This window comes from Rhipicephalus microplus, chromosome 8, assembly GCF_043290135.1.
Source record: "Rhipicephalus microplus isolate Deutch F79 chromosome 8, USDA_Rmic, whole genome shotgun sequence".
Taxonomy (NCBI): domain Eukaryota; kingdom Metazoa; phylum Arthropoda; class Arachnida; order Ixodida; family Ixodidae; genus Rhipicephalus; species Rhipicephalus microplus.
This window is the reverse complement of record NC_134707.1, coordinates 21079039-21200032: the sequence shown is the minus strand read 5'-3', so window position 1 is coordinate 21200032 and position 120994 is coordinate 21079039. Positions and strand designations below refer to the sequence as shown.

The 120994-nt window shown below is 43.0% G+C and overlaps 6 protein-coding genes and 1 non-coding gene across 9 annotated transcripts in view; all 7 read right to left on the bottom strand.

Annotated features, from left to right (window-relative positions):
- LOC119164246 (uncharacterized) overlaps positions 1–1977 on the bottom strand; it is a 9184-nt gene extending 7207 nt beyond the window's left edge. The window contains exon 1 of the transcript XR_012885504.1: positions 1879–1977. This is a non-coding gene — a transcript (uncharacterized LOC119164246). The remainder of the gene's footprint in view (positions 1–1878) is intronic.
- Positions 1978–22798: 20821 nt separating this feature from the next.
- On the bottom strand, positions 22799–51414 carry LOC142768859 (uncharacterized). Of its 3 annotated transcripts, none has more exons than XM_075871270.1 (3): positions 43187–43344; positions 28535–28850; positions 22799–26191 (listed from the first exon to the last, which is right to left on the bottom strand). In XM_075871270.1, exons 1-3 carry the CDS (start codon positions 43254–43256, stop codon positions 22852–22854), a joined length of 3726 nt encoding a protein of 1241 aa, XP_075727385.1. In that variant the 5' UTR covers positions 43257–43344; the 3' UTR covers positions 22799–22851. The 3 variants fall into 3 exon arrangements, 2 of the variants coding, with proteins under 2 accessions (XP_075727385.1, XP_075727386.1); XR_012885503.1 differs by lacking the exons at positions 22799–26191; positions 28535–28850; positions 43187–43344 and adding exons at positions 34996–36483; positions 38082–38394; positions 50255–51414; XM_075871271.1 differs by lacking the exons at positions 22799–26191; positions 28535–28850 and adding exons at positions 34996–36483; positions 38082–38394.
- Positions 51415–52240: 826 nt separating this feature from the next.
- Positions 52241–55548, bottom strand: LOC119164245 (zonadhesin). The gene is made up of 3 exons (XM_037416393.2): positions 55367–55548; positions 54113–54422; positions 52241–52595 (listed from the first exon to the last, which is right to left on the bottom strand). The coding sequence occupies exons 1-3, from the start codon at positions 55428–55430 to the stop codon at positions 52328–52330; spliced, it is 642 nt and encodes a 213-aa protein (XP_037272290.1). The 5' UTR covers positions 55431–55548; the 3' UTR covers positions 52241–52327.
- Positions 55549–61130: 5582 nt separating this feature from the next.
- LOC119164244 (uncharacterized) lies at positions 61131–67329 on the bottom strand. The gene is made up of 3 exons (XM_037416392.2): positions 67193–67329; positions 64388–64700; positions 61131–62195 (listed from the first exon to the last, which is right to left on the bottom strand). Exons 1-3 carry the CDS (start codon positions 67248–67250, stop codon positions 61409–61411), a joined length of 1158 nt encoding a protein of 385 aa, XP_037272289.1. The 5' UTR covers positions 67251–67329; the 3' UTR covers positions 61131–61408.
- A 5712-nt stretch (positions 67330–73041) lies between these two features.
- LOC119164242 (uncharacterized) lies at positions 73042–82172 on the bottom strand. Its single transcript, XM_037416391.2, has 3 exons — positions 82034–82172; positions 80986–81298; positions 73042–75548 (listed from the first exon to the last, which is right to left on the bottom strand). The coding sequence occupies exons 1-3, from the start codon at positions 82095–82097 to the stop codon at positions 73430–73432; spliced, it is 2496 nt and encodes an 831-aa protein (XP_037272288.2). The 5' UTR covers positions 82098–82172; the 3' UTR covers positions 73042–73429.
- An 11587-nt stretch (positions 82173–93759) lies between these two features.
- LOC119164241 (uncharacterized) lies at positions 93760–96975 on the bottom strand. The gene is made up of 3 exons (XM_037416390.2): positions 96878–96975; positions 95346–95658; positions 93760–94743 (listed from the first exon to the last, which is right to left on the bottom strand). Exons 1-3 carry the CDS (start codon positions 96951–96953, stop codon positions 93960–93962), a joined length of 1173 nt encoding a protein of 390 aa, XP_037272287.1. The 5' UTR covers positions 96954–96975; the 3' UTR covers positions 93760–93959.
- A 5421-nt stretch (positions 96976–102396) lies between these two features.
- On the bottom strand, positions 102397–110487 carry LOC119164240 (uncharacterized). The gene is made up of 3 exons (XM_037416389.2): positions 110232–110487; positions 107069–107384; positions 102397–103637 (listed from the first exon to the last, which is right to left on the bottom strand). The coding sequence occupies exons 1-3, from the start codon at positions 110296–110298 to the stop codon at positions 103343–103345; spliced, it is 678 nt and encodes a 225-aa protein (XP_037272286.1). The 5' UTR covers positions 110299–110487; the 3' UTR covers positions 102397–103342.
- Positions 110488–120994: the final 10507 nt, after the last annotated feature.

Sequence of the window (120994 nt, the reverse complement as noted above, 5' to 3'; positions counted from 1 at the left end):
TTTGACTTCTAAGTATGAAGTAAACAATTTGAAGTAAACATGGCAGCTATTATTATTGACAAAACTGCAGACAGATGAAAACCTCGTAGCTTAAGTAAACGTGGTGCATTTTTTTGCGTTCGGGAAAACTTGTCAAAATTTTAATTAACCAAATTATGTTTTTTAACAGACAAAACACTTGTGACCTGCATGCAGTTCATGGTCTGCTTAGTCCACGAATGTAATTGTAAAAAATGAAGATCCAACAGATCGCGCACATTCTCGAAGGCAACGCTACGTGAAATATTGTATGAATAGCGGCTTAAGCCAGATTTTTTCACAGTTTGGAGCTGAGTGCATGAGCTCTTCCGATGCCTTTGTGTAATTTCAGGAGCTGTTGGTATGTCATGTGGATGCCAGGTACGTTAATTGCAATGACACTCGAATGATATGCGATGGTCTGACGTAACGTCGACACTCACGTTGGGGTACAGATGTCAGTTTTGCGATAAGGGAACGGCATGCTTCAATGCGATGATAGGCATATTATAAGCTGTGGGTTTCGCCATAATACGCCGGGTTGAACAATACTTGGATCTTGGTGATTCATTGAAGGTTGGGTGTACTGCGTATTACTTTTTTATGAAAGCGACCAACCAACCCTACGATAACGTTTCACGTTGCCTTGCTATGACAAGCGTACAGGTTTTTTTTAAGGAAGTAGTTCCAAGCCATAGGTATGGCTCAGTGATAGAGCACTTCTGTTCCACGCAGAATGTCTGGGTTGTATTTCCGCTCCAACATTGATTTTCATTCGTTACACCCCACTGATGTTTTCTTTTACAACGCTGCCGATCCCAGCGACGGATTTATGCGACCATAGTTATTTAACGCAGGAGAATTCAGGCTTCACGAGTGGACAGTGCCACTGAATAATGTAGATATAAAACATATGTAGGTTGATAAACAGTGTCAATTGCCCGAAGTTTATACTCTTTCGATGGATAGACAGGCTCATTTGTGCTAGCAATGACTGAGAGAAAGGTCTTCATGAAGTAACCGACAAATTTCTCGCGCTTTAATGTAATGGCAATTTGGTTCATCATACCGAAATGTCCTCTGGCACGAGCTATGCCTTGTGGTAAGTCAGAAGACAACCACAAAAGCACCTAGCGTAAGCGGCTAGATAAACGCAAAGTTATTGTTGATGAGCCTCACAAATTTATTACATTTATTGAACCTTGATATATTCGGCAGCAGTCTTTATATTTACTGTACACACATCGCGGAATTGTAAACAGGAAGACGTACGCTGCAGTAGGGTAACTTAACGCTTCATGTAAAAATTGTGCTTGCTGTGTTTAATAAAATCTTGATATATATTCATAACCACACCACTGCAGGGTAAACTCGTTTGCTAAACAGTGCAATTAAAACGCCTATGAAGGAGGCTTACTCGAAGAAATGCTTTTGTATAATATTCACATTCACACATAACCATCTTCATCTCTACGGTCTCATGTATAGATGTTGGTAGTAATACGTACACCTCTAGAATATTATAACACACATTGCCTAATAAAACGTTATTCATTCACTTGTTTTAATTGTTTATTAGTTTTGAAGCTGTGAATTTTTATCTATTGGCCAGCGATGTACCTATCTTTTCTCATGCTGTCGTTCTCCCCTCTACCATGCTCGAAAAATTGTGGTTGAACTTGAGTTTAATTCAACGCAGCTCAATTTTTTGTTCAGTTTATACATGCTGGGTGATTCCGTTGGGTTAAAATCTATATCAGTACCTTGACAAGATTTAACGACCAGTTGTAGTGATCGTGTTAATAATATTCAATAGTGACTTGCGATGGTACAGACAACCTATTAAAAAACCATACTCACTTGTACAGTTAGGGTGACCGCTTACCACCACAGCAATAGTGAAGGCTAGAAAAATTTGAGCACAGTACATCCTACTGTCCAGATGACTAGAAATAAAATTATATGCTCGGCTATTTGTTAAGTTTCGCTAAGCTTTTTTTTTTTGTTGTTGTGAGCACTACACAGCTGTGCGTCGGTCAGCTGCGGTCATTGTTTGAACGGGGCTGTCTCGCTTGGCACTGTAAAATTCAAAACAATGAGCACAATGAAATGAGTATTGTGTAATAAATTGCACTTAAATTAGATTTAATTGTGCTTGTGATGTTTGTTTTGTGCTACTTTGTTGAGGTGCTCAAAATTTCATCAAAGAAACAAACTATCTTTAGCAATCTACAAAATCTGAATAACTGAGCATGTTCAATTTCATGATAACGCTAGATGAAGTCTGACAGATGTATACTTTGTGAGCATATATATATAGAGAGCTTCGAAAGTGCCCCAGCTCCACTTTTTAGAGTAAAATAGGGCTCCCTAATTTAGCCCCATTCATTCTGCGAATAATTTGCTGAATTGGTGACTTACCGACTACGCGTCAATCTAGCCACACACCTATTCATGCAGCTGCGCGCTTTGTTAATACTGCTGCTTATGATAATGATTAATTATGACTGAGTGCTAAACGAGTTGATGGACTCTTAAACCACCCACTTCTTCTGCAGCTAAACAAGCTGTGACGCCGGCTGCTTTCCTACATACGCATGAATGCCACTGATTGTGCTATAAAACTGGTGTAAGTTTCTTTAGAAACTTTTAGCTATTGCTAAGACTCTATGGTAAACATCTGTTTCGCACACAAGCAGGACTGAGTTGTGGCTTCAACCCATGATTTTAAATGCAGAGGTTGCAAGCGTTGTACCCCAACAAACTTTGTCACTCATTGACTAGCTCCTAACATCGAATCTGAAAGCACGTATTCAAGTTATCTTCTAAGGTAAGAAAAACCTCTCTTTTGTTTTTCACATAAAAACAACGTGTGTAAAGTACAACACAATGATTTATATATTTTATGTTGCTCAAAAAACGTTTTTTGAATATATTTTGCCAAATAACGGAAAGAAGCTGTCGAAAATGAGCGGGCTATTTTCTAAAGCTCTTGTTGTCCACCGATTTAGGGCACATCGGCAGAGAAATCCGGGTGGCATTAAGGACCAGTGTTTGTAAACATTAAAAGGGTCTATAGTGCCACGAATACTCGCAAATATATGCTCAAATGTATACTCCTGCCGTATGCTTGCCTCTCGTGCCAATTGTTGCTTCCCCTCCCCCCTTCTCACGCCTCGTAAAGCTGATGCAGGCAGCGTCTGACAGGTGAAACCGACTGCTCATGTTGTACAACCGTTTTCTTGCCACCCCGTATATGAAAGCACTGCATCACACATCATCGTCCAACCGCTCGTTGAAGGCAATGGTTCTTGATTGAATAAATACAAATAATAAATACAAAATGACAATTAAACATTCCCGAGCCATACTCAACTATGCAACATTTACGTGGTACCCCCTTCTCCTCTCACTCTGCGACGCATGCATTCGAGTTCCCCCATGTGAAGATGCAGATGGTTTTTTGTTAATAATGGCATCGATCAAGACCTTTTAATGACAACAAACGAGGACGTAGATATCATAATTTTGGCAAAACTAAACCCTCAACCTTATTGTGCTTTCCCTTTTTGTAAACCTGCCCGAAATTTCACACGCATGGCATCCAGAATGAGGAGTGCTCACAGTGTGTCTTGCGCAATCAGTAAAGTCTACTTGAAGGCTAAAGTAATTTAACACCATTTTTTTAGTCTCATCATACTCGCCCCCATAATCGTCGTCAACGACCTAATCATCGTTATCAGATCTATCTAGACAGCTCACACCAGTAGTCACGAAGTTCATGGAGTCTCTGGCTGCTGCCTCTCATGATGATGAACGGGTCTGTAGCTCAGGCCATCATAATAGGTCGGCAGCTTTCACCGAGGGTCGGTGCGCAATTCACTTGGTGTGATGCCAAGGGGGTACTCTGGCACGATTCTGCTACGCAGTGTTGCATAAGTTATAGCTACTTCTTGACCGAAATGAAGATTGTATGTTTCGCTGAAGGGTTTCAAGCAATCGTGTGCTTCTGTGGTATACCAAGGTAATACCATGTACAATGCTAGTAACTTCATTGTCTCGGACAATCATTTTACTGATTTCACCAGTCAACTGGAGTTTTTTGTACTGTATTCCACTTTTTTCAGGACACTGTTTAATGAGGCATTCAAGGCTTTTGCCTGGAACAGTCCCTGCATAAGTGCACTTTTCACCGTTGCCTGGCATGGCGCACACACACCCCTGTGGGGCGCACTCAGGAAATTACACTCCAACGGCTCTATTTGCAATGGTTCCAATGTGGCACTCGAGCCCCAAATTACTCATCAAACGCAATAATTTACTAGCGTTCTGCGTCGCCGACAACACAAATGACGCAGAATATTACCAGCACGTCATTGCGTCACCATATCGTCGCATTTGTCATAGCTTCGTCGGGATGTAACTCAGACGTCATGTCATGGATGTCACATGACGATATCATCACATTACATCGTCGGTCAGTCAAAAGGCGGCCCAACACGGAGCGACTAAATCGTACGGGGTACACAAAACATTCAATGCCTCTGATCCTGGAGGCAGTAGAAAACCACGTTGAGTGGAAGGCTTTCGGTCAGTGCGAGAAAGGATCGATGTATTCACTAAGAAGAAGAAAGATTACTTTCACCCTATGCAATGACTTTCGCTTTCGACTCGCCTTATATGAATCCATAGGCTGCATTGCTAATGTAAATGCGAAGCATTTAGCGAGCCAAGGCCCTTTGAGCGTTCCTATCTACGTATATGTCTGTAGCCCCCTGCCTCAAGGTGGTCTTATGATCGTCTCCTTATTATGGTGTAGACCAAATCGGCGTGGTATAGGTAAGACGGTTTGAAGTGTGTTACTGTCTGATCCTGACATGAATAGTGAATAGTGTGACCATTCCTTCCCTCTTGAAACGGGTGGCACATGCCCCTATGCCACGGGCCCTGGTGTGCGCCTTGTGCAATTTAGAGTTTGTATTTTTCAATGAACGTTGAGAACACGTCGTTGGCTGTTTAAGCGAGAGAGATAAGGAAAAGCCGGCGTCGGCAGTGTTGACCCGACTACTGCAAAGAATAAGAATCAGGACCCAAGCAGATGTTGGCTCCGAGTCTCTCGCGTGGCAGTCAATTATTGAAACACAGAGCCAAGCTGTATTTTGAAAACGCGTGGGATAAATATCTTATGAAGCCATGATGTCGGTGCAGTGTTAAGTGTAGTTGCAGTGCGTTCCACGTAAAATATTTATAGCAAAACAATGAACATTGCATATGTACGTATTTGATACAGGCATCTGGCTGAGTTAGTTTCAATTGTGACTCCAGTGTTGGCTCCGCTTTTCTTGAAGCCCAATGAACATTACATCTCTGTTACTGTTATTCTGTGACCTATATTCAAGAGTTGCTGGATCAATGACAAATACGCTTACTAACATCACCAGCGATATCGACATTGCCCGAATAGTTGCCCTTTGTATGGCTAATACTGATCCCAGAGCCCTAAAGTATTAGCTGACATTATATCGAGCCATATGTTTCCTTATACACTCCATCCGCTGCGGTGGTGTAGAAGTTGTGGTACTCAAATGTGGACCCCAAGGTCGTGGGTTCAATGGAGGCGAGATGGTTGAGGTCCTTGTACTGTGTGATGTCAGCGTACGCTAAAAAAACACCCGAGCACTATTTTCGTAGCCATCCTCTACGGTGTACCTAATATTCATTCGAGGTTCTCGGATGTTAAACCCCAGATGTTTTTATTACCTTTTAAACGCCAGTGTAGTCGGTGTGCCTGGTAAGGTTACGATGTGGACACAGCTATTACACTTTTTAGAACGCGTCAATGCACTTCGTAGCACTTGGCTCAATACGAAAAAATGCAGCGTAGACAAGTGCTCACTGTCCAATTTAATTCAATTCATTTATTATTCACAAGGAAATATGTACATCCGTTTTGTTATAAAGGCAGGGTGTCATAACTCACAGAAGAGTTGTGAAGGGGAGCCTTGTGTCGTATTCAGTAATATAAACACTAGAGCGCGCAAGAAGTTGGTATAACCGGGGTAAAATGAAGGTAGAATTCAAACAAGAGAGCATGAATCAATGTAGGTTAATTTTATAACAGGTAAATGATTGACGTTCTGTTAGGTCTGTTGGTAGTTTGTTCCAAAGATGCGATGCGGTATGTGTGATTGTAAATGATCCATAATTCGTGCCAGACTATGGAATGGTTCAAGTACTGAAGGAAGGACAGGGAGGTTAGACAGTACTGGAAGTAACTCAGCGTATGGGGTATGACGTGTCTTGGTAAGTAATTTCTACAGATGTACACAGTATAATTGTATGCATGATTTTATACAGCAATATGAGAACATGGTATTCAATGCAGCGTTTGACAGGAAGAATGCTACTACTTCGCATGAAAGCGATTCTCAGTACGCGTGAAATATGTCGATTTTTTTTCGTTACGCTTGTATTCAGTCGCTTTCAACTGCCGAAAATTTGCGTTTTGTTTTCTACCCAGCCAGTGCACTTGCTCTGAGCGTCAGAAGTAGCCCTAAAGCATAGAAGGAACTCAGAAAGAGAAATGTGGATTACCATTTCAATGCAGTCTGGTGAGCTATATAGTACCGAAAAATGAACACTAAAAAAGGGTAAAGGGAAGTATCGCCTTTATTCACACGACATCATCATCCTCCAGATTACTTCGTATTGTTTTCTAATATTAGTGAAACTTCCCGTGATAATAAAACTTGCTCTTGTGCGAGAAGAATCATGCTTGGTAGATAACTATGGTTGCACACTTAAAACACGAGGACATGGCAGACACAGACGAGCTCAGTTGCAGTCGTCCTTTCAATGAGCTTTTAGCGATGAGCTGATTAGGTTGTGATACCACCGTATGACGTTGTTGCAATTTCATTTCTCTAGTTCTCCTTGCTCCCCCTCCTGTTTGTTGTTATTTTCGTTTTAGCTGGTATAATCGAAGTCCGGAATTTACTAATGACCCTTACTCAATGCTCCTCAAGGGGCCTGTAGGTATTTTAAGTGTGAATACACTTTATAAGCGACCCCAAACAATCCACCGCCGTCAGCGGCGTCCGCAGTCTTCTCTCTATCTTTAAAAGAGAGAGGACTTGGCGGGCCGCAGCGCAACGCTCTACCGAATGAGCCACGGACGCGACGCTGATATCGGTGTCAGTAACGCGCCTTATATCTTTAACGCCGCTGCGCACGTCCCCCTCCCCCTTCGCTTGCTCTTCCGCTCTCCTCGCCCGCTACAGCTGCGTGCGCACCCCTCTCTCTCGCGCACCCGCCTTCTCTCTCAGTCTCCCGTCGAGAGCGAGTCGTGCGATGGATGTCCTGGAGGCAACGCTACCATCAACAACGAATGCAGTACAACCGAATGCCAGCACTGCACCCGTCGTTGGAGGTGACGGTACCGCGGTGGTTTCGCCGACGTTGGAAGACAAGGCGGCGCTGCGAAGGGCTCGTGAGACCGAACGTAAGCGGGCGAAGCGTGCAGCGGATGCCGAACTGCGTGCTCGCGAGGCAGAGTGCAAGCGTCTGGAAAGCGAACCTCGTGCAAAAGTACGAGGCCAGGCCGCCTACCCTCAACGACGTATGCCTCGCCGACTTCGCCAGCAAGTACCGGCCGGCGAAAGGTGATTGCCGTTACGTGCTCAGGGTACGGCCGGCTGTGATACGCTACCGCGGATACAACCCCGGTAACGATGTGGAGTCGTATATGCGGGAAAATGTCCTTCTATACGTCCCGTTCCGAAGCGAAACGGTTGATGTGTTGGTTAACTCACTGGCGAATGCCAACAGATTTTAACTTTACTCCCCCTCATAGCATCACCCCGTGCATTCGCACTTAACCATGTTCACCCTCGGGGAAATTCTTGGGAGTTTTTTAAGCATGGAATGCCAACAGTAATTATCGACATTTATTAGAAGGTAGTAGAGGATTTTACAGAACTTTTCGAATGCCAAATATTGCAGGGAACTTGTTCAATAGCAACAAGTGCCACAATAACTGTCCCTGAGGGGGGGGGGGGGTGCTCAAACCTTATAAAGTTTGGGGCGTTTGTTCGCGAAGCGCTAGGAAAGGATTGCTTTTGATATAGCAATGAATTTTACAAGTTCCTGATCTCACAACGTGTGATGGTGAATGACTAGGAATTTTCCGCTTGTTATGTAATTAAAATGCTGATTTTAACAAACAATGCTACTCAATAAAACCTGTGTGTCAGCCAGTAGATCACAAATTTTATAAAAATAAGCACAAGTTGTATTAAAAAACTCCCAAGCATTTCCCCGAGCGTGAACATGGTTAAGTGCGAATGCACGGGGTCATGCTATGAGAGGTATTTATTAATTCGCACTAATATATTTATTAATCACACTATGGTGCCTTTATGGTGTAATGGTTCCTGGGAATCGCAATTTGATCACACGGGGGAGTTTACGTTAACTCACTGGCGAATGCCGACGGATTTTATATTTACTTTTCCTCATAGCATGCGAGCCCCGGACGAGCAAAGTGCAGGGCTCACGTTCACTGGCTCGAACGGCTTCGGGAACGTCCACTCGCCGTTGACGATTGCGAGCGGCGTCTTGATGCCGGCCTTCATCGCCCTTCTCCGCCTGACGCTTGCGTTGTCGTTCCGCTTCTTGGGCCGCGTTCGCGGCTCGATGCTGACGCTTCATCTCGGCCTCGCGAGCGCGCAGTTCACCATCCACTGCACGCTTCGCCCGCTTGTCCTCGGCCTCGCGAGCGCGAAGTTCGGCATCCTCTGCACGCTTCGCCCGCTTGTCCTCGGCCTCGCGAGCGCGCAGTTTGGCATCCGCTGCACGCTTCGCCCGCTTGCAGTCGGCCTCGCGAGCGCGCAGTTTGGCATCCGCTGCACGCTTCGCCCGCTTGCACTCGGCCTCGCGAGCTCGCAGTTCGGCATCCGCTGCATGCTTCGCCCGCTTACGTTCGGTCTCACGAGCCCTTCGCAGCACCGCCTTGTCTTCCAACGTCGGCGAAACCACCGCGGTACCGTCACCTCCAACGACGGGTGCAGTGCTGGCATTCGGTTGTACTGCATTCGTTGTTGATGGTAGCGTTGCCTCCGGGACATCCATCGCATGACCCGCTCTCGACGGGAGACTGAGAGAAAAGGCGGGCGCGTGAGAGAGAGGGGTGCGCGCGCAGCTGCAGCGAGCAAGGAGAGCGGAGGAGCGAGCGAAGGGGGATATCAGCGTCGCGTCCGTGGCTTATTCGGTAGAGCGTCGCGCTGCGGCCCGCCAAGTCCTCCTTCTTTTAAAGATAGAGAGAAGACTGCGGACGCCGCCGACGGCGGTGGATGGTTTGGGGTCGCTTATAAAGTGTATTCACACTTAAAACATATGCGCTAGCAGAGACTCACTTAACGTATTCTAGCGGAGTTAAAGTATTCTTACATTATTTAAAACACTTTTTTTCAGAAGCCGACATGTTTCTCGTGACCTGTGCGCTTCAAGTGCTCTGGTTCATAATAGGCAGTGTTTTTGCGCTACGAGCCATAGGTTGATAAGTGTTTGCTGGACTGTACTTTTTAGCACTACTTCAACACAGGCGCTACAGAAACCACTTCAAAGGCATTTCCTAGCTTTTTCTGGAGATGACATGTGCGATGCAATTGCAAAATGTCCTTACATATTCCCATTCAGCTCCCTTTATAGCTCTACGCTGCCAATAGGGTGATCATAATTATCTCTTGACTTGTTTGAAGAATATTCAGGCTTATAATATTGTTTTAGTACTTCATCAATGTGCTATGCTCCGATAATGGTGCTCTATATATCCAGCTCCAAAAATATATTGCTCCTTGTCCATGCCCTTAATTTTATGTTCTTAAGGCTTCAATGACAAAACGTAAAATAATCAGTAAATATGCTAGAGAGATTTTCCTAATAAGCAATGGTTTATTGCATTATGAAAAAATGAAGACAAAATGCAATGGCGTTTAAAACTCGTAATATTCACTTTGTATTCATAATTCATTTTTATGGTGCACACCTTCAACACACTTTCAAGCACGATACCACTTTATATAAATATATGACCTCATCAATTTATATTTATCGTAGTCGCGATTGCTGAAGCTGCAAGGCTACCTCTGGTGGCAAGTTCATCTTCAGCGAGAATAAGATAGAAACTCTCCCAGTTATGGTGAAAATATAGCAAGATTGCTTTGGATAGTAGGTGCAGAAAAAGGACATCTTTTTGCGTACCTCACCCACTGTTTCCCCGTGCATTTTGTAAGAGTACATCGGGTGGGTATGATACATTTCCACCAGATGAGTCCACGCCATGTACCGAGATTGTGTTGCCAGCTCAAGAACTGCAGTAATTTGTAGCATGATAAGACAACAAACCAACCAAGGATCTGCAGTTTGGCATTTCTGCCTTTTCCTACTACATTCTATGGGCATCCAACGTCGGCGCCTGCTCCAAGAAAATCCACAATCTCATTTCCAATAAAACTTGCATTTCCAGTGGGTGTGCCTGTTCCTAAATCGTCTGCAGAAGGTGCACCTTCTGTTGGGTTCCCAGTGACGGATACGCTAGTTGCAGCTGTTGAAAGGGGACTTACAGGTACTGTGGATACAGAAGTACCAGTAGATCCGGTCGTAGAAGCAGAATTAGCAGAAGTAGTAGGGACAGCCGGAGAAGCAGTATCCGCAGTAGGAGCAGCAGTAACAGTAGAAGCAGTAGAATCAGTCACAACAGCAACAGTCCTAGAATCAGGACCAGTCGCTGCCGTAGCATGGGGTGCAGCAGTGGACGACACCATTGCGTCTGGAAGTGTTTTTAAACCGACTCCAGTTCCAGAAGTGCTGAGACTAGTTTCTGTGTTTAGGGACAAATTTTGTCGCGATGCAGGCTTTGCACCGAGCATGCTGGTGTTAAGAGCAGACGGGCTACCGGCGCTTGCTGTGCCACCTGCCAAGACACTTTCCCCGGCCGAGTTGGTGGGCACACCGGCCGCACTTGATGCTATATCGACTCCGCTAAGCCCTGTACTCCCAGTAACGCCTATAGCAGGAGTGTGTGTTGGCCTGCCTGTTATACCTGTTCCCGTAATACCAGGAGGGGGTGTAGACTGTGGTACGCCAGTGGGGGTATTAGGTGTGGCATTGCTACTGCCCGTCACCAAACTTTCATTTGGTGCATTTAGCGGCTTCTCTTTGGGGAACGTGGGGCAACTGTCTTTATGAAGACATGACTGCTTTCTATCTTTAATGTATTTAGTGAAACCTTCATCACATACGCAGCTGCCCCTGTGACACTGAGTGATGCATTGTTTGCGGTCTTTTGTGCCGCACTTTGGTTCACAGCTTGAGACGCAGGACTTAAACGTCGAGTTCTGTGGGCAGTTCGGAACGCACTTCTTAGCCTTTACGCATAGCCTCCAGTTTTTTGGATGTCTGCAAAGGAAACAGTAACAAAGTGGAAATTATAAACTAACGTAAGTGCTTATAATTACCATCAATCTTTGTGCTAAAAAATCTTTTTATTCAAGCAACATATATCTGACAAATACAAACGATACCTTGAGTAACACAGAATCTACTAAAAGTTTCCAATATTTAAAACTGTGAATACGGTAATATTAGAGGTGGTCACCTGAAAAATAGATAAATTACAGATAGAAAAACTAACGCTAAAAGCATTGTGAGTGTTCGGAAATATATAAATATGTATTTACAAGAAGACGCATAAAAACAGGTTTACTGATGATACTTCGGGGTACAGGATGATGAGCTCGATGGGCCCGGCTACAAGGCAAGTGCCCCACTGGCTAGTGCCACTGACCACACGAGATTCGAAAGCGCTAGCTACAACTCCGATTCAGAAGTAGTGAGCTCTGCCACTCGTAGCTCCAAGAAGGTGTTACTATAAACTAGCTATTCACTAGCGTGAAATTTTTTCAGCCTGATAGTTAAACGCTCATTTTGGCATTTCCTTGGAGTAGATTCAAACTTGATTAAATACGGAACTCACAACACCCATCCTGGTGGGCAGTCGCAGCCCGGTGAACATGGTCTGGTGCACCTCTCTATCTTTCTGTTGCATATGACCGGGCACGGTGAAGCGCACAGGTGCCACTCCTTTTGCAGGCGGCACCAGCAGCGTCCACAGTCTTTCCTTGAGACACACTCGTCCCACGAATTCCGTACGTAGCCACGTTTGCAGATGCATGTGCGCAATCTAGTCCACACATCCCGAGGGGTGTACAGGGGCCTGCAAAATCTGTCTCTTCGAGGTCTTCCTTTCACTGGATCTTCGTTGGGACCACATTTTGGAGAACCTGTACATTGCGCACAGAAGTGATTGGAAATGAGATGTGAAACCCGTAGAGGTGTTGTTAGTTGCGTCAGTATTCTCCCAGAAAGATATGAGAGAAAAATCAACACAGCAGAGGCGTAAACAGGAGGAATGCCCCTCTCTCGCCCCCCTCCTGAAACTTTTTTCGCCATAGCATACCGCGCATAGATTGACCATTATTACATGGCGTCACCCCCTTTTCCCCAAAAGATTCTGCCTACTCCCTCATTTATGCACAGAGTCCCATATGCTTTTCTCTGAAACCTAAACGTGAGAGCCTTCTTTCAGTGTATATATCGACCTTACCTCACTCTGCCCCAGGAAAATGCACCCTAAATGTTTTTGTAGTGCCTCCTGCTTCGGAGGCATTCAGTAACATAGGCACATGGTGGCACACCAGGCCACTCTCTAGCTAAGCAAATGGGTTGCACACCAGTATCATACCACCCCTTCACCCGAAATTGTTTTTGCGATAGAATACAGAGCTTCGAAGAATTATTTCTAAATGGTGCCCCTCCCCCCCAGAAAAAATTAAGGAGGAGGCCCCCTCTGAAAAATGTCTGCCTATGCCGCTGAAGGCATTTCAAACTTTCCGCACTGCAATCGGTTTCGCAGCGGCCGAGAAGTCGAACCACCTCTTTCTACGCAATGACAAACGATGACGTCATTGTTACGTCACAAAGCCTGGGATTTCGAGATGTCACCTGGTCGTCATGTCATCGTAACACCAAGAAAAACCAATGTAGGCGCCAGTCGATTGCACATAGTAGAATTTTCAGCCTGCTACTAGCAAATGAAAGACGAGGTAGACCGTTTGTTTGGTCTTTTGTGGTAATCTTCACGTCATATTTCGGTTGCCAGTAGCGCATTACAAATTATACGACGTGTGCAAGCATATAATCCGGTTACGTGACTTTATGCATGCATTTTGCTCATGCCACCACACACGCGGATGGACCATTTTCATGTTGAACGGCTCCTGTGTGTCTTTTGTCTCATGATTTAAATGACTCTGACATCAAAATTATCAATTACTGTTTCACAGAAAACAACATTCAAGTTAGATGTAGAAGTGATTCCAGCAATATCTTCTTGTTTATCTGGTTAGACTGTGCATCATTATGCGCCGCCGCGGTGGTCTAGTGGCTAAAGTACTCGGCTGCTGACCCGCAGGTCGCGGGTTCAAATCCCGGCTGCGGCGGCTGCATTTCCGAAGGAGGCGGAAATGTTGTAGGCCCGTGTGCTCAGATTTGGGTGCAAGTTAAAGAATCCCAGGTGGTCAAAATTTCCGGAGCCCTCCACTACGGCGTCTCTCATAATCATATGGTGGTTTTGGGACGGTAAACCCCACATATCAATCAATCAAATCATGTGCATCATTATGCATTTGTTGCCCCTGTGTGAATCCATTATGCGTTTGTTTCCTTCGGTGAATCTAGACTCTGAAGTGGTACGAAGTCTACGAAAAAAATTATAAATTCCTTGGTGTGTACTACTGTGGGTGAATCTTCGCTATTGGCTGTTATTCCAGTGTAATAATTTTGCACGCGCTAAGTATAGCCGGAAAGTGCGTTGCACACTACGAAAGGTTGTTCAATGCTTGGATATTTTCGCTTTTTTGATGTACTTTATCTGTGTGTCAGTATGAAAACTGCATTTAAAGTTTATACTTGCACGACAACATCTGAATACTTCTACCAAGAAAAATTCTTAGTCTGCATTCTCGATACCGCTGTAAAGCATTTTTCTGCAGTGCTCCACTTTATAACTCAAATTTGCTTCTAGAAAAGTAATGCACTAAACAAGCAAACCGACTGAGCTTGAATCATAGGGTTCGAGGAGAGTAAAGCTTCAATACTTTGAGAGGTCCTTTTAAAGTGCTGGACAACTAGTGGTCATGAAGAGAAGTTGTATTTTGGCAATCCTTCTCGATCAACCGCAGATGCACTGGTGCTATGGAATTCAGTGCCTTACATGCATATGCTTAGCGATCGTCCCATACATCCATTGGATCATTTTGTCAATACACGAGGTTGAAATTATTTCCATTATTGCAGTTGCATTAAATATTGCATTAGTCTAGAACACTTATTGTCTATCTTCTTATATAGATGGCCCTAGACAAGTGAATCGGCATGACAAAGTATTGTGCCTACCTTTTCGTTAAATAACTAATGGCAGAGCTATTGCGTCACGTGCACGTAAACTAGCGTATAACTCTTTACAACTGTTTACGTAGACTGCGTATATAATCTAGTTGTGTCGAAGCATGTGCATTCGTACTTAAAAAAAAACTGTTTAAAATACGCCGTCTTTTTTAAAATTCTCTGGGAGCGTCAGAGAAGATAATGCAACGACTTCATATGCATTGCGCTTGTCTTCCATTTACAATAATGACGAGGCAATGACAAAATGAAAAAAAAAAGTTTTAGTACAAGACTACATGTAGTGGCCTAAGAAATAGGCAATATGGGTGTCGGCGCGAAAACGCGTTTTTGCAGAAACTGTTCTTGAAAATCTCTTCTAACAAGCTGCTTTGCTGCATGGTTTATCCAGCATGGGGGACGGCTAATGACGCACCTCGACCAATCTCAGACTGCTTGAAAAAAAATTGATCGGTATGCGATTGACGCTGAACTAGTTTTTTTTTTCTGTATGGAGGGATACTATACGTGAGGCTGACGCTAAGGTTAGAGTGATCCTCCGGCCTTGTGTTAATGGATAAAAAAAAATTCATTTATCTCATTGAAAACGCGCCCAACAGAACGGATGCGTTCAGACTACGACTAGAAGAACTAATCATGAATGTAACGGTGATGGTTTAATACGTCATTTTAGCAACTGCACGGTGAAATTACAAAGTTAGGTTTAATAGGCACGTCTGTCCGGGCTTCTAGTGTATGTGATCGTGGGACACTGGGTAACGTGCCCAGCTCCTGTTTCACCGACCGATTGGTCGGTGCTTCGACTTGCATTGACAAAACGTTTTGTCTTTGGTTCTTCCGATGGAGGCGGAAATGTTGTAGGTCCGTGTGCTCAGATTTGGGTGCACGTTAAATTACCCCAAGTGGTGGAAATTTCTGGAGCCCTCGACTACGGCGTCTCTCATAATCATATGGTGGTTTTGGGACGTTAAACCCCACATATCAATCAATCAATGTCTTTGGTTCTGATCGTGCGTATATTTTTACCTCATTTCCGTGACGGAAATACACCACTGAATTGTTGGCGTACCTTAGCATAAAACATTTCTTTTAAAAACAAGGACTTAAGCAAAAAAAGCACTGCTAAAAAGTCTTTTGTAAAGAGCACTAAGACTTTCATTCGGAATTTTGCACGGTGTGCTTTAGAAAAAAACCTTTTTTTTTGGTCAAGAAATTCTAACTTCTAAGTCATACAGTCCAAATCTCCGTCTTTGAAACAGGAGAGTGATTGTTCCTCATGACAGTTCTACGAGAAACAAGAATTCGTGATACACTTCTATAACTCGAAAGAAGGGTGGCTGTGATTCTACTTACTTGTGAAGTTTTTCCGTCCGCTCACTGCTATGACCACGGTAATTGCTAAAACTGCGGCAAACAAGCGCATCCTATTCGTGACGGGGTAATTTGCATGAGGCAACAACGCACCTGATTTTGAGATTTATAAGAAAGTGTAGAGTAGAAAGTGCTTGTTCTCAAACGGTTTTTATGAACGTTGCCATTGTTATCAGGAGAAATCAACACTTTGCTTGAATACATAAAACAGCACCTGCGCGAGCGTAACTTCAAACTAGTTTCCCTTCTATACATTACATTAAAATGAAGGAGGCGTAAAGACTCGAACACATGAGTCCCTTTGCATGCAAATTTTTGCAACTATCGTAATCGCACGTCTAGCTAGCCTGTATCTCTTTCGAAATACTTGGACCTCCTTTATTAACATTGTATTGCATATTCATTGCATTGATCATCCTGGAAATTGTCACGCACACTTTCTTTGCCACAAAGTGAGCCAAGTGGAAGCGCAAGTACTTGAGGATTGTGTAGTGGCGAGCATTCGTTGTAGCTGTACACCCCATTCCAGTACTACTTGATGCAATGAAAAGATTGTTTGTCGTGTTAATACTAAAAAGCACTTTCGCAAAGGAAGGAATGTTTATAGTCGCTTATAGACCACGTCGATGCTTAGACGTTTCGGTTAAACATTCGAGGGAACACCACATCAAACAATACCGGGACTAGAAAGGGCAACACAGATGGGACTGACTTACAAAGCTTTATTTATGGGAAGGCAATATGAACCTTGATATATATGCCAATATGAATCACAACAACCAAGATTTATGACGAATTTTCACGTAATGTTATTAATTTACAAACACCGCTGCACACGATGGTACATCAAGCAAGACCTTTATATATATTTCACGTGGTGAAACTGATATTGTCGCAGTACACTCGCACATACTATGAAGTTTTTAAGCCCCGCCGCGGTGGTCTAGTGGCTAAGGTACTCGGCTGCTGTCCCGCAAGTCGCGGGATCGAATCCCAGCTGCGGCGGCTGCATTTCCAATAGAGGTGGAAATGTTGTAGGCCCGCGTGCTCAGATTTGGGCGCACGTCAAAGAACCCCAGGTGGTCAAAATTTCCGGAACCCTCCACTACGGCGTCTCTCATAATCTTATGGTGGTTTTGGGACGTTAAACCTTATCTATCTATCTATCTATCTATCTATCTATCTATCTATCTATCTATCTATCTATCTATCTATCTATCTATCTATCTATCTATCTATCTATCTATCTATCTATCAGGGCGCGGGTTCGAATCCCGGCTGTGGCGGCTGCATTTCCGATGGAGGCGGAAATGTTGTAGGCCCGTGTGCTCAGATTTGGGTGCACGTTAAAAAACCCCAGGTGGTCAAAATTTTCGGAGCCCTCCACTACGGCGTCTCTCATAATAATATCGTGGTTTTGGGACGTTAAACCCCGCAAATCTATCTATCTATCTATCTATCTATCTATCTATCTATCTATCTATCTATCTATCTATCTATCTATCTATCTATCTATCTATCTATCTATCTATCTATCTATCTATCTATCTATCTATCTATCTATCTATCTATCTACCTGTCTGTCTGTCTGTCTGTCTATCTATCTATCTATCTATCTATCTATCTATCTATCTATCTATCTATCTATCTATCTATCTATCTATCTATCTATCTATCTATCTATCTATCTATCTATCTATCTATCTATCTATCTATCTATCTATCTATCTATCTATCTATCTATCTATCAATCTATCTATCTATCTATCTATCTATCTATCTATCTATCTATCTATCAGGGCGCGGGTTCGAATCCCGGCTGTGGCGGCTGCATTTCCGATGGAGGCGGAAATGTTGTAGGCCCGTGTGCTCAGATTTGGGTGCACGTTAAAGAACCCCAGGTGGTCAAAATTTCCGGAGCCCTCCACTACGGCGTCTCTCATAATCATATCGTGGTTTTGGGACGTTAAACCCCACAAATCTATCTATCTATCTATCTATCTATCTATCTATCTATCTATCTATCTATCTATCTATCTATCTATCTATCTATCTATCTATCTATCTATCTATCTATCTATCTATCTATCTATCTATCTGTCTATCTATCTATCTATCTATCATCTATCTATCATCTATCTATCTATCTATCATCTATCTATCTATCTATCTATCTATCTATCTATCTATCTATCTATCTATCTATCTATCTATCTATCTAGTTTTTAATGAAGTTTGACTGGATAACTTAACGTGTCAACTGTGATTTATGCTCAGCGAGCACGTTGCTTTTTTCATAGTAGGGTGCACAACCACCGTCTCGACAATTATTGTCCAGGTGCAGTTGGACCATGTTGTACACATACTGGGTTCATTAGTTAAACATGCACCAAGTAATAAGAAATTAACCATGAGCGCTAAGTGCCTTTAAATAGCTCAGTATAGTTCTGAGTCATATGGATCACGTCACAATTTTTCAACGCTTCCTAAAGCTCGGTAATTAACAAAAATATCTTATGCTTGGGAGTGTCAGCCACCACTTGCAATTACGAGCGTCTGTAACCGAGGATAACAAAAAAAGTTGATTGTCGAGTTCCATTGGTAAGAACTTACATATTTTCTTTCTTACACTTACGCGAATGACGCAAGTAAAGATATTGCAGCAAGATCATTTTGCCTCACGCCAACCTTGGCTGACCAAAGCAGGGGTCCATCAGGGCTCGCTAGGCTAAGTATTTCATTATAGACGAATGGACTATTTTTTAATCTTCAACATTATCATTCATTGATGGGTCTGGAGCCTTAACAAGGAATTACAGAAGAAGGGTAAGGGGTTGCAGAGGCAACATGACGCATTATTGAGAAAATTTTTAAAAGCGAAACGAACAGCGTAACAGCAAGAACAGATCACGCAAGAAATAATATATCACTACAAATATTTGGCGACAAGAACAGGCATAGAACACAAGAAAAAATTGTTTCTCTTTAGTATTATTTTTCTTTCTTCTTTTTTTTTTCCAGTCTCCTGTTGGTTTTTTCATTCTTAATTGTCTCCTAATTTTCATTTACTTACTTCTCTTTCGCTATCTTTCTGCTTCCGATTCTCAATTTTCATAAGCTATGCTTTACTCTCCCTCTTCTTCAACTCACCACCAGATCATTTCCCCAGCATTATTTTCTTATTTTATCCCATTGATTTTTGATATTATAAAGGGCTTTGCCTTGTTTGGTCAACATTCGTTCCCCATCGTCTATCATTATTTCTGGAGCTGAAGCTTGAGATACTTTCCTAGCAACGAAGTTTTGTTACGTATCGCAACTTATCCATTGTGCAAAAGTTATGTACAACGTTTCTTACCGTTCTATTTTGCAACTTTCATGAGGTCTTGTATTTTTGAGCCCCTATGTGTCGCGGCAACATATCAGGCCCGTTATTGACAGGTGGTAGGAACTAATGCATCTTTATTTAGGACAAACAGTTTCTCGTTTTCGTTCCTTTTCCGTGACTATTCCTTTTTCATAATTCCTTCATTCTTGCTGGTTGCAATTCTTGATTGCTTACCTGGCTTTGCTAAATCTTCAAATTTTCGAGCAACCGTGCTTGTGGGAATTCTCGCAGGAAGTTGATTCTGCAGTTAGGTTTCTTAAAGCTCTGTTTTCTCTATATGTACACAATGTCGCGCAAGGTACTATACAACTATTTACAATGTATGATTTTTCCGCCTCCATTGTGCCGTTCAGTGTACTGTGTTCTTTGAGATCATGGTGTGTTTAAACGAGTGCAAAAAATATACGTCTCTTCAAATTCAAAAACATTCTTCTATAAACTACATGCGAAAGGCTGCCCGTAAAACTATGCTTAAAAGAAAAGATGTCTTTTTTCCTCTGTTCTCTACCGTCTATGTAATGTGCCGGAGACAACAGAACGCTGATTTTAGTTGCAAGATGCTATTCTGTTCTGGAGTGTCTTTCAGTTGACTCTGAAGGACAATTTTGTCAAATGTTTTTTACATTAGACGTTTTCTCTTGTGAACATTAATAGAAGCGGCCTTGGATATGTTTTTTTTTTCTGGTGGCTATGCGAATTCTACAAAAGACACGGATTCCAGACCGCAATGCAGCATCCACCAATTCTTCGAGCACATTTTTTTAGAGTGACTGTTCTCCTAAAAGATATTTATGGTAATGAAGGGTTTCGACCAGACTGGGACAAGGTCTTAGTGAGGTGCTTGGCGTCACTACATTTTGTGTGCAACAGGATTTGAAGAACTCTATCAGTTCTACTACACTTCGTTAATCGCCGTGTGTTTCCTCGGTTACGCCAGAACACTTATTGCAGATGTGTTCAAACTATTAGTTACACTTTGTGTTCATTCTAACAAACGATCAAGAAATACCACGAAAAAGCATTGCCCCAATAGCCGTGTGGTTAAGACGCTCCTTTAAAATGATAGGTGTGCCAGTTGGAATCTCACCGTGTCATGAGTACTTCTTTTCACGATTTTCACTTCCTGTACATCAATTTTTCCTTCTATTTATCGGCCTCTTTTTTTGTTTCATACGTCGCCGACGTGCTGACCCTACCATCATTCTTTCGCTTTGTGCTTCCACCTGTCTCTGCGCCATATTAATATAGCAAAATGGAAAGGACGAAAAGGGTAAAAAAGATGGCATGTGATGGTTTATGAAGATGGTACTTATCGACCACGACTGATATTTTAGGGCAACCTGGAGCAGTTTCGCTGTTAAAGTTACTTCGTACCTTTGCTTGCAACTGAAATTTTCATAAAACACCTTCAAGAATACCACCACAGCATGAACCCAACAAAGCAAAGCTGCGCAGCATGATCTCAGAGGCTGTGCCTTGTTTTTACTTGTATTGTGCAGCACAGCATAGATGGTAAAGTATTGCGAATTCCTTCACCGAGATGCATCGCAGACCAATTGACACGCATACCGGTAACCCGGTAGCCGGCTCGATAGCTAAGTGGGAAAAGTAGTCGAAGAAATAATCATGCACTTGAATTTTAAAGAGCGGCCGCGGTTTAAGAGCAAGCGTGATGTAGCGAACGGCACAGACTACCCGTTTTCCATGTGATGGTCTTGGCGAGACCCGGTCACCATGATTGTAAAGTGCCGGTGAAGCCAAGTTGATGCTCCAAAACGTTTTTTTTAAACAACCTCACAAGTAAGTTGAGAGCTTAGTTGTAAGTTCTGCAGCTTGCACTATATCATTCTGCACCCACGCTCTTTAGTTTTTTTCTGCTCGCTTCTGCGTAAAGTGCCCGCATACACAGGCCCGACCTGAGCGAATCGCAGGTGCTAAGCTAAAGGTTTCTATTGAAATTCATAACGCTTTTTGAGCTCTTGTAGTGTAGCTCTCAAAAACATTACTTCGCCTTGCAGTATTCATTTACCAGAGAAAACTTCGCCTTACATAAGCTTTTTCATTTACAATTTATGTATCATTATTTTCAGGTTACTACACATCTTGGTTACCTGAAAAACAAGCAGTGACGCAAGAAATTGTGTGGTTTCTCAAAGTTAATCAAAAATATTATCATAAACATCTCAAGTTACATTATACGTGCCTTAATACAGTGTTGTAGCTCTCATTTGTTTTCAATTTCATCCATCAAGACTAACAAAGGGCTTTTTGCCAATCATTGCATAGTATACCTAAAAAATCAACTGTTTCATTGTCCACATAACCCTTCATAACGATCTAAAATCAGTATCTCAACGGTGTGTTGAGTGCCAGATAACAATAAGTTTATTCAAAGCAGCTTCTGCAACAAAAAATTATTGCATTCTAATTTTCCTGCCCTGTCAGGTGCACTCAAATAACTGGAATTAAAATCAGCAGATTTAATGAACGAATGAGATCTTATGACCTGAGAATAGAGGCACAGGTAATAGGCATAACGCCATCAACAATAAAAAGGCTTTTTTTATAACGCGCCTCTATCCAATACGGAACACAACTAATATGCTTGCCTACAACACATTTTTCAGGCCAGCACTTGAGTACGCATAGTCCGCTTCCCAAACTACAAGTAAATAATATAAACTTGAAAACACAAATTAAGGCAGTTGGCTTTATTTTTAATAAATAAAACACCTTTCACTTCCCCTATGAAGCAATTCGAAAAGCAGGAATACCAAACCTGCGTTAACCTGCTGAACTTGCTCGCCAGAAACGCTGTTTTATCTTTTCACTTAGCTTAGCACTGGTGGCAACAAACACCTATCTTACCCAGATATTCGGCCTTGCGTCATAAGCACCCCATTCCTTTTGGAACATGGGTACAACACTCATTGATGTATATTCTCTTTTTATTAATAAGACATTAGGGTATGATATAAAGTGTCTACATATAAAACTATGTGTAATAAGAAATCAACTATCTGTGACTTCTTGAAATGTACCTATGTGCTTCCCAAAAGTGTACTGTTTGTATGCAACTAGCTTTGTCATTTTACCTTGCGTAACGACATTACATACGTCCTGCAAGAACATATTTGTGCATTACGTATGCCTGGACTACAATCATAAATACTGTTTTTTTTTCTTCATGACGCGCTCTTTGTAGCTATGTATGAATGAATACATTCTTCATACATTTTATGGTGGTCGGTAATTGATTTTATGTAGAACGTGCTTGGCGTGATTCCAACTTATTGTGTGTGAAATAAACACTCTATGTAATTCTACCAACGTCCTTCCTGCAACAAACGCCGTCGGGGTTGGCGGTATGCTCAAAATAGGTAAAGTGACTTTATACACCTCGTTTTGCTGATAGTTTTACTTATTGAAGTCACTTGATGTGACTGAGGTCATTATTGACATAAAAACAGATGCTTAGGAAAGAGAATCACAACCTAATACAATGTTTGTCAATATATTTATTTTCATTCATTTTGAAGGCATGTGATACCTTATGGGGAAGTGGTCCTTCTCAATGTAGCACCAGCTCCCGTTGGCTGGATACCACTGATGTCTACGTTGGCTGGTAGCGAAGTTGTCGACGCTCGCACAACTCTGTATCTTATAGGATCACTTTGTGTACCACCTAGGATATTTGCATCTGGTGGCCTCACAGTTAAATGAGTGTTCACAGTATCTTTAGCACCATTCAACATGAAACCCGGTAAATACGGGTTATAGACATAGCCGCTTCCACTGTAGCGCAAACTGTTTGGGAAGTACTGACCCCCTTCATGTATCGAGACCATACCCCCACCACGTCGCACTATACCATTAGTGCTTGCTCTCCCTGCGTGCGCACTGCCTGTAGTCTGTGCGACTCCGAAACCTCCTTCTTTGTTCACACCCGGTGAGGGTGATCCGAGGCTGTTGAAACTAGACGTAGCAGCAGGAGGCAAGATTTCGCCCCGAGTGCCCGTTCTACTGGCATCCCCTGCATGTATATCGGTCCCAGTTCGACTTCTTTCACCAGACCAAAAAGGAGCTGAGGCACCCGATCCATCTGTAAAGTGCCCGTTCGTAGCTATATCAGTTCGACCAAATGTTCCCGGATCCCGTGTACCAGCAACACCGGAAGGTACTGAAAAGCCATCTGAACCGATTCCACCACTATGAGACGAGCCAATGTCACTGTGTGATCCAAAGGTAGTATCTGAAGGCAGAGTAGTCAGAGTGGCATTATTTTCTCTTGCTGCACCTGTAACGCTCCCAGAAAAAGCGCCGTGAAGTTCAACTGTCGCCCCACTTGTAGCGCTATGGCGTGTAATAGGGGAAGTTCTAATGTTATCTCTTTCAGAATTAAGACCCTCACTTCCTCCATTGATTAAAATTGCAGACCCTGCTGGCTCACTGGATATAGTTATTAGTGCTCGCTCTGATTCACTAATATCACCGAGGTCAAGAGGTTTATGCCTGCCACTAAAATCTGACCCACCAGTCACTGTTGTGAAACCAACCGCACTACTGACTGCATTACTGAATCCTTCAGATACACGTGGACTTTCTCCAACAACGTTGATGCCATTTCCTGAATCTGTCATGACGTTGGCTCCACCAGCTGTAATTAATAAAGCTGGCTGCCTATTTTCGGTGTTTACTGTACCATGTCTTGCGAGACCTTCTGAAGGTGAACTTGCAGCGTCAAATCGGTGACCAGCTCTTCCATTTTCAGCAGAAAGAGGTTGCAAATGGCCTGACGTCCTTACACCACCACTGATAACACTGGGCTGCACAGAAACTCCATATATCATACCTGAAGATTCTGGAGCACTTGTAATATCTCTTACAGACGAAGGCGCGTAAGCGCTTACTGTGCTTGTTCCGACTCGGCTCAATCCTGGTGCGGCTAATGGCAAGGCCCCTGCAGCACCTACACCACCTGCATTTAACCTAATCATGTCAGATCCGACAGATGAACTTGGGCGTATCTCTGTTGTTGCTTGTCTAACACGTACCGCTCCATCCTCTGCGGAGTAACGAGGGCTTCTGCCTCTACTTTCGGTGCCAGCGCCATCTACATCAGATTCATATGATGGGCCATGAAATATACTTCTCGCATTTGTATTGCCCATAATACCATCACCAGTAAAGGACGTAAAAACACTTCCTGTGATAGTTCCCATTGCACCAATACCTGAATTCGGTGCAAGAATTCTCGTAGTAGCTGCGGAGTTTCCTCTATCAACCGATGCAAGTTCGATATGAGACATGTGTGTACGTGGTGCGTCCAAACTGACAGCTATAGCACTCGCTTCAGCTGGCTCACTACCAACACTTTCATGTATCCTAGAGGTAGTTGGCAGTGCGCTTGTGTATGTTCTGATGCTTTCAGGTGTTCGAGAAACAGGACCAGGTTGGATTGCTAGACTTCTTCTGATCGTGTGCATTCTTTCTGTGGCAGTTAATAAAGAATTTGAGGCAAGTGATGTACCTGGACCTAAAATACCCGTTCGAGGCATTGAATTAGCACCACCATCCGTACCTGCCAATCTCAGCCTAGAACTAACACCACTAGATTCAGAAGAAATAGGCTTATGCGCACTTCTTAGTTCAGACGTAAAGCCCGTCGATGTGGAAGACAGTGCAATGTGTGCGTCTTCCGTGCCGACATTATTGCTCCTAGATGGTGCTGATGCATGCGAAGGCATATTCCCTAAGCCTCCTATTAGTGAATTATGTACTGTTCCAGCCGATGAGCCACCACCAGCAGCCATGTGGGAGCCACTGCTTAGTGCCCCGTGTTCCTTGGGGACACCCCCGTGAGGGCCTGTTGGTCGCAAATCAGCATGAATGCCACCAGATTCAGCTGAGAAACCTGTACGCGCACTTGTTCCTCCAATTCCAGCCATAATGTCCGGCCGACCAGAATATACAGCCGTGGGGGCATTTCCTGTACCTGTATGAACGCCGCCTAGACCTGCAGACACGGATGTCAGTGTATTTCCTGTGTGCCTCGTGACTGCAGCATGACCTCTTCCTGCTGACAAAATAACAGCTGCAGCCGGACGGAGGCCACTGCTGAGTGCCCCACTTACAAAACCAACTCCTGGTTGTGAACCTACGGCTCTCAAAGAAGCATGCACTGCATTCGTTCTTGTGGAATCAGGAGTAAGCATGTTCGCTCGATTTACACCAGCAGTTATCATGCCAGGAGATATAGCTGTAAGTGAGCCTAGTAACGGCAGCATCGTGCCAGTTTCTCCAGAAGTAGAAGCAAACCTACTTCCTCCGAAGCCTGATGCAATTGCATGACTTCCAGCTTCAAAGTGTGGAAGCTCATTTACGCCAGCACTTATACTGCCGCTTCCTGAACCACTGCCTGAAGAAGTGGCTGCGCTGTTTCTTGCAGAGTGGCTCGAATCCATACGAGAATCACCAGGTAAGGCTGTGCCGATGATATGAGTTACGTTGTTGCTGAAGACACGCCAAGATGAACCCGGTGGGTACATTCCCCCGGGCGCTGTCATAAAGCTACCACCGTTATTCGCCATACCATGTGCGCTTGCTCTCGCCCCAAAGTCTGTGTTGTTGAGGACAGAAACATGTGCTGCGCGTAAGTAACGAAGGCACGTTTCCTGAAGCATGCAAACTATTGCACCTCCTTGTACAAATGCCACGAAGCCCTTATTGCAGACGCAGGCTCCCCGATGGCAGTGTGTGAAGCAAAGTCTCGGCGTTTGAAAGCCACAAACTGGTTCGCACGTAGACACGCATGACTCAAACCTGGAGTTTGGCGGGCATATCGGGGGATACTTTGTGGCCTTGACGCAATTCTTCCACGTGGTTGGATCTCTGCAAAAAATATCACTCGTTTTACAAAGTTCTGATTCATCTGAATGACGACGCAATTGTGTGAAGTTTAGGATGTCTACCAGAATGAAAAAAAAGCAGACGACAGTCGGTAGAAAGGCATTACTCGGTGACCTAGATCGTTAACGGAGTTTGGAGACTTGAATTCCGCCATGTGTGTCTTTTTACTAATAACTCTACGTGTGTTATTTCTGACATATTGTCACGGGAATAATGCAGTCTTGTAGGAGTAGGTAGAGATGTATTTACAACTGGTTAAGTGAGCAGCACCAGCAATGCTGATCAGCTCACGCTACTCTTTCCTCTTTGGTGTCTTTCTGTTTATCCTCTCCATATCGATGTCAGTGCTACGTAGCAACAATGTGCGCGTTTTCGCTATTTCGACGCATAGCACACTCCTCTCCGATAGTCATACGTCAAAGAATGAAAAACTCTACATAAGTGGTGACAAATTGATTCATTTGTCATCACAAATATATATTCTAGTGTGATACAGTTGAATTTATATCGTAGTGTATAACAGGGCCACTCAACAGGGACGACTACATTGCTTTCTTGAAAAATAAACATTTTTGCGCCCGGAAAATCTCATATTGTGGTTATTCAACTTAGTCGATTCACAAACAGGGTGGATGGCTGTGTGCTCAGTTTTAAATAGCGCCATTTTTTTCTTGGATCATGGGTCTTTTTAAAAACTATTCGTAACAGAAAGCTAAAATCTCTCTTCGCTTAACTTCGTGCTTAGCAAGGAGAGAATGTTTTGTAAAATTAATAACAAAATTGTTAGCATCAAATGAGAAAAACTAGCAAATTCAATAAAACTGTTTGCAAAGTTCATGTTCTGTAGATTGGTTCGCAGTGTTGTTAGTAGACGCTATGATCGCAAGTAAATGATACAGGCGTAAATAATTAAAATTGTGTAAAATTAAGAATAACTACCAAAGAAAACGAATGCATGTTTAATTTACTCACAGTATTGCACTGATTACGCACACAAGCACACCAATGGGTGACCCAAAACCCTTTGATATGCCTTATTCATTAAAGGTAGCAAAGGTAGTTAAAGCATAGCGTGATCTTGAACCACAATGCTATGCGGAACTGATGGGTACCTAGGAGTAGGTGTTTTCGGACTTTCTTTATATTTCTACCATTGTATTTATCTAGATGTCTTTGCTTTTATAACTTAGGCAGTGTCAATTAAAAATTACAGACGAGGACGCCAAGAAAAATTGAAGGGCATTGTGAATTCAAAGATTGTTGGCTGAAAACTTGTGGCCATTCTACCGACTGTGCACCGATTTTTTTACGCTCTCAGCCATCACACGATTGATGAAAGAGGGAGGAAAAAAGGCGAGAGGTGTTACCGTTTCAGTGCACAGATCAACCGTGGACAAATGCCGTGAGTATGAGCCGTTAAAGATTTTCACATAAAAGTACATGGCCCGTTATTTGTACTAATTACGAGGTAAAATGTGAAGAAACTGATGTCGATGGAAAGATAACTTGCCACATGCACAGACGGAACCTGCCACCTTCGAACCGTTGACATCAGGTTGTTTCTACTTAGTTTTCTCTCGCTCTCTATTTCTTTTCTTTCTTGCTCTTTCTATTTTTCATATTTTCTTTTCTCTATATATTTGTCGCTTTTTTGCTATTTCTTGTTCCCGCGCTTTCTATTCTTTGTCGCAGTTTCTTTGGTTTTTCTTCTTTTTTATTTTTTTGCAGAATCTTCCATTTTTCTTTTTAATTATTTTAAAATGTTTACTTTTCACCCGCAGTTACCCAGCTACATATTACTACACAAGGCTATGCTATCCTATGCTTTGTTAGCGTAATTAGAAAGAAGATTGGTTAGAACACTCGCATTCAGATAGTGGGTACGTGAGTTTGAACCTCACTTCATGAAAAAACTTTCCTCTTCAAATTGTTCTATGGCTGGCTTCAACAGAATTGCTGTTAAAAGTTAGTAACTGCAACATTTACTATTGACGCACAACTTTCCTGCGTGCCGCTGAAGCTCTAAAAAGTTTAAATTACTACCAGGCGTGTCAAAGTTAATAAAATTCAATGCTCTTTCACGCAATAAATCCTCATCTAGGCAAACTAAATTATATTTTATTTTGTGTACCTTAAGAGAAGATAGAGGTAAACTATACCATTTTTTCTTACTTTCTTTACTTACTTACGTACGTTATTGCTAGAAAAATGAGGTGACTGTGATAGGCATGCAGCGTGGAATTCTTTACGAAGGTATGTTGTTTCTCAGGTTCTCTGTAACATATTCGAAGGATGTATCTAACGAGAAATTAAAGATGCACTTACACAACCCAACCTGGAGGACAATCACAGCCAGGTGTGCACATGGTGCGACAAATTAAGCTTATTGGCTTGTTTCCTGTGACGGGGCAGCTAGATGAGCACGTGTGCCAGTCTTTTTGCAAACGAGACTTGCAGCGCCGGCAGCTCTTCTTTTCGACGCACTCCCCCCAAGAATTGCGGACGAAGTGAGGCTTGCAGACGCATTTGCGTAGTTGGTTGAATACCAGGGAGGGTGTGTACAAAGGCCTGCAGAATACGTCGCGCCGGGAATTGCCCACCACAGGAACTTCATTTGGGCCGCACTTTGGAGGCCCACAATCTGCAATTTTATTAGAAGTGAGCACTTAATGTAATGAGACTGAAACTGCAGGCATTATTGTATTCACTTGTTCTCTCATGCGAAGTAAAACGGTCAGAAAGCATGAAAAGATCACATCAGAAAGTTTGTCATTCAGGTATCTATTAGGCGCTGCGGTTCCCCCCCCCCCCCGTATCCTTCTCTTGTATCTGCGTAGCCATGCACTGTGTTAATGTGTGTTCAAGTCATTAGGTTAACGCAAAGTCCCAGCTACCTCACAAAAGCGTGCAGTTTTTTTAGGCTATGGAAATGGAAACTTGTGTTTAATATCTTTACCATATTAAGGCAACCTCTCATTGGTAAAGTAATTTTGTTTTGTCGGGTTTTGTTGTTTGTACATAAAAATGAATATCTTCGCAGCAGAATTGTATGAGAGTTTCAATGTAACATAGAGCATACGAAGTCTGCCTGTTAGGTAAATGTCGGAACAAGTAGCTATAACGACTCAATAACTATAAATGAAAGTGCCTTCAAAAACTATTTCGCCTTCTAAACACCAAGACGCCAAGTTCTGAATGAAGGCATATGATTGAGGAGAAACGTGACGACGAATGGTAACCCCCAGTGACATTGTTGCAGTATGTATTTCTTGTGTAGCGGGACTCAATACCTTACAATAATCATTTAAATCAGTGGGGTACTACACGAGAAGGACCAGGTTTAGGCAGATGCGGAGCTCTGTGGCCTCTCCGCAAACGCCTCAAAATAAAAAAAACCTCCTATTAACAAAACATTTTTTACTCATGCACTTCAATTTTATTGGTTTAAAAAAATCCAGACTAAAGTGTTGATATCGTGATTTAGACATTACCTCAAGAACATTCGCTGAAGTGCGTTCATGTGTACAGTCACACACCACACATGTGCTGAAATCACGTTAGCGGTGGTTATTGGTTTGGTGATCTTTTTGCGAGCCTCGAGCTCTTTGAGGATTTCTGCTCTGCGCATTTTTCTTTGTTTCTCTCTCTCTCTCTCTCTCTCTCTATATATATATATATATATATGTGTGTGTGTGTGTGTGTGTGTGTGTGTGTGTGTGTGTGTGTGTGTGTGTGTGTGTGTGTGTGTGTGTGTGTGTGTGTGTGTGTGTGTAAGGGAAAGAAGTGTATACTTAAGGGCTCGTTTTTCCGTGTTTTGACACAAAATAGTGCCAAGGAAAGTATAAGAAAAGTTAATAAATCGAATTGTAACGTAATTGTGAAAAAAGAAAAGTGGGTGAAAAGATAACTTGCCTTGGGCAGGAACCGAACCTGCGACCTTCGAATAACGCGTTCGATGCTCTACCACTGAGCTACCACGGCCGCTATCCTCCCAGCCACTTGATTGGGTATATATGTGAATTTAAACGTGGGAGTGTCATGCAGCACTCTCAGTAGCCATGGCGGCGAGTGTGGCACACTCGTTATGAGCCTGTGTGGCGTCACGTAGCACATGAACTTATTACGAGCAGGCAGCTGACCAATAGTCCCTCGTATACAACCTAAGGCACCAAGTCTTCCTGTATACGAAACCCTCGTTAATGGGTAAGGGAAAGAAGTGTATACTTAAGGGCTCGTTTTTCCGTGTTTTGACACAATATTAGATCTCAATAATATTGTATATATATATATATATATATATATATATATATATATATATATATATATATATATATATATATATATATATATATATATATATATATATATATATATATATATATATATATATAAGAGAGAGGAGATAGCTGCTTACGTATGGTCACTCTCCTGGCCATCTATTTCACTTGATACATACAGAAGTTTGCATGGGAGGTCTCTTGTGTAGGACGCACACAATAAACAGATTAGTACATTTATTTCCGTGAGGTACTTGATGCCGCCTACGTCATGAAACTCTTCTCTTTAGTGACGTATGACATATCCACATACAATGGCGCATGGAATGCGGTTATGAGCCACAGGTGATTGGCAGTTTCTATCAAATGAATAACAGCGATCACACACACATGGAGAAAACATTTATAGCATAAATCTTCTGTGAAGGTAGTAGGGTCGCTTATTTCAGGAACCTTCTGGCCTGGACTGTCCGCAGGGTTCAAAGGACGAGTTGACGCTGGTCGACGAGGTCTGGCTGGGGGATCGTTGCCTCACACGCTACACTAAGATCTTCAAAAATTTAGACACGATCGTGTAATGGAGCTTGTGTGGCACAAAAAGGTGGGTGAGGCATCGGCAGTGTTCTTGGGGAGCGAAAAAAAAACGAAGGATAAAGATACAGAGCTGCATTTAAGAAACAGACATTGCAAGCAAGCGTTCTGCGCAACATTTTATGTTATACCACATAATGACGTGCCTGCTTAAAATAGCTCACGAAAAAAAAACTGAAGATACTACAATAATGGGATATCGGGGCTACGTCCCTTGTGGATACCACGTTCTCTATGAGCTTTTATAACAATGTATAAACATTACATTTTAACTTCTGCGAGTCGCCAAGCTATAACCTGTCGATGCACATCCCGGATAAATACGGTGAAATCCAGGTCTGATGATATTGCCACACGCGCTCCTTTCTTTCTATCTTTGTGTTACTGTTGCCTTGCGTAAACCAAAGCCTTCTTTATTTCAATGACAGCGAAAATGCACACTTCTCAACGAGAGCCGTTGTTGCGCCTTAGTTCAGGGAGTGACTGGGACGTGACGCTACGTGAAGGATTGACTGATTAAAGTGTGAGGTTTAACGTCCCAAAACCACCATGTGATTACGAGACGCCGTAGTGGAGGGCTCTTTAAGTTTTGACCTCCTGGGGTTCTTCAACGTGCACTCAAATGTGAGCACAGAGGCCTACAGCATTTTCGCCTCCATCGAAAATGCAGCCACCACAGCCAGGATTAGATCCCGCGGCCTGCGGGTCAGCAGCCGGGTACCTTATCCGCTAGACTTGCATGGCGAGGACGCTGCATGAGGGGAAGCACTGTTTGCGTCACACGTGATTCTAACTGCTCTCTCCTGGAGATGCGATAGACACGTTTCCTACTCCAATATCTTACGTCTGTCAGATTAGTTTTTTTTTTCTGGGATTCTTTATGGTAGTTGGAAGAAACGCCGCCGCAGCATCCCAGAGCAGCGCATCCCATGGCGTTGCAGTAACGCTTCCCCATTCGCTGCTCTTTTAGCTCAACGAACGGCAATACACTATCTCAAAACACCGTATCTAATACAAAGCCATCTTGACCGTCAATTTTTGAACACAGGATGTAAGACACCACCGCACGGATCTGTACAAAACTGAACCAATAATAACTTCATAAGATTTCCACCATGATACATCACATGATGTGTTCTCTCCTCTATGACCACGAGGAAAATGCGAAGGCGAGACGATGGGCGAGAGCAGGGATAAGCTGGAGGATAGGGTGGTGAACGGCTGGATCGCGTGAATCTGGCTGGCATTGATAAAATAGAGGAGGCGTTCCGCAAACCATTCTGAATTGATGCTAACATTATAGGTAATCTATTGCAAATGAGTTCTGCGGAAACCCGCAAGGTGGTGAAAGAATTAAGAAATATAAAAGACGACCACCAGTTTGTAGCACGAAGCCACAAGGAAATTCATGCGGATTTCTCAGAAAGTCTCTTACTTGCCGAAAAACTCGACCACGGAGAGGCGTTGGTCCCAAGTTCGAGCCCCGATCCATGCAGACAATAACAAGTTTTCGGATACACCAAATATAGTACGGGAAAGTAAGATAGATTAACGAATACGACGCACTGGCCATGCCACGAATATTGTCACAATCTTGTCGCATACGTCATCACTTTCCGAAAAATAGTGGCTGATACCTGGCAGTGTGTATGTGCCACTGGTATGTGGGCATGTGCCACAGGTGATAGACATTTTGTATCTGCCCAGGAACGGCGATACACACATGGGTAATTTTAACGGTCGAGTGTTAACAAAAAACTGGCATAGGCAGCGTTAACTAGATGAATTCAAAGAACAATTGTAAGTGTCTCACCAGAAAGCGAACGCTAGCATTTCGTATGCCATGGAGGCGGACACAATTTTTTGACCTCCTCTGGAAGTTGCTGGCGGGACCCGTTCATTGCACTTCGGCCCAGTTGAAGCAGTGATTTTGCCGGCATTGCACCATTTGCTGGTTGCAGGGCTGGCCAACTGATTTATCCCCTGCGCCTTGACCCTGGCATTGTTCAAGGAAATTCATCATTTTCACTGGTATAGCGCACCACGACAAGGACACACACATAGGAGAGATGCACACACACACAGCGCTGTGTGTGTGTGCATCTCTCCTTTGTGTGTGTCCTTGTCGTGGTGCGCTATACCAGTGAAAATGATGAATCTCAACCAACTAGCCCGGCAACGTGCCTTAGCAAAGTTCAAGGGAATGTTTGGGGCGATCAATCTCCACGTGTTACTGCATAGGTTTGCGACTGGATACGAGACCAGGTAGTTCAATTCCTACGCGAACATATTCTCTGCCATCATGTGTTGTAGTCGTGTTGTCTCTCATTCCCCGCTTTGCCTGTAGTTGGATTGATTTGATTGATTGATATGTGGGGTTGAACGTCCCAAAACAACCATATGATTATGAGAGACGCCGTAGTGAAGCGCTTCGAAAATTTCGACCACTTGGGGTTCTTTAACATGCACTGAAATCTGAGCACACGGTTGGCTGTAGTTGAAATTGCTTTGGGTGGACAAACACCATAATTGCAATTTCTTAGATGGGGCATGAACGCTTGCGCGCAAAAACTAGTGCAATATACTATCAGTCAACTTTCACGGAACGTACCCTGTGCAGTCTGCTAGCAGTCCAAGCTACTTTGCGTATTTGCATTACGGCCATATTTAACCTCAGATTGAACAGTATCAAAATCGCCATCACTGCTGTGAAGCTGGAGGAAACTCTACCCCTATGTGTTGCTTTTATAGGCCTATACGAGAGTTCAATGCTCTAGTGGTTTTGCTTGTTCTCCACATATTTATAGTAATTGGTCAACAGTAAAATTTTTCTTCCGGCAATGACAGTGTTTTCACGTTTCATGTTATCTGCTCGGAAAGAAAATATTGAATTCACTAACTTGGAATGAGCTAGCTTGTTAAAAAAAACGACGTATTTCACCCTTCCAAATATAACTGAAGGTGAGATGCAATCATAGCTCTCATGCGTGTGAATAATACACGTTAAAAAACAATAAAACATAGGCTTCATTGTCACCATTCGATTGTAAAGAAGAATGCATGATAGGAAAATGTAACTAAAATTTCAGTTTCCTACTTTTTAATTGGTTTGTAGATAGAACGCGTGCTCAGATACGGCTGTATTAAATGGCCGCGCCAACACAAGATGGCTTATCTACTGGTGTAGGTGGTAACTTTATTTTTCCAAACACAAAAAAAGATGCAGGGGACCAGTTTGGAGACTGTTTGCGCTATTTCAGAGGGATTTGGCGGGAATCTTTAGAGATACCGCAGCCTCCACCGCGCGCTTGATGAGCCGGCGTTGGTCGTCTGGATACTTCTGCACACACACTAAAGAAGTAAATAGGAGATGTTTGCAGTAACGTTCTCTCAAGCTGGCCACATTTAAAGTGTTTTTGGACTAGACAGAAAGTGCATTGGGCTAACAAACTTGCCCTGAAATAGACAAATTCACGTATAACGGTATGATTACGTAGTTTACAAGGAACTACGTATTTTAATCGTAGCGGAAAGCCTAGAATGACAGACAAGTATAAGGAGAAATTTAACTGATTTGTGGTCAGTACACCACGGACATTTCTTTTTTTTTATATTTGCAATTCTGACATTATTAAAATTATCAACATCATATACGAAACACGCAGTAACTTTGACACGAATGACACATTCTTGTCAATTGGTACCTTGACAAGCGCGCTGATTTCGCGGGTGCATTCACGGGTGCAATATTCTCGTGAACAGTGTGTGTGCAAAGTCCGTATGTCATATCCTTCATACAACAATGCGTGACTGAACGTCCCGCTGGTTCGAGGCCGTTTGAACTATTTTTAGCTACTTTTATATGTAGGTATTCTAGTGTGTATGACTTTTCAATGGAAAGATGAACGCCACACCGTCTTGCTCATTTGTTAAGGTCGTCATTTTGTTTTATTGAAGTTTTTCTTAATTACTCACTGCTCGTTCAACAGTTGGCTAGGTTTCACCAGTATCCACACCTTCAGTATTCGTGGTGCCCAAACCTGTTGAATGCGTAGTAAGTGTCGGACCATTCAACAATCTTGTAGATGGAGTGCTAATACTTCGAACAGCTTCGATAAGGGGTACGCCATAAGTAGTCTCACCAGAATATACGCTAGCAGGCTGCACTACGAAGACTATGCTATTTATCCCTTCATTACCACTACCGTGATTAGGAGTTGCAAGCAAAGTGGTCGCGGAGCTAGTGGGTCCTGACACTGCCACTGATGTTGTACCTCCACTATTTTCTGTGGGACCAGTCACGGTTGTTTCACCAGTGATGACACTGTTCAGTGCACCAGTGAGCGAGTTTGCAGCAGTGCCTGCGGTGGAAGCTGCACCTGTTGTTTGTGGAGATATTCCAGGTAGGAAACCAGCAGGTATAATACCATCAGGTCTGCCTACCGCCAAGGACCCAACGCCTGTTTCGGATCCATGTCTATTGATTCCGGCAACACGTGCTCCTGCGTTGTTGGCTGCACCTGTCGTTATCCCTCCAGTAGCTACGCCATTGGGCCCAGGCACAATGACAGATATAGTGCCCACTGGGCCTGCCCTAAGAGAGCCGCCATTTGAACCCATCCTAATAGGACCTGAGGCATCACTTGTAGTCTTCCCACCAGGAGATGATATAACAGTAACGCTGCTAGATAAAGAAGATCCGGGGAAGCTTTCACCACCTGGACCAGTATTGCCACCAACAGTGATAAATCGAGCACCCGTTCCACTGGCGAGTGATAAGCCTTCAGTGTTTGTTGCACTACCAGACAATCCTAGTGCACCATGAGCATGTAAAGATGCCGTCGCTCCGTTATTTCCGGAAACAGTCAATCCGTTCGCTTCAGGTTTACTTGAGTGCGTACTTCCACCAACCATAGAACTACCAACCCGACCTACATTAGCTGAAATGCTTGAGGGTGAACTTTCACTTCCTCTTGGGGAGCCTAAATTCGCATTCGCACCTAAAGATGTAATCTCAGAGTTTACAGAGCCATGAAGTCCCGTATTTAAAAGGGTGCCAGTACCCAATGCGCTGATGCCTCCTGCTGGCGATGCTATGATCACAGCTCCAGGCAAGTTCGCTACGCGTCACTGGTATAACCTGCCCTAATGAGTAATAACAAATTACGAAGGTGCCATTCGCACTTTTCTTGACGTACGCACGCTCTTCCATGGTATCCCCAAAACTCGGAAAACCCTTCGTCACAGACACAAGCGCCCCTGTGGCAGCTGATAATGCAAGTCTTCGGTGCGATAATGCCACATCTCGGTAAGCAGTTGGAAACGCAGGGTTTAAACGTAGAGTGAGGTGGGCATATTGGAGGGAACTTCTTCGCCTTGACACACCTTTTCCAATTCATTGAGTCTCTGCAAAATCAACACAGCAAAGACCAATATTAAGGTTTCTTGTGTCTATACATTTGTGAAAATCACTATTCAGGATTTCTATAGAGATGCAAGGTAATTCCTAATAAAAGGTACAGACGTCCTGAATGTGTTCACCACAAAGATGTTTCGAGTTGACTAAAAAGAGCACAATAGGAACAAACGCTAACGGAATTTCTCGCACTGTACACATCGAATTAAAAAATATTAGGGTTCAGGTTCACCGGAACAGGCAACTCAAACAAGGTCCATTATATCACTTCCAGCCGGCTCGCTGTCGCTAGCTTACTATCGTGGCATGACATTATTGCTAGCTCTAGTAATCTAGGAGTTGGTAACTTATTGAGGTGTATGGCCGCCTAGGATAAGACGAATCTCATATCGTCGTCCCGCTCGATAGCAAAGGAGTACGCGCCACGACAATCAACAAAACCCCAATGCCCGCCACCGTTCCAAACTCTGCATACTTTAAGTGAGAAGTTTGTCGTTACTCACTAAAACATTACGTATGGCTTAGCAGCGTTATCAGATGGCCCGACGAAAGTTACCAAGATGGGGAATATTTTTGTAATCTAAAACCAACAAAGTGAATGTGAATGCCTACGGTGAAGTCATCTCTTTAAAACACCACTTCCTGAAACATCCTCAATGTGATTGCGCTTTACTCAACACCTGGTCACTAAAAAGGAAGCTCTGTGCACGTGCCATAAATAACAAGCTAACCCGTATCTGCAATAGAGGTCAGGCAAACACCAGTGCCGAGAAGAGAATCCAGACCTTCGTGAGTTCGTAACGGTGGCTTGCCGTGAGAAACACTGGCTGCCTGACGGGGGAACACACCAATTAGCAGCGATTCTGCTGCGGGAAATGCCGACGCACACTGCACGCTTCGCCCCTCCACAGGTTTCGTGTATGTGGAGCTGACACACGTTTTCCTACATGCCCCTTTGCCACAATTTTTCGCTCTTGACTATCTCTTGAGCTAACGAGTCGGTGTCATGTACTGTTTTCGCTCATTCACTCCACTAGTCATTGACACGGTATTTCCCCTTCTAACGTTATATAATGCTTTCGTCGCATAACTATCAGTATCACCATCCACATACAGGCTTGATAAACATTGTTATACTCTATATTCAGGCACGTCCTTCCATTCAGTGCACCACGAGGGCTTAGAATGAATGGTATCCTAGATGAATTTCTCAAAAGAGCCTTAACGGCGATTGATGCGAAGTATAGAGGTGTATTGCCATTTCAGTGAAGGCACGGGCTTGTGATCATACCTATGGTAGCTCTGTGCAGCTTAGAGTAAGCGATCCAATCAGTTTAAAACAGACATAACAGTGTCATAATCATGAATTTTGGCGAGAAGGTGCACACATTTTAGGAGCTTTAGAGCGCAAAACCGGATATTCACGAGAAAAGAAGACGCCCGTGTAACACGCCTTCCGTGTAACTCCTTCTCGTAAACATGTGGTTTTGCACGCTAACGTACCAAGGAGAGTGCGATAGCCAGAATACCACTGTAAAGCACTATCCGCCTTAGTACGTCTGTGTAAAGAACCAGATGACCAACTCACACGACCCAACCTGGAGGGCAGTCGCATCCTGGAACGCACATCTTGTCGCAGAAAGGCATCGCCATATTGTACGTCACGGGGCACGCCGAGGAGCACATGTGCCAGTCTTTCTGAAGGCGGCACTTGCAGCGTCTGCAGAGCTTTCTCGGCACGCACTCGTCCCAAGAGTTCCGCACGAAAGTGGGCTTGCACACGCACTTACGGCGCCTTTTGTACACCTCGCGCGGTGTAAAGGCCGGCCTGCAGAATTTGTCCCGCCGAGCGTGGCCCCGCACAGGAACTTCGTTTGCACCGCACGTTTGGGTGTCGCACCCTTCAATGCAACACATGTAAATTTCAGTATGGATGGTGTCATACGAGAAAGCAATATTTTAATTTGATATTTGAGCTTTTCGGTATTTACATTACGAAAGTGAGTGTACAGCTTTTCACATACCTTTTCTTTTTGAAGTTTCAATGTAAATACAGAGTTATAGGATACTGCATGCATAGAAGTAAACTTTTCTTCTTTATTTGATATTATTGTTTCCGTATTTGTGATACCTAGATAGACGTTCCTTTTACATACAAACTGACGGTGGAGTGCACATAGGTAGTCCAGCTATATTGGTCGACAAGCGCTGATATAGATTCTGTAAAATCTAGCGCCGAAATCTTTTATACTACGTGACCACTCTACTTCAAAACAGTTGGTGGTTTTGAGACGTTAAACCCCACATATCAATCAATCAATCAAAACGAGTTGATTGTTGTGCGAATTAGTGCTTCTTCATAGGAACTACCGTGAGAGCGCAACTAAACACAACAAAAATGAAAAGGCAGACGATGACAGGTGCAACTCTACTCATTTGCCATTGCACCACTAACTCTCAACTTAAATCGGGTGATTTTCCAATGCAGAATTTATTAGCGGTTGCTGTGAAGCCACTATTTGGGTTGGTTCTCGTTATAAATTAACGCAACTGTCACCATTTCACAGATTATCATATCCTGTTCCTTCAATGTACGAAGTGGCCGCCTCATTGGGTCAGAGGTTTATGGCCTCTGCTAATAACCGAAAATCGGCTTTATCACTTTCACGGTGATTACATTTCGACGCTGCCGATGTAATAACGGCCTTTGTATTGTGAAATATCAAGGCGAATCAAACAGCCCCAGCCGTCCACATCCAGAGTGCCTTCTATCCTACTCCGAGCCGATATTTTGTCGTAGCACAAGCAAAGGCACGCCGTCAGTGGGCGACACATATGAGAGTGACGAAGAGTTCCCCATGGCATAGAATGACCCATGTGGTAAAGCATGTGGCTTTCCCAGCGGTAGAATCGCGGAAGCGGTATTGTCATCCAGCGCTGACAAAAGTAAATGCATTTGCAGTCAGTTGTCACACACCTCCTTTTTTTTTCAAGTGGAATGCCATTTTTCGATTTTGCAAGTCTTGTATTGATGTCGAATCAACGCTGTCGAAATTACAGTCATTTCTAGGAGCTTCTGTTGCTCAAGAGCAGCTAATGAAAGAAAGTTCTTCGCCAAGCTAAGCACGTGTCTACAACAAATGGGTCCTTTTTCTTAATGCCCTGGCACTCACGAGTGATCCAAACGACATTTTTTATTTGAATGTCTCAAATATGTACAGTAATAATCTGCATATAATGAATGCCTTAGCGGAGCGTCAGCATCCTCAAAGTTTGAAAAAAAGGATTATAAAGGGTTACCGCACACATATACGGGCATCAAGGAAGAACAACAACCAGCTCTAAATGCTTGTTCAGCGCAGGTCTTATTCACTTTTCTGTCACCCCGTCTATGTGCGGTGTAATCTTTCAAGATGCATTACCATCTGTCCACCAAGTCATGCTCATGAAAATATTCCAGGTATTGTATTCTTGTATCTATATTCTTGTAACTGTACTTCGGAATACTTTTTCTGTCTTTTTGCAAAAGTATTAGGGAAATACCCTGTTATGTCAATGAGTGAAGTATTTCAGAATCTGTAAGTAAGGCCTCGAGCACATGCATAATAAACCTGTGTACCATAGTAGTTTCCTCAGTATATCAGCAAAGGCCTGTCTTCTACCCTTTCTACGAATATTCCCCTGCACGGCCTCGCATTTTCCACTTGTTTTCTCTTTCCGAATCGCACCCAATTTTTTGGCCAAACGGCCCCTTCGTGACCCAACCGTAACTTCTCGCTTTCGCAATCACACCTTGATTTTCTTTTGTTGTTGTTTCAGTAGTAGTTACAAAGCATACCCATACACAGCTTTTAACTAAGTCCGCTTATGTATAGAAACATTGGCCTTGGAGACAGGCTGTGTTAAATAGTTTATCACATCTGTGTTCTATCTAATGCTCTTAGTTCCCTCAAAATAGCAGTGTCCCTTCAAAAGACATCAAATACATGTTTTGTATGCTACCACTTTTCATATCAGTGCTGACATGTCTGAATTTTTGTTTCTGAAATAGCAGTAAATTACCCGCGTATCGCGCCACATCATCAGAGAGTTCCGCTCAAATTCCTTCTTGTGACAACACAGCGCAAGTATATTACACAGATGGATTCGCTTTTTATCTTTTCGTCTGATTCAATGGTCATAACGGATTCATATAGCCAAATTCGCAAGTGATGAGTGGGATAGAAAAGAATTCGCGAGTATGAGAAGAATATGTTTGATATCACTGGAGAGAATCTTTTTGTAAAAAGCAGAGTTAAAAGAGAAAAACGAAACAAAACAGTAACTGCCATGTGATGTCATCAGTTGTTCAGGAAGTTTTCGGTTTTATAGGAAGGATGCAACAAAACCGTTGTTCTATGACACATGAGACCAGAATCATCTACATTTCTGGAATCTCTGATGCATCCTTTCATGCACTTGCGGAGCAATTGAATCATGTGCGAAGACAAGGACAGATGTCGAGAGCACGGTGGGCTTAAGGCCTTCCAGAAAAAGCAAAAAAATGTCGTTTTAGACTCTGAAATTGTTCAAGAATTTAAAGTTATTTATGCGTATAACGATCACACGTGGCAGTGATAGCAGAATAATACGTTTTCTTTGGGGACTGTAGTAGTGGAATACGAAGGACATGTTCAACATACATGTGTGATGTGTTTCAGGACAAAGTTTGCATATAAGCTCAGGCAAGCTTGCTTTCAGGGTGTTTTAATGAAGCTTTGGCACGGGTGAATACGCTTCCAGGTTTTTGTCAATATAAAAGGTGGATTTTTTTTCTTATATATGAATACGGCACCAGGAAACAACAAACAGATTGTTTTTGCAAACAGAGAAGCTCTCATAACATACGAAGGCTGAAGCAACTGCTCTATAGATGTTTCTCGTACCTTAGCGTTGCTGATACACGGAAAATAAGCAAAAAAATAATGTGACCAACTTTATTTTATATTCTCACATAGTCATTACAACCATTCTTGTTAAGGTAAACAAACGCTAAAGCCATGAAATTGCATTGTGACCAGCTTGCGTAAAAGCACCACTTGGTGATTGCCTGCAACCTTTGCTAATTAGGTGCTAGCTGTAACCATCGTACAGTACATTAAACTCGTCAGGCAGGGCCGTTTTGCATAATGCTCAAAACTCTTCACCCCCTTCTGGCGCAAATCACGATGTACTGTCTACGAATGTGTCGAATTCGCATACCATAATTCCAAGTGGCGGAATATTTTATTTCAAGAAAAAAAGAAAATATGTTGTTTTGTGTAGGTTCAAAGAATTAGTAGTAATTAGAACCTGAATAAATAATTCACGATAATTCAGTCAATCATTTACGTTTCAAATAAAAAGAATGAAATTATAAGCTTCAAATGTGTGCCCCATAAGTATTTGGTTGCATTCATTGCGAAAAAAAGATAAAGAAATATTTTTGACATTGGTCCTGGAACACGGCACGTTGAGCGACGCACCGAACTTCATAGTGCCTTCACAAAGGTAGTTGGTTAGTCATACACAGTTTACTGAGCTCAAGTAGAGAGATATTGGCTAAGTAGAAGGTTCACATCATCTATTGATATGAAGCTTCCTGAACCTATGAAGATTCAGGATCTGCGCCAGAGCGCATCTGTGATTCGTGAAATTTACCAATGATCTCGGCAGTATGATTTATGGAAGGCAGGAGGTTTATTCAATACATTTCATTGGAAAAAAATTAAACTGAAGCTGCAGTTTTTGCCTACAAAACGACTGCGGACTCGCACCACCCATTATTTCTCAAAATCAGCGCAGTGATTTCATACATGCGGAGTTCTTTTAAAATTCTGATCTTAGAGTAGTTTTAGAATGTAGTTTATTTTTCAATTATTGTCTTACGGTTGCTGCCTTGGTAAAGCAAGGCAAGTATCACACATGAAAGTGGCCATTCTTAATGTCAATGTCAACATGCCGATATCATTGTTCACTCGACTTAAATGTTGACACAAAAAAACTCACATGCTTTACAAGGGTTCCCCAAGTTATTCACGCAACAGTCGCTTGGTACCAGCTCAGAATCAAATACATCTCTCAAGAAACGCGACAAGCATGTGGGAGCATGCGAATCTCGTAGTTGGAGGGATTTGCTAATAGTTGATAATTAGATCAACAATTGTCAGTATTCATGAATACTATACCGACATTTTTTTTTCTGTTGTGCCCACTTCATTTTGTCGAATAAATGAGCAAACTTGCTCGATTCATGCCAAACTAACTTTTCTTAGAATTTCATTCAGGAAAGCAATGAGGGCTGCTCATAATAAACAACGCATAATTTCCGCACGCCATAAGTTCTTTTTCTGAAAAAAAGAACAAACTTTGAACTCTCAACTTGCACAGCATGGCTCTAGAGCCAGCGAAAACCAGATGTCATCATCATCATGATCATCATCATCAGTCAGCTGAACTAGGCAAATCTGTGGAAAATACCCTCCGCTCAGCAGCACACGTTCTGCAATTTTTGAGCACCTCAATCTGATTTTGCCTGTGCGAACTGTTGCCTTTGATAGTCACTTAGCCTGCCGGATCAGACAGTGAGCTATAAATGACCGCTAAACCACTGAAAATTGAGCCAGCATCGCCCACACAGCATTATCAGAACGTATGGTGAAAAACGGCACATACCGTGACAGGTACTGTTTGCTTTCACAAAGGCGATGCAAAGGGCAATCATGGCAATGGCTATTTGGTGCATTTTGCCTGGCACGCCGTTGTACGAAGAATTACAATTTCATCTATGCCGCATATTAGCCTTGAACATTTCTTTTGTGGAAACGTTACAGTCTTCGCAATGCGTGTACCTTGATATCGAGCAAAAGACCTATTGTTCGATATAAAGGAAGCGTCACTTGCCCTTGGTGCGCGTTAAGCGCAATGCCTTTGCACATTATTCAAAACTGCAGGCCGCCTGTTTCACAACAATGATTGGGGAACTGCTGTGTGAACAAAAGTATAGCAATACCACGCTTTATTCGCTTTTTCTGCCTAGCGGCGTTTCTAGCGGCAAATGTAAATGCACATGCATGATCCGCCTTTTTACAAACGATGACTACTCTTTTATCAGGTGTCCTCTTCTTTTATTTATTTATTTATTTATTTATTTAAAAATACCTTACAGGCCCTTGTTGCAGGGCATTGTGTAAGGGGGGTTACAAAGGGTGAGTGCAGATAACACTGCTAGCTTTTCGTACACAACGTTAACTTGTAACGAGAGTAGTGTTGAGTGAGTTGTGGACTATAACGCAAATGTGGCAAAGACTGCTAAATTTCATGGCGACAACGTGGGGACTATTTCACGTCCTATACCCGTAAGCTTGAGAAAGTCTTTAATTTGAGCTTCTGATGGATAGGTGGGGCTTTGGAAGTATGCTTAATTGAAATGTAGATGACTAGCAAATCACTTAATTGTGTGGTCAGTTCTCTACTTCTTTTATTTGTGACTTTCTGGTTCTCGTTTATTCAGCACTAGTATGGCAGACTGGATGTTCATCCATTTAACTTTCGTGCTTTTTTTTACGTATTTTTGTGCCAGTGAAAGAGAATGTGATATGGCTACAATGTACCTCACAGTCACGTCATGGTTTGGGAAACTAAAAGCCAAACGCAAGCGCATGATGACGTTATAGCAAATTACAGAATCCCTAACATAAGAGCTACCACGGTGGTCTATGGCTAAGGCACTCGGATGGTAACCCGCAGGTAGCAGGATCATATCCCGGCCGTGGCGACCACATCTTTCATGGAGGAATAATTGCTTGAGGCCCGTTTGCTTAGATCTAGGCGCAAGAGTATGAACTACAGGTGATCGAAACTTCTCGAGCCCTTCACTAAGGCGTCTCTCATAATCATATGGTGACTTTGGGCGCTACACCTGAACAAATAATAATTATAAATTACTAACTCAGAGTGATCGCCCGCCTATGGCAGCCACAGTATGACCTTGACGACTCGATAAAGAAACTGTTGAAAAGATACGTTGCCCTATATGACGTTACGAGTAATTATTAACGAGAAGAAGAGGGTTTCAAACATAACAATAATAGTGTCATTACGACAGGTGAAGAATGATACCTGCTGATGACCACAATGAAATGATGACTATGGCCTAGGGATGATGTGAAAGTAAGTTGCTAAGGTTGACAGCATAACAATAAAAGCTTAACGGCGATAGAACGAGCTGCTTGAGCAACATGATGGAATTTAGGCGGAGGTAAGAAGATATTCTTAAGAAATAAAAATGTCACAAAAAACAATTACCCAGTGATAGTGCAACCTCGAATACATCATAATGACCATGTCTCAAACCACGTATTGAGCAAGGCATCACAATGAGGGAATAGTAGGTGTTCAGTGACGACATAATGACAAATTCGTGGCGGCAGTACGGTAGCCATTGCACTATGACGTGACAAAGAAGAAATGTAGGCAGCAGCTCTTTGTAAATTGACCATAAATCATCCAGTGGTCAACAAATCAAAGGAACAATAAAAGAGCTAGAAGGGACGCCATTCATGAACATCTTCGCGTTACAGCGTGAAGGAAGTACTACTTTGTAGGCCGTAAATTTCATGATAGCGCTGGAACAGCAGTAAATAAATAGCATCGGAGAGATACTTGACGGTATTATGACAAGGTTAAGCAGTGTTATGAAAGCAGAGATTGGAACAAAGGCGTGAAGAAAACTGTTTTGTGTAAAGCATATATGTGCACTTCTATTACCTTACGTATATCGCGTCACACATGTAGTCGTCGCATCGCTTCTCACACTATCAAGTAGATGGGATGGTGGTCTGCGTAATACCCGGAATAGGTCTGCTGTTGGCTATCAAGCGTCGATCAGAGATCAACAAGCTGAGGGGCCCCCAACAAATGGGTGAAATCAAGAAATATTGTTCGGTTCGTTCATGCTGTGTGCTGGCTGACTGCTTCATTATATGTATCATTTTAGGTGGTACTATTACTAGGTGGTATGAACGTATCATTTTAGGTGGATCCAGTTATTAGGAAACATATTTGTAAAACCTTTATTCCAGCCTAGGTGATGGAGTTTGAATAGAGCCAAAAGCCGAAAGGCTCATATGCGATGTCACTCTACGTTAAAAAAATCAAATTGCCTGATTTTTTGGAGCCCTGAACTACAGTGTCACCCATAATCTTTTCTTGGTTGTGTGACTTAAAGCAACAGATGTGACTATTAATATTTGTAGCTGCAAAACCTTTCAACGCATCAGAAGCTGACAACATTACCCACAGTGAACGACTATACAAAATGACCTTGTTTGCCCAAGCACCTGCAATTTTCGATCCCACGTTTGTGACTCGCTCTTACACATCATCGCAGTCACAATGGAATGCACAGAAGGCTAGCCGTTGTTTCTCGCACTACATATCTTCCTGTATTTCTCGCTTCCTCCAATGACTAAGCACTAAATCTGAAGGAGGTACAGCTTTTGCATGCACGCATATATTATAAAAACTTTCACGGCTAATGTCAGAATTTCGGTTTCGAAGAAATATAGCTTGCAATCGAGTGCAAAGTACAATATGTTTTTTTCTGAATTCACAAGAGAATATTTTGCTTTTAATTAACAGAAGTGAGGGATGGAAAAATTTGCCTGTACAACAAAATAGTTTGAATATATTGTTATAAATTGTTGCAGTTTCTTTAATGTACCAGTATTATTCGAAGAAATAGTGAAGCCTATTCTGTAATTTTAGTAAGCGTCATTTCGGTAATTGCGACCAGCTGCTCTGTTCAGGATGTTGTCATCCCTGTACTCTGATTTAACAATTTTTCACCCTCGTACAGTTTACCGCTTCCATTGAGGTCAAATCAGTTCATCCCGGCATCTCAAAATGCATAATGAGAGTGTAACGTTGATACATCGGACTTTTGGTAGCACGAATGTGAAGGAGGCCTTGTTTTTTACATGTAAGGTTAATTGTGATGAACACTAAAGTATAGATGCACACGGCGATGTCGCTATTGAATGTAGCTACGTGCCTGTGGGTCTCGCGTACTTATTGAAGGTGTTACAAGCTGCCACTCTAGCGTCGCCAGCGCGAAGTCGGCGACGGGAATGACAGCAGGTTGGTTCGTTCCGTACGCAAGCAGAGACAGTGAAGAGATCAGAGACGTGAGAAAACAAAACAACTTTACTCTAGTAATATTGCAGCACACGGAATCTAATACAACACTTCAATACAACTAACAAAATACATCAACACTTGATACAACTAAAGAAATATATAACAGAAACAATAGATCAGCTTACGGGAGAGAACTATGACAAACTACACAAACTAACAAGAATAGAACGACGGAGGAGAAAGTTCGAAGATATAAACAGGTGGAGGCATACGTGTGATGACCGGCAGCGTTGCGTCCCCGACGATTGGAAGCGAGAAGTCGAAGAGAGTTCTGGCACGACTGCGATGTCGGCGGTGTTGCAACGCTGGTGGCTCCGGGAGGCTAGTGCTTGCAGGTGACTTCGAGCAGGTTGAGCTAACTCGAGGCGAAGTCCCGATGTCTACGTTGCAGACGTTAATATCGCGTCACAACTAGACGAACGGCTAAGTTTAGGTGGCCAGCCGATACAGAGCCACACTAAAACTTCTAGAAGAGATGCTTGTTGATCTGTTTCTACACCATCTTGGTCAGCGACTAGTCTGCCTAGCAGGGCAAAATCCTGCGCTTAAATCCCCCTCGTGTCTCCTCGCTCTCTTCCTTGGGGACAAGAGACCTCTACCTGGGTCCAATCATGCGCGCTTAATTGAGGGGAAACTCCGCCCCAAAAATATTTTGACCCCACCCCTTTTTAATAGGGAGAGGGCCCGCAACTAGCGAGAGTGACAACCTGTCGGGTTGTTGTCATACGGCTTGGCCACCAGAGCGTTTCCCACGCTTTTCTCCGTGGGAACGGTCAACCACTTAGCTCTCAGCCGGGCGTCTTGTAGTCTAATCCTTGTACGGGGTATACCGTGGCCTTCTACGACCTTGCAGACCTCGCCACGGTTACAAAAGGATTAACTGTCGGCGGCGACGTTCTAAGGAGAGCACCCCCATTTTGCACTTATCGGTTCCCTTTCATGTGCCGCCGTTTCTCACGGTCAGTCGGGGAGTACGGCGCCCGTTAATTGCCGTGACGCGGTGTCGCCGAAAATAGCCGTCCGTGACAGAAGGTGAGTCTTTCAAGAACGATTTTGCTAAGCAAGCAGTAGAAGGCTTTATTTTCAGGCTAGGTTACTACACTTAAACTTCGAAACACAAAGCAATACTGTATACTATATTTAGGTGCTCAGTAAAGCTTTATGTTCCCCTAATGGCACTCCGTAGTTTAGCTTCTGATTATCTTATTTTTCATAAGGAGGTGTTTCTGATGGAGATTTCTGACTCTAAGAAATTAAGAGAGTTTCGCACCAAGTTCCCTAAGCTTGAAAGGGGTGGTGCGGAGCTATGGGCAGCTTTCTGTTTTTCTCTTTGGTTTTCTTTCTTTTGTACTCTCTCGCCTTTTTTTTTTCTTTGCCGCTTTTTCTTGTCTCTTTTTCCTCCTTAACTTCATTTACTTCTCCCTCTCTCTTTGTGTTTCTTTCTCTTTGTTATTCCTTTTTCTTGTTCTTTTTTCCCTATCTGCTTCAATAACGCACTTTCTTCCTCTTTTTTGTTTTATACGTGGTTTTACCTGCGTTTGCCCACCCCTAAAAATTCCCAATTTGAGCTGGCTTGCGGTAACTATGGTTCTTAAAAACATTTCATGCTTTGTGAGTTTATCAATCAAAAGTTTCAGTTTACCATAGCAATAAAGCAGCGTTTGTGCGTACGGTTAGGCAGTTAACAAGGTCTGATGACAACTACGACGTTCAAATTTTTATTGTAGTGAATTTTGAAGACTCTTCTGTTTTAGTTCAATCTTGCTATCATTAGCCTCATATGATACAAGGTAGTGAGGAACTTGTTCTCTAGTTAGCCTCGTAACGGTAACATATTTTGTTTGTGTCCTAATCTTTTAAAAACATTTCATATTCACGCATGCGGCCTTGTGAGGGTGAATACCGCCAAACAAAAAAATTCAGTTGATTAGCGCTCCCAAATATCACATGTTTTTTCATGAACCTCTACTGCAGATAACGACAATAATTGCTGAAACTTTATGTCCCAACGCTATGATACACTTACGAGAGACCCCATTTCCAAAAAAATCCGACAACCTGGAGGTTTTTTTTTTTGTAACGTGTGTCTAAATCTATGTACTTGGACTTCTGGCATTTTGCCTTCACCGAAATGCAGTCGGTGTCACCGGGATTCAATCTCGGGACCTTTGGGTCAGCGTCAACAACTAATTGACTACCTTGGTGGGTGATTCCGCTTACAGAAACGATTAGGTACAGTGCGAGGAGCCATCCTATACAGCCCCTTGCATGCGTTTGCTGGGCCATCTGTGCAGGCGTAGCTAAGTTGTTTCACCAGTGCCTCTGTGCAAGACCTATTGTGCGTATCATTGTGCGGCAGCAACTTACGCATATTTCACTTGTCTAGTTCAAGTCGCTGCACTGCGCTATGGTTCTCCTCGCTTTGTTCGCCTTCTGACGTTACAAACGTCTATCGATAGAACACCTTTTATTGTCTATGAATTCATTATGTTTTTTTCATGCCTCGCATACCTTTCTGTTACCATATGGTAGAACAAATTTCACTGGGTTAACGAGTTTGATTGGGTTTAGAGTAAACAAGGGATAATATTATGTGATACGAGGGGATTAACGTCCCACAGCCACGGTACTATTATGAGAGATCTCTTACTGGAGGGTTCTGAAAATTTCGACCACCTGGTGTTTTTCATCGTGCACTGACATCCCGCAGTACACAGACTTCCGCCATTTCGTCTTCATAGAAATGCAACTGCCATAGCTTGAATGGAACTCACAACCTTTGGGTCAGCAGCAGAGCACCCTGAACACTAATCTACCGATGCGGAGTGCAAATGAGCGATATAATTGGATCACATCACGATAATGCATTCGTAGAAAATCTGCGCTCAAATATGATACTGAGTTAACGTCATAAAACCACGGTACGAATGTAGGAGATGCCGTAGCCGAAGGTTTCAGCAATTTCGACCATCTGGTGTTCCTTAGGGTGCTCTGACGTCGCACTGTCACGGGGTTTTGACGGAGACGAAGGGAGCAGACTCGATGGTAAGATAAAACTGTTTATTCTGCTGAACTTGTAACCAGAAAACTGAAGGCCAGATAACATTAACTGGCACTAATAGCGGTGAAGGGAGTTGGCATTTATACACTTGCCATTGAAGATTCTAGCGTTATCACTAGTGAAAAAGTTGGTTCCAGAACAATCTGTTGCGTTCACGCAGTGGGCTTCATCTTAACAGAACGATCTACAATGATCGCGAACCTTCTCGAACAGTTCGCTCTGAGGATTCTTGACAGGCTTCGGGGGCAAAAGCCAAATGACGCAAATGTAAAAATAAGAAACGTGCGTGGTAATACAGAACACGAGCATCTAGCATTTCGCTTCCATCAATATTCAGCCAACACGGGTGTGATCTAGCACGTCACGTTCGGGGCAACAAGCGAGCACGATAGTCTATATCTGCGCTCTGTCATTGGTGAAACGGCGGAGGCACCTATCACATCAGATATGTTCTTGGTAATATTAGGAAAAGAAATATTTACCTGGGAAATAAATATTCTTCGGCATGTTCCAACGCCACGCTTACACAAGATGGTACTTACTGTCGCACTTGTAACTTGTACGTTGTGAAGACGCAGATTGCGAGAATCGCAATATTAGTGAAGTTCAGTATGCATACTAGCGTAAAAAGTCAAACAATGCCACACGGCAGCTCGAGAGATCGACTATACCAATTAACAGGGGGTTGGGGGTGGGGGTTATGTGTTCTTAGGCCTTGCTCCCTCAGGAATCTGTGAATACATGGGATGGTGGCCTGAAAACGTTCGACCCCCCCCCCCTCCCGTTTATATGTTGCACCTGTTAAATATTGTGCAGTAGGTATTGCTCAACAATGTCTGGTAGGTACTGTGCATCTGCTCTCTTTGCCACCAACTGAACACGGGAGCTGTCTCAATACTATATAAAACACACCTAACACCTATTTAACTATCTCCTCCATAAGTCAACTCCACTATATGGACAATGCAGCTTTGTGTTAACAAAGCAAGAGCTCGGTGTTCGTAGATATGGCCTTGTTTGTTGTGCTTGAATAAAACGTTAGAGACGTTCATTTATCGCTTGAGCGAGGGAAATTCCCGGAAGAAGAAATGCAGACCACGAGGTTGATATGTAGGGTTTAACGTCCCAAAACCACCATATGATTATGACAGACGCCTTAGTGGAGGGCTCCGGAAATTTCGACTACCTGAGGTTCTTTAACGTGCACACAAATGTGAGCACACGGGCCTACAACGTTTCCGCCTCCATCGCAAATACAGCCGCCACAGCCGAGATTTGAACCCGTGGTCAGCAGCCGAGTACCTTAACCACTGGACCACTGCGGCAGGGCACGGGACATTCTCTAGTCTACCTCCGAAACTCTTTGTAGAATGCAGTTCTGGAACTGTTAGTGATTCCAACAAACCGTAGGTCTTGGGACCGATCATGACCGATGATGGGCAGGAACGAGACCTGCAACCTTCGAATAACGCATTCGATGTTCTAACACCTGAGCAGGCTCAGTTCCTGCCCATGGCCACTTATCTTTTCATCCACTTTTCCATCTTCAAATATACATAACTGTTTGGTTTATTACCTTCGCCTATAGTATTTATAGTATTATTGTTTGTTAAATCTTTTCAATTTTATGTGAAACCAAGAAAATGAGCCCTTAAGTTATACTCTTCATTTCTTATATATATATATATATATATATATATATATATATATATATATATATATATATATATATATATATATATATATATATATATATATATATATATATATATATATATATATATATATATATATAAATATATATATATATATTTAATATCTGTGTGTGTGTGTGTGTTTTTGTGATATTTACAGACCCCACAGGTTCAGCAATGACGCATTAGCCAAATATTCAAGGCCATCTATATCTATGCAAAGTACAAAAACAACATAATACAAAAAGCAAAGAATAGCATACGTGGCTGAATTCCACGCAAACAAAAATTATACTAATTCTGTTCTCCTCGATGTATGGAAGATCTTTCTTTTTTGTGGAATACGACTGGAGCTGTTTTTTTTTTTAATGAACGATGTGTGAAAATTTATTTTCAATGCTCGCGATACCAATCCTTTCCATTCTTTCAAGTGCTGCGGAGCGAAGAAATCGGCCCAGGGTACTCGTGTCTTGAGTTGGCATTTTTGTACTTTCCAAGAAGTTGTAGCTCAGTGAGTAAGCGGAGAGAGTGGGCATTTGAATATTTTCTGGTCAACGCCTTTTGACGGACGTGTACAGCTGCTTATTTGCACGTCCAACACGATGAGCATGTTATAAGTTTGTTGGCTAAATATTGCTTTACGAAAATGATCTAAGGAAACACCAATAGGCTTGTAAGCTTACTTGAACTATTTCGGTACGTCAGTTTCAAGACACATTATAGGACTTCGAAGCCAACACTATTCCTTTGTTCTCAATTATCGCTGACAGACGCTACTAGTGCGCTATCGCTTTATTGGTAATTTTGCTTAAGCTCTAAACACGTCGGCTTTTTTTTTCGAATAGAAGAAATTGCATTGCTTCAAAGACTTTGTCTCTGGGCGACAGATTGGTGGCTTTGACCACAGGTGAACTGGGGCACGCAGGTTTTCACGCCTCCTACAACGGTCTCGGCGAAGCCGTGGTTGCACACGCAGCCACCTCTCAAGCAATCGTTAAAACATATCCGTGGCTGTGGCCTGTTGCACATAGGTCGGCAGCTGGAGACGCACAGCTTGAACTTCGAGTTGGCGGGACACCTAGGGGGGCAGCAGTCGGCCTTGACGCATTCTTTTTTGTTACCTCGGTCCCTAGATAGGAAAATACACAAAAATATCACATTGTGCAAACCTTTACAATGTGAAATTGCGAAAATGGAGTCAATGAATAAACGTCAGTATCAAATGTGATCTTATCGTTCCATGCATATTCACAGGTAAAACATACACGAATGAGCATTCAACGCTTTTGCAGAAATTTCATTGACATAAAAGAGAGTTAAGGATTTTAAATTACCTCTAGAGAAAGAACTCTTCCCAGTCAGTGCCCATGACGAAACGCGTTTTTGTCTTTGTGCTGAAAGCTACAAGGGCTTGCAGGGGCAACTTCATGAAATCGAATTCGGCGTTTGAATGTGCACTTGTAATAAGGCTGAATAAATAGGCTCAGTGTGTTGTGAGACACTTCTGAGTAACGTCAAAGAAACCGTCGACAACATGAAGGTGTGCCATGGTGCTCATATTCGCGCACAAGTATCTTAAATATTTCAAGTTGAAGCAGTAGAGTAGCAATTATCTGTGTGATAATTGCTTTACCCCAATTACACTCCCTGGCGTTCATTTGCCATACGCTGACGTCACATTTTACATAAATGACGTATTTAACTAACATGGGTCATTTACTTCATCTGTTTCCCGATAAGCATCAACTCAGACATGATTGAGAAGCCAGCGCCTAATAATCTTGATTCTGTGCAACTTCCTTCAAAAAGAAGGAAAAAGTTAGGGACGCTTGCATGAATCAAATACCCATATACATTTAAAGCATAACACAATGTTCAATACCAGAGCGAAGGTCACTTCTTGTTTTCGAGGGCAGCGCATAATGTTACCTGGACTCTCATTGACAATAAGAACCGGAAGTTATTTCGAGTGGATTGTGACTCTCAGACTGTTTAATTGTTTGGCGCTACAGGTTCAGTCTTCCAAGGAAGGTGGGAGTACGATGTGCGAAAATGTGTGCATTTTCTGAATCGCAACAGGCAGATATGGAAAAGTGCCGTCACATCAGCATTGAAATTAATAAAGCAAATCATATTGTGTACCTGACCACTTATAGCGCGAGAACAAAACGACGACACAGAGACAAGAAGGACAGGAAAGACTTCTCGTCTCTGTGTCGTCGTTTTGTTCTCGCGCTATAACTATATCGTCATGCCATACCAACTAGCCCAAGCTGCCACACTTCTAAGTTTCATTGTGTACGTTCAGTGAGAATATGAAATAAAGGTTAAGATTGAATAAGCAATGTAATGTTTCATTGGGCATAAAGCAAGTCGTATTTCATGAGAATGAGGCGTGAGAATAGATTAGATATACCTGGATAACTGTTTCTCCGAAAAAGAATAATAGAGAAGACTTCGCACAATAGATGAAACAGCAGTACGTGAACGATACTGTCACTGCATTTGCATATATCTTGGTTCGTATTTATATAGTCGAAAGTAGGGGCGAATATGATGTGGAAATGGACAACTGGCGGCAATGATCGCAAACACCCGCAGAACTACGTTATGCACGTGTGGATATTAAGATCTGTAGGAACTTACAGAACGTATCCTGGAGCGCAGTCGCAGCGGGCGACACACCTGCTGGAACAGTTTGGTATGGGCTGATCGCACTGCATCGGACATTCGGACGCACACAGGTTGAAACTCTTAGTCCGGAACGTGCCGCAGCTCTTGCATTCGTCCAGCGTTATGCACTGACCCCAGGGATTTCGATATGCACCCAGCCTGCAGACGCAGTCGTAATGTTTTTGCAAAATTGCGTGTGGCGTAAGGTGGGGCCTACAGAAATGATCTAAGCAAGTCTTGTACTTCGGTGGTTTTTCCAGGCATCCACATTTCTTTGAGTGAGCTGCGCATGTAAATGGAGAAAATACAGTTTGTTTATAGCATGCTTCACCAGTAAAAGTCTGAACATTCTATTAGAATAATTAGCAAACAAGCTGCATCTCCGGTGTTTTCGACGTAACAAAATCAGTTTAGTGGTAAAAAATTTTCACTTCAGCAGTTTTAACGTACATTTGAGAAGATAAAAAGGAGGGAAAGGAGGTGACACTTCACTCCGTGTTCTAAGAACAAGCTTGGAAAATATGTGCCATGGCTTGAAGTCAGCCACTCCATGCAGCACCGCCAAGAGAAATAATAAACATATAGAAAAAAACAGCACTTATATCAAAATTCAGCAATTGTACCAACTGTTTCTCGATTTTGCACCTCACAAAGTAAACATAGCCGATAGCATCAGTATTATGTGACGTTGGTAATAGATTTTCATCATTATTCAAAATTAGGTAAACGTAAGCCAGCGTCATTGCTTCTGAGTGCCTCAGGTTTTTCGTTTAGAATCTTTGTTGGTTTCCTAACTCAGATATTTTTGCTAATTACGGAAGCTGTCTAATAATTCCTTTTTATTGTACCACAGCACAGGGATTTCATCATCCTACTTTAGTAGTGTACCGCCTATTTTACTATTCACCAAAGGAAGAAGTACCTTCCGCAGTGTATCGTTGCAAATTGGATAACCTCCTTCTAATGAGGCGTCCTGCCTTTAATTTAACATGTAACTATCTTAAGAGACCCTTTTAAAACTGTAAAGTTCACCTCCATCGGCATGTGACCACCAAGGCCTGTTTCGAACTCTCGACCTTCGCGTCAGCAGCCGGGGGCCGGAGCCACTTAACCACCAAGGCGGACACCACGTATCAACTCGTTACTATTTAAGGTAAAAATTTGCAAACAGGACGCGAGACAATTCGAATCAAGTAATTTTGCGAAGAACCTAAACGTAGTACTCACTTAATTGGGGGTTGTGGCAGAGCAAAATGCAGATGAATGCTGTTAAAAGCTCTTTGGCAAACATCGCGCGTACAATAATGTTATGGTTGGACGAAATTAGGCAGGCCCTCTAGATTAGTGCAAAAAATTTGAAGCGGTCAACACTAAGACCATGCCCCCAAATGAGATTGCTCATTGTTTCCAAGACGTAGATCTATCACTCGCAGCCTTGAAGAAACGACGTTTTCTCAGTGTTTGTACAAGAGAACTCACATTTGCCTAGAGAAAGCAAGTAAAGTGCTTTGACGTGTATGACAATCGGTCAGCTCATGTTGACTGACAATGGGAATATTTACTATTTATGCTTTACCTTTTACCTGAGCTATAGCTGAACAGTACAGGCAAGGACTATTGTTTAGGCATGTGCTGTCAGTTTATCATATTGTACATTAATAAAATTGCGTCACAAATTCAAGTGAAGTTGCTTGTGGCAGTTAAAAAATGCAGTAAATGAAAAATGGTAATTTTTTAAAGAATTGAGATAGTGTAGACAAATCTTCGAGAATGAAAACAGCTAATGTGGTACACTAGTTGTCGAAGAACATTTGAGCTGATCAGTTTTATTAGGAAAAAATCAAAACCACTGCACTAAATTTTTTGCCCTTTCGTAATGGAACTATTGTTAAAAAATATTACTCAAAATTTTGGTATATTCTTTGCTGTGAGCTAGCTCACATATACTTTTTCAAAGGCCCAACGTTGAATTTTCAAAGTGGTGCAAGAGATCGGTGATTTTATAGTACTGAAGGCATCAAACTCGTACACGAACGATTCAATTTCAATCCTTAAGAGGTAAACGAAAATGAAAAATGAAATAAAAAAATCTATACAGCTCTTCACTGAACAGAAATCCTTCTGTGAAGTTCATCGTGGCTTGTAACAACAAAACATGAGTTCAGCGCGTTGGTAGCTGATATAACGCTCTGTCTCCAGCATATATTAGTATTTTTGTACTAGGGCTATTTCCTCCTTCATTCACCTATTGATACCATTTCATGCCTGAAACACTTGTTTTTTCGAGATGTCGCTGCATTAATTTGGAAAATAAGTGTTAACAAGCACTCTCAACACACAAGTTTCTGCCTCACTTTGAACGAGCATTGACTAATAATAATAAACTCACGAATTATTTATTATATATTCGCTGTACATTTTAGAGCGAATGTGTGGTACGGGTGTCTGTGGCAATATTACTAACTTACTCTTTAAAAGGCTGTTCAGAAAAGAACATAATAAGAACAAAATCGTTCACTTTTTTCTATTCAAATTTAATTTCATTACGTCTCAGAAGAGACAGCCCAGCTGTTTTGTGTTTTGTAAGCGTGTGCTGACGGCCGACGAGATATGCACCGCTGAAGCCTTCATGTCGCGATTACCTCAAGCAACCTGCGCGTCAGTTGAAACGCCATGCTCCTCTCAGATTTGCCGACAAGTATTCTTCGAGCTGCATGTGCAAACAACACGGAGCTTAAATGCTATTGTTCATTTCTACGACAGTTGTCAATAGCTTGCGTCATAAATAGGGCTCTTTTTATTGTCTAAAACAATCTGAATGCTTGGCGTGAATTCAGCTACACGAAATGAGTGTGGATGGTCTACAATTTGGATTAATTCAGGCTATCATATTGTTGGCAGGGAATGAACAAAAGGACAATGAGAGACCCAGTCGTTCTTGTGAAACACTCGGCTTGACCTGTACGGCGCGGGTGAAGAAAGATACAAAAACAAAAGCTTGAGGAGGTGATGTGTCCTTAAATATCAGCACTGTATCATCAAACGGACCCAACTGTGCTTTATAGGTTATTGGCAATGTCTTCAAGCTACATCAAATGTAATTTGTCATTTATTTTAACTAAAGAAAAAGAGTTACACTCTCTTCATATTTTTTATGTATTGTACGCCCCGCCGCGGTGGTCTAGTGGCTAAGGTACTCTGCTGATGACCCTCTAGGTCGCGGGATCAAATCCCGGCTGTAGGCCGGTTATGTTGGCCCGCGGGCCCAGATTGGGGTGCACGCTAAACAACACCAGGTGGTCGAAATTTTCGGATCCCTTCACTAAGGCGTCTCTCATAATACATGGTGGTTTTGGGACATTACACCTCACTTATCAATCAATCAATGAATTATGTACTGTACTGAAACATGGCCCTTATTAGTCGGAGGCATTCAACATAAAGATCGTAAATTGCCTGTCGCGCTTGTCAGAAAAACCATTTATAATGCCATTCTTTCTGAGAACCCTTGTGCTGATCCTTTTTCAAAGCATCACAAAAAAAAATTCAACGTGTATTTGAGACGTTTTTTTTTCTAAATTTGATGTACGTGCCTATTTGTTGTAGAAATCAAAGTGGGTCACTTATCAAGTTGTGTTTGACTACGAAGATATTCCAAAATCAGTTTGTATCATTATGTATAGGCATAGTAAAGTCTCGAAAATGATGCAAGGGAAAATAAAGCGTTTGCTAGTAAAACAAAGTTTGGCAGATCCCATGTTCTTTGTAAATCGATGTTGTGCAAAACATCCGGACGAAAGGTCGCTTGTTTGTGATTATTTCATAGAGCGAAGTGTTACGTGATGAGCGTAAAAGTGTGTACAAAGTTGTACACACGGGTGTGCATGTTGAAGAGTAAAGTATTTTTAGTGTAACTTGTCATTCACGTCAGCGGAACCATGCCACGAGCGAAATGGTTATCATCAACAGTAGAAGCGGTAAGCTGCTATTATCTTGACAACCACTTACCAAAACTCTTACATGACTACACGATCTGTTGAGCGCTATACTAGAAAACGTAATTTCTGGAAAAAATAAGTAGAAGGACTGACTCAGACGAGCCAAGAAAAGAGCATTGGAGAGTATGTTTTGTGCAGATGATATGGATACATCGAAATAAGCAGCCCTTATTAAACAAACACATGTCTAAAGAACAGGAACGGACAGTAGTGATATCGTTTATGCACAAATGTCACAAAGACACCCACGTTTTCAGATAGCTCTTTATTGTTAAAGAAACGGCACGGAGTAGAATTCATGACTTTCGCTAACCAATATTCTAGTCTTGCTCCATAAAAAGTGTTATTTTATGGATAACCGAATGAATAATAAATGAGGCAGCTTCACACTAGTGTTGAAGCTGCGAAGCATAGAAGTTTTGAATTGAGCAGCCTCCGTAGCTTTTTTTACATTTTTGTTTACCCCACGAGTGTTAAAGAGGCCGTTTCACAGATATTTCGGTGTTGGTGCCGGCAGCGGTGCCTTTCGTCATGAATAGACAGTTGACGCTGTTCATTGGCAAAAATTTCAAATAGATGCTAAAAAAATACTCGATGACCCAAGTGACACTCGGACACAGGTATTCTGCGTGGCGAGTAAGTGCTCTAATACGAAGCCACGGTCGTCATAACACGCTGTAAGAAGGCCGTATAATGAATTAATGCTACTTACGGTATGCCATATAGCTCAACGGAATTACAGATTTACACCGGGTGTCAAAGTATGAGTGGACCAAGTGGGTGGTTTAATATGCCCGGTCATTACGAAGTGTACAGCTGTGCCACCATGTGGTCACTTAGAGAGAATTTTACCACTTTGCGAAATTCAGAAATATTCCGTAGTGGGCACGTCACAGATATCTTTGCAGTAGGTGTTCTAAAGTACTTTGAAAACAACACGATACGTCCACAAACATTTCTTTCGTTGCGGCATAATTCAAGATGGTGAGAACGGGGCCAGATTATTACACCACGTTCGAAGGTCAAACTTCTTTCGAGTAGTTTTCGCAATCACTATTTCTTCATTTTTTTCTGTGTTTGATTTCATCATTGTGTTACTTCAATGTATTTGTTGTCTGTGAGCGTTTGTATATCTTCCTCTCTCTTGCTATCTTTGCATTTCTCTTTATCGCTCTTTAAGTCTTCCTCTTATTTGTTTTCCTTTCTACCTATCCATCCTCCCTTACTTCCTGCTCAAAACCACATACATTTGCCGACCACTTGTTATACTCTAATTTACTATACTATACTGTACTGTACAATACTATATGAAAGAGTGTACTCCATAAGTTTTTCATGTTGAATTATTCTGATAAAGTGCAGTGGCTTGTAGATTCGTAAAAAAAAAAACACAGTAGTAAACACAGTTCATAAGAGCATTAGCTTCCACCAAGGGTCTGTTCTTGAAATTCCGGCGTCGGTGTCGGCATTGGCGTTGGTGTCGGCGTAAATGACGTTGGTTGTGAGCGAGAAATCACCATCTTATGCGTGATCAAAAAATTAAAAACGATAAAAATAAAATAACAAATTGAGAAAAAATGTACGAGTAGTGGGGACTGAACCAGGGTTGTTGGGCTCAAAGAGGGAATCCAACCCGCGTCGTTTGCATGTCAAGTAGATATTCTACCACATGGTCACGCCTCTGCTTGTGAAAACAGTGAAAAGAACTTAATATACTTGGAAATGCAGTAAATGTAGTAGCTTTCATGCTTCACGAACACACGCGTCGCGTATACATGCTGCACAGTGGAACATGAAATATTACAGTAATAATCCATAATACCAGCGTCCATAGCCAACGGGCGTCAGAAGATGTGATTATCATAATGGTTCCGTGGTTGAAAGTCGGTATCCCAATACAAAAGGCACACACGCTACTGCGCCCATTCCCTTAAGACCATACAGTGGGTGCATAGCAAATATGAAAATTCTTCATGCGCTAAATGTTTGAAGGACGCACTACAAACAGAATGTCGCTATCACATTTTACAAAAAAAAACGAAGCTTAAGGGTCCCCTAATTTTTATTACCCCCTTAACTTCCCAACCAAGGTATCGAGCTTGCGAACAGTTATAAAATGAGGACAAGAATGAAAAGAGCCAAATGAGATTCTTTCGTGATATTAGCGCAGACCTAACTATTCTAGCTAGTGGGTTATTTAGGAGTAGAGATTTAGACTACACTGGCTAGCTTTTTTAACGGCTGTGAACGTTCTCTTACGCATGCAAATGTGCAGATGGGGTAGTGGATCCGGTCGGTGGACTGCCAATCTCAGAAATGGGCGATCAATCGGCTCGAGGGGGCTCTGGCCAGACAGAGGAGAATGGAAACTCGTGACCCACAAGCGTGGGGCGCGGGAACCCAAGTATCCTCTGTCGGGTCAGGTTCGACCCTCGAGTTCTTGGCCCAGTGTTTCTAGGACTGCATAGACTAGAACGTTAGAAGGGTAGACCGCGCCCTGCAAGGTCGGCACCTACCCCATGCAGGATCCTATGAATAAAGTCTTTTCCCTCTTTCTGCACAGGGAAATACTGCTGCTCGTGCAGGTCTTCATGAAGCCTCAGTTACCCATTCCTTCTATCCGTTTCAGCACGTCAGTTTAAAAGAAATATCAAAAAATAGAAAGCGACTCAACCAAATGAATATAAAAAAGTAATTGTAAATTCTTTTTCTTCATACATGTACGCCAAATTTTGAACATGTTACCTTCGTTTATTGAATAAATATAAATGAAACTGCCTTACGCATTTTGTTCAATGTTTCCTTCTCTGCGTGCTCATGGTTTAGCTAGATGACTTTGGTTACGTAACGTAATCCTCGGTAAACAGAAATTCTGAAAAACTTGTGTGCTTACTAGAGAGCCATTGCGTTTCGTACTCCCAGTCACCCACCATGATTGTGAAGCTCAATAAATCAGTAACGAAGAAAATATAAAAAGGACAGAAATAAGAGCGTGCTGTATCAGTTTGTTTATTAGGCAAACTTCAAACTATTTTTTGAAAAGAATACTAAAGAATACTCAAAGAATAAAATGACGGCAGCTCTCAGGGCACGATGTAAAGATGCAAATGCTAGCCCATGATACAGATCTGTTTATCATTTGTCTGCACTTCCATTACAAGATATATTATGAAGATGCTGTTAAGATCAAGTTTTTGTACAGACATTACAGCGAGGTTTATTCATAATTCCTGTTTATAGAAACCCGTTGATGCTATTGCATGACACACCTCTATCCCAAATTGCGCATGTTACAGCCGACACATCCAGTTCGGTGGCCACGTAATACTGCAGACACCCTACAGCGTAAGCCTACACAAGGTCTACGTACGCGGTGACCAGTGCGGCCTATGCCTGTCAGTCCTGCGGCTAGTGCACCAACCCCAGCTGTTGCTAAGCCTCCTAAAAGTGCGCCAGCTATTGGCCCTGCAATGCTGCCTGCTCTTCTACCTGTAGTCACACTTGAGCCAGCCGTAGATCCACCGGTACTTGCACCAGCGTTGAGATTACGGCCGCCTCCCACAATACTGCCATCCATACCACCACCTGCTTGTAAAGCTGTTGAGGGCCGAATGACACTGTTAACAGTATTCCCTGTTATTGTAGGTGAAGACCAGCTTCCAGTAGTCAATCCGTGTTTAAGCGTATTGAGTCCTCCTGTACTGGTGCCTGTCGTGGTGCTTCCTATTCTTCCAGTAGTGCCGCCTGTCACCCCAACAGAGCTGAATCCACCACCTAAATGTCCTGGTCTGCCTGCAGGGAGCGGTGGTACCCTTACAGCAATGTACCGGGAGCAGTCTCCCAGTGGCACGCAGATAGTGTCGCCGTTGTGCTCGACCTCGGCGTAACCTGGATCACAAACGCAGCCGCCTCTTTGGCAACGTGTAGCACAATTTCCACTCGTAGGTTGACCGCATTTTGGTGCACATGTAGACACGCAGAACTGGAACTTGGAATGATTGGGGCATCTGAGAGTGCACTGCGTTGCCTTCACGCAACGGTTCTTCCTCTTGGGGTCCCTGTTGACAAGAAAGGTGAATATCAGTCGTTTTCTACTGATGTGTCCCAAGCTGCACAGGAATAAACGCGATAGATTGCTATAGTACCATACCGACTTATTGCAATCTGTTATCGGTTCTTTATTCCTTCAAACAAGTTATTGTTCTACCATCCTGTCTGCATGCTTCTTGTTTATTCCTGTTGGAGAATACCACGCTTATGAGCCATTTTCACTATATTTACTAGCATAAGCTCGCTAATCTCTTGAAAATTTTGTTGGGTAGTGTCCAAAGTTCTGTTTTCATGTCCAGAGCATCGAAGTCTGTAATTATTGTCAGCGTAGTATAGTATAGACAAGTGATGACTGCTGTCTTTCTACCGTAGCTTCTATTTATCTTCATGTTATTTTTCAATGTATAGTTAGTGTGACGTAGATAATTACTCTTCACTACGTACTCTTACTTGTGTTTTCGAAACAATGAAGACTTCTAGCAATACTGGAAACCTGATTTCAAAGATGCTGGAATAGATGTAAAAAGTTGTACAGTGAACGAAAGCTTTTGTTCGACCTGTTATTTCTAGCATCACTACGATTTCAGCGCTGGTAGTTTATAAAAGAACTTGCAGGTATTAACAGAAGAGCTGATTTTGCCCTAGTGCAATTTAACAGTACTTCCAGTGTAAAAACTTACTTCTTTTGAACATTTGCTTGCAACTCATTACGTTAGTTTGAATTTTCTTTGTAAATCATACCACAGAAGAAAAGCCAGTTGCAAGATGATTTTGGTACTTTGTTAAAAAGAGCAAATTTTAAAAAACTATAAATATGTCCATATTATATAATAATATTGTGAGTACCGTATTCTAAGTATACTTTATATATTCTAACGAACGAAAAAAAATGCTACTTTTTTCTAATAAGAGTAAGAAGAGTAGGCGATAATTTTCTCTAGCCACCTACAAACCCGCTTTTATTGCCTAAACAAACAAATTCAACAGTAAGGCAAAAATGAGGTAGTTTCGGAAAAGTGAACTAATGATAAAGCTGTGCAAATAGGGAAATTTTATCTACAATTCGATTCGAATAGATTACTGCTAAATAGTGCTGAAAAGTTTTGAATATGAAATTAAACTTGAATACTAATATTGCAGTGAAATATAAGAAGAGATGAAAGAAATTAAACCTGCTCGTGTCCTCGAGCACTAAAATGATGAGTGACTGCAACCAAAAAAACTAGCACTCCCACTTCAGCGATAATTCTATATTTGTAATGTGCCTAATCTTCATCTAGGTTCTGGGCGCAAAAAACTTTGGGCACCCGTTCACAACAGCGTTTATCTGCGCGCCGGAACAATCACAATTATTGTCGGAGTAGTGCGGTGCGTCAGCGGTCACTACTTCCCGCGTAGAAATTTTTACATGTGGAGCCAATCTTCGGAAGCTCCGTGGGCGCTGGTTAGAAAATTTTATGGTGTTTGATTAATGCATGAGCGAACTACCCAAGAAGTCCATGTGTTCATTTTGAAAGCGAAGTTATGAAGGACTTTACAGTTTTTTCGTGCGTTTTTTTTAAGTGTGCACATGACATATTATTCATTAGCGTAAACATGCGCTCACTTTAAAACAAAGATAATGCTTAAAGGTTTAAAAAAGTTATTAGCTTCAGCCAGCCCATCTAAACAAAGTATAATTAAATTTTTCGATTAAAACTCGAATATTCGTGAGTACCTCATGAACACTGATGTAGACGTATAATTAGAAGCTCCACTTCACACTTAGGGAGAACTTAGTTATGTGTGGCCACGCTCCGTGGAGCGCCAGGGCATCGGGCCCAGCCGTGCATCAAGGCACAGGGGCGCATGTGCAGAAGAGCACTTCAGAAGACATCTTTTGTTCTAGCCTTGGAGCATGTTGATGCGTAGCAGCCACTATGGTCATGGCGCCGCTCTTCTTGGCTATAGTGCAGCAGACGTGGTGCGCTCCCCTAAGCCTGCGCTGTTTTGGTTCTATGCACGAGAATGCCAGATACAATGACGCTCCACGAAGCACGCCTATGCTGAGCTATCTTTACTTTAAGAATCAAACGTACTGTACGTAATAGACTGAGCTGTATTGCACATGTACCGAAACGTACGGCTGCACTTTTCTAGCACAAGAAACTTTAGAAATACCCAGATGATCACATCACCACGGCAAAGCACTACAACTCACCGTACGAAACCAGGAGGGCAGTCACACCCGAGCACGCACTCTTTAGTGCACGATGTGCGTATTGGCTCATTGCACTTGACTGGGCAAGCCCGAGCGCACAAGTTGAAGTCTTTGTTTGGATGACATTTGCAGCTCATGCATTCTTTGTTGGTGATGCAGTCCCCCCAGGCATTGCGGACCATTCCTGGTCTGCAGATACAGTCACGTCGTTTGTGTCGCTCCGATTTGGGAACCAAGTGAGGTCTGCAATATTTCTCCCTCCTTTTGCTTCCGGTCGCTGGCTCTTCAAGGCAACCGCAACGTGAAGATACAGCTGTACGTTTGGGTGAAGCAAAAAATATGCATACATATTTTGCAAATTTCCTGCTGACAACCCCAGTCACTGAATTCGTTAAGAAATGATGCTGTTCAAATTTTTTAGCCCAGTCCCACTGCGGTCACCTAATAATCATGCACTAGCGATCATACATACCACGTGCTTTTGATGTACAGGACAGTGGCGGAAATTGACTAATGTTCTTTGATATTATGAAAATATTTTGACTTTTTATGAATCATTTGTTTGCGCAGTCGCTGGGTGCAAATTCTTCCTACATTTTCAAAATTCGTTTGACTCAAATAACGTTTTGATGTAAAATACAGATTTGGCTTTAAGGGGGGTAATAAACTGCTTGCTTCAGAGCAGCTATTTTCGATTTCTTGCCGCTTGATGAGGAAGTTCCTTGCATGACTAGTGAAGCACTTATTGTTTCCGACAGTATCTTTAGAGAAAAAGCACCAGTTGAATAGTTTTAGCTTCACGCCATGATGCTTTTGTAGTTGCCGAAATCAAGCTTTCTCCTACAGAGCCAGGAACGGAGCAACCCCTTTTGGAATCATGCAGCAGCTTATGTCGAAAGTCATACTACTTGTAGTAACACTTCGAATTGTGTTTTTCTTCTTGCAGTGCCCCTAGTGCAGTTTGACAAGCATCAAACTGTATCGTTTTTACCATTCTGTCTATTCCTGAAAAAAAAAAAGGCAGCGCGTATGATGCGCTGTGTAAAGATTGCTGATTAAATATATGAAAGCAGATCTGTTGGCTCAATGGTTGAATTGTCAGGTTTACTTTTTTCCTTGTTTTTTTGTTGGCTTTTACTTGCGCATGAATCGAGACTTGCGCATGGTCGAGCAGGCAGGTCAATGATGGCAGTGTATCAAGCTATAAACTCATTGACCAGCAACACCAGTAACTTATAACACGCAGTCATGGGCAAATAAACCAATACCATGGATAACTTGGAGGCTTGTTCGAGTTTCAAGAACTACAACAGGTCGCGAGAAATGATTCCATCAAGTGCTTTTTCTACTAGTGGTAAATAATCTAGTGGGGCGTCACTTAAAATTCGCAACTGTTGGAAAATACCCAATGTACCCAAATGCCTAGAAAGCCAACATCTCAACATCAATCCGCACCATATATCCGTTTCGATTCGCCTATCATGCGATTTCGTCTACTTCACAGTCACAGATTTAGATTGATATTCAAGGGTCACTTCAGCTCTTCCTCATCACTTCGGTCACTCTCTTTATATCATGCAAATAGCTTTGATCGGCCAGATCAATAAATGAAAACTGAATATAAAACAGGTGGCCAAAGTCAATTAACTCCTCGACGAGAAGCATGCAAACGTAGACAGCGACTTCCGGGCAGCCGTCCGTGCCTTCACTGTTGGTGCACTCTCCAAAGAGCCACGCCGTAACTTTGGTGACAAAGGAATCTCTAATCACATCTGTGGGGCTTCGGACAGCGGCTGGCTCAGTAACCCGTCAGAAAGTACACTAAGACAAACTAGCCAACATTTTTACTCCGCAGAGCCACAACTCCCCGCCGCCAGCGGCTGCCAACCTCGTGCCGCGAGCGCACCCATGGTCATTGTTGTCGTTTTCTATGAGCACTCGCAGCCACCGTGTGCTCCTATACTACGCGCCTCGCTAAGGAAAAGTGGTGAAAAAAGAACGAAAGCTACTTCACACCGGTAGCCCATGCAAGTGTCATCCTTTACCACGGTGGACCGTTTAAAATATGCCGATGTTTTTGATGATGGCATGACCAAATGCATGTTGCGAACGTCGGAATGAAGTAAATCTACATTTTGTGTCTTTCTCCACTGCCTAATTAGACAGGAATAACTGAATGACATCTAGAGCAACAAAAATGAGTGAGATTTTTCATTTCAGGTGTTTGACACTGGTTAGCAGAACGTCTCGTGGTTAGATAGTTCCAATGCTTCGAATGCTTCAATAAACTAGGTATTGTCTATTATGCTTACTTCAGGTGCCTTCAAAAGATAAACTGTATGTGACATGGACTGCTTGCATGATGCCATTGCTTACACGCGCTGAGAAGAAAATGATACGCTAAAAGTGGACCGAAGAAAAGTCATTCAATTTTTCGATAGCCTAACATAAAGCTCTCTTCCCAGTCACTAAATAATTTCTTGCTTCAATAAAATAACACGCTGCAGCTGAACAGTCGTTATTTTAAAGCAGCATATATAAAACTGCAAATTACATTACCGTAGATAGGCAGACAGGTACTATTAAAAATGGCATGCTTTTACTCATTATCATATGACAACTGAAATTCTGGGAATTGTAGGAAGGAGGGGAGATTGTCCACTGACATGTATAAGAGCATTGAAAGGCTGTAACGCTCGATCGAGTTTAAGAAAATACTGCTTTTACACCATTCCATCAAGGCAGACTATTGTATATTTTTTGTGATGAATGGCGTATTTTTTAAAATAAGAAAATAATACTTACTCATTGTGCATACAATTGCACCAAATATGGCGGCCACAAAAATGACTTTACACTGCATTCTTCTTTTAGCGCAACCTGAAAAGTTTGGAGCTCTGTGAGCGCTGTAACCGCTCAAGACAATGCGTCTCTATGTATAGGACATTTGTAGGACAAATATGTTCATTGTTCGGCTGATGGATGCCTAAGGTAACTGCCTTGGCTCTTTTAGACAGCTGCTGTATCCACGTGTGCGAGCGCCAACCTGACCTCAATCATAATACGCCTAAGCTCACTACATTCATCAGTTACACCACGATAAAATATGATATATGCAAACACTGTACCATTCGATTTTCTTCACTCAGTAATTCGATTAAGGTATTCTAAAAAACAACCTCCTGAACGACCTGCAATGCTATTCCGAGACGAAGAGAGGCATCACTCGTTTAGCTGTGTTGCTTTTTTATTTACAAGGCACGTAATAAGGTTGTCTTGGCAATGTGAAGAAGCATCCAAATAGCTTTACCTGCGAACACTGGATGGTAAAAAATGGTGCAATTGTACGTGGCTATCAGTGACCCCTCCATTCAGTGAAGTGCTTTATTTTCGGTCTGCTCTTTTCTTTTCAGGAGGAAGTTGGTGAAGACTGAGCGAATGTTCTAGAGGCAGTGGGAAAAGTGCCTCAATTATTGAAAGTATTTGGAGGGTGGCATATTAGGATCAATATAATCGAGTAAAAAAACATCTTTCTCTTTCTTGTCATGTTAAATGAGTGCTTAAAGGATGTTGTGAGTTTTTATTGTGCTACTTAACAAGATTAGCCTAAAATATAGCAGCATGTTTTATTTTATGCCAGAGCACATTTGGTCACGCAAAATCAAACATTGAAAAAGAAATTTCGAACACTTCATTTTATTGTCCAATACCTGCGACATGTCGATAGCGTAAACGAGGCCAACATCAAGCCATTTCTCGCACGAGCAGCAGCTGTATAAAAGTGACGTACTTGTTACACATGACAAGCAGGTGTGCCAGAGTTCTGTAGACAGATGGGTCAACATTCTTTGCTCACAAATAGCTCACATGTATTTTCCTCCTGTCTTGTCAGAAAAGTACATTAGGGTGCATGTCACCTTTGTAAGCCACTGCCATCTGAAGATGACCGCTGGTTAGTTGTACGTCCCTTTTAATAAACAACGGTCAGCAAGCGCTTTACAAGAAAAATGAGTACGCTAGTAGTGTGGCTTTAAGGAGCAGTTTCTACATGATGACAACGTCAAAGGTTTCATTACGCCACCACTTGAGTCGAAGAAGGACGTGCAGGGCAATGGCTGGTTCTAGCATTTGTTTTATGTGTCTCTTTCACTAAGCTCACGTTATTAACAGGCAAATCGTTCCTCTTCAAAGGCCGAGGTGAAAGTTCGTTATATTGCCCCCCCCCCCCCCACTCGCTTAAGCCGGTACGTTGCGTTACCACTCCCTGTTAGGTGACGAAAGTGGGGTTGCCGACCTCCCTGCTTTCCGCCCCCCACCCACACGCCAATGGCTCGCGTTGTCACTCAGTCGAATCAGTCACTTTGTGTGGTAATTCAGTGCGCCGGTACTATTATGAACAGCAACCATAGCTTGGTACTTGCACTGGTAATTTTTAACACAAGATCGTTTTACCGGGGTCCACAACACCTACGCTGACCTATTTACGTCATGGATATGATGTTGTAGAAAGTATATTAACGAATGAAAAGAAGAAAAAAACAATAAGAAGCAGTTCTGTCGCCGGCTTCGAATCTACGACCTCTCGCTCCATAGAGCACGGCGTGACACTAATACGTCCCTGACTTAAAATTAACAGCGTATTTTTCAGGGTTACAACAGGACGAAAAAAAAGAAAAAAAAAAAAACAAGACTTGCCAAGTTTTCAGAACGTCGGCTCAACCAATCCTTCTTTTTCGAATTTCTCATCGCGAGTTCCCGTCTTACTCTTCTTGCCTTTCTTTTGAATACCGCTACGAAACGTACTTTATTCAGCTTGCTAATGGCGGGCTAATTATGTACACCATATGCTGTTCGCGAGCTTCAGATCTCAGAAACTTCATGACGTTTTCGTCATCAGTGGTGAGATGCCGCGAAGAGCGGGCGTTGGGCACGCTCTATACACCTTTTCACACGAAGGAAAAAAAACACCGCCACGATGGGCTGTGCGCGGGAGTACGAAGGCTAAGGGCGCAGCGTTGTCAGTGCATCTTCGAGGGAACGCGCTCATTTGCACAGCCCAAGAAGGGCTATGGCGGCTCCCAGGGAGGCGTTTATGAAAAGTTCTATAGAGTCATCGCCCTGCGCGCCTGTACAGAGCGTGTTCACTCGTGAGCGGATGCTCATCCCGTTATTCGATAGTTTCGTGCAGTCACGTGTGATATGAAGATTGTCGCGCAAACGTCGACCTGACCCAGGACTCTGGCAGTAAATTTCGGGACAGCGAAAGTTAAGATTTTCTTCTATAGGCTCTTCCATATTACAACAATCAAAACAATCAGCCCCTGGCAAAAACAATCTTTATACTCAATTTCTCTATTTTCAGCCTTCAATTCCTTGAGATTAGGTGTACTTGTACTTTATGGGCTCTCATCTCAGCGGGTGATTACAAACTTGCTAGGAAGAATGTGCTGAAGCTTCTGTATATCCCTGCTTTATTTAAACAGCTTCCTCATCTCCTTCGAAGAGTATTATTTTTCGACGAAGAATAGTAATCTTCTCCTTCGAAGAATATTCTGAGACAGGGTGCTAATAATACTTATTTCTGGTGTTTACCATTCTAAAACCACCATATGATTATGAGAGCAGCCGTAGTGAAGACCACCGAAGATTTCAACCATTTTGGGTTCTTTGACGTGCACCTAAAAATAGGCACATGGGCCTCCATCTCATACACCTCCAACGAAATTACAGCCACCGCAGCCGAGATCCAATCCCGCGACCTGGGTTAAGCAGCCTAGTGCCTTCACTGCAATACCGTGGCGGGTGGACGTGTCGCTGTTGCAGTTCTTGGTGGATGCTCGGGTGGTTACCTTCAAATTCTGTTCAACTGCACATATTATGCTGCCATCGGAAGTTAGGTGGTTGAATAGTGGTTAAACATGCTTTTTGACAACTGTAGCAGAACTGAAGAGCTGTATGCACGGCGTGTGTATGTCCTGTATGGAGCGCACTCTAATTCCACATGTCTGATGAGGACCAACTGAAATTGACATCGCGAATCTTAACCGGTTTGATAAAACCTTGGCAAAACATTTCTATCAACATTCGATTGTGATCTCGGTCTGTAGCTCTCAGCAAAACGCAGTTGTTCTTTTTCAGAGGTCTTAAAGATTAAGACATGGCTTCTACAACAAGACAAGGGGGCGCTCTTACAGCCATGGCTCCGCTTATGAATGCCGTGAAAATACTTTCGTCTGATCGGAAATGCAGTGAATGTATCTTTCATAATTTTACAAACACACGCGTCCTGTTTACATGTTTTACAATACAACATGAAATACTGTCATAATACTGCGTGGAACAAGCGTACATTGCCATCGGGCGTCAAAACATGTAATTATCATGACTTCATAGTTTAAAGCCAGTCACTAACTTCATAAGGCACACACGCTACTGCACTCCTAAGGCCACGTAGTAGGGGCAAAGTTAGTTTGAAAAGTTTACATGCACTAAGTTTTTAAACTACCCACTAAGGACGGAATATCACTATTGCATTTAACTTTTAAAGGCAGAGCTTAAGGTTCCTCTAATTTTTATATTTCACATTTTCTTCACACAGTGCTCTTGTTCGGTGGGGTCATGTCGGTGTCTGACAGCGGTAAAAATTAGTGGGTCTTGACCATGACCACCGCCATTATCTCCTGCAAAGAATTATTACTATGTATTCATCACATTCGGTGTGTTTCCAACAGAAGTGAAGTTCTGTCAGTGCCTTAACGCACTGCAAGGTGTTGACCTTAGCCTAAACCTTGTAATGCCCTTCATATGAAAAGTAGCCCAACAGTGGTGGTCTAGTGGCTAAGGTACTCGGCGTCTGTCGCGCAGATCACGAGATAGAAGCCTGGCTGCGGCGACTCTATTTTCAATGAAGGCGGAAATGCTGTAGGCCCATGTACTCAGATTCGTGTGCACATTAAAGAACCCCAGGTGGTCAAAATTTCCGGAGTCCACAACTATACGGCGTTTCTCATAATCATATTGTGGTTTTGGGACGTTATATCCCACATATAAATAAAATCTATAAATTATATAAAAAGTATCAACGTTCGCTTTCATTTCGACGCTTTACTCATTTATATTCTCTCCCAACAGGCTAAGTCTCATCATACAACTATTGCCTATATTGTGTTGGGGCTCCAGAATTTACCGCTGCACAGGTGCTTCAAAAAAATGAGGACCCGGTGGCACTAGAAACTATAGAGGCGATTCCTACAAGCGGAGATCAAAGCATCTGCGTCAGTGGTCTTGCAGTTCCTCAGTCACAGAAGGACGTTGTTTATTTGAATGCATATCTCGCACATGCAAGGCGGTGACGGGGAAAGTACGTAAAAAAGGGAGTTCCCCGGAATGAGCTGCTGCGCGTGTGCGCCTGTGCAACGGTCTTTGGATTTTTTTACATTGCCTTGCAGTAAATGATTGTTTGTTTATGTGCCTCTACTGGTATGCATATTTACTTTTTCATGCCACCAAAATGAATGCCAGTGAGCTCCACAAACCAGCACACACCTCACCTTGACTGGTCTCCCAACCAGCCAAGCCTCCTTGATATTATCTCCCGAATGACAGCCTGCCCTGTACCCGGCCCTCACCGCAATCCTATCAAGAATGCAATGTCACGCTGACCACAAGCGCTACGTTCCTCTCTATATAGCAACTGCCAGGACCGCCATGATAACCTAACTAGAGCTCGTGATGTAGATGACGGTCATAATTGTGTGGCAGAAATATTTTTCAAATACTTCATTTTTTCTGGTAGTGCTGTTTCTACGTGTTCCCGTGATTGCACCGACGAAGAATGAAAAGATAAGAAAAAATGTTGGTGCGCGATTTCCGGTGGACAGCTGGAGAGGTGATAGAGTGACAGAAAGGCGCTTGATGGGGTGGCTTAGTTAAAAGGCAAACCGTATGTAAAACAATAAAAAATGGCATGATGACCTTAACGAAAGTCCATGTTTGCTACTCGAACTTTTCTGTTTTTGCAGTGGACAGTAAGGTAGTAACGTTCTCAAAAATTGTAGATAGATAGATAGATAGATAGATAGATAGATAGATAGATAGATAGATAGATAGATAGATAGATAGATAGATAGATAGATAGATAGATAGATAGATAGATAGATAGATTGTATATATATATATTATTGATTGTTATCGGCGGAGTCTCACTCAAGAGCTCCACTGTTCTCTGCTGCTTATTCAATCTGGGTGATCAGTGCTTGTTGCTGGGCCTGGTGCCAGCTGGACAGTCGCACCTTCTACTGTTGAGCATGTATGTTTGTGTCTTTCTGTGTGTGCCAACATGTTCGTTTGCTTAGGCGAGTGTATCGTAAACCATAAGAAGCACTTGAATGATCCATTAGGTAGTAGTGTAATTTTTTTCTGGCGTCAAGAAGGCCTCATAATATACTCATGACTTTTAAGGTCATCGCTATGTCCACTACTGGGTCGCTCATCATTTATATTTCTCCTGAAGCAGTAAAGTTCCTTAAGGAAGCTTATTTCCCAATTCTGAAATTCTTTTTAGACCAAGAATAGTTATTCAATGCGATTTCATTCGTGAATGAACACATTTTATGAACAGCAAAACTAGCAGACAAAGAGTGAATACAGTAAAATACACGTCATTTCAGTCACTTTATTGAAACTTATATGCTTGCTCATCAACCCATCCTGAATACTCTGCATGCAAGTATGAAACAATAAATAAGACAAAGTTAATTTTAATGGACCACATCGAGGTTGACAACACCAAATAGCGGATCAGGCAGCTAAAGAGAACTTTCTCCTTTTAATATCTCGTGCTTTCCCGTGAATGCTTCTTTATTAGTCGTATTGAAGTGAAATGATGAAAGTCGCTATGGAATACGGAATTATTATAACAGGAAGTAAAGTAAAACTTATTAGAAGAAACTGCATGAGGCACTGCATGAGGCCTACACACCTGCAACGGTAGTTCTACCGTGTACTAAATGGGAATGTTTATGGGAACCGCATCTTGTAGCATTACTGAGCTGCGCTATTATTAGCCATGGTTCCAGTAGCACGCATTGTGGCAACTGTCATGGGAATGGCTGCAGGTCCGCCCAACGCACCACCTATGACTGCTGCAGTACCAGCTGTCGCAATACCCGCAGATACAGGCAAGGTAAGGGCAGCTGGCTGAGTAGTAATAGAGGCTCCGCTACGCGTATTCGGGCCAAAACTATTTGCTCCATTTACGCCTCCAGATATAGTCCCCAACGTTGTCCCCACAGAAGACATTGAAGCTGTTTTATCGCCTACCGAAGTCCCCGTGACCATACCTGTTGTAGGTACTCCAACGATTGGCATACCATTTGTGATTCCTCCAGTTGCTGCTATTCCAGTAGACACTGCGCTACTTGTACCAGAGGGAATACCTGAGTTAACACCAGGTGAACCCATACCTGATGATTGTGGGCTCACACCTGTGAGGCTGGTTAAGCTGGGAGTTCCTGCGGGGAGTGCAATAATAATAGTGCCACTTGGTCCTGCAGGTGCCAGTGAAGGCGCGTTTGGTTTACCATTGCCTATTACCCCAAGTACATTATTACCAAGTGAGGTCCCAGTCAGTGTAGTTGTCCCCACAGGCTGTAACGTACTTCCAGTTGTCGCCGAATTCGCACTTGGAATGGCCGCGGAAACTGCTACATTGCCATTCAAGCCATTACTTACTGTACCTGCTTCTACTGAGGCGACTGAGGGTACTTTGCTCACACTAACTGTTCCCGCAGGAGTTACAACAGATACGGTGGTGCCTGAGTAGACAGGACTGGTCAGATTAGGTGGCGGGGAGGGGCTGGCTATAACAGGCTTGCTCGGATTTCCAGATGCAGGGATATTTATTATGGGTATACCTGTTGTGCCTACCGATAGACTACCTGACGCTGACGTTACTGTTCCAGACGGGCGTGTTTTTTCGATATTTATTCCGGGTGTAGTAGGCCTCAATGAGTCAACCCCGCCATGACCAATATTCCCTCCACTTATTCCCACATTATTTACACCAGTATTTGCAATATGTTGCGGCGGTATCTTACCGGGGAGTAGCCCGATGACAACCACGCCTGTTCCTGAATTCCCATTTTGCTCGTTTGGCGGAATCCTTCCAGCAGCTGTCGCACCACCTCCTGGTCGAATTTCCCCTTCAGCTATAGGAATGCCCGCAGCATCAACACCAGTGTTCTCACCAGATTCAATAGCGATGTTAGGTCTTTTGTTGCCCACAGATATACCCCCGCCAACGGTGCCAACTCCACTAGTACCACGTGATGGTTGACCTTGAGCGTCTATTGATCCCGGTAGTCGACTAGCTACTCCTCCGGGTGAATATGTACCCACGCCAGCACCGCCTAAAGTATGTGATAAGCCGCCACTGCCAAATAATCCCGGTTGATATCCTCCTCCTGCAGATGGGCCTACACTGCCTGTTCCTCCACTAGGCACATTCGAGGTTGGTGACGCTCCATTATTGCCAACTGAACCTGGTACTGGTGTACCAGCAGCACCTCCCATAACAAATCCTGTGTTTACTGGAGTAGATGGTGCTCCCGGGATCGATACTATTCCGCCAGAGCTACCTCCAGCACTTAGAAAACCATTATTGCCAACTGAACCTGGTAGCGGTGGGCCAGAAGCGCCTCCCGTAACAACTCCTGGGATTACTGGTGTAGACGGTGCTGCCGGAACAAATACTCCACTACCTACGTTACCATTAATACCAACTGAACCTGGTACTGGTATGCCACCAGATCCTCCCGTAATAACTCCTGAGTTCACTGGCATTGTTGGTGTACCCGGCACAAATACAGCTCCACCAGAGGTCATGTTTCCGTGACCCCCAGGGGTCATCGGTGGCGCCAACTGCACATATTGGGAGCACTGCCCTTGTGGCACGCAGATAGTCTCGCCATTGTGCTCAACTTCGGCGTAACCCTGATTACAGACACAGTCACCCCTTGTACAACGTGTGACGCAAGACCTTCTTGGACGTCTGCCACACTTGGGCCTACAGGTGGAACTACAAAACTGGAAGGTTGAAAACTGCGGGCATGAGAAGCCGCACTTCGTTGCCTTGACACAGCGACCCCTATGTCCGGAGCTCCTGTGGAGAAGAAGATTAAATATTACATTAGCGCCACAAAGTATGTCGTAAGGTTGTGAAGTAGAAGAGAAGAGACTTTGGAGAGTAAATAATCTGAAAGTCAACATATGGTGAAAAAAGCAAGCTCAGAAAGCCTTTCTTGAAACTCAAATATTTACTGCGTGCACAGGTCTAAGTCGAAAAAAAAAAACTTAAGACAGCTTTGCGCTAGTGGTGCCAAGCTTGAAGGAAAAGCGAACTAGGTGAACATTATTATTTCTGCTCGTTCTTCGCTTCCTCGCGAGTGCGCCATTTGTTTATACCTTAACTGGCATAGTGACTTTAACTCTGTCTACGCAGCTGTGTGGTGGACTTCGAAAATTAGAGAGTAGCTAACCAGAGGGCTCGCGCAGCCAGGCACCCACATCACCTCTGTCCTTCCAAGGGTTACATAGTAGATTGGACGGCTGCGGCGGGAACTTTCGTGCACTCTGGCTGTGGGGCATATGGGGAAAGCGTAGTTACTAGCTGTCGAGTTGCCTTGTACTTTCTATTGTCAATGTTAACTGAGTCATACTAAATACTTTTTAGAAATGCAATTGTTCTTCGTACAACGTTGATTAACCATTCATTACATCTAAATTGGCTTACACTGTGCTTCATCATAGATGTCGAGTCATTCGTGAGCAACCTGAGTAGAGTCATTAGTTATTGATCGATGATCGATTCACTACGGCTGTCAGTATTTCTTTATTTACTACGTTATTGTCTCTTTCTTCCTCTTTGTTGTTCTGTTTGTCTTTCTTTCTATTCTATATTTTATTCCCTCTCGCCCTCCTTTACCTACTCTCCCTCCTGCTCTATTCTATTTCCCTTTCCCACCATAGTGGTAGACCACATCGCGTAAGGATGAGTTATACTTTATAGCCTGCTTGAATAGCACAGAAGATGCAGGTTGGAGCTGGTTGGTACTCCAAAATCAACTAGTTTTGGTAGCAAATTTCTCGAACAAAGGAAGAAACACTTGTCCGTGTCTATTTCGTCCTATACTTCCTGTAAATTTTAAGCAAAAAGAGCCTAATTCCGAATCACCGAATGCTTCCGTAGCTCCACTTCAGATCACAAGCACGCCCATTCAAATCCCACCTCGTAAACTTTATTTTGCTTATAATTTCTTGTTTTGCTTCTCTCTCTCCCTGCACTTGTTCTTTCACCCATCGAGTTATTTCATCTAACTCCGAGCAGCAACAAAGAGAGCATAGTTCGTTTACAGAAAGTCAAACAGGTCGGCCTGAGTGAAAGCATGCTCTAGCCTGCTAGTCTACAGCATCCACACCGAACAAATCACTGGACGTGTTAAGAGGGCTCCGCAGAAACAAAATAAGAGGAGGAACACAGCTTGGGATGGCTGTTTATAATGATGATGGGGTTTTGCTTCCAAATCGCAATCATAAAATCACATAAGCAATACCGCTTTTATAGCATACTTCTACACAGAATCACTTTATGGCTGGTGGTGAAAAAAAACAAACAAAAAGGAATTAAGGCTGCTTCGTAATACTGTTGGTGCCAAGCCTGAAGAATGGCCTGGTTTGTTTTGTTTTAGCGTTCCCCTAATTCTTCTTCTCTTTCTTCTTCTCTTTTCGGTGTTCTTTTTGTCTTTCTCCCTATTTGTTCCTCTACCTGTAGCAATTTCATTTTCTTGCGCATTGTATTTTCCTTTTTCTTTTTTTCTCTCTTTCGTTTTCTCCCGACTATTTCACTCTTTCTCTCGCGCTTGTTTTTTCTACCCTTTTCTCTCTCCATTTCTGTTTTCTCATTCTATCTATACACTGCTTTACTTTCTGCCCCAATTCTACCCACTGCTCGTTCCGACTTTGTTTTCCCTCCCCCTTGCCCTACTACGTTACGCGAGGCTATGCTAGGCTCCGCTAGCGCGCATGAATAGGTGAGTGGTCTGCCTCAAAGGAACAGTCTCCTCCACTGCTGACCCAAAGGTCATGGGTTTGACCGGCAGCCGCTGGCGCATTTTGATAGAGGCGAAATGCCTGAGGCCCATGTATTGCGTTATATAGGTTCACGTTAAAGAACACCGGACGGTCGAAACTTTCGTAGCCCTTCATCATGGCGTTCCTCGTAATCACATTTTGGTATTATATTTTAGAACTTTAGATATTATGGATGAATGACTAGATACGATGTTTGCTTCCAGATCGGAGGTACGGGTGTTCAAGTCCTCTCAGCACAATAATTTTTGTGAGAGATATAGCTCCTTTTTTAATATATAATAATTTCTCTCTACATCTTTCTCTGTTTCTTCCTCTTTCTTTATACTCATTCTCTCACAATTAATAGTTGTTGCATTGCACCATAGACAAATTGGTGCACGTGTTGTATGAGCGTGACCCATTTTCAAGAACACGACGAAGAGGTCGTAGAGAACGCCTGCTTGTTCATGATGATTTTACTACCTGTTCAGATGTTGTGGATGAATTGAGAATGGAAGCAGCGCCTGTTTTAAAGACTGCAGCGATATTATTACCCTCACACTTGCCTTGCCGCAAGAAGACCAATTTATTTTGTTGAGACAGCTGCCCAACATAGGCTCATTGTCCCAGAAATGTTTCCATGCTTTGAGTGTATAGTAATTGACATGGTAATAATGCTGCTCGAACACGCGTAGTAAATAAAGAGAGTGAGTTCTGGTTAGCACTGGGGTGCCCTGAAATTCTTTGTGTTCCCCCTTGGTGCAGCTGCCGAAGAGAATCATGCGGAAGGAGCAAAAAAATTTATATAAAACGTGTGGAGCAAAGGAGTTTCTGTCCTCCCTCGCAATGGCCCTCACAAATGCGATATAGGTCATGGCGGCTGCCATCTTCGGTTACCCAGCGCAGATAACCTTTCTGTGACGTCATGAGGAAGGTGTGTTTGCAGAATTTTATTTTCTAGTTATTATTGTTATTTTCACGGCACGCAATTATTGCTTCCTATTGATATATAAATATATCGGCACTCTCGACAGGCTTTCATCGCCAGTGTCACCGTCGTCATTGCTACCATTTCTCGTGTAAAGTTTAAATCGGTAGCATTTCCCCAGGTCGTATGGCGTATTCTAACCATGTGTAAAAGCACGCGCTCGTGATCTACGAACCCTGATGCAGCAGAAATGAAATGATCAAACCATCTCCGTTGCTTGAATGGTGCGTCAATAACACTGCCCCGCATGCAAAGCCTGTCTGTAATTTCTACTTCAGCATGAAGGAGACGCCCCGCCCGTCTTGAAGGAACAGGAAGCAACGCGGGAGGGGTGGGAGATGCGATTCGGGCAGCCACCCTGAAATTCATTCATGCGAGCGTGGACATCATCACTGGCGCACGCATTATCTCAGCAGGTATGAGCACACGGCTCGTATACCAGTGCTGCTTTTAATTTTGTGCGAAGATATACTGCCAAAACGCCATCTTTCCAGGCAGCAGAGGTATTCTCTCACACCAGCGTTTTGTAAAACTACGCGAGCTCAGATTCAAAAGGGTAAGCTTATGACCTCGTTTCTTGTAACAACTTTTTTTTTCTGCCGGCGCATTAATTTCTTCACTTGTGTTGCGGTGAAACGAGGATTTTTTCTTCGCGCTCTGACATATGCTGCTAAGCTACTGAAGACCTAAGATATTTTCTCTGTGTCCCTTCTTATATACACGGACTTCAAGATCCAGAGCCGTATGTCACACAGCTGGAGGAGGAGGAGAAGAAGAAATTAAAGTCTGGGAAGTAACCGGACGTGCGTCCGGTTTGCCATCACCGGTGATATTTGTCGCCCTGGTTGACTCCAGTGCTTTTCAGGGATGAATATAACTGCATAACGTTCACTGGGCTGGTTGTACACGCAACAATATGTGAGCTGCATTAAGTATCTCAAAGAGTGGCCATAATAACACAAGGGAAAAAGCGCGTACAGACTAGGGCGAACAAATAAAGACCTTCAAATGTCTGATCGCTTTCATTGTGTGATGTATTTCTACAGACATTCACTGACCAGGAGCTCCGGGCAAAGCAACGAACTGGTAAGCTGATGCAAGGGGTTCCTCTGGGCTGCTTTTTTTGTGCCAATAACGGCTTTCGCAAAAAATAAAGGCGTGAAGTAAGTTATACTAACCTGGAATACTTCCCTGCCGAGTAAGCATGTTTCGTTTTATGTCCTATGTCCCACCAAAGGCTAAAATTTGGATAAGCAATTCATTAGTGTTTCCTATTCCCCCAGCGTAGGGTAGCAAACCGGGCATGTGCCTGGTTAACCTCCCTGCCTTCCCTCTTGTTGTTTATCCCCCCCCCCCTAAAGATCTTCACATTTAATGACAAATCAGTGGTTTCTTGGTTAGAACTATAGGTGTGTAAGTGTTTTTTATGGACTGCAGTAGAAAGTTTATGTAATGTACTGTACCACAGACCAAAAAAACATGTATGACGCTCCAGCATTGTCTTCAATAGTAGATCGCGATAGCGTATTGGGGCCTTGGGCTCATAGCCTTCTGAACTGCTAGCCTGTTTTCCTTTTCGGTGCATGTCTCAGTCGTGCCATAAGGAAAAGAGCAACTGGCACGTAACATGGGTCGTCTCAAACTATCGTATAGTGCCTTCTGTAAGTTCAGTTTCCAAGTGCCTACTTCACCGTAATTATATCTTTTGCGAATTGGCTAAGGGCCCACTGTGCGTTCGTAGGGCAACTTGCGAACCGACGCAGCTGGTCATTTTGTTGGTGCTATTGGATCTGATTATGATTAGGTTTTCCGGGTGCTTTGTAACGGATGGGCCTTTAGGACACCAAACCATCGCACAATTCACATGTTTAGGAACTGACTTGATTCTACATTTCTGTCATAGAATATTACATACGTTAACGAGTATCCTTCGACTACATGACACACATATAGTCTTTTTTCTTCTTTTCTTCAAGCTGGTTCGAGCAGTTTTGTGGCACTGTGGTAAAACACCTTATTACCACGCAGACGGCCTGGGTTTCGTCGTCACCCGGGTCACCATTTTTATTGTTTACTTTGTTTTCATCTTTCTTTATTTTTCTCACATGGACAATAAGGTGATCTTTTGCTCAAAACCAAGGTCACCGACAGCACACCAGCATTTCTACCAAGCGTACTTTTTAACGCAGGCGCGTTAAATATGCAATAAATTTAACGGTTCATATGCAATAAAGTTAACAAAACGGAACGGCTGCGAAAATTAAACATATTTCTTGCAAGTACTCTACAAAATCAAATTGCACCAAAACTTATATCTTCTCTGCTTTCTTCCTCTCGTGAAAACCGATCATTGCTTGCATTTTCTTGAACTGATTATACTTCTATCAATTTGCGCGAATTACCGCCGTGTATTTACAGTAAAAGGCGGCAACATTAACAGGTGTCTAAAAAATGCCACTTGCTCAAAAGCCATACAACTCACCGAACAAAACCAGACACGCAGTCGCACCCAAATGCGCATGATTTTGAGCATGATCTGCTCATAGGCTCGTTGCACACCAATGGGCACTCCCGGCCACATACGTTGAAGTCTCTGTCGGGGAAGCACTTGCAGCTCGTACATTCTTGTCTGGTGATGCAGTCGCCCCAAGAATTCCGTACAACTCCTAGCCTGCAGACACAACTGCGGTATCTGCGTCGTTCGGCTGGGTCTGTCAGGTGGGGTCTGCAAAATTTGTCTCTCCGTCTAGTGCTGGTAGCCGGTACTTCGAGACAGCCGCACTGTGCAGATCCAGCTGCACGAATTGAACGAGAAAGTCCAGTACGGTAGTATTTTACGGTCTCTGCAACACTTGAAGACGAAAGCGAGCTTCACACTTGGCAATACATTATGTTGTACAATCAGGACCAGCCTTCGGGCAATACCTACATGGAGCTTCACTGTCAATGACCCGCTGAGTGTTCGACTGCAGACGAGAAGGCCACCCGATCAAATCGCGACGACATTTCAATAGAGATTTAATGCTATAAATTCATGTACCTAGATTTGGTGATCCGTAAAGAACACGGGGTATCCAAAATTTCTCGAACCCTAAACTACAGTGACCCTTATAACAAAAAAAAACAGTGAATCATGTACTTTACCGCTCATGACTACAACAGATATGATGCTTGACGTACTTAGTGCCCCTAGAATGAATTAGGCAACTCCGAATGGGCCGAAATATAAACACTGAGCTCTTTCTGCTTTACACGTTGCCTCCATTTAGGGGTGGCAACCACAAGATTACCCTCACGTTTATGAGCTTCTCAACAATGCCTTCACCGGCTGAAATGCGCACCTCCTGCTCAGTGCAAATATCTTCAGTTCAGTGCAAGTATCTTTATACTAAAATAATGGCTCTAATTTATCGTCACTAGCGAATTTTTTGTTGATTTTCGAGATGTAGCAAACGAAATTTTGTAACTAAAACAAAACTTGCTTGCGTTTTGGAGTGATCTGAATATGTGAGAAGTTTATATTTCCTTACCATATTCTTGACCGCTTGCCACTGTACATAATATGGCGGCCGTAAGAACTGTCGTGCATTGCATCTTGTTCCTTGTAATGCAGCCTGAATATTTTGAATGTCCCTGTGTACTATATCCGCTAAAAACAATTGGACTGTAAGTATTGATCTTGTGTTGTACTGATGAGTATGAGCATTGTTCTCTTGACGGGAGCATTATTTTAAACCCCATGGCTTAGGCAGCTGTTGTAGGCACACATGTGCAAGCTAAACATGCAGACCAAAATAAGGACGAGTTTTGAAAGCCTTAACTCTTCTGTACTTAAATATTCATAAAAGCGGTAAAAGGAAGTGATGCGCCATCACTGTTTCGTCATTAACCCCATCGAATAAGGCAGGACCAAAAAATGTGCTGCCTCGATGGCATGCGAGACTGTCAGTTTGAAAAGTTTTTTGTGTTATTGTTTATTTTGCAAGACAGCCTAATGTTTTTGGGAACAATGAGACCTATCGCATATATGGCCTGAACTATGAAGACAGAATGGTATAAGGTGGCGTAATAGCACGTTGTTTAGATGGACACAGTTATAGAAATGTTTCCACCACTGGGTGTTTCTTATTGAGGAAGAATAAAGTTAACTCAGCATGGTTCTGAGACACAAACAGATCAGGCTACTTCAAGTGTACTGAAATTTCACGTATTTGTATTGTGTAAGGTATCCACTATTTAGGTTCTATGAGTACAACAAAAAACTAGCTCTGTTTTTAAACCGTCCTTTGTAAAGCATGATGATGTGGTAAAAACCTCAGGGGCCTTCTTCCAAGACATTGGTAGATCGCAATTTTTTTAGCTCTGCGCTGTAATGATAGTACGCAAAGTCATGCACTAAGAAAAAACGATGGACTTCTAATAAAGTGTGTGTATAGCTTTTCTGAAGTGTTTTTTTTTTTTGCAGTGCGCCTGACACATTCATTTTCTGTCGATTTCGAACGTTTTCGTCTATCCTCTACAATAATCAAGTGAATCCCGTACCCATTTCTTGAAACGTGTGAAATATACCTCCACCTCCCCATTATGGATAACTAAACATCTTTTCTCTACAATATTCTCTACTCACTCGATTGGACTTTACGCCAGGCAGTTTGCCTGCACACGAGTTTTCTTAAAGACCGTAACAGGTACACCACTGAGGCTGTGACTTTGTAGCTGATACATTATGAAATATTTCGCGTATATGTACTATCGGCGTAAAATGGCACTCGAGAAGTGGCAAGCATTGCGTTAGAATAGCGCGTGCTGTCCAGTCATCATCACGGCGGACATGTGCGGTGCTGTCAAATATGAGTCTTGCGCTCACGTAAATGGTGCTAACTGAACGGCACACACTATACAATTTCTCATCATCGGAGTTATTCGCGTATAATTTGGTGCCTATAGTGTATAGACTTCAAGCATTGTACGCAGTCTCAAAGTTTCAAAGTTTCGTTAGACTGTTTAGCATGCAATCTTGTTCTTCGGGCCTAGACTGTGGCCATTTATATTTCTTACGGCTTTTCAATTTTTTTTTCACCTCGCAAACCACAACACCACTAACATCCCAGGTGCTTGGTTGGCTTTTCTGCCAGTCATCTTTGCTTTCATTTCAATCTCTTTCTCTTGCAACAAAATTTTCTTGCTTATTTCAAAATAAGTTGTGTCATGTTCAGCTTCAATTGTAGCTAGGACCACAAGCTTTCACACTTCCACGTGGAATGTCCCATCAACACAACCTATGTAGACAACGGGGTGGTCGCTTACCAAGAGGCATTCGTAAAAGCATGCGGCTCGTAACGGCTCGTTGCTCATCAGTGGACGCTCCCGCATGCATACGTTGAAGTCCTGATCGCTGACACACTCGCTTGATAAACATTCTGGTCGGCCATGGTGGTGGTTATGGTGTTCGGCTGCTGAACCCGAGGCCACGGGTTCGATCCCGGAAATGGTGGTCGTATTTCAATAAAGGTGAAATGGTAGAAGCCCGTGTACTGTGCGATGTCATTGCAGGTTGTATAACACCAGGTAGTAACAAACAGAGCCCTCCACTGTCACGTCACTCATAATCACCTCAGGTTTTTAGGATGTACAACTCCAGAGATGATTACTATCATTAAATAGACATGCTTGTTTCGTGACGCCATTGTTCTTGCCGTTGCAAACAAGACCTTGCGGGCACATGCACTTACGTATTTTCTTAAATGCGCACACGTTGGCAGAAGCGCCCCGCAGAATCTCTCCAGCTAGTGTTTCCTGTTTGCAGGCATTTCCAGGCACCCACATCGAGGAAGTAGACCTTCATCGACTTACGCGGCCGATGTCTGCCCTTGTAGTTATGAAGCTCACCCAGACTGTCGCCCATGGTGAGTAATTTTGTACTCTTTAAAGAAACTTCTTAGTCAAGCCTTTTTACGCAGAAAAAAAATTTAAAATGGTGGTTTGGTGTGTCTTTGCTTCACTTCATCGTTGGGGTGTTTGATTCCGACATTTATTCTACCACCACGTTTTACCTAGTTTTCTTCAACAAGGCATCACTCTAATCAGGCTCTGTTGCTTGTTAAAGGCTATGCTCTGTATTGTTCTTTTAAATTGCGTTGAAGAACTATACATTATTATGAGCTGCAATATAAACAAATTACGCGGGAATATACCAAGCGTATTTCAACTCTTCGCAGTATCTTACCTTTCGTTGCCACAGAAGTTCCGTGAAGATCAGACTCAAAGTGCTTGCCCTATAAACTGCACCGAGCTTAAATTGTTCGCTATTGCTAGTTCTTTCCTCGCATTACTCAGTACTAATGATACATCTTCGTGCATGAAAGTTGTTCCGTTGAACGAGCTCTGATGTGAAGATTCGCAAAAATTAATCTCTTTGTACCGTGCCTTGAGAAATGCGATGCTCTCCTTAAAAGGTTATCAGCTGCAATACTTTAGACATTTCCGCTGAAGAAAGAACTTTAAACAAAAAAAGGCTACAACGACAGAAACGAGAAATCAGAGAAAAAATAAAATCAGTGTAATTAAAAACAGTTCAGTTAGTACATATAAAATTGAGTTCGTGCGTATGAAAGTATGTCTTTGCTTCACACAAAAATGTTTATTTTTTAAGTAAATGGGCACCCGAGAATTGAAGCACATATGCGGGTGTATAACATGAGTTTGAGTCTCCCTCTCCATCCCTTGCAGCAGCACTGACTACTTTTGCTTCTTACGCCCTTTATCAGCTGCAAGATAAAGCAGGCAACCATTCAGCATTTTTTTATTATGTGTAATTTGTTGTAGTTCTATCACAAGTACAGCCATATACGCTATCAGTTACATAAAACTTGTGGTTTACCTGTTTTGCAATCATTTAGATCCGCACATTTTTATTCCGTGGGTGCAGCAATGACAGTAATCCGGCTGATATTTGAAGTGCTATTGTGTAGGTTATAGGCTGATAATACCAAAAAGAAGGAGAAATTGGCAATGCAAATTGCAATCAGTTCGATCTATTGCATTGAATCCCATCATTAGATTCGCTTATGACGAGGAATGCTCCTTTGACGCTCAAGTGTTGCACAGTAAAATTGCTGCCTCATACGTATATTTTTGCCGATGTCAGTATTGCCATTCGTATTTCGGTGAGCTATCACAAAACCTGAAGCAATAACAGGATTTATTCACAAAGGTAGCGCTCATGCACTTCAAAGCAAGGTTTAAAGCCTCCATCACATTATGGCAATGTTCGTATTCTCTGTTTCCTCGGTTGACATACAATAGACAAGGGTGAATATAACTGTACGGTGCCAAACAATGTTTTTCATAGAGCGGATCAGGACAAAGCACCTTCTTTGATTGATTAGTTTATTACAACAGCAACTATATTTCCTTGGTTTACTAGTACCTTGAAATTGTTTCAGACCAGTACAGGCAGCTAACATTTAGGCACCATATTTTTGCGTCGTGACCATTTTTTCTTTGAATTTTGTGCGCCATCTATGCTCGTCTTCCCCGGACGAGTTTGAACGCTTTGTGAGAACAATAGGACCACTTTGACTTACCTAGCTGGATTGTTCAAGTTAGCCCACGACTGCTACAACTGAGAGTGGCAACAGTGCATTTTCCACAACACTGTTTTACTGAGGACTAACGCAAGCAAAAAAAAATGTGTTTATATACGCGTGTACACTAGAATCGAGTATATGGTGTGCTATTCAAGTAGCAGTATTTTCAATCTCTCAAACTTAAAATACACTTTGTTGTACCTTTTCAATAAACTTCAAATATTACGCTCATTAGGTGGTGCCAATTCGGTCTGTGACTCTAGGACCTGCTTCTCAATACTGAATTGCAATGACTTCAGTTTCTCGAAATAATAAAGAAAGTGTAATTCTGATTTCAACTTTTCATCAAAAAGAAAAGACAAATTATTCACACTTGCTTACTATTCTGCACAAATTTAAAAAGCCTCGACAAAGTGTTGCTTTAGAATGAGAGGCTTCTTTCCTTCACAAAGTGGTCGCCTTTACAAAAAATGATGTGATTGAATGGCATGGTTTTTTGCCCCATTACTTTTTCTAACGCCACCAGCGTTCTTTGCAAAGCTAGAAGATCGTCTGTGTTGTGCCGTACTTTATTCGCTTCGGAAAAAAAGCATGGCCTTCGAGCAACGCCATGTGTGTAAGCCCAATTTTGTGGAAGCATATTTGCTGATTCCGAGAAAGAACTCCCTTTTTACAGGCAGTCTTGCTTATCGAAGAGTTTAAGTCATGACATAGGATCAGTGGAATGTTTTAAATCGTGAAGTGGTGTCGCCCCAACCAGATGTAGCTTTCAGCTGAATTATACGAACTATTGCACTTCCGGTCGTTTTGGCCTCCTTTGGTACTGTAATCACCTTTATATATTGCTACTTGAGACATAGACAAGAACAGGGGTGGTGGTCACCAAAGATGAAGACGATGTGTACACGTGGAGCGCTTTTTTTATTCAGATACCCTAAAGCTAAAGGCCCCGAAGGGCATTACTTAGGGGGTGGGGGGAGAACAATCTGTTGAGTACATTTCAATTCAAGAGCAAACACAGCGCGTGGTACCCATCGGCCATATCAGCTGGCTGATGATCCACTGTTTGACTGAACCTAGATCTCACCTCCATCACAATATTTCTCATAAATAGTTACTTGATAACTTACAAAATGAAGAATTTTTTAATCAACATCCTGATACTCTTTCACAAGCTTCAAATCGATCCATGTTTTTTTTTGCTCAGTGAAGACAATTATTTTATAACTTCATCAAACTAATGAACTATAAGCGGCAACACAAACTCTCCAGTTTGATGTTGGTGTGCAGAACAACTTAGTCGTCTATTGCATTTTTCTTTGTGCTAAACAATGTGTCAGATAAGGGTGCACATGGTGTAAATCGCTGTACACAGCAAACTCGTAATTTATCGCTCTAAATGTTTTGAATTAGTTATCCCCTTTTATAAGTGTCATGATCGACATAGTCGATCGTGGTAATAATAAATTTTATGGTGGTCCTGCTTGTGTTATGGTGCTATTGTTTCGTGGCGGTGGTTAGTTAAGAAATGGACGTACCGATCTGCCCAGTTCGTTACATTGGTTCAGCAAATTTTCGTGTTATTATGGCTTCCCCAGTCAGCCCTGACGTGAAGCTACTAAATTTGCAATGATAGTCTTAGTTACTTTTGACTGAGAGATTGTTCCTGCAAACTTTCTTTTCTACATAACCACCTCTTATAGACAGGCTGCCTCTGGTTTTGTGGCAGCCCGTAGAACGTGCCTTGTGGCAGCCCAAAGAAGTTGTCATAGAGAAAATTTCTCTCTAAAGAGTATGCTTGTTTTTATAATGTCTCTAAATCAAGACAGAGAACGCCATAATTTTGAAGGTAGCCATAGGAAATGTTTTTATAAGAGATTGTTGGTGGCTTTTGAGAGGTAGAAACGGCAACAGTACAGTTTTCATTGCTGGCTGTTTTGTGAACGCATCTTACAAACTATGAAACAATAGTGAGAGAGACACCTGGATAAGTACCGTAGTGTCCATACACTACTCGTAGGCTGATAGGTCTTTCGCCCTTTCCTTCCCTCTTCCTATGTTTGTGTTTGTCACCACGTCATGACTAGTCACCCATGTCTAACGTATCCACATTTGCAGAGGCCGGAAACGCTCAGCTTCGAGCTCGGGTATACGGCTCGCGCCTGAGCCAATCCCGTACAAAGACCGGGTATTATTATATCTGCATGGTGGCGTGTTTACGCTGTTTGGCTTCTTTGTTTGATCCTATTATTATACTTACTTTGTCGAATAAGAAACTGATGCTTTATGAAAGAAAAAAAATTCTACTGAAGCAATAGAATATTTTTCGTCCACATGAAGTGACCTTCCCCACGGGCACCAGCCCTGTTGAAGGTTAGGTTATTCTTTGTCTTCCACCTTTTGTTCCTCACCAGCGTCACCATTTTTTCTATTCTGCCACACATCTCATTCTGGTATATTGTTAATGCAACTAGATGCAAGTCTGTGACCACAACCGCCTGCTACAAACAGCCAGACTTGACTCCTCTATTCAAACCGAGACCGGACGACAATAGGCAGACCACTTATTCCCTTTCCATCCTTGCAGGGGATCACGTTCCAGAGACACCCGACACGCCCTGTTCGACGGGTAGCGCTTAAAGGGCCACCGCTAGTTCACTTGAGTGCTATAAGATAGAGTTCTTTTGGAACGGCTTAGTATGATCTTCGTTTAACACATAACACTTTGAAAGACTGAAGACTGTTACAAGATGACGAGATAGATATCGTTAGAGAAGAGCGATGACGGTGGGTCACTAGCTAACTGGTGTGGTTCGCTTTCACAGATCTATGACCCTGTGGTGCTGGTGATCCGGGGAAAATGTGTAGGCCAAAGAACCTTCATTTTTTAAGTGTGCATATGTTGTTCACGTTGGGGACAGTTACCTGCCGAGGAATCAACACAACAGCTCTAATTGATGTAGCGCCGTCCAGTCTGGTGCATTGCTCCCAGAAGCCACTAAGCGCTTTTTCTTTATTATTACCTTGTGCAATAAATCGAGCCTGCAAGCGAAATTAGTTTTACTCAACAGCCCCAGCTAGCATGCGATTTATGTAGACTCGAACTAGTATTTCCTCACATATTTTTTTTCTCTCTTAGGGGGTATTATATACTGCTGTCGTTCTTTGGAGTGCAAAGATAAAACTACGTGATTAGCAAAGCGTACTTGAGAAAGCCAACCATGACTTCAGTTAAAATTTATATTGTCCTGTACTTACTTTGCAGAAGCCGTAGAGGCGTAGCCAGTGAAAGTCGCGACACTGAAAGTTGTGAAAACACTTCAGAAAATATGCTGTCTTCGGCAAGTATCCTCGCAGTAACTGAGGGTCGTACAGTGCTTCATTTATACTCAATGCATAACGGGCTTAAATGGGCCCGCCTGGGCCGGGCTCGACCTAAAAGTTCCAGAACCGGGCCGCATACGCGCAATACCTAAACACATCAGACTGAGTTCGGGCGGGCCGGAGCAATGTGTTTTTAGGCTGGTCCACGCCTGGGCTTGAAGAATCAGCCCGTGCCACCCTCTAACTTGATAAAATTGAATTATAGTACAAATATTGTCCCAATGCGCATTTTTACTACACTTTCGCTCCTAAACTAACGCACCGATAATCGATACATTTGAAATGTTTGTTTTTGCTTCGTACTGAGACGCATCCACTTTTCACATGTGTTTCGGCATAAAAATATATATTCAGGTTCATTGCAGATTTTCTAAGGTACTATCTCACGATATACTCACCCTACTGCCAAATTGTAGAAAGTTTCCTTCTTTGCGGATGCTCAGAGGCTAAGCTTCAGCCTTTAAAAGTTTTTTGTGGCTGTTCCTATCCTTGTCTCAGTGAAACTGTATGTGTCACTTTTTTTTTGCACCAGATACAGCTCGGCGCCCAGACTCATATTGTAACATTGCTGCTCCCACTCTTAATGCGAGCGAATGAACGCGTCTGTTGGCCGAACACGTAGCCGCTTCCGAATGAAAATTCAGGCGTGAAGACCAGATAACTTGCAGTTTGTAGCAAAGAAAAAGAAAAAGAGCGCAAGTCACGTGGTTAGCTGTAGGTGTTAATTAACTCTATGTGTTGAAGCAGGGTGCTGTAAAAAAAGAACGTACAGAGGCTTTTCTGCAAACAATTTTCATAAATGAGATGCCCCCCCCCCCCCCCAGCATCTGCCTTTTTACACCCACCACGTCTCAGCTCGCAGTTTAGCCCAATAATGAGCATACTTTTTATTTTCTTTGTTATTAGGTCGTATAGAGCTTCGAGATGAATGTACTGGTTCATATCCTGCACGGCTTACAAGATATACTCCCAAATCTTCAGAGAAAAAGTGAAACAGGCGTGGATAGAAATACGAGTGATTTAAATAATAAATAGCAACAAACCCTTAGCCCTTTTTTCCACAGCGATAGCCGATTCTGCCATTATTTATTAGTGGCGGTGCAGTGGGCAAACAGAAAGCGTGAGTTCATATCGAAGTGGGTGGTTAGTGTCTGCCTGTGGGCTGCCTGCGGGCTAGTAACAAAGCTATATTTGTGGTTGCCAATGCAATTCAAGGCGTACACCTCAAATATCAAGTAGAGAAAACTCGGCAGATGTTACGTATCATGTTAATCGATGTCACAGGAAGCAGGCGTAGGGAAGGTGATTGCCGTGTATTTTTTTGTTTAGCAAAAGGTTACGAAATAACGATAAACCTATATACAAATGTTATACCTAATACATGTATGTTTTATAAAACCAGTTATTAGCAGTTGCGTAGCTATGTCAAGAGCACAATAGGTAATATCAACACCAGAAGCGGTGAGCTGTAATAAAGGGCAGGTGCTTGCGAGGATGGCAGCCGTGGATAGTGAAACGTCGACAAACTTCAATGTATGGCCCTTAAGTACAATTGATGTTAACCAGTTGTAAAGCTTGTATGATTGGAGGGCAAGTGTAATGTTTATAATGTCTGAAACCGGACGATTGCTAGCCTGGCTCTGTTGTTGAATACTTGACGGTCACGCAGCATGCTTGGGTTTGATTCCTACTGGTTTGATTGATTGATTTGTGGGGTTTAACGTCCCAAAAGCACTATTTGATTATGAGAGACGCTGTAGTGGAGGGCTCCGGAAATTTGGACCACCTGGGGTTCTTTAACGTGCACCCAAATCTGAGTACACAGGCCTACAACGTTTCCGCCTCCATCGGAAATGCAGCCACCACAGCCGGGATTTGATCCCGCGACCTGCGGGTCAGCAGCCGAGTACCTTAGCCACTAGACCACCGTGGCGGGGCTTGATTCCTACTGGTACTATAACATATATTCTTTGCATTCGTCAAGTGAGCACTGGTTTTTTACCCTCGCATTTAAGGCACCAACGCCTGTTTTTAGCGTTCCTCGGTAGATACATACTTTCAAACACCTGTGGCGCATAACCACATACCACAACCCGTGCTATATGGCTAAATGCCACACGTGTCTAGAAGAAAGATTTTGACGTCGTACGCGACGGGATTTTTACATTGTTCATTACATGACCAAACAGCCATCATTATCGAACCCTCTTACCATCTCCCGTTAATTTTGGCCCACCCCAGGTGAAGGAGGTGATCACAAAAGCACCCATGTTTGGGTGCACGTTAAAGAACCCCAGGGGGTAGAAATTTCTGGAGCCCTCTACTACGGCGTCTCTCATAATCATATGCTGGCTTTGGGACGTTGAACCCCGCATATTAATCAATCAATCAATCAATCAATCAGCAAAAGCTTCCACACCTAGGCGGCCAGATGTATTGATGGATACGTGGATGCAAGAGCTAGCAGTACGCAAATAACTGCTTTGCAATCAATTAGCGTGTCACTTATCGCTATGGCGTAGTATGTGGCGTAGCGCTGATCGCTGTAGCGTAGTAGTATGTCTCAACATTGCCAACATTAAGCCACAAAAACGTTGAGCTACGTCGCACTTTCCAAGGATTATATTGCTTAAATTCTGCTGCAACGGTGACAACCAACTTGCTGGCCGGAAACCTGTTATGGTCGCGTGATTGGACACGGCCACGCCCGTTCGCCCCTGCGGAAAATCGTCTGCGCCAGATTTTCACCAGCAAAAAGTGCTGCGTTACTCTCATCAGGGGCGCTCAAAATTAACCTGATGATTCTACTAATACTTTGGAAGAACTTTATAGATTCACATGTTGGACTTCTCACCTACTTGCCTATCCCACATGAGCCTTACTTCTTAGACCACGTAGCATACTTGCGCCTACTCCTCCATGTATGGTGCGGAACGTGTGAAGTTGCAACAAAATTATTTATATAGACTACCTCCTTCTCTCTCACATGGTGCTTTTGAGGGAAAAATATGGCGCTGCGCAGGTGAAATCGTACAGAACCCATATAGAGAAAGCACCAGGATTGATTACCAGTGCCATGAAAAGATATACGCTCACTAGGTCCACTGTGGTTTATGAATGCACATCTCGAATCTCAGCCCCACAAGATCATGTAGGTTTTTGGGCACGCTTTGACTTATTACAGCCTGCTTGAAACAGCTTAGCGCACGTGAACGCTTTCGGAGGCAGACAATTGCTCCGATAGGGTACATACCAGAAATACAAACGTGTTCAGGGATTGCCACTTCACAAAAGGAAGTTCAACCTCACTTGGGAGGACGCTTAACACGAGAAAAAAATACTGGAAATAGATCGGCAGACTCAAAGTTTACTGGGCCCCTCTTGCCTTTTTTTTATTTGTTTCATGAGACACCGTAATGAAGGAAGCATTGTTTATACGTGTGATGAAAACACGTGAGTAGTAGAAAAATATAACATACTGGGTTTTTGTGCACTGTATCGAAAAGGACATTAGAACTACCGGTGTAAATACCCCGAGACAAAAGGGTATTTTATGATATAATGAAGAAGATTAACGAAAGACGTACTTTAGTGAAGAAAGCAAAATACATTAGAAAAAGTTAAGACTGATGGGTATGTAGAAGGGCCCCGCCGCGGTGGTCTAGTGGCTAAGGTACTCGTCTGCTGACCCACAGGGTGCGGGTTCGAATCCCGGCTGCGGCGGCTGCATTTCCGATGGAGGCGGAAATTTTGTAGGCCCGTGTGCTCAGATTTGGGTGTACGTTAAAGAACCCCAGGTGGTCTAAATTTCCGGAGCCCTCCACTACGGCGTCTCTCATAATCATATAACGGTTTTGGAACGTTAAACCCCAAAAAGCTGAGGGTAGGTAGAAGGTCTTTTAATAGCTTGATCTTTCTTTAATGTTCACTCTGCTCAAGAAAAATCAAATGATGAAAAATAAACGTCACTGGAGAAGAACCTGTAGCTCAACAGTGACGGTCACATACCTCATGTTGACGAATATGCTTTGGTTTGATCCATTCATTTTCTTTCACTCTAGAGTCATGTCTCTTACCTTAGTTTGAACGTCACATACTATAGCAATCGCAGGACGAAAAATATTCCTTTTCCCTGTGGGCTTTTTGACTTTTTATGAACAGAGTTTACTCTTGCATGAAATTTCAATATTTAACCAGGGCATCACTTTCAAGCCAGATACTGCCCATAAGCGCAACTCTCAAGCACGATGAAAGAATGCAATGCTTGCAGACAACCACACAAGTGAATATATAGTTGCAATTTTATTTTTGAATTCTCTTTGCCATGGCATGAATACTCAGGGTCCCAGAGCCTAATGAAGCAATAGCAGGTATTACGCCATTGCAGGCGTACGTTTTATTTGTGCGCACATCTATTCGAACTCTCTGAAAGAGGTAATGCACCAACATATGTATAACACAGGAAAGCAATGGCTGCGGTACGCTAACACAACCGGCACGGCCGCGGGCTAGTGACACTAAAGCGGTATGTATTACACGGTTGACCTCGAGGAACACACGGTGTGCCGTATCCTTGACTTCCACCTGACACCACTGCAGTTGAAACCCCGGAAATATTCGTCGTATATGCTGGGGCAGCACCAACAGAGGGCCGATATTCTGTTGAAACATGCGAAGGTTGGTTTGGTTGGGAGGGCATTCCTCCTCCTGTTTGGTGTGTTGTGGTAACTTGCGGTGGTGTGCCTTGCGGGATTTGTGGGAATGCCGGTGCCGGTGAACTACCCCCATGTCCGCCTGGTGGAGATGCAGGGGTAGCTTGCGGTTGTACCACCGGTGGCATTCCAGAAATTCCGCCACCATTGCCGTGTCCAGTGGTCTCGTGAGATGGTCTACCCGATGGAATTGTTCCTTCTGCACCTGGTGGGGAAACCGGAGCACTAGGGACTGGTGCTGGAACTGTGGGTCCAGTGCCCCAACCTGGGCGACCGCCCACGCCACCTGTTTCCGTAGTTGGGAACGGCGTCACCGTCGGTGCGTATTTAGAGCACTCTTGTAGGGGCACGCAGATCAAGACTCCACCTTGGTCCGCCTCGGCGTAACCCTCGTTGCAGGCGCAGCCGCCTCTGCGGCAACGCGTGACGCAGTTTGGCGGTTGTCGTTTGCCGCACTTTGGCGCGCAATTGGACAAGCACGACGTGTACCTCGAATTCGCAGGGCATATAGGAGTGCACTGGCTGGTAGTGACACAGTACGTCTTGCTTGATGTCCTGCAGTGAGTACGAGATGTTCATAACTTTAATGAACGCGTGATGCGGGAAGATGAAAGCATTGTCTTTTTGTTACTGAAGCCAACTGAGTAACAACCATAGCCCGAACAAAAGAAACAACCGTGTCTCCTGTGAAGCAAACATGTTTTACTCAAAAAAGACTATAAATTCTAGGGGCAGAGACAATGAGGTAAGAAGGGCCAGTGCTTACGTCCTACCTATTGCCAACAAATTGTTTACATGATTGTGAACTCTCTAAGAAGAATTTTCCTATACTGCGCCTATTGTTATCCCTTTTTTTGAATAAAACACACCAGCCGACAACGGGGTAAACAAGGGAAGCCAAACAGTAATATTCTGCGACACTGTGTTTTCCACACATCTAATACGTGGAATTTTCTGCATTTTTTATGTAATGCTTAGACCAAATAACAAATGTCTGCTGCGAAAATTTTTACACGTTCTTGTTATCGTACGTGGATAGAATTCGAGTGAGCATTTTCCAATACACGATGTTGAAAACTAAAGCCTCAGTACTAAATAGATCTCACGTGAGTACTAAGCACGCAAACACATGTTCAATGTAAGCAACATTGGCTCACCGTATGCGTCCCGGAGGGCAGTCGCAGCCGAAGGCACAATCTTGGGAGCATGTTGTTCGTACGGACTCGCCACACTTCAAGGGGCACTCACGCCCGCACACGTTGAAGTCCTTGTACCAGAAGCACTTGCAGCTCTTGCACTCATGCTTGGTGATGCAATCACCCCATGCATTGCGAACCATGCCGGGCCTGCACACGCAGTGCCAATCTCTGTACAGTAAAGAGCTTGGGGTCACTTTCCATCTGCAGAAGTTCTCCCGTCTTGGAGGACCATTCACAGGCACTTCCAAACATCCGCATCGTCGAGCTGCGACTGCACCGAACACAGGAACATATGACATAGCTTCATAACATTTGCTATGTCCACCATGAACAAGTGACATAGCATCACCACTGCATGGATTACATGAACATTGGTGTAGTATCTGCTGTAGTGGGCGATCGGGATTGTCTATAACAAATACGTCGCTTTCGTTTTCTTGTGATACTGTACTGCGAAGTTCCGAAGAAAAAGAAAAAAAGGTGAACATAGAAGATGTAAAAGATAAAAGAAATTCGTTAACCCAAGATGCTACTGCAGTTGAGGTCCGACAAACAAATTCTTCCACGTTATGGCTCCAGCGACCCCCCTTGTTCGCAAATTTCTGTTACATTGAAATTATTTTTTATTTTTTTACGCATTCAGTGATTTACTAGTGCGCCAATATTCTTGAGTGTGAAAATAGGCTGTTGAATATACATTAAAAGGCATGGTTTTTAGGCCGGCATCAGATGACACAATGCACAGATTTTGTCGGATTATCCGAAGGCATCAGGTTGGATTACTTTTTCATTGGTGGAAGTGGGGAGCTGCCATATAGAAACAAGCAAGTTGCTCAAATGTAGATGAAGACAAACGTTTCGTACTAAGCCAACATAAAAATCATATCTTCAGAATTGATTCTTTCACCAGTCTTCTTGTCTTTCTCAAGAAGCAGCCTTCTGTTTACCTGTGCTTACATACATCTTACCATCGTAAGCGGGTGCAGAGTGTCGGAGTATATGAATCGTAAAAATAGAGAATTACGTAAACGTCCATCTTATGTACCAACAGAGTTCGAAGTACAAATCAGGATTATATAAAATGTGCGGTTACCTGCAGCACGAAGACGACCAAGAAATAATGTTTCTGAGAGAAAGTTGTGTAGACCGAAGATGTTTGTTGAAGATATGCTTCTGATAAGACTGGAAGCATCATCTGTTTTTCCATTTGGCATAACATATAGGAATGAACTGTTTCAACTGTCTACTATGATAATCCTACAATAATAAGACGTGAGTTTTTTTTTCAATGTTGCTGCATTTTGCTTTACAATTTGTGCCACATTCTTGCAGCTACGTTGGTGAAATGCCTTTGAATATTACATGCCTTACAGAAACGCAAGTGCTTTGATTTTTTTCATCACTTTTCCTCCAGAGACACTGAAAGCATCCTTATGTATTCCAATATCGAATCTTATATACAAGAACATATTGAATGAAAAACGACTTGCCTTCCTCTTGACCATTTGCTCCTAAGACGCAAAGTGTTGCGGCCGCAATCGCAGCATGATACCAAGAGCCCTCCATAGTGCAGTTTGAAAGAAATTGATACCCTTCAAACCTTCTAAATTATATTCAGACGTGTAGTGTACATCAACTCACCTGGAATGAATACCCATTGTTTTTCAAAGACAATAAGAAGTTGAAGGCTCGAAAGCTTCAAAAAATATTTGTTTTTGTTGTATAACTATAAACTTGTAGTCCACCCAACTGAAGTTTCAGGCACTATTAAAGCACCCTCTTTTGTTTGCGTATTAAGAAGAGTTTGAGATGATGTGTTCTGTCTGGACAAGGTACGTTTTTCATTGAAGTACCTTTACATGGGGCAGCGCAACGTGGAATATTCGAGACATGAACACAGAAAAAGATGAAATATGTACACTTTAAAAATATTTTATACGTTTTATTTTTATCATTCCTTGCGTGTGCAATGTGCATGTGCAGGTGGCAGATTCAAAGTCGGTGCTGTGATTACGAGCATGAGACGTCAACTAGTCATTAATCAGTGGTATTAAGCGGCCAAATTAGGAGAAAAAATGGCGTCTTTGAGAAAGGTGGAAAATACTTTGTAACAAAAAAAAAAAAACCTTTCTTACACTCACTTTTTGAGATTGTTGGCGAAGCGCAGCATACACTTACTTTGAAACAGAAGCATACGACTTCGTGATGAGTGAATTATTGCTTTTGTATCAACCGTTTTTGCTATGGACGTCATCAAGGTGATCGATAAGAAAACATTTGAAATGGTTGATTTGATTTGTGGGGTTAAACGTCCCAAAACCACCATTTGATTATGAGAGACGCCGTAGTGGGGGGCTCCGGAAATTTTGACCACCTGGGGTTTTTTAACGTGCGCCCAAATCTGAGTACACGGGCCTACAACATTTCCGCCTCCATTGGAAAACATTTGAAATGGTGCACACAAACATAAACGTGCTCCACTGTATTTCGCGCACTTTCACGTATGATAAATAAGAAGACATATACTGAAAGCACGCATTCAACACAGTAGCCAAGGGTTAATATTGTAGGCAATAGATATTTCTAGTTTTTATTGAAGTAGATAGCAAATAATTATCTGCATTTTTAAAGAGGTCTCTTAATGTCAATTGAAAAACACCTTCGGGGTTTCACATGTACAAAACACAATATGCCTAGGAGCGAAGATATGGAGGGGAGTTCCAGTGTAAAGTATACCTAGGGTTCTGGGATGTTCGTGCAAATCCAAGGAACGTTTGCAAATAAGAATCCTTTCTTTAAGAATCTGTAATGGTTTCGTCCTACAAAAGGGAGCTTTTCCCTTTAAATGGGTGGGTACAAATTCTAGCTTTCACAAACTTTATATCCCCCCTCCCTTACGAAGTTTCTGAAAACTGATCTCTGAAAATTATACACATGCGTGCCTTTGCTCATGCATCATAACATTCCTGCAACTTTTGAGGAGAATGACATCCGTTCTTAAATGTTACCAACTGCATGTGTCATTGACCTCAAGGATGCCCAAATTGACTGCCGTGGCAGCTACTGCAAGTCGCTCGTGGCGGCTCCATATGTCATGATGATCCTGACGACACGGAAAATACGAACTCGTAGGTGAGGTGACTTCCACGGAACAGGTAGCGAGACTTTCCCTAGGAGAGTGATACATGTCTGTACGCAGCCGACGCATAACTCTGGGTAGTGCGTCAGTGAGGCAGACGCTATTCCCCACTTGAGTAATTGACAGGTCTAAGTGGTGGTGAGGGACGCCTAGATGCGTCCAACAGTTTCTGTAATAAAAGCGCTTGCGTTGCCAATACAAGCACTTCTTCTTGAAATGAAAAAAAAATTATGGGACATTACTTTTATTTTGCTTATTCCAACCATGTTGACCTGAAGCTTCATTACCACGTGATTGGAAGCTGACACGTGCTGTACACATTCCCAATGGTGAATGGCTGAGTTGGCGGAGAGGCGCCTCCCAGTGGCAGCGTAGCCACCTCAAGCGATCCTCATGAGTTACCGCAACCACGGAAGTTGCCAGTCTCTGACCTTGCGTGGTAACATTGCTTTATTAAAGCCTTATTTAAACATTACAGGATAATGAAGGAAATTGAAAATAATAATAAGCAGTTTTTACGACACACTAGTAATTAGAACTAACAGGCAAAATGGCCAAGAAAGGTACAGGGGATGGCATGAGTAACAAATGTCATGTAAATGTGAAAAAGAAATGTAAATGAAAGGATAACTTGCGGGGGGTAGGGACAGAAATTGTGGCTTTTTCTCCTTTCAAATTTGCATTTAATTTACTACTAATAACATTCATAATACTTTTCTCCGCAGTTGTCTGTTATTTCTCATTACGTTACATGATCATGGAGTGATAAATAAGAAACGTCGTTAAATGTTCGGACATGTTTTCAAGGAAACGCTTATTTGGCTCTTGCACCTATCCACCGAATGATATTTATTTATATATTTAAAAATACGCTTGAAAATATGAGCTTAAATTTGATGATGATAAATATGTAGGCATTTTCAGGACGTGCGATCTAAGATGCACTAGGCAAACTTCGTACATCGAAAATCAGCATGAGGCCTCGATTGGCAACGTACCATCCCCTCACGGGCAGGCAAAATGCGCCCCGACTACCATCATTCGTATGTTTGCTGCAATTGTGGAGATTATGTGTGGCTCCGGACGCTTTACGGAAGCGTGGCCTGTGTTCTAAAATTTGCCCTCAGTATACCGGGCACCATTTTATCCTCTAACGCCTCAGTGAGGCCAGTAATCGCATAGCGCAGCTCACAATCTCTGAAAGCCGCTTGGCCTGAACAAAGGTGGCGCATGTCGCTTGCATAAAGCTTCGTAATCCACGAAACACTGACTGACTCACCCGATGAGCTTCATTTTCAACTGTAAAAAATGTCGTGAAAAGCTCGAAATTCCGAAGCAAACAGCGAGGGTTAACATGCAGAGCATAGGTAGAAGAAAAAGAAACCTTTGGTATGCTGTCCCGTGACCCCACTCAGAAATCGAGGTGAAACAAGCAGGCTCGTCTGTTTGTCCGCTTTCTGCAGTCACGTTCTTACGTGTAAAAATACGTTTGATAATTAAAAAAATTAACTTTAGCTGAAGCCATGTCCGTGTTCTTTTCTCTTGTGATAGCTTTTTTGTACACCACTTGTTTAATTTAGGTTTTATAAGATGGTTTTAAGGAATTCCAAGGTACTAGTATATCTTCAGAAATCGCGAATAAAAGCACTTTGCATCATATAGCTGCTTTTTACTGCTCATTTCAACAGTTTAACTACTATGTGTAAGTATATATTTCGCTGAAAAACTAACTCTAATAACTACTAAAATTCAGTAACCGGTACCTGCTCAAGTATTAAAGTATCAACTGACATGTCGAAATGCATATAACTGTAAGTACGTAAAGAATAAGAAAGTAGAGTAAATGTTTGGTAGCGAGGAAAGCATGTTTGAATTCTTCATACATTGCGCAATCAAGAGAGACCATCACATTAAAGGGGCTCTGAAACACTTTTTAAGTAACTATCAAACGGATTCATAGAAGAGCTTATTGTGTCACGAATTAAACGCCTCAGAAATATTCAGAAATCCGTCCAGTGCGAATACAGTTACTAAGATTAGCCGCACGCTGCAATTGCATTCTTTCCGCTCTCGTCCTAACGAAAGCGCTGAAAGAACAGCAGGGTGGGATGGCAGGGGCAAAGAAAAACGTCACGCGCGCTTCGTCACTTTGAGCACTTTTTTTTCTCTTTTTCCTTTGAATGTACTGCTTCTTCACTGTGATCGCGTGAACGCCTGGACATGTCGTGGCCTCCCGTGGCGATCTCTGCAACGACCGAGCTCGTCATGTTCAAATCAACCAATGGCTGACAGATGGGCTTTTTACGAGGAGTTTTGAGCGTCTTCTGTGATTTGTCGGGAGAAAGGAAATTTAGGCTGACTTGGAAAATTTATTGTGAATTTCAAGCTACATGCTGCGCTCTAATATTAGGCTCGCGTGTTATCGAAAGCCTCTGCGACCGATCGGTAGCGTTTTCTTACCATGCTCAAAAAAAGTGGCAGGGCGCCTTAAGACAAGCGATGATTATATAAATAGTTGTACGGTGCAAACCATCGCCTAGGTGTTTCCAACATGCCTGCTTCGAGGATGTTGGGAGAAGATGACGCACAACAGCGTGTGTGGCCGGACCATTCATAAGTGGCATTGTATTTATCTGTTCCTGCAATTCGCATTCTTGCCACCGGCTGTATTGATACTGCAAGTGCGTTAACATACCAGTCTATTTTCATACGCGTGTCTTCCAAGAGAAGGTAAGCAAACAAGTTTGTAGTGTTTCGACAACAATAAACTTGGTTACAATGACTGCTTTGTAGAAGTGAATGACAAACGTCTGTGGAACGAGGCACCACTTTGACAGGCCCACGAGAACAGGTTTGGGCGAATACACTGTATGCTGGAGCCCAAATATCAAAATATGTTTACTGCAGGCCAAAATAAACATCGTGAGATATACTTCTCTGAACGTCACCCGCACAATAAAGGCGGGGAAAAATAGGAACAACGACAAGCGCACTCAAACAATTTCTGTGTTTTTCCAGACAGCCTTCTTTAACCTTCGTTTGATATGTGTGATGTAGTGCAAAAATCTTGTCAAAAACGCACATAGCACGAGTCTCAATCGCATGCCTAAACGTAATGATGGCGGCAGTGAAATTTTTTTCCGTGCAATCAAAAAAAAAACAGGCAGGAAGAGAAAGTGTGCTGGAATCGACATCCCGACGTCTCGACAAGTCGTTTTGGAGGTGGTAACAGGTCTCTGTGAACCATAGTTTAGCGAAATGTCCACACCCCCACTTTTTTAAGCGAAAGCTGTATACAGCTAACTCAAAGGAACACCAGTTCGCCATGGGTAACACTAAACATCTCCAATGGCTTCTCCACCAGTAACTCGTTCCCTACGTCGCACCCAAGCACGCGTGCCATTGGGAGCACCGTCACAGATGTCCATCTCTTTGCAGACGTGCCGCCGAGCCTGCGGGCAGCACTTTCAACGGACTAACTTTGAATGAGCAAGAAGTAAAGAAAATGTGAAGTGTCTCCTCTTAGTAGAGGTTACCTCAACAGTGCAATAGAAAGAAGGGGCTGGGAGACAAATGCTTCTAGGAGAAAATAGAAAGAGTTAATGGAAAGGAGGTAATTATGACCCCACCTATCCACTCACTTGTGTCTCCTTGCCTAAGCCAATGTGTGCATTGAGCACAAATCATTGCGAAGAACAGTTCCAGTTTTCTAGAGGAAGCAAAGCAAGTTATCAATCGACAAACTAGTTTAACTGAGTTCAATCATGGCACCTTTTATAGAACTATTGTGCACACTTTATTTACACATTTATTTCTCAGCAATCCGCGTGGCATTTTATTTCGAATATTGTGGGGAAAGGCCAGAAAATGTACAACGTAAAAGTCAAGTATTTATTTCGCAAGTTATAGCTACCAGGAAGAGTTGTAGTGCTGTAGAGGGCGCATGTTGAAACTTTTCCCCGCTTTGAACTTCGTGTGTCTCACTGGAGACGACTTGAAGTTCCTCTAAAGAAGAAACAGGGCCGTGCTGGACACTTGGTGTATTAAAGTGTCAAAGGCTAGCCCCAATATACACTGCGCTATTAATCACCAGTAATGTGCGATATTGCATGCCGTATCTACTCCATCTTTATTTGAAAAAGTACAAGCGAGCTTTCGGCCATTCGCTGTCTATAGCACACTACCAAGGTCGAAGCAAGTTTAGCAGAGTAGTGTATTGGGCTAGTTGTGGTGATTCATGGTTTTCTGTTGCCCTAATGACGACCAGACGAGGACGAGGCAGAGGCTACACGGAGTATTGCACGCGACTTGCCTTGTATTCATTTTGTTGTTCTCATCTCGTGATCTTCACAGCAACGAGAAATCATAAACCAAGTATAAGGGACACCAATCCAAAGTGTGCGCTTTCAGTGCCCAGCATGCAGTGTCGCATATCCGTTTTTTTGTGAATCTTTAATGTTTCGGAGATAAAGACGTTTTGGCAGGATTACCACTGGGCTATAGTTTCCATGCTTACAACATAGAAGTTTTAAAACGCTTATAATAACACAAAAGTACCTGGACCTTAGGAACACTCCCCAAATACAATCGAAAATGTGTGTTGACAAGGAAGGGCTCAAAAGTGACGACAACCAGAGGGTGCATTTTTTGTTCTGTTTTGTATGCTAATTTAAACTGCTTAAGCCTACCGCACATAGAATGCGTGGGCTGTTTTGTGAGCTAATTGATTCTATTCTCCCTCGGGCTTCTCAGCTTGATTCTGCATTCGGTTTCCTTGGAGCTTTTCATCGGCGATCCTGATACCTAGGAACTAACTCTAGAATGTGCCGTTTCCAAGGAGGCTCCAGTAATAGTTCCCGTACAGCTGCTTGTAGCGACTGGGGCAATCTCTTCTGCGCACGCAGTGCATCTGGCCATGCTGGAACAGTTTAGCGTAGCGCCACTTGCAGACGCAGTCGCCCCCGTAGCAACGTTTGAAACACTTCCTCGGTCTCGGCGTGTCGCATCTTGGTTCGCAGGTCGATACGCAAAGGCGGAAACGAGAGTTCGGTGGGCACCTGGGAGGGCACCACCTGGCTGATATGCACGACTTCGTCCCACTCCTCGGATCGCTGCAACAGAAAAACAGGCTTAGGTGTATGTACACACTTTCATGTTAATGTACAAAGATATGTTAAGGGCACTCATGATGGTAATAAAAGGTGGTTAGGAAGGCGTTTAAGGTGATTTCAATGTCATAACAATGATAACAATGTTACATTAATAGAAAGCCGTGCGACTGTACGCGTGTTGGAATAGTGTGAGTTCTACATATGCTGTTCCCATTTAATATCACTTCTTTGGTTAGAGCAACATTCAGCCATGTTCAGAAGCGCCCTTCTTCGCGCTTGAGCAGCTTGTTTAAGGGTTGTGCTGTGAGAGTTAATTCGCGTTCGTCCTTTGTGTGTTGTTTTGGTGCGTCTTTTGTGCTTGATCAGCGTGCTGCGAATTTCGAGCTGTTTGCTATTCTTCGCATGGTATTACAAGTTATTTGTATAACGTTTATTACTTTGTCCTTATGGTGAAGCGATGCAAAATATATGCTCGATTACCACAATGAAGGTCCATCCACGTGCACGAAATTTCCTAGCGACCACGATGAGCGACAGCGACATAGTTATTCCGTCACACAGTCTCGTCGTGATGATTGCAGCCATATGTCAGGGACAGTGTCATTGTTGCTAGACTAAAACTATCGCGTGTATGCCCATTAGTTGCGAAAAAAGCTTAAAACGAGGTTGATGGTAACACGCCAAAATCATTACTTTCATGTGTTGCAGAAGGAAGCTATCCAGAATTTTCACAATCTTTTTTTTTTCGCCACCTTTGGTTTAACCGCCACAGGTTGCCCATAAGCATACGCTGCGACTGCTACGCCGCACTTCGCGTGATGATTTCACACTGCAGCAAGCTACCGTAATTGTCCCAAGCTACCACCGAAACTTTCAAACAAACCATCGATAACAAGATTTACGTCAAAACAAGACTGGTATCTCACTCTCCATGTGAAATTCGATTGTAAACAAGGTGGTCGATACCTAGCAATCCTTGAAGTACGTCCGAACAACAGGCATCAAGAGCAAATTGTACCCAAAGCGAGAGTCAACGCTGCGGTCAAGTTGCCGGAAATCATCAACCTAGCTTCAGGGCTACAGGCGAGTTTTTTTTTTTTTTTGCTAGAAACGCACGACGCTACAAGCGATAGCTATGGATTGGCCTCTGCGACAGCAAATTCAGTCCCTTGTGACTGTCCCTTGTCAGTCTCCCTCAAAAATCGCGTGCATGCGGTTATGCCTTGAATTGGCATTTCATTTTTTTGTTATGTCAATAATTGGTACAGAGAAATACGTCACGACGTTTAAAAAGGCGTGGTCGTATCTTGATCCAACATTCGTAAAGATAATATAATACAATTCTAAGCGCAAGTTTAGTGTCCAACATGGCAAGAGCAAAATGGTCTCAAGAATTTGTTCTAGAGGTATTTTAAGTTTTGCACTCATTCCTATTAATTTAGCCACTCTATGAAGGCCTAATTCTTCAGACCACAAGGATAGACTTTGCGAGGTGTGTCTTTTATATCACAGTTGCTTTGGTACTAAAGAATTACCCCTTAACAAGGTGTTTTCTGCAGCAAATACGTTGTTACATAAGGACACACTTGTTTGTGTGCTCTTGCTTACAATATTTGGCCCTGCCTACAAGTATTAGCGTTTTCAAGGCTTACTATCGGCAACATCATACACGTACACATGTCCTAGTGCTTCTCTTCCGTAAAGATAAGCGAACAAAACCTTTTAACTTGAACACTGTGCCAAACATCTTGTTAAAAGTAACAAGAACAATATTATCTTGGGTTTTACGTGTCAAAACTATGGCATGACAAAAGGCACGCCATTGTGCACGCGGCTTGACCATCGGATGTACTTAGCGCGCACTGAAATATGACATGGCACACAACACCAGCCCCTGGCATTCTTCCTCCATCAAAATGCAACCTACCGCACCTGAAATGGAGGTTGTAAAAACATTAGAAACGCTTTAACGTATTGTTCCCAATTTCATATAAATGGGTTGTTTACTGCAGGAACGTACTCCTGTTATCAACAATTTGTAAAGGTACGATAGTTCGTCATTGCTCTTTAAAGCATCCAAGTCCCACTGAAATAAAAGTTTAAATATTAGTGTTCTATGCTAAAAACAATACTGTTTTAAAGGTAGGCAAGAAAGGGATTAAAAGACTCCTAAAGCACTTTCTAAGATAACCATTGAATGACTTCATTGTTGTAGTTCGCTGGCTTATAAACTGACCACCATAACGCGTTTTAAAGTAGGTCATGTGATATTAGAGTAGACAGATTAGTAGTCCACCCGCTTCCTTTTTTCCTCGTCCCAACATGCGCGATAGAAATAAAACAGCTAGGATTGACCCGAAAAAAAGAGGGTACGTCACGCACGTGTCATGAGCTTGAGCACTTTGTCTTTTTGTTTTTGAACGCGTGGTTTACATTCACTGTGATCGCGGGTGCTAGTGTGGCCATTAGGCAGCCTCTCGTGGTGGCCACAGTAATTATGCAGCTAGGAGTACTCAAATCAACCAATGATCTTGAGTTTGGCATATAGCGTGGTCATTTGGGTATATGGCATCATTTTTAGAAAGAGAAGGAAACGATTGCTAGCTGAGCGCAAATAAATTAAAACTTGTAGGCTGCGTGCTGCATAATAATATTGGGCTATAGCATGTCCACAGGGGCCTTTATTATTACCAATCATTTGCATTTTCCGACCATGCTGATTAAGTACTGCTGCGCTGCTTTTGAAGTCGAAGTTTTATTGCAGCACCAGCGGCTCACTTTGATGAGAACATATAAACCGCTAAGATGAATAAATTAAAACTATAGTGATGATAGAATTATAAAAGTACAATCTCTAACAGCTCAAAAAGGCCGGAGAAGTCACGCTCATACGGTGACAGTATGTCATGCGATAAACCCAGACACCAAAGAGATATTCCTCGCGAATCGGTGATGCTTTCTAAGGCGTGGTCAGTATCTGCCGGCCTGTGAAGTCAGTCTTGACCATGGACTCGTTTATTTGGGCTTATGTTGACCCGCTTATGAGGAGAAAATGCCGCTATGTTCTAAATCTCCAGCCTTTTATAAATCTTTTCTCTGGAAAGAAAAAGACCTTCATGCTAGACGTGGACATGAAAACACAAACCCAGACGTTGGTGCTTTGGTAGGGCAATTTTTGAGGTCATGCCGATATATCCTAACTCAGGGGGATTATGGCTGCGACAAGAAAGCCTTCTGTGAAAATGTCTATAGCAAATATTCCCGAAAGCTATGTGAAACTTTCTTACATGACTTCTGCGTGGGAGTTCCACCTCTGCAGGGCAATGTTTGAAAGTCGCACGTATTCACAACAGTCAATACAGGATTATGGCAGCGCGCAGTGTACCTTCGTTCAAAAGATACACAGTAGCAGGAAAGAAGGCCTCACTCACATTACGTATCCAGGAGGGCAGGCACACCCCTTCACGCACTGCATTGGACAGAACGTCGGGATTGGATAACCGCACGTCAGCGGACATGCGGTTTCGCAAAGGTTGTAGTCCATGCGCCTATATAGCTTGCATCTGTTGCACTCGCTACGGGGAACGCACTGATTCCAGGCGTTTCGCACGTAGCCCATCTTGCAGATGCACTTCCGGCGCCTCCACCGAAGTGATGGTCGGGTAAGCATAGGCCTGCAGAAGCGATCTCGCCGGCGCCATCCTCGGACGGCTACTTCAGTGTTGCTGCATTTTACCGGACCTGTGCCTGTTAGTGGGACAAACAATAACATCATTTATATTTAGTTTTACTTAATGAAAGTGGACGATTGGGCCAGTTGGTGATATATTATCAAGTGTACTACGCGATAGAAAACATGGACGGGAAAAAGACAAGGGGAAGGACAATTTGTTTCATTTATATTTCTTTTTTTTATTCGACGCAGTAAGACATATCGGTAACACTTTTGCCGGCATGCGAACGATACACAATGAACAAGTGAGCTTGTCACTTCTGATCAGTCCCTTCTAAATATGTCAAGCAAGGGGAAACAGAAAACATGAAACTATAAATATATACATAACTTTTACTAGGCATGAAGGTAAAATGTAGTGTGGTGATGTTTAATATGCTATTATACTACAAAGAGGGCTTCCGCTTTGCTAAATAATCGGTCTCTGTGTGAGTGGTCAAGAATAAATCTATCAGCTATACAAAGTCCTGGTTACTGTTTGGGGTACCACCGTGAGATCTTTATGTTTGGGAGCTAAACCAGAAAGCTGACAACGATGCTGCGTTTCTAGCAGAGTATACCTACACTTAATTCCCATTGAACATTTATAAAGACTACGCATGCAAAGTGGGCATGGGAAGTCCTTGACATTTTCAGAGCCTGAGCAAGGCTTATAAGCATGAGGAAATGCGCCTTGAGAGAGCGCGATCTCGCTACAGCTTCACAAAAATGTACAGTGCTCACTCAGCCCTAACATTTCTTACTCGCATAACACCCAAAACAAGTGCAATGCGATTTAGTAAAGATAATTCAGACAGAATATGGCCTAGGTTGAAGGGACTAAAGGCAGATTACATATACCTAACCAGAGTTTCTCCACCCACACGTTTGCTTAGATGTAGTGGAAGATATACTTTTCTGCGTATATTTTAAAGAACATCAACCCAATATTCAAAAAGTAGACAGTATAACTGAAAGTACACTTCAATATATAACGGTACAATCAACACTAATGTCCTATAGCAGGATTAAAAACATATGTAAACACTGTCGAAAAAAACTGTAAGACGTGTAAAACTATTGCAGTAGTCACCCCTATGAGGCAAATGAAATAGTCTAACAAAATTTCAGACTGCAAGACGTGCAATAAAGGGAGCATGACCCCTGCAGCACCTATACCAGAGAAGATAAAGTTTTCCTTCTCAGAAATTACTGTAGGAAATTTCAAGCGAGGAGAGTACAGTGAACGTAATCAGCACAAATGCTAGGGTTGTTCCCTCTTGACTCATTTCGCCGTAGGACCTCCAGGGCACTCGAACACTTAGCTCGATGTCGAGAGAAACCACCAGACGAAAGGTCATGGCAACACCAGTCAAGTAAATAAGTCTACTTTAAAGGAAAGTGCACTGTAAATTACTGAACATCAGCTTATTTAAAGTATGACTGTTCTGTCCTTCAAAAAACATTGATTCACAACAAGAAAACATTGCGCATAAAGCTTATCTTGCGATTGTCATATAAAAGCGTTTAATCATCATCCAGAATACATGGCAGATATCGATGTTTGATTTTGTCGCCCACATGGGCCTTCTTCATAGTCAGGTGAATCTTCTTTGCTTCTCTTATGACTGATGTGGTACTCAAGCTCATATTGTTTTGTGTCTATGTACTAGATATGGGAACTGTGGCACTCAGTCAACTTTGTGTAGCGTTTCAAAAAACATTGACCTAATGAAAAGTATGGAGTCACAATATTTCTACGTAATGAACATAGCACCAAAAATAAATATGTACTTATTAAAATAATTATGGACTAGTTGGTTAGCAGTGATAATTGATCAAGCAGCGAACATATACAGGCTCAAATCAAGCACACAAAAAATGGCTCAAACAACGTTTACTAATGCTATCTCCTTTGTTTGAAAGTATTCGAATAATAATCTAGTTGTAATGGTGTATAAATGCAGTCAGATGTACCAATATGCTATTTCCAGGTTGTTATTGAAGGCACTCGTGAAGGCCAAGAAGTGTTGTTATATAAAAGCAACAGGACAGACATTTCGGCGCAGGTCCTGCGCATCTTGAACAGCAGTGTTTGTTGCCTCCTGAGCTAGTTTTGTTGCATCACTAGTCCTATGGACAGGGCTTGATGTGAGTCGTAGACATTAAATTATCGTCTTCATAAACGGGAACGCACTCGATTACTGCCAAAGCACCGAGTTCTGACTGTCAACAAAAAAAAAAAAAGCTGGAACCTTTGTTCCCTAATCGGTTTTGGCCGCCAGTCAGTGTGTTCTCTTCATCTACTGTGGACCAGTTTGTGACGGAAAATTTTGCCCACTTTTTTTTGGCACATAGGCACTATACACATACAACTTCTGCAGCAGAGCTGTGGTAGCTTAGTAGTGAGAAAGATAGAAGGCAAGAAAATTACTTCAATGTGTGCGAGCAAAAGAGATGAAACAAAGCAAGTAAGTAGAAGAAAGATAGAAAAGAAAAGAATGACTGTGAAAGTAGTAACATGGAAAGAGATAAATATATACACACTAAAAGAGATTAAGTGAGCATAGTCATGTAGGCTATATAGTTTGGTTGTCAAGGCGACAGCTGAAAGGGTAAAACCCTAGCCAAGCCATGGGCAGCTAGGTTCCGCCGGCTCTGTGGTTACCCAGCCTTGTGCGCCGTGTTACAAGCCTCACTCATTTTTAAAAGACATCAAAACATTTTCTTAAATAACTCGCGTGTTCTATTACTACAATGAAGTTTTCAAATCGCTGAAAGTGTGACAGACGTCGGGTAAGTGGCAGTACCTTAAACCCACAGCAATACAATATGCACCTCTCCAACAATGGACGTGAAGTGATTCATCAAATTGTGCTTACTTCTTCTCCGGGCTTCAACGATGACAACCATGCAGATGACAGCGAAGGCTATCACTCTCCAATTCATCTCACTATCGTCCCCCAATCAAGACATCTACAGGCTGTTGTTCTGTGAACAGATGCTACAAAAGAAGGCGCAATAGCAGGCGCATGTTCGCGCTGCTCTCTAGATTAGCATCGCCCATTGTTCGTCCGCCTAAGGACGCAGGTTTTTCCTGCCCGTATGCAAGCTAAACAGCGGTGTGCTCGCAGAATGCTTGACGTGAAATCTGTGGACCATGCTCTGAACAATGGCTTTAAGACTCTAGAAGCTCGCGCCAAGCCAGTGTGCGTCCTTTTTTACGCAGCCGAAAACTTTTCTCGCTGATTTCTCTCTCTCGTATTATCCACCTCTTCTAAGAATAAAGCTCGTGGCCACACGTGCCTCTAAAATGTGTGAAAGTTCATGTTAGAAAGAAAGACTCAGCTGGCACTGGTGATCGCAGCAGGTTGGAACGCTTTTACTTTATCCTAAGCCACGATGTTTGTTATCTTGTTTTAGTGGACACTTTCACCTTGGTTTGTTGGCTGCTCAACAGTTAATAAAGCTACTTTCTTTATGACAAGCCCAATTGTTTGTAAGGTGCCTGCAGATAATTCGGGTAACAAATATGTTACCTGAATCCACAATATGCACCGACACTTAATCAAGTAGTTTGCACTTGTAATCAAGCCAACAAATAATTAGGTATTTCAAAATAGGAGTCCATATTCTGTGTTTTTGTAGCTCAATGTTAATGGTCGTAAGCTGAGTTGAAAGGAACTGTAAAAGATCGAGAGTTATTATGTTACACTTAAGAAGCCCCAAATCATGTCTTAAGTGGTTTTTCGGCTTATTTATCTTCGATTTAATTAGTTGTGTACAATACGAAAAACGAGTGCCTTGTTTCCGTCTTCCCGTAATAGTAACGGTGAGAGTACATGATATTCAGGTTATTGTTTTCTAAATTTAGAGTTGTGATTACCCACAGAATTTCTCAACTAAACTAATTTATTCAGCCCACTTGCAAGAAGTGTTCGCGGCAGCAAAATTCAATAAATACTGAAAACGGGTATTTCTAAAGTTTTCAGTTAGGACTTTTTGCATAGAACACACTATATTTCTATGACTTGAGTACCAAGAAGCACTTTTTGCGGCATTTCTAGAGTGGTTTGTCAAACGCTGATAAAATTTACCCGAAAACCTTCACAAAAAATAAACATAGCAATATTAAAATAGATTAAGCTAAAGCTTAGCTCGAATGTTAGAGAGACACAGAAACGGTTATTGTGGTAGAAAAGCCAGAGAAGTCGGCCTCAATTTATTTCTGGCATCATACACAGCGTTAAAAACGAGAAGAAACTGGTGCAATGCACATTAGGGTATCCTTCAAAAGCACATAATAAAAAATGCCGAAAGAAATAAAATTAGTGCAAATCAGTTTACGCGAACATTAGTATAAACAATTTCGCAAACCCCTGTGAAATAATCGGTTCTAATACAAATGAAGAATTGTAAGTCTAGGAAAAAGTATTACACGCCTTGTCAAACAAGATAAGTGACGTCGGCAACGGCGTCAACATGAAAAATGCGACAGAAAACTATGAACCATCACGCCCAAGAGAACCCTGAAAGAAATCGAAGCTGCAGCGGTGCGCACAACGTTGACCTGGTTGAAATGGGCATTGACGCGGGTGATGGAATAATGGTTTGAAGCTAAATTCGGTGCAGTATTTACTCCAGTGAACGTTTGTTTGAAACGCAAAGACACGGAAGGCTGGACGCGTTAAAGACGCTTGCGCTCGGCTTCCTTGGCTCGCGTCTCGTCGGTGTTACCCACACGCTGTCTGTATTCCCAAACGTGATCGGTGTTCTTGACTCCCACCTCGTCGCTGACGCTGGTCTCGCTTGCGTTCGGCTTCTCTGGCTCGCACCTTGTCGGTGTTGACTTCACCATACGCGAAAGCAATCGGCTTTGCTAGCCCTAGCAACGCCGGCGACCGCCGGGAAGGTTTCGTGCAAAGTAACGGGAAGCATGCCACAATGGCGTCTCGCCAGTCGGCGGAATCGCGCGGCAAGCAGCGTCGCGCTGAGCACATCGTCGGCGCCGCGAGATTCTCGAGGCGCGCGCAGCTTACGCACTTGCCGGCTCGTGGTTTCTTCTCGTCGACAGGTGGAGAGAGGTTACGTGGGTGAGTTGATGCCCACGTGAGTAGTGGGCTCGAGCTCTGCAAACGGCGGAAATGGTAAAACAAGAGAGCTGAAACGCAGCGAGTGCGTGAGAGGTGAGGGATATTGACGTCACCGTGCACTGCTAGGAGGGTGGGAGCTACTTAGCCCTGCTCCAACACCTGTGGCGAGGAGAGTGGTGCGTATGGAGGGACTGCGTTACACAGGCTAGTCAAATAGCTGATTCGCATCTAATAAAGCAGTACTTGATGACTTCATGATGTCGTCAGAGTTCCGCAAGAACTTTGACGTCCTTCTGACTCTATCGTGACGTCGCATGGCATCACGCAATGTGACGCCGCGCGATGGCGTCATCGAACAGAATCAATGAGTGGTCACCGGCGAGCTGATCCCGGAGGCAGTGCGATATCTGGCGATGTGCAAGAAGCCTGTAACGGTTCCGATCATGGAGGTTGTGTGAAACCATGTCAGATGAAACTAGCTTCAATTAAAGGAGAGGGGAGTGGTAAGAATCAATGTGTTGACTGAGAAGAAATACAAATAACATGACCTGCCAGTTATCACAATTTTCGAATACAGTCAGGGCTAGTGTGCCACTACAATTATAGTTTAGGTTTGCCGACCAAAAAGCACGATATGATTATTACAGAGACCATGGTGAAGGGATCTAGAATTTTTACTGCATAAGTTTATAGCGCCTGTCAGATCATAAAGTCTATTTGCAGATACGTCTTGCAATCCACATAACACTATGAGTGTCTCCTCCTTTGCCCTAACTGTAGGACGTGCACTAGACAACACAAGCCCCACTTCTTGTGAAAGCTGCGCCTTCCAATTTTTATGCCCTCTTTTATTAGAGTCCTTTTTCAAAAGCCCATTTTTTTGGTTTTGCCTTTGGACTCCAGTATTCAAAAAATCTAATGTTGTACAGAAATCCACAAAAACAGTCCAGCTATGACATTTTTCTTTAGCGTTGGTGTTTTATTTTTCAGCTTAAATATGCACACAACTCAGTGTGTTTTTTTTTTTCAAAAAACATTACAATACTGCATGTGGACCAGTTTTTCAGCATATTAAAAGAAGGAGTGCTTATTATCGAAACATTTTTGCGCACAGCAGCACTTCATACCATCTCCAAACCTTGATTTGGTCTTTGCGACAACGACACCACTAAAACTGCACAAATGATGCGAGGATTTCATTTCTTTTTCTCATGTTGATCTGCGAAATGAGGTGTAAGTGTGGCATTTATGTAAACGAACCAAAAAACGACATTTGTAAAAGCTGTTCCTTCAAGCTTTCAGAAATGTTCTAGCGAATCTAGGCAAAAGTGATTTTGTTTTTCTGTGCTTCGATGGCGTGGAATTCATTCACAAAAGCACACACAAAGTTGGAATAATTTTCTTACCCCGTTCTCTCAGTGCTGTTCAGGCACTAGGGTTCTCTAATTTACGCAGGTTTATTTACGAGCAGCTGAATCACAACGCCCCGAAAACATAACACTTTTGTACAATCTCGCACAAATGCGTACATTTTTATGTGTTTGTGTTAGTGAAATTGAGAATATTTGAATGGAAAATTCGCGTATGTATAGAGTGCCATGTGCAACATTTGATGTTAACAGTAGCACCGAAATGCTAATCAAACACATGCTTTCCTGTTCGTACCTAGTCTTTCGTGGCTCCATTTAATATTCAGTTTGCAGCTGCTCTTCGCACCCTACGATTTTTGTCATTTCATAAGCTATGTATACACATTGAAAATTGATACCTTGAACATGGTATTCTTTTGTGCCAAAGTACACCAATATTTGTTTATTTATTCAGTTTTTTATACGCAAAGGCATTAAGACACAATGAAATAGGAAGATAATAGGCTGACAACGGCAACCTATAGGGGGCCAGAAGAACGCATCATTCTAGTGTTAGCGCATATTTGCATAAACAATGGATATCTCATCTGCTAAAATCAAAGAATAAGAGAAGTATAAAAAACGTAACAAACTTCTCATTGAATATTCATTGATATGGACTTACATGCACAAGAAAATGCAAGCAGGAGAAATTTTTTCCAGATAGTTGCAGTCGCCTACATAAAAACGATAAAACATGCGAAAACAAGAGCACCCGTGAGCCGGAACACGTCACAACCTTCCTCATACGCGTGAAGGCACACGTGACACCTACAGATTGCGTCAATGCCTTCGTATATGCATGCAATAGGTATATTCGTACAACCCTGGAGACGTCAATATATAAGGACATGCTGATGCGTAATTCATTTCATTCATAAAATATTTTGCCATAACAGCGCGTTGAAGGAAGGACGTAAAAGTCACTTCTTTAAAAAGTATATCCTGCGTGATAGCGGGAACGCATGTTTTTTTTTTCGTTTTTTTTTTCGGGTTATGACCTCCTCGAAAAGCTTTGTCTGAATACGTCAACAATCCTATGATGTCGTTCTTTTGGTCCCGCAAAAAAACTTGCTGTGTCCGTAGTTACCATGAAAGGTTTTTCACCTGCGTCGATACTAGGTGCTTGGTATGCGTGCGTGCTTGTTTAACAAACGTCCGTGGTGCAGTTCATGCGTGTGCTTTGTGTAGCTCCTTGCTGACGTGATACATTCTGCGCAGTTGTCCCCATGTCGATGACGTTGAAAGACAGAACTGGCAGATGACGTTGAAAGAAATGAATGGGAACTCGCTGCTTTACATTTTGTCATTGACCTGAACCATTGTCGTTGCCACACGGTCAATAAATGAGACATATTTGTTGTGAATCGCGGCTTACAAAGCTTTGTTACTTAGTTGCATTTGTGGTCTGCCTTATCTCGCATGACCATGGCGCGCGCTAAAGTGGTTTCACCTTCTTTTCTGCGTTCGTCACTGCGGAAGCGGAGATACCGATATGTATGTCAGAAAACGCAGAATACTTCCTGGCTCAACAATAAGTGCTGATGTTCCACGCGTTTTCTGAAAAACAAAGACGGGAGGAAAACGCGAGGAGACTATCTTGACCAGTAACTTACCGCAGCGGCCTCTTTTAGCGCACGAGTGTGTGTGTGTGTGTGTGTGTGTGTGTGTGTGTGTGTGTGTGTGTGTGTGTGTGTGTGTGTGCGTGTGTGTGTGTGTGTGTGTGTGTGTGTGTGTGTGTGTGTGTGTGTGTGTGTGTGTGTGTGTGTGTGTGTGTGTGTGTGTGTGTGTGTGTGTGTGTGTGTGTGTGTGTGTGTGTGTGTGTGTGTGTGTGTGTGTGTGTGTGTGTGTGTGTGTGTGTGTGTGTGTGTGTGTGTGTGTGTGTGTGTGTGTGAACACCCTCGGAGTAAAAAAATGTACAAGGATGCCTCACATCGTAATATCCAATCTCTTACATACCTGAGTGTTTTCGCATTCTTACGAGTACGACGGTGGAATTTCCATTCGCGGGCACGTGAGCTGCAACGTCACTTACACTCTAAGAGGACGAAGACGAAATGTCTCCTATATAACTTCATTGAAGAGAAATGTTCACTGTCTATGATGATCATTACACTCTCTTGTGAGAATCAGCTGCCTCACAAATCAGTTAGCTTGTAGCTTTTAGGTAAGCTCTGTACGCGGCAAGCGGTAATTTTCAAAACAAGTCAATGGATCGTTTTTTTCCTTAGAATTAATGTCAACGTTGACTGTGGTTCTCCCAGTATTCATGCTGGCGAATTGCCACAACCGCGATAGGGTACATTGCAAGTTACTGGCCTGAAATTGATGAGGGACAACTGCTGATATAGGAAAAAAAGTACCTGTGTAGTGAATAAAACAATTTTTTTTTCAAATTTGAGATGTTTGAAGACGGCATACGTCATATTTTGGGTATCTGGAAGTCACCGGAAGTTACGCTATTGTGCTCCCTGCCACAATAAAACATGCGCAGAAACACGCGAAAACAATGCAATGAAGACGACAATCCAAAAGAGCACCGGGAAGTCCACAATCAATAAAAAAAATTGCCCGCAGCTTCCCTCAGGGGAACACTGAGGAGGATGCGGAGCATATAATTGGTTAACGGGGTGTTAAAGTGCGACTTACTTGGGTCGATGGCTAAATTGGTTAACGTGGTTGTGAAATGGGGTGTTAAATTGCGACTTACTTGGGTCGATGGCTAAATTGGTTAACGTGGTTGTAGGAGGGGGTGTTAAATGAGTGAACACGTACACACGTATGCGAAAGGGCGGCGCTGGTCGAAGGGACGTCGATCATTGTGTTTGTGGATTCGTTGGAATTCATTTCACCGCGACCTTGGATGTCGACGCGCCGTACAAACCAGCCGACGAGCGGCAACTGAGCGAGCGAGCGCCGACCTTGAGTATATATACAGCTCGACGGCGCATGCACTGTCAGCTGTTGAATGTTCTCGAAGCGCGACGCCACATGCGCGTCCACTGGAGAATCAGGAGAATTGTAGATGTCGAACGCGGTGTGTAGAGGAGGAAGGGTGCACAGATGGTGGAGGAGTGAAGCGCGCGCGGTGTGTAGAGGAGGAAGGGATGCACAGATGGTGGAAGAGTGGGCGACGGCGCGACGGCGCATGCGCGCGCGTCAGCTGTCGAATGTTCGAGAAGCGGTGCGGACGGCGTGGACGGCGCACTACAAGGCGCGAGTATAAGATGCTTCCGCATCTAAAAAAACATTATGGACCATCTCCGCGAAGGAAACTATCATTGGATGCGAAGCAGCAGCGGTGCGCACGCCACTAACCCGGCTGAAACAGGCGTCGACGCGGGTGATGGAAGAACGCTTTGAAGCGAAACTCTGTGAAGCCATTACTCGAGTAAACGCTTCTTTGAAACGCCAAGACACGGGAGGCGATTTGGGTTTTGTGTAAGTTTTATCGCAGATAAACGAGCCGAAAAGTGTCCACTCGACCTGCGGTCGAAGGTTGGGGTCAGTAAAGAGGGTTAAGCGAAAGAAAAGTGTCTTGCGAGTGGGTGGAGGAGCAACACCGCCAAGGTGTGTTGGGGGGAGCCGGCAGCTGCTGCGAATGAGGGAGAGTGATGACAACGTGCAGCTGTGGCTTGACCTACTTGGCATCGTTCCAACAACTGTGGCGGGTAGAACACGCTGTGGCGCGTCGGCACGGAGACACAGACAGAAACCGTTACACAGGCTATATAGTCAAAGAGCTGCTTCGCCTTTTAAATAGGTTGTCGTAAAGAAATGATTGGCAAGTGGTGCATCACCGTAGGCCCGGCATATGCGCACGTTGTCGCTTCAACTGAACTCAAACTTCTCTTGTTAATTTAGCGCATCTGCGCCACGAACACCACGCAATTGTCTTCTCTTAATTCTTAGGTGCGTTTAACTTTTTGTCTTCGTTTCCCCACTTCAGATTAAGGCACACCTGAAGCGTAGGAATGTTCCTAAACCTGTGGTATAAAATGAATGGTTTTAGCCCCGCCATGGTGGTCTAGTGGCTAAGGTACTCGGCTGCTGACCCGCAGGGCGCGGGTTCGAAGCCCGGCTGCGGCGGCTGCATTTCCGATGGAGGCGGAAATGTTGTAGGCCCGTGTGCTCAGATTTGGGTGCACGTTAAAGAACCCCAGGTGGTCTAAATTTCCGGAGCCCTCCACTACGGCGTCTCTCATTATCATATAGAGGTTTTGGGTCGTTAAACCCCACTATCAATCAAAATGAATGGTTACAAAGATCACTGTCTTGTGAACGTTGCGCTATGGCCAATAGGAGACCAGTTATATGGGAACTCGCAGGGAACTGTGGGATACGATGGCTATCGGTTCGGCTCACCACGTGGGTTAGCAGCGGCAAGCGTACATTTTTGTACCGCTCTGTTGAAAAAAGCACCTCTTCGTGCATTGTCAGCGTTTAGAAGTTGTGTTTTTTTTTTTTTTGCCAACCGTGACTGCGACGATGACAAGCTACGAAAGCCATGAGCGGTAAGGAAACTTTTCTTGCCGCACTAAAATTATCTGCAATGCTTTTTATGCTGCTCGGGGGTGCCGTCAGTTTGGCTAGCAGATCAGTCGATACAGAAAGAGCTTTTATTGTATCATACGTTACTAGAGATAAAAAACCATCATTTTAAAGACCTCTAGGGATGAGCATTAATGTAACAGTGTGCTAATTGTTCATTTCGGTATATATATATATATATATATAGGTACAATGGCCGGCGCTAATCTCGTATGGCAGGTAGATTTCCCCCACTCGTTCCCATAATATCTTTGATAGGCGTGCCTGCGCGACAATTTATTTCACAATATATTATTCTTGGCAAATTCATGCGTAAGCTTTTTTCTAGTGTGGAATACACACGTACCTGTGATAAAATGGTTTTCGCACACTCTGGTTTCAAATTTCCGTGCGCAAAGGCTACCTGTCGCTGTGGCTCTCTTCACAGTCGCAGCCCACTTCGTTTTTGCCTTCATTACATGACAATTGATACCTACGTTTGCCTTTCACGCTCGAGTTGGAGCAGCCAACGGCTGAACAACCGACCGTGGTTTACCAGGACGAAGATAAACGGGCGACCACGTGTGTGAATCCCGAATAATTTGAAGCTTAGGCGAAGCGGTTCGCCGTCGTCTACTTTTCTCAAACCAGAAGCCGGTAGCAGACGGTGCATCCCACAATCCCTCGCTCTTTTACTGGTCACGTATTCTCCTTTGGTTTCTTTTCAACGAAAAAAGCCAGCCTTTGAAACCATGAACAGAGTCTAAAGGCACGCGCATGGCAGCGGGCGTTGTTAACACATTATCTATAAGAACCGGCCGTTGTATGCTTTTGGTGCTTGTACATTAGAGGGATGTCTCTTTACCCTGCTTTACCAGTGGTTTTAGGTATCGGCATGTTGGTTTGTTATCATTTCTTTCGAAAAAAAATAAAAAAACAGTCCAATGCTTATCAATTGATGTCACGAGGTAAAAAAATTGGCCCCCGTATCTGCATGTAATCGGCGAATGTCGTCGAAAGACGATAGTCTTGCGCGTGGAGAGAGTGATCAAAACATTTATTTGATGTTCTGCGCAAGAAAATTGGTGAATAGTAATCTGGAGTTGCTGCGTTAGAGTGCCTCAAGCGTGCAGCGGAGGCGAATGAGCGAATCAAGTCACGTCGCACGTGAGACATGAGCGCCATCTGGACGTTTTTTTTTTTTTTGGAAAACAAAGCACGTGGCCGTGCGCGCCCATCGCAGAGGTGATAAGGTGCAGAACGCGAGGCGACGGGTAGGTGCCACCACCATCTAGTCTTAGCAAAGCGTTGGAAACACTTCCCGTTCCGCGCAAGCGTTGCATGGTAAGCGAAACGTGATAAGCACTACGGTGCTTAAATTCATTTATGTATGCATTTTCTAGTAAAAGATGTATATGCAGAATACATGCGTGTTGTTATGGTGCCGCAGACATGCGCAATAATTGGTTTTTAATTGACAATTGCACAAGCATGAACGCTCAACCTTGAGCAACATTGGTGGTCGCTGCGGATGTGGTCGGCCGTTTCAAGTACCGGACGCCGGTAAGACTGAACAGACAAACAAATGTACAGACAGACAGACCGACAGACCAAAATTTTTGCGTTGAAGATCCCCGAGAAAGACAACAGTCTTTAAAAATAGTAAGCATTTGATGAAGAGCTAGCTCAACTGGTGGAGCCCTTGTTTCTTAGCTAAGATTGTTTCTGTGGATAGAATCACAAGGGCGGCACGTAATCAGCATGCGTATGTGTGAGATCAGAAGCTGGCTGGCGCAGCACACAGCGTTGGCTGGGACAGCTTGGTTACAGAAGCGGAAGCTGAAACTCGGCTATCGATACAACCATGCATTCTTGCACGCCAAGTGTCGCCTCTGAGGGCATCAGTTGCCGGACGGCTTAGTCCCTTCATACGTCAGTAAAAAGAACGATAAACAATGCGCGCTAAAGGAAAAAGTGCACCGGGTGCAGCCAAATCGCTAGTCTTACGTGAGACGTGAATTTACACCAGCCTGACGTCTTCCTTACCAAGCGCTTTCTACTACTGTTTAGCCAGTGCTTCCGTTGTTCAGACGATGCAGACGCTGTGTAGCCTTTTGAACCATATTTAGTTCGGTGGAGATGCTGGGTTCCACATTGGTATGCAGTGACAGATGAAGAACACACACCTTGTTGACTCTTACAACGTTTATCAGGTTGGTTCCCATTGAATGCTCAGTTTATCTTCTTAACTAATTTTAATGTGTGATACTACTACTACCCCTATTGACGCATTGTTTGTTTCCTGTGTCTTTCGGCAGCTGTAATTTAGGTCTCTTAGTAAATCCTGTTGTATTATCAATGCCTTACCAACCGTTGTGATTGGACGAGAACCAGTACATTCAGCATGCTAACGCCGATGGTTACCAAATGGTAACTCTTTCCTGACTTGCCGAGGATTTAGGTGAAGCTGCCAGCTTCAGATTTTCTCGGGATGACAGCAGACGCTCTGCCGATTTAAATGTGGAGCACGTTCCACGTCTCAGCGTTCTTTTTCTTTCTTTCAGCGCAATGTATACCTAAACATGAGGGAAAAGGAGGCCATGAAACACCATG

What these genes read in the sequence shown, in the direction of transcription:
- LOC142768859 (XM_075871270.1), bottom strand. Translation starts at nt 43,256, where the DNA reads ATGCACCAAATAGCCATTGCCATGATTGCCCTTTGCATCGCCTTTGTG. An exon ending in AGCAAACAGTACCTGTCACG is followed by an intron (nt 28,851 to 43,186) that starts GTATGTGCCGTT and finishes ATAAAATTGCAG; the next exon opens with ATTGTGGGCCTCCAAAGTGC. An exon ending in TGTCCTCCAGGTTGGGTTGT is followed by an intron (nt 26,192 to 28,534) that starts GTAAGTGCATCT and finishes TATTTTTTGCAG; the next exon opens with AGATCCAACCACGTGGAAGA.
- LOC119164245 (XM_037416393.2), bottom strand. Translation starts at nt 55,430, where the DNA reads ATGTTTGCCAAAGAGCTTTTAACAGCATTCATCTGCATTTTGCTCTGC. An exon ending in CTGCCACAACCCCCAATTAA is followed by an intron (nt 54,423 to 55,366) that starts GTGAGTACTACG and finishes TTACATGCGCAG; the next exon opens with CTCACTCAAAGAAATGTGGA. An exon ending in TGCGCTCCAGGATACGTTCT is followed by an intron (nt 52,596 to 54,112) that starts GTAAGTTCCTAC and finishes TTTCCTATCTAG; the next exon opens with GGACCGAGGTAACAAAAAAG.
- LOC119164244 (XM_037416392.2), bottom strand. Translation starts at nt 67,250, where the DNA reads ATGCAGTGTAAAGTCATTTTTGTGGCCGCCATATTTGGTGCAATTGTA. An exon ending in TGCAATTGTATGCACAATGA is followed by an intron (nt 64,701 to 67,192) that starts GTAAGTATTATT and finishes CCAAACGTACAG; the next exon opens with CTGTATCTTCACGTTGCGGT. An exon ending in TGCCCTCCTGGTTTCGTACG is followed by an intron (nt 62,196 to 64,387) that starts GTGAGTTGTAGT and finishes TCTTGTCAACAG; the next exon opens with GGACCCCAAGAGGAAGAACC.
- LOC119164242 (XM_037416391.2), bottom strand. Translation starts at nt 82,097, where the DNA reads ATGCAATGCACGACAGTTCTTACGGCCGCCATATTATGTACAGTGGCA. An exon ending in GGCAAGCGGTCAAGAATATG is followed by an intron (nt 81,299 to 82,033) that starts GTAAGGAAATAT and finishes CAATTCGTGCAG; the next exon opens with CTGGATCTGCACAGTGCGGC. An exon ending in TGCGTGTCTGGTTTTGTTCG is followed by an intron (nt 75,549 to 80,985) that starts GTGAGTTGTATG and finishes TCTTCTCCACAG; the next exon opens with GAGCTCCGGACATAGGGGTC.
- LOC119164241 (XM_037416390.2), bottom strand. Translation starts at nt 96,953, where the DNA reads ATGGAGGGCTCTTGGTATCATGCTGCGATTGCGGCCGCAACACTTTGC. An exon ending in AGCAAATGGTCAAGAGGAAG is followed by an intron (nt 95,659 to 96,877) that starts GCAAGTCGTTTT and finishes TGTTCGGTGCAG; the next exon opens with TCGCAGCTCGACGATGCGGA. An exon ending in TGCCCTCCGGGACGCATACG is followed by an intron (nt 94,744 to 95,345) that starts GTGAGCCAATGT and finishes TACTCACTGCAG; the next exon opens with GACATCAAGCAAGACGTACT.
- LOC119164240 (XM_037416389.2), bottom strand. Translation starts at nt 110,298, where the DNA reads ATGAATTGGAGAGTGATAGCCTTCGCTGTCATCTGCATGGTTGTCATC. An exon ending in CGTTGAAGCCCGGAGAAGAA is followed by an intron (nt 107,385 to 110,231) that starts GTAAGCACAATT and finishes TCCCACTAACAG; the next exon opens with GCACAGGTCCGGTAAAATGC. An exon ending in TGCCCTCCTGGATACGTAAT is followed by an intron (nt 103,638 to 107,068) that starts GTGAGTGAGGCC and finishes TTTCTGTTGCAG; the next exon opens with CGATCCGAGGAGTGGGACGA.